Raw genomic sequence first — 119,399 nt, forward strand, 5'->3', positions numbered from 1 at the left:
AGTCTCCAGAGGCAGGGCTTCATTTAGGCTTGCCTGGAGAGCTTGAGCTCAAACATCTCTCCAAGCTCCTTGTGCCAGTATCCTCCCTCTCTCCAGGCCTGCCCTCGTGGTGCAGCTCAGGATGTCATTCTCCAGCCTGATGAGCCAAAATAGGCCAGGCCCAAGTCTCCTCCCTCCTCTGGCCAGGCCCAGCCTTGGGAACCAGTTGGTCGCAAGCAGCAGCTGTAATGAGAGGGAAGAAGTTTAGGCAAGAGGTGGTGGGGAGGCATGGCCCTAGTTCTGGCTGGGGTCTGAGACAGCATTCCCAGGAAAGTCAGGGACATCCCTCCCCACACCCTTCCCGCCCTCCATCCCCTGAGGAGTCAGGCAGCCCCAGCTCCAGCTGTGCTCCTCTGGCTCCAGCTGTGCTCTGCCCCTCGCCCTTCGCCATGGAGTCCAACGGGTGGGAAGCCCCACATGTCCCAGCACCTTCAACCCTTGGATGAGCAAACTTCCCCCCTCACCCCTCCGTCCTTGCCGCAAAGCCCTTACCCGTCTCTGCTCCTTGGGGCTTGGGGTGGCAGGGACAGGGCAATCTGGGAAGGCAGGAAAACCTGTCGGCAATCGGGCAGGACACTGCAGTTCAGGTGGGGTTGGTCCTGGCCTCTGGAGGGATTTCTGCCTGGCCTTTTGAGAGCAGCAATAGGGACAGCCACATGCGAGCGAGACACCCAGAGTGCCTGTTCTGCTCCCAGAGCAGGGAACGTCCCACAGCCCGATCTCTAGGTCCCAGCACCCCAAGAGCCTGGGTCCCTCAGCCCTCCATGCACAGGGAATGCCTGGGGACCTCTCACCTCCCACCGAGGTGGGGTGGCACAAGGAGGCAGCGCAGCCTGGCCATGCCCTGGAGGACCACGGCCGCAGGATTGGGGCTGTGCTGGCCTGGGGCCCCTGGGGGCACTCTGCCCCTGTGGGAGCTGGTCCTCACGTCCTGGCCAGTGTCACCCGCCACCAGCCCCAGCCCCCCACCCGGCCCAGAGCTTGCTCCTCTCCCAGGAGTGGCGCAGGAGGGTGCTGCTTAGGGTAGGCGAGGTGTCAGGGTTATGCTTGTATCTGCTGAGAAGAGACTATGCTCTGTAAATTGCCTGTCTTCGGGAGCTGATGTTGCTGCTGCTCTTGTTACTGCTGTCCGGAGAGCTAGTACAACTGGCTAGCAGGCAGAGCTCAGCCCCTTTGAGATGTTGCCTGCCGGAGTCTTCCCACTCCGTATTTCTTCTGTTTTCCTGGCCTGTCCTGACGTGAGAAACCTCCGCAAAAGGCATTTAATTCCAAGGACTCCACTCCATGGGGACCTCTCTGCCCTCGCCTCTGCACTCTTGCTCCCCTGCTTTCTTTCAGGAGATGCAGCGGAACCACCACGTCTGGTCTGTACAAGCAGCAGGTTGGGGGAAATAAGAGATTCCGGCAGCACTGAGCAGCTCTGTGGGGTTGGGAGGAGGACACTTGGATGTGGCAAACACTGCTGCTGCCCGTGGTGTCTCCCTGAGCCATCTCTCTCTTTGTTTAATGGGTGAGGTGCAGCGTCTTTGACACGTTCATCCACTTTCTGGGTTTGCTCAGGGGGCTCCCAAAGAAGCGCCTGGGCCTGATGCCCCTACGAGCGCAGGCAGTGGGAGCGCAGGAGTCTGCAGCTAGCTTTGCTGCTGAAGGGGTCTGTGTGTAGAATGGGACTGTGAACAGTAAGGGAGTGGCTAATTTTGGTTACTCTCCTTAGAGCAGAAATGCCTGTCTCAAAAGTGCACCTGTCGCAAATTGCTTCACTCTTCCAAGTAATTCGAGGAAACTACCAGCTCCCCCCAGGAGGCCCCGACAGCCCGCGGGCAGCCTTGGCCGTACCAGTGGCCTCGCTGCCCCTGTCCTCCGGGTGCTTTGGCTCAGTGGGCAGCTCGTGCTGGAGGAGAGTCGGGCATTGATGTCTTTAACACTGCCTGATGAGCAGCATTGCTGCAGAAAGCCGCCTGCCACACAGGAGCATGGAGTGTGCGGAGCTTGAGCCTCTGGGTATGAGGCAGGTTGTGAAATTCACCATCTGTCATCGCAGCACCTCTCTTTCTCTCGACCTTCTATTAATTTATTATGACCTGACAGGCATTGCAACCCATCCTGTGTTTTCCAATCATTTGGTTTTGGCCATCTGAGGGAAAACCCCACACCTCTCTTCAGATGCAAATACCAATAGAGAGCATTGCAGGTGGACGTACTACTGGAGATGGAGATACCGCTGGAGATGCAGATGCCACTGCAGATACCTTTGCAGATGGATGATCCATTCCTTAGACAGGTGGACTCTGCGCTGGGTCAAAAACTGGCTGGATGGCCGGGCCCAGAGAGTTGTGGTGAATGGAGTTACATCCAGTTGGCGGCCGGTCACGAGCGGTGTTCCCCAGGGCTCAGTACTGAGGCCGGTCTTGTTTAATATCTTTATTGATGATCTGGATGAGGGGATTGAGTGCACCCTCAGTAAGTTTGCAGACGACACCAAGTTGGGTGGGAGTGTTGATCTGCTCGAGGGTAGGAAGGCTCTGCAGAGGGACCTGGACAGGCTGGATGGATGGGCCCAAGCCAATTGTATGAGGTTCAACAAGGACAAGTGCCGGGTCCTGCACTTCGGCCACAACAACCCCATGCAGCGCTACAGGCTTGGGGAAGAGTGGTTGGAAAGCTGCCTGTTGGAAAAGGACCTGGGGGTGCTGGTTGACAGATGGCTGAACATGAGCCGGCAGTGTGCCCAGGCGGCCAAGAAGGCCAACAGCATCCTGGCCTGTATCAGAAATAGTGTGGCCAGCAGGAGTAGGGAAGTGATCGTGCCCCTGTACTCGGCCCTGGTGAGGCCGCACCTCGAATACTGTGTTCAGTTCTGGGCCCCTCACTACAAGAAGGACATTGAGGTGCTGGAGCGTGTCCAGAGAAGGGCAACGAGGCTGGTGAGGGGTCTGGAGAACAAGTCTTATGAGGAGCGGCTGAGGGAACTGGGGTTGTTCAGCCTGGAGAAAAGGAGGCTGAGGGGAGACCTCATCGCTCTCTACAACTACCTGAAAGGAGGTTGTAGCGAGGTGGGTGTTGGTCTTTTCTCCGAAGTAACAAGCGATAGGACGAGAGGAAATGGCCTCAAGTTGCGGCAGGGGAGGTTTAGATTGGATGTAAGGAAAAATTTCTTTACTGAAAGAGTGGTGAAACATTGGAACAGGCTGCCCAGGGAAGTGGTGGAGTCCCCATCCCTGGAGGTTTTTAAAAGACGTGTAGATGAGGCGCTTAGGGACATGGTTTAGTGGGCATGGTGGTGTTGGTTTGACGGTTGGACTCGATGACCTTAGAGGTCTTTTCCAACCTCAATGATTCTATGATTCTATGATTCTAATAGCATTGCAGATGCTGATGCCCTTGCAGGTGTCATTGCAGATCCCATTGCAGATACCACTTCACTCTCAAATACCATTGCATACACCACTGCAGGTGGCGTTACTGATGCCATTTCAGATGCTGACATCATAGCAGATGCAGATACCATGACTCGTGCAGATGCCGTGGCAGATAGCAGTGCAGATGCAGGGACCGGAGCAGATGCAGAGGATATTGCAGATGCTATTGCATTTCACACCCCCACGCATATACCATTACGGATGCAGGTGCCGTTGCAGATGTCATTCCAGGGGCAAATACGATTGCAGAGAGCGTTGCAGGTCAGCATAGATTGCAGATGGAGATCCCAGTGGAGATGCTGATGCCACTGCAGACGTAGACCAATTTGGAGATGCAGGTACCATTGCAGCTACCCCTGCAGATGCAGGTAGCAATGCTGATTCTGATGCACATACCATTCCTGATAATTATGCAGATGCAGACGCCAAAGCCAATACCAGTGCAGATGCAGATGCCGTTGCAGATACTGCTGCAGCTGCAGACGCCATTTCTGATGCAGATACTGCTGCAGCTGCACGTATGACTGTAGAAACCACAGCAGAGGCCATTGCTGATGCAAAGTCAGGTGCAGACACAATAGGAGAGGCAGATGCCATTGCAGCTGCAGGTACCAATGAAGATGCAGAGGCCACTGCAGACACCCATAGCATTACAAATGCCATTGCAGATGCAGATGCCTTTGCAGCTGCAGATGGCATTGCAGATGCAGCTGCCGTTGCAGATAGCCTTGACAATGCCTTTTCAGCTACAGCCACAGACAGCAATACCGTGAGGAAGATCCCGATTCAATTGCAGATGCAACGGCAGATACAAGGGCAGATACAGACACGATAAACCTGCCATTACAGATACAAGTACAGCCACAGGCACCATTACACATGCAATTGCAGGTGCGCTCATAGATACAGACAGAATTACACATACAATTACAGCCACAAGACCAGCCACAGACACGAGTGCACATTCCATTACACCTATAGATACAGACACAGACACCGATCTCGTTCCTGAGAGGGGAACCATTACAGAGAGAGGTGCCATTACACATACAGGTAGTGATGGACACACCACTGAAGGTACAGGGAGTACCTGCATCTGAACTGGGGGTCTGCCATGGCTTCAGTATCTTCAAGAGCAGCTCTAAAGGCAATTGCATCTGAAATTGTACTTGCATCTGCAAGGCCACCTGCAGTGGTATCTGCATCTGCAATGCCATCTCCAGTGGCATCAATGCCCGAATCTTCAACGGCATCTCCATCCCCAATGGTGTCTGTAACGGTACTTGCATCTGCAATGGCATCTTCATCTGAAGTGCTGTCTGACGTGGCATCTGCATCTCCAGTGGCCCTTGCAGTGGCGTCTGCATCTTCAATGGCATCTCCATCAGCAACTGCACCTGAAATTGTATGTCTGAAATTGTCCCCCTCCAGGGCTGGGGGCAGCGTATGAATGACAGCTGGGGACGTCCCGGAGGGTGGCACCTGCCTGGGCCCTGTGTCTCCCACAGGAGTTCAGAGCTGGGCCAGGAGCCCTGTGCGGGGGGAACGGTGTGTTTTGGGGGCTTATCTCCTGGCACAGTGGGGTTTTGCCTGGCACGCTGAAATACCGGGTTAGAGCTGCCCACTGCTGCCACAACTTCTCCCAGCCTCAGCCCACCGGTGCGCCCCAAACCTCCACCGGGCCCGTGGGCACAGGCCCTTGCAGGCTGGGGCAGGGCGTATTTGTTATTTTAATGGCATGTCACGTGATTTTTGGCATCACGGCGTGCGAGCATCAGCCAAGCAAGAGCTGCCGTCTGTGGAAAGCTGCCCGGGAGTGACAGGCTTCATCAAAGCCAACCCGTCCTCTCCCCCACGGCCCCACCCTTGAACCCACCTCCCCTAAACGCATTTGTTCCCCGTGTGCTCCTGCAAGCATGGCCTGGCTTACATTGGGCAACTGTGCTTTTTAAAATGCTTTTGGGGGGGTCCCATTCTGTTCCCTTCTCTGCGCTGAGGCTGCACCCTCGTGGGAGAGCTAACAGGGGCTGTGTGCTCCTCCCCACCTGCGTCATCATCCTGCAGACCACGCATGTCACCTCTGCCAGCAGGACTTGGGTGGTGGAGAAATGCCAGGCAGCGTGTGAACGTTGCCCATCTCCACCAAGAAAAGCCCTCGGAAGTTCATCCCAACTGCTACACTATCGGAGCATGAAAAGAAACACCTGCTGCTGTGGTGCAGGGCTCTACCTTGCATGAGCTGCTGCGGTTGCAAATACTTTTTGCATTTTTGCCGGCAACTCCCTCCCTCGGCATTCTTGGGGTGATCTGGGGTTATTTTGCTGCGGCAGTGAGGCAAAGCCGGGCTCTGGAGCTGAGTGCGGTGGGACCCGAGGAAGGGCGTCTTGACGGTTTGAAGGGCTTTGCATCGAGCCCTGTCCCCAGTGGTTGCTTTCAAGATGGAGGCACTGCAGCCCTTGTTGTCATGTCCCTGAGAGGCGTCAGTGCTGCTTTCTGCGTGGGACCATGTCCGTGATTCCTGCAGGGACCCGTCTGTCCTGGCTCCCCCACCAAAGGGCTCCTTCCCCTGGGGAAGGGGACCGGGGAGTCCCCCCTGCCATTGCCTGCCCCGCTGGCGGTGACACGGCCCTGGGGATGGCTTGGTTGCCCTTTGGGGCTCGCCAGCTCTGATCTGGGGCTCAGGGGGGCTTTTGCAGCTCTTGGGTGCCGTTTCCCGGTGCCCCCTGTGCTCCCCCCCACCTCCCAGGCAGGCACGGAGCGGTTCCAGAGAACTGGCTTGTAATGGAAAAAAAACAAGAGGAAAGGTCCCATCAAAACTACTATATTATGTTGCTATGGGCTCATCACTGCCATGGGTGATGTCACCGCCCAGGGTGGTGCCACCATCCATGGGGTCATTGATGCCTGATGGGATGTTACTGCCCAGGGGGCTGCTAATGTCCATGGGGACCTCCGTTCCTTGGGGGATGGCACTGCCCTGAGGTGCTCCCGCAGGGGGTGGTCGTGCTGGAGAGGCTGAGCTGTGTGATCTGCCCGGCGACGTGGTGGCAGCCGCGGAGGGAGGGCGGCAGCACCGGGGCGGCTGGGACCACCGCTCTGCCTGATGGTTGCAGGTCAGGATGAGCTACTGTTGGCCCTGGGGGTGCTGGGGGCTTCCGAGGCTGGGGGGGTGGGACACCCACAGGGCAGTACCTGGTGGAGAAGCGCCGCCGTGGCCGAGCGCGAAGGTGGCCAGTGGAGGCAGGTCGGCGTTTCTCCCCTCCATGCAGATGACGTGGGGGTCAAAGCAGCCGCCGCACGGAGCCACCTGCAGACCTGCGTGGGAGAGCTGGTGACCTCCACTCCTTCCCCAGAGAGTGTCCCCAGGCTGCAGGGATTGGGGTCGGTCCCTACCTCGGAGGTAGAAGGTTTTGGGGAGGATGAATGGCTGAAGCAGCTGGGGGGGCGGGGGCAATGTGGTGGGAGCCACAGGGCTGGCAGCGCCATGGTCCATTCCGTCTGTTGGATGCTAAGGACTCGGCGGGGCTGCCAGCTCTGGCCGCTTCCATTTGAGGGTCTCCCAGAAAGGAAGGTGCGGGCTCCCCGTGTTCCACCCCATCCCCAACAGCCTCCCCAGCTCCTCATGGGGAGGGAAAGGGTTGCTTTCCTCCAAAACAGAGGCATTTCGCATCCTAGAGAAGGGAAAAAACACCCCCAAAAAAGCCCAACCACAATTGTTTTGTAAGAATGATCCAAAAGGAAGCAGGAGGTACAGAGCATAACAGCCCTTTCAGGAGGAAGAGCTTCAGGGAGAGTTTTCTGCCCAAAAAGCACCAGAGCCCCTGGGAAGAAAACCGCTCATGACTACAGCCTCTGAAGACCCTTTCTCCCCTCCTCCGTTCGTACTCGGGGGTTTACACCAAAGCCTTGAACATCCTGGGGAGCTACCAGGTACGGACTTTCCCCCAACATACACAATGCTCTTTGGGTAGTTACCTTAGAAGAGTCTGGGGCTGCTACCTGGGAATTCTCCTGTCTCCAGAAGAAACCAAAATGCTCCCAGAGATGCCTGAGGGGAGTTCCAGGGAGCCAACATCGACAAAACTCTTTAGGTAACCACCTAGGAGTCATAGGCAGCTCCTACACTGGACTTCAGCCATCTCCAGGGAAGGACAAAACACACCCAAGCTGCCTGGGAGGAGTCCCAGCAAGGGACAGAGCATGGACATGCCTCCAACATACACAAAACTCCTCGGGTGGCTTCCCTGGAGTAGTCTCGGGTGCTACCTGCAAAATTCAGCTGTCTCCAGGGGAGGCCAGAACATTCCTAAACTGCCTGGGAGGAGTCCGAAGGAGCTGTGGAGCATGGTCCTTCTCCCAACATGGATAAAACGCCTTGGGTAGCTGCCTTGCAGGGGTCTAGGGCTGCTCCCCAGGGCTTCACCTGTCTCCAGAGGAGGTCAACACACCGCTGGGGATGCCTGTGAGAATTCCCACGGAGCTACCGGGCGTGGACTTTCCCCCAACACACACACTGCTGTCCCAGTAGTTACGTCAGAAGAGTTGGGGGCCGCTGCCAGGGAATTCCCCAGTCTCCAGAAGAAACCAAAATGCTTCTGGAGATGCCTGGGAGGAGTTCTGGGAACACTGAGGGGCACTGGGGAGACTGGAGAGCACGGGGGACACTGGGAGCACTGGGGAGTGCTGGGGGGCACTGGGGAGAGTGAGGGGCACTGGGAGCGCTGGGGAGAGTGGGGAGCACTGAGGGGCAATGGGGGCACTGGGAGCACTGGGGAGCAGTGGGGGGCACTGGGAGCAGGGGGGAGCAGTGGGGGGCACTGGGAGCAGGGGGGAAACTGGGGAACACTGGGGGCACTGGGGGCACTGGGAGCACCGGGAAGACTGGGGAGCACTGAGGGGCAGTGGGAGCACTGGGCACCCCATCATGTCTCCCAGTTGCCCCCCCAACTCCCTCTCTGGGTGGGGGGCTCTGGGGAGGTGTTGGGGGGGGGTCCTCAGGTTTTCAGCCGCCCCCCATCAGAGAGGGTTTGATTGACAGCTGGCATTTATTGAGGGGCTGGGGGTGAGAAGCAGGGCAGGGGGTGCTGGGTGCTGGGGGGCTGGTGGGTGCTGGGGGCATCCAGGTGCTGGGTGGTGGGTGTGCTGGGTGCGCAGGTGATGAGTGCTGGGGGTGGCCAGGTGTGGGGTTCTGGGGGTGCGGGGGCACTCGGAGATGCTGTTCTCGGTCTTCAGGGGGTTCATGTAGTTGTATCTCAGCTTGGCCCAGTGGTTCCTCTCCTCGATGCGGTCCCGGATCTCCTCCAGCTGCCCTTGGAAGGCCCTGATGAGCCAGTGGGGTTCCACCTCTGTGAAGCGCTCCTCCAGGTACTGTCCCAGGAGTATCTGGGAGACAGGGATGGGGACCCATCAGGTTCAAGCACTTGACTGAGGTGTCTCAAGCCATCTGGGGGTCTCTGGCCCCGTGGTAGCTGTAGAGCGATGGTGCCCACCACCCTGGGCTTGGGGATACCCAAGGTGGTGATGTGCACCCATGCCCTTGTGGGGCATCTCCTGGGATTCCTCAGCCCCACAGAGCCACCGTTTTGGGGAGGGCATGGTGATGGTGGGGCCAGACTCACCACGTCACTGAGGCATGAGCTGAGGAGGATGAGGGCCACCAGGATGTTGGCGGTGGTGTCCACCTCAGGGACGGTGGTGAGGAAGTGTTGGAGGAAGGCCTTGCCCTTCTCTGCCGGTGGCGGGTGGCGCATGGAGGACGGGGCACTGGGGAGGAAGGCGCCCAGGTCACACTGCAGGGTGAGAGGCCACTGTCAGCAGAGGACATCCCTCTGGCATGGGGACAGGTGGGATGGGGACATTCTCATGCGGTGGGCTGGGGACATCCCTCTGGCATGGAGGGGGGAATGGATGGGGACATACTTCTGGCATGGAGCTTCTCCTGAGCTGGGGTGGGGATGTCCCTCCAGGATGGATGGGGACATCCCTCAAGCACGAAGAGAGGTGGGAACACGGACACCTCCCCTGGCTCAGGATGGGGACATCCCTCCTGCGCACAGAGGGGAACATCTCTCCAGCGTGGGACGGGGACAGTTGGGGACATCTTTTGGGTGCAGAGGGGTCAGAGGTCCCCTGTCCCACCTGCCCATTGTTGACGGCTGCGTGCTGTGCCGAGCAGGTGAACACCGCCATGGTGAGGAACTTGCTGAGCTCCGCCACCGTCTGCAGTGAGGAGGGGATACCTGGGGTTGGGTGGGGGGACAGCAAAGAGCATCAGGGACCTGTCCTTGTCCCCCCACCACCCCTGGGGACACCCCATGGGACCCATGGGTGTGGGGATGCAGTACCCGAGGAGGTCCTGCCCAAGGAGATGAAGCTACCATGGGGTGAGGTGACCATGAGGTCATGGAGCACCCATGGGACCACCACCAGCTGCCACCTAATCCCTTGTCCCATCTCTCGATGGCTTCCCAGAGGCTCATTGCGTCATCCCGGTAGTGGTAGCTGGAGAGGTGCACCACGCCGCGGTGCCACATGTCAGCAGGGAGGCAGAGGGAGGTGTAGGTGGCCTTCTCCAAGCCCTGCTGGATGATCAGCAGCATCCCCTCGCAGGTAACCCCCGAGCCCTGGTGGGGAGGGGTCACCCATGGGTGCTCAGGGCAGAAGGTGCCTTTCCCCCCCCTCCAACCCCCGGCTGCCCCATGGCTCCTCGGTGCTCCCAGTATATGCCACTGTCCCCAGTGCTCCCCAGCCCCCTCGCCCCATGCTCTCTAGTGTCCCCCAGGGCCCTCTGTGCTCCCCAGTGTCCCCCAGTGCTCCCAGTATAACCCAGTGGTCCCGAGTGCTTCCAGGACACGAGTACTCCAAGTACTCCCCCCAGTGCCCCCAGTATGCCCCCCTAAGTGCTCCCATTAACCCCCCAGCCCCCCCAATTCATGCTTGCTAGTGCCCCCAGTGCCTCCCCAGTATTCCCAGTATACCCCACTGTCCCCAGTGCTCCCCAGCCCTCTGTCCCTCCATGTTCTCTAGTGTCCCCCAGGGCCTTCTGTGCTCCCCCAGTGCCCCCCAGCACTCCCAGTACATCCCAGTGCTCCCAGTGCTTACCTCATCAATGACGCCACCAGGGTTGATGAGGACGCTCTGGGCCAACGTGTTGAAGTGGAAGTGGGGGACGAGGAGCTGGTGGTGGAAACCAGGAGGTTGGAGACGACTGGGGACCTCCTAAGGAGCTGGGGTGGGTGTTGGGGGGGGTCAGATGAGGGGGGGGGGGGCACTGGGTGGTGCTGAGGTGGGACCTTACCTTGAAGAGGGGGTGACAGGTGGGCAGTTGGCATAGGGTGGCGATGGCGAAGACCTCCCCAAAGAGGTGGGTCCTCAAGGGGTGGGTGAGGAGCTGGTGGCTGTAGAAGTCGGCGTTGCGCCAGGTTTTGGCCAACAGCCAGTCCCACTTGGCATTGCTTTGTAAGAAGATGGGGCTGGTGGGTCCCGGTGTTTGGCTGAGCTGTGGGACACAAACCACATGGTGGGACCATCTCCTCTCCACCACCATGGTGGGGTTGTCCGCTGGTTTGGGGTGGGATGTCCCTACCTGGATGGCGATGGGACGTAGGAGCCCGTCGGCACCCTGGTGCAGCAGGCAGAGCAGGGTGGCGACGTGCTGCCAGCGCCTGTGGATGGTGCTGGCCGCAATGCCTTCCAGCACCTCATAGTCCAACGATGAAGATCTGACCCTCTTGCATCTCCTTGCCCAGGTTGGTGCCACCACCCAAAGAACCGGCCACCATCTCCAGCATCACCAGGAATTTGGCCGGCAGCATCACGCAGTGCTGAATGGTGATGGGGTTGTTGCCATTGAAGAACTGGTAACTGAAGAAGTCATCTTCTCGCCAGTGCCTGGCCACGTACTCGGGGACTGAGGGGGTGGCTGGACATCAGCGCTGAACTGCCCACCCTCCATGTCAAGCCAGGGACTTCCTGGGAAGCCCTGGGTGGCGGGGGAAGACGCACAAGGCACCCACCAATCTCCCTGCCCCGCATCCAGGAGAAGATGCTGCGCATCTCATCCAGGCTCTTCCAGAAGGTGGGTCTCAAGAGGAACCCTGCCAGAAGGTGGAAGGCCCCTCTACGGGACAGAGGTGGACCTCAGCAACCACCATTCCTTCCCTGGCCCCCCACCACCAGCCTCCCGGGACAGGGTGGCACTGGCGATGCTCCTCACTCCCATCATCCAGGTCCTCCCCAACCTTGGGGTGTTGCTTACTGGAAGATGAGGACACCGGTGAAGTTGGTGGCCCTCACGCAGGAGAACTGAACATTGGAGTCCAGCTCGAGGATGGAGCCCACATTGAGGCAACGGGGCCAGCCCTTGGTGAAGCTCTTCCACCTGCGGGTGGGACAGGGGGACATACGTCAGCGTCACTGCTGGCCAGGCCACCCTGGCCATGGTGGGCCTCCATCCTTATGTCCCTGCTCTCACTGGTAAGCCTCCTGCCGTGCCTTCAGCTCCTGCTGCCGATGCTCCTTGAGGATCTCCAGCTCATCATCCACCAGCTTTTTCCCTGGAAAGGAGGAGAGAGGAGTCAAGGTCGGACCCCTGGCTAGCAGAGGAGGGTGGGGGTGGGATGAGTCCTACCCGAGCTCTCCCAGACCTCCACCGTGGTAACCCCCTCCAGCCACTGGTAGCAGGGGAAGCGGTAGAGGGTGCCGTCAGGGCCCATCATGCGGATGTCCCTGCAGAACCAGGCATCCTCCAAGAAGAGCCGCCACTTGTGCAGGCGGATGAGGACGATGCGACCCAAGTCCTGCTCGCAGCACATGGTCATGTCCTTCTCCTGGTGGGGGGTGGGCGGGAAATGGCTTGGGGTGGGAGGGCAGCTGCCCTGGCATGGCACTGGGGGATACGGGCATTCCCCACCAGTGGAGTGGGGCTTCAGGGCATCCCCCAAAGATCCTCTTCCTCCATCCCCCCAGGACCCCTTTCCACCATCCCCCAGGACCCCTCCTCCATCATCCCCGCAAGATCCTTTTCCTACATCCCCCCCCCAAGACCACTTCCCACCATCCCCCCAGGATCCTTTTCCTCCACCCCACACCCCCCAAGACCACTTTCTTTCATCCCCCCCAAAGATCCTTTTCCTCCATCCCCCCCCACCCCCACCCCCTCGCTCCATCCCCCAGGATCCTTCCCTCCATGTCCCCAGGACCCCTTTCCTCTATTCTCCCCCCCACCAAACCCTTTTCCTCCATCCCCCCCCAAGAACACTTTCCTCCATTCCTCCATGAGCCCTTCCTTCATCCCCCCAGGACCACTTCCCACCATCCCCCCAAACCTTGGTGAAGACCCATCCCTTTTCTTACCCTCTCCAGTAAAACCCATGCTGGGACCCCCGGCATGCCCATGCCTCCACTCGTGTCCCCATCCCTGCGCTCACCGTCCCCGGCAGGAACCAGTAGTTGACTGAACCAGGCGCCATCCGGCGCCTCTCACCACGGCTGCCCACCAAGGTGATGGAGATGGAGTTGGTCCCACCTTCGAGGATGTCACCCGTTGCCACCTTCACCTTGTAGACGGCCATGGCGAGCTGCACAAGGACACGCCGCAACATTCAAGAGCTGCCTTTAAAAAGCGACCACCTGTAGGGGTGAGGGTTTTGGGGGTGGAAACCTGCCATCTTGGGTGGTTTGCATGCTGCAAGCCCCGTGGCCATTGCACAAGCCGGGTGGCTAGTCCTTCCTTCTCAAGGGGAGGTTATCAGATGACCGTTATTGGCCGGCGACTGGCATATCGAATCTCAATGGATGTGGCCATGGAGACATTACCCAAGCGATGGCCCCGGGGGTGGCCATGGGCCCAAGGGAGGGGGCGTTTGCCATGGTCCAGGAGCTCCTCCTGCCTCCCCAGGGTCTCCTCCATCTCCTGCTGGGTCCCTGCCCGCGCTGCTGCCCGCACTTCACTGGCTGCTCAAGGGATGCTGTGGAGCAGCGGTTGTGGGGCAGGCAGGGCTTTCCCAAAGGAAGGTCCTGGAGCAACTAATACTGGTGTCACAGTTTAACCTCAGTCGGCAACTGAGCACCACACAGCCACTCGCTCCCTCACCCCCCCGCGGTGGGATGCGGGACAGAATTGGAAGAGTAGAAGTGAGAAAAACCCGGGGGGGGGGGTGAGATAAAAAGAGTTTAATAATTGAAATAAAATGATAATATACAAACCAAGTGATGCACAATGCAAGTGCTCACCACCCGCCGACCAATGCCCAGCCAGTCCCCGAGCAGCAGCCCCCCTGGCCAGCTTTCCCCCAGTTTATATACTGAGCATGATGTCACATGGTATGGAATGTCCCTTTGGCCAGTTTGGGTCAGCTGTCCTGGCTGTGCCCCCTCCCACCTTCTTGTGCACCTCCAGCCTTCTCAGTCCGCAGAGCATGGGAAGCTGAGAAGTCCTGGACTAGTGTAAGCACTACTTAGCAACAACTGAAACATCGGTGTGTTATCAACATTGTTCTCATGCTAAATCCAAAGCACAGCACTGTACCAGCTACTAGGAAGGAAATTAACCCTATCCCCGCCGAAACCAGGACAGTATCCACCCCTTATTCTATACCATTTACGTCATGCCCAGGTCCCCCCCTTTCCAATACATTCCCATTAATCACCACCCCTTTTCCTTTTTTTGATATATATACACACACACACACACAGATATCATTCCCTTAGTCTATGGGCCATCCCTTTAAAATGTTCGTTGAGTTCATTTAGTCCATGACTTTGGGCTCCATCTGTCATCATAATCTTCCAGGGCAGGAAAGATGGGGATGGTATGTGGTGTTGGATTGTTTCATGTTGAAGTCAGTTCTGGTTCCATCATCACTGTGCTTTGCTCGGTTTCATCAAAGTTCATTCTTCATTAATCTGGGTGATTCTTATTGTAATATCATTGGTATGGCATATAATATTATGTAGCACTTAACATCAGATAATTCAGATCATTGGCTATTCTCACCCAAAATCAAATCCCCTTGAGGTACACATCGGACTTCCCCATCCTCCCGCATCACCCACCAAGTGCACCCAGGTCCTTGAGCAAAAGCAATCCCACGGATGGGTTTGCCTCTGCCCGAGGCAGGAATAACCCAAACTGTCTTCCCCAGCATATTTTTTATGTGCACTACAGGGACTTTATTCCCATCTACAGTACGTAAAAGTTCTGACTGGGCAGGGCCAGCTCAGCTGGCAGATCCCCGAGTGTTGACTAACCAGGTGGCCTTTGCTAAATGCGTATCCCAATGTTTGAATGTCCCGCTACCCATTGCTCTCAGCGTAGTCTTTAACAGTCCATTGTATCCTTCGATTTTCCCAGAGGCTGGTGCATGACAGGGGATGTGATACACCCACTCAATGCCGTGCTCTTTGGCCCAGGTGTCTATGAGGTTGTTTTGGAAATGAGTCCCGTTGTCTGACTCAATTCTTTCTGGGGTGCCATGTCGCCATAGGACTTGCTTTTCAAGGCCCAGGATAGTGTTCCGGGCAGTGGCATGGGGCACGGGATATGTTTCCAGCCATCCGGTGGTTGCCTCCACCATTGTAAGCACGTGGCGCTTGCCTTGGCAGGTTTGTGGGAGAGTGATATAATGAATCTGCCAGGCCTCCCCATATTTTTATTTCAGCCATCGTCCTCCATACCAAAGAGGCTTTAACCGCTTGGCTTCCTGATCGCAGCACATGTTTCACATTCATGGATGACCTGCGCAATAATGTCCATGGTCAAGTCCACCCCTCAATCACGTGCCCATCTGCATGTTGCATCTCTTCCTTGATGACCTGAGGTGTCATGGGCCCACTGAGCTATAAATAATTCACCCTTACGTTGCCAGTCCAGATCCACCTGAGCCACTTCAATCTTAGCAGCCTGATCCACCTGCTGGTTGTTTTGATTTTCTTCAGTAGCCTGACTCTTGGCTATGTGAGCATCTATGTGACGGACATTTACAACCAGGTTCTCCACCCGGGCAGCAATATCTTGCCACAGTGTGGCAGCCCAGATGGGTTTGCCTCTGCGCTGCCAGTTGCTCTGTTTCCATTGCTGCAACCACCCCCACAGGGCATTTGCCACCATCCATGGGTCAGTATAGAGAGAGAGCATATTTTTTACATCTTGTCCTGCCCGGGCTGGCCCCAGGGCTACTGCATGAACTAACTCCTGTTTAGTTTGTTCAAAGGCTTCTCATTGCTCAGGGCCCCATTTGAAATCATTCTTCTTCCGCGTCACTTGATAGAGAGGGTTTACGATCAGACTGTAATTTGGAATATGCATTCTCCAAAAACCCACACCACCTAAGAAAGCTTCTGTTTCCTTTTTGCTAGTTGGTGGAGACATGGCTGTTATTTTGTTGATCACATCCTTTGGGATGTGACAATGTCCGTCTTGCCATTTTATTCCTAAAAACTGGATCTCCTGTGCAAGTCCCTTGACCTTACTTTGTTTTACGGCCAAACCGGCTTTCAGCAGGATTTGGACTATTTTCTTCCCTTTTTCAAAAACTTCTCCTGCTGTGTTGCCCCACATGATGTCATCAATGTATTGCAGGTGTTCCGGAGCCTCACCCTGTTCCAGTGCAGTCTGGATCAGGCCATGGCGAATGGTGGGGCTGTGTTTCCATCCCTGGGGCAGTTGGTTCCAGGTGTACTGGACGCCCCTCCAAGTGAAAGCAAACTGTGGCCTGCACTCTGCTGCCAAAGGGATTGAGGAAAACGCATTAGCGCTATCAGTTGTGGCATACCACTTGGCTGCCTTTGACTCCAGTTCGTATTGAAGTTCTAGCATGTCCGGCACGGCAGCACTCAGCAGCGGCTTGACTTTGCTCAGGCCACGATAGTCTACTGTTAGTCTCCACTCTCCATTAGACTTCCGCACTGGCCATATGGGACTGTTAAAGGGTGAGCGGGTCTTGCTGATCACTCCTTGGCTCTCCAGTCGACGAAATCAGCTTATGGACGGGAGTCAGGCAGTCTCAGTTGGTGCAATGTTGCCGCCGGTGCACCGTGGTGCTAGTGATTGGCACCTGTTGGTCTTGTGACTTTCAGCAGCCCCACAACAGAAGGGTCCTCCGAGAGACCAGGCAAGGTAGACAGCTGTTTCATTTCCTCCGTTTCCATGGCAGTAATACCAAAAGCCCACCGGTACCCTTTTGGGTCCTTGAAATACCCTCTCCTGAGGTAGTCTATGCAATGATGCAGGGAGCCTCTGGGCCAGTCACAATGGGGTGCTTCTGCCACCCATTCCCAGTTAGACTCACTTCGGCTTCCAATGCAGTTAGCTGTTGGGATCTCCCCATCACTACAGAAATATAGACGGGTTCTGCCCCTTTATAGCTTGATGGCATTAGGGTACACTGTGCACCGGTGTCTACTAGAGCCTTATACTCCTGTGGGTCCGATGTGCCAGGCCACTGAATCCACACAGTCCAGTAAACCTGGTTGTCCCTTTCCTCCCCCTGGCTGGAGGCAGGGCCCCTCTAGTCCTCATCACAGTATTCGTTTCTCATTTCCTGCAAATACGAGTCAGAAGTCTCTTCGTTAAGATCAGAAGTAAGATCGGCCCTTCTACTCTGTCTGGGGAACTGCCCACTGGAAACTGGAGCAGCAATTTTCCTGGAAGAACCCCCTTTTGTGATTGTTTTCCCTTGCAACTCACATACCGGTGCCCCTAGGGCTGAGGTAGGTTTTCCATCCCACTTCCTCATGTCCTCTCCATGGTCACGCAGGTAAAAACCATAGGGTGCCCCGTGGTGTGTACCCTTTATATCCTCTCTCTTGAGCAAAAGAACGCTGACTCCTAATAGCCGAGATACTGGTCCGTACAGGTGAGGATTAGGACCTATCCTCTTCAAGTTGCTGGACCTCCCGGGACAGTTTCTCCACAGCTGAGGCGAGGGAGGAAGAGAGATTTCTTTGTATTGCCGGAGTTGACCAGCCAATTCATCCACTGTTTGTTCCTCTCCGTCTTTCCAGGTCATCACTGCCAATGAGTTGGCATATGACGATGGTGAGCTCCTTATAAACTTCTGCCACATGCGTTGTGTGCACCTGACCTCATCTGGATCTTTGGATAGCTGTCCATTGTTCATGTCACCAGAAATCACCTCCAGCACAGCTAATTCCCTCAGGAATTGGATACCCTTCTCCATGGTGATCCATTTGCCTGGGCGATATATGACATTTTCCTTGAAGGGATACCTTTCCTTCACACTTGTCAAGAGTCGCCTCCAGAGGCTGAGGACTCGTGTCCCTTTTCCAATCGCCAATGCCCCCTTCCCTCGAAAGGGATCCCAGCTGCTTGGCTTCTTTACCCTCTAATTCCAGGCTACTGGCCCCATTATCCCAGCATCGGAGCAGCCAGGTGACAATATGTTCGCCTGGACGATGGCTGAAATCTTTTCGTATATCTCAAAGCTCACTCAGGGATAGGGATTGGGTGGTTACTGCCTCGTTTATGAGTTCTTCCTCTTCTTCCTCCCCAAGCAGTGGCCGGCCCTCCTCCTCCTGTTCTCGTGATGGCCCTTCTCCAGGGTAGTCTGCCTTGTCCACTTCTTCCTCTGGCTCCCTTTTAGAAGAAGCATATTCCTCCCTTACTAAATGAGCCGACTTCCGCTTCCAAGATTTCTTCTTGTGTACAGGGGCAACTGATACTGGCACAGGTTGGCTCTTTGGTTCAGCCGCAGGGCGTATCGCCAGGGTCGGAGTGGCCGCAGGGCCTGTTGCCAGGTTGGAGTGGCCACAGGGCCCATCGCTGGGGTCGGAGTGGCTGCAGGGCCTGTCGTTTTATTGTCAGATCCAGAGACTTTCTCTTCCCCTTGAGGGTACTGAATAATCTTGAACAGGGCTTGATAGGCACGGGCCAGGCCCCAGCACGTTGCAGTGATCTGTGTCTCTCTGGAGTTGCCAGGGTGACAGCATACTTCTTCCAACCATTCTACTAACTTTTCAGGATTCTGCACTTGCTCAGGGGTGAAGTTCCAAAACACTGGGGGTGCCCATTGGCCTAGGTACTTGCCCATCCTATCCCACACACCCTGCCACTCATAACTGTCCAGCCTTGGGGCAGATCTCTGGATGATATTCTTAAATTGCTTATTAAGTTTAGACAAAACCGATACAATATTCCCAAGAAATACCAATAGAAGTATCTTAACTACCCAAGGATGTTCAAGATACTGAAAAGTTACTGTAATGAAGGAAGAAACGTCATAGAAGAACGTAGCGACGCAGCCATTCTGTATTTCCTCCATAAAAAAACTCTCAGAGGAAGGACTGTAATTGCTAATTGTCTCCACGAAGTGGTACACCAAGTACAGTAATGGCTTCAGCACGAAGCTAAATACCAGATTAAGCTCAAGGTCAGTGTTTTAATAACAAACCTCCCAGGCAAAACATCACTAATCACCACAGACCACAGCAAACTGCAAAACCCAACACCAATCTCTAACACGTACAGCAAAAAAAAGAGCATGATGCAGATTAGACAAACCAATATCGAGAACAGATGAACCAACATTGTGACCCGCAACTGTTAACAGATATAAATTCCTTAATGCGCTCCAGTTAATCTGTTATTATCTCAAACCCTTCGAGCCCCACGTTGGGCGCCAAAAAGGACTGCGTGGTTCAACCTCAGTCGGCACTGAGCACCACACAGCTGCTCGCTCACTCCCCTGCCCCCCACCCCCAGTGGGATGGGGGAGAGAATTGGAAGAGTAGAAGTGAGAAAACTGGTGGGTTGAGATAAAAACAGTTTAATAATTGAAATAAAATAATAACAATATAATAATAACAATAATAATAATAATAATAATAATAATAATAATAATAATAATAATAATAATATACACAGCAAGTGATGCACAGCGCAATTGCTCACCACCCGCCGACCGATGCCCAGCCAGTCCCCGAGCAGCAGCCCCCCTGGCCAGCTTTCCCCCAGTTTATATACTGAGCATGACGTCATATGGTATGGAATAGCCCCTTGGCCAGTTTGGGTCAGCTGTCCTGGCTGTGCCCCCTCCCAGCTTCTTGTGCACCTCCAGCCTTCTCAGTCCGCAGAGCATGGGAAGCTGAAAAGTCCTTGACTAGTGTAAGCACTACTTAGCAACAACTGAAACATCGGTGTGTTATCAACATTGTTCTCATCCTAAATCCAAAGCACAGCACTGTACCAGCTACTAGGAAGGAAATTAACTCTATCCCTGCCAAAACCAGGACACCTAGGCACACAGGGGACAACAGGGCTGTGCTTCTCATAGACACGTCATGGGAGGAGAGTGTTCCTGCTGCTGGCAGGTGCCAAAGGGGTGTAGGTCAGTGGAAGAGGACCCGCTTTGCACGTGGGAGGTCCTGGCTTCCATCTCCAGGGCTGCTTTTGCTCTTACTCCCCAGCCTCAAGTGGGTGAGTGCTGGAGCTGGGGCACTGCTCCTCTCCAGGTGCTGTGGGCCTGCCCTGACCTCCCAGGGCCTGGCTGAGGAGTGAGGAGGGCTGTGTGCACTGCCTCTGCTGAGCCCCCTCCTGGAGGAGAGGCAGGCAGCTGTGCTGGACCTGAGCTCAGGTCACTACCCTGCACCACAGATCCACCCCACACACCAACCAGGGGCCCTGCTTGGAGGCTAGGGGTGGCCCTCAGGGAGGGGATAGACATCAGCAGCAGACTGGGTGCTGGCAATCCTTCCTGGCTGCGCTGAGAGAGGTGGTGTGAGGGTGCTGGTCCAGCCCAGGTGTCCTTTGGGACCAGGGCCACACTGCCCTGGTGGCTCTCCAGGGGTAAGGCTGTGAGATTGTCCTGTCTCCAGGTGGAGATCCCATACCACGCGGGAAGTACCTGTCTATGCCAACAGGTAGGGATGTCCGAGCTGGAGGAGCGACATTCCTTACCCTGACCCTGTCTCCCGGTCCTTTTCCCTCTGCCATCACCACTGGCTTGAGCAGAGCCGCAGGTCAGGGAACCCGGAGCTGCTGAGGTCAGGCACAGCTCTGCAGAGGTGGAACTGGTGGGGCCGGCACCCACCTCTTGTTCCTGGGGGGGTTGGTGGCTCTGTCCACCCCATGTCAGTGGGAACAGGGAAGCACAGGCCTGTCCACAGCTGTGCAGAGGTGGGGAGGGCAAGGAGATGGTGCCTTGGCTGCTCCTCTGACAAAAACCTCTGCAACCAAAACGGGGTGTGAGACCCAATGTTTCACTGCAGGGTGCCCAGCCCCTGGGAACAGTGAGCCCAGATTCAGAGAAATAAGGTATAAAAATGAAGCAAAGAAGAAGGGGGGTTGTGGGGATATCTTCTGAACACAGGACGGTGGGTGCCAGTATGGACACTGACCTGCAGATTCAAGCCACCCCAGGCAGGGACAGGGGAGAAAAGCCCAGTGTCTGTCCCATGCCACCTCCCCACCAGCACTGCCCTCCCGCAGGTGTAGTATTTCTCCCTTACTCTGGCACCTGGCAGAGGTTTGCCTCCTCCTCCTCCTCAGGGAAATGAGAGCCAGGCCCTGGGTGTGGGTGAGGGGGCAGCACACCTGAGCAGAAAGAGCCCGTTTCAAGGCATTTGGGGCCTGACCAGTCTGGCCCTGCAGGCTGGGTTCATTCTCTACAGCAGTGCGGGATCATCTGTGCCCCAGATCTGTGCAGGCTCCTGCAGCTCCTGAGGACCTACATGAGGGGCCTGACGGTGAGACCCCAACCCTCTGCACTGCTGCCCCACGCTGGGAAAGGCCATGGGAGAGAGTAGCCTTCCTAGGGTGAGACCCCCAAGGTGATGGGTGACGCACATGGGCACTGCAAACACAGCCTCCATCCCCTGGGAAACGCCCACCGGGGCAGGCTCCAGCCCTGCATGTCCAGAGGGAGAGGTGGGCCCAGAGCTGGGGAGGGAGGGGCTGGCTCCGGGGCCAGGGGCTGCCAGCAGGAAACCTCTAGAGACCAGGGCAAAGGAGTGTGTGAGCCTGGGCTCCCCCCAGACCCCCACAGGGTCACCCCAGGGGTGGAGGAGCTCCCAGCAGGGAATGGGCCAACGCTGTCATGGCAGAGGCTGTTGGTGACGGCTGCCTCCTCCCCTCTTCTGCTCTAGGGCCAGATCCTGCTCTTTGCAGTGACCTGCGGCTGCTCCTCGTGGGGAGCCCTGCTGTGGACACCCAACGCACCTTCCAGCCTGCAGCAGAGAAGCCCACCGGGGAAGAGCTGGAAGGCTGTGGAGACCCAACAGCAGGAGCAGGGAGGGCAGTTTAGGCTCCAGGTTCCTGCCCAAGTGTCAAACCCTTCTCCCCACACAGCTCCTGTGTGAAAGGTTTCTCTGCCCATGGGAGCTGGGACAGGTGAACGCCCCAGCCGAGGGAGAGGGACCCTGGCTCAACTCCCAGCAGTGCCTGCATTAGGGGAGGGACACAAAATACCCTCTGCCATGGAAATGTGCCCACGTTAGCACCCTCCCAGGCAGGCCCTTCTCCAGGCCAGGGGCTGGATGACAGCTGTGGGTTCCAGTCCACGTCTCACAGGGATCCTTTCTCCCTCCCCCTGGCCTCTGCCTCATCTGCCTCCCACAACGCTGAGGGAAAGGTGCCCCCACCAACCCCCCCCACTCCCATCCCCCCTGCACCTGCACACAGGTACTGCCCCGACACAAACCGACACTGTCACCCCTGGCGAGGCAGCAGGAGGGCAGGGGTGGAGGCAGGAGCGCAGCAGGAGGAGGGGTTCCCAGGGCTGCCATGGGGCCTTAATGCCCCTGCCCAGGAAGGAAGGCAGCTCTGGGGCTGTGATAGAAGTTCTCGGGGTCTGCAAGGACCCCCAAGGCAGCAGGAACAGCCCATGGAGACTGGAGTCCTGGCAGAGTCATTGAAGGGGCAATCCCAGGCCCGTGTTCCCCAGCAAGTGGCTCTGTACCCTGTGCCAGGGCAGTGGGGAGGACAGCTGCCTCCTAACCGCTGTGGGAGATGAGCCGTGGGCCGTGATCCCCCCTGTGGCTGGCTGGGGTGTTCAAGGCACCACGGCCACCTTAGGGCTCACTTCTGTGGGGCCAACCCCAACACAGCTCTATTGTGGCCTCTACGCTGTTGGACCAGCATGGCCCAGGCAGGGCCTGGGGGAAAGAGCGACTGGGGAACACTGAGGTGAGGAGATGGGCGTTCCTGCTGGGGTGCATCACGGGACCTTGCAGAGAGCCATTTTTGTTGGAAACTTTTGCTGGCAGGATGGAAATATCAGCAGGAATATTCCCCTGGAACCATGGGCTCTCGCAGCCCCACAGCCTGACCCTGAGCCTGCTGTCCCGAGATGTGCCCATTCCCCTCCACCATGTCTTTGTGCTCTGCTCCCCCGGATCAGCCTCAGGGAGACACCCCGACACCTGGGCAGGCAAGCACCAGCTCTGGCTCAAACCCCCAAAGGCTTTTATTAAGAACAAATATGGAGGCACAGCGTAAAAACAGGGTAATAGAAATAGAGGACATGCCCAGCTGTTTCTGCTGCCCGTGGGAAAAGGGAAACAGTTCCCTGGTGCTCACGGCTCTCCCAGCTGCACAGTCCTCTCCTCCCTCCCAGCTGCACCCAGCTGCACGGCAGGGACGGGCTCTCCTGCTCTGGGCATCAGGGACTGTTATGCACTGTCCGCTGGTATTGCAACCTTTGTGTCCTCAGGGCGATGCGCCAGAGACACCTCTTCAGCATCGTCATAGCCCATGCTCTCTGGGGACAGGGACCAGGCATCTCCCTCAGCTCCAGGGGCCCCAGCACTTCTCTGGGAGCGCAGGTTTGCCCCTGCAAGCAGCAAGGCAGGCCATTGCACGTTCACCCCATGGGGTGCCTCTCCTGCTCTGTAGATCTCCAGCCTCCCGTCTCCTCACTAGTCCTGAGATGTTCAGGTCTCTCTCCCACCCCCTGGTCCCCCCAAGGAAAAATTCCCAGGGCAGGTTCCCCCATCCCAGGAGGCTGGGCTCTCAGTACAGCAGCGATTCATCCAGCACCAGGGATGGCACCCCAGGAACCGGTAGCGCTATCTTTCCCTCTCACCTCCGGGAGCATCCCCGGGCCCTGCTCCCTCCTCTGGCGCCCTGGGCATTTCCCAGTCTCCCTGCCCAGGGTCAGAAACCTCCCTGGCATCATCATAGCCATCTGCTGGGTCTCCTCCGAGCAGGACAGGGACATCTGAAAGGAGAGGGGAGCTGGTGAGAGTGAGAAGATACACCCTGCAGAGCAGAGGATGGGAGGATGCGCAGGGACATGGGGCTCAGACACCGGTGTTGGCAGCACCACAGGACACACCCAGTGTGCTCCCCAGCTCTGACGGTGACACTCAGTGACATTGCTGTCCATCACATGTCTGCAGGGACAGGACATCAACCCCTTCCTGCCCCTGTTACCTGGTGCTGAACGTGGACCATCCTCCTCCTCACTGTCCCTGGGGTAGGGCTGCAGCTTGGTCAGGGACCCCTCTGAATCGGAGCCTGGAGAGAGGCACAGTGGGTGTTATGGGAGTGCGCTCTGCTCCCCTGGCTTGTGGTCAGTGCTGCTGGGGACGGGGGACCCACGGAGCCAGGGCTGAGTGGGGAGGAGGGCTCAGGACTCACCCTGCTCCCCTGGGATCAACCCTGTCTCAAAGGGCCTCTCAGAGATGCCTGGGGACAGCCCCTTCCCTCACCCCTCAGGTGTGACATAGGGGTGCAGGGACAGGCAGAGAGGGGCTGTCCCCGGCTGGGATGGGCAGAGCTGGTGGGGAGGAAGCTTCTCTCCCAGGCCCAGGACCTGGCTGCTCTCCCCACAGAACCCACAGACCCCAACTCCATGGGCCAGGGGACTGCAGTGGGTCAGCCCCGGGTGAGGGCCAGGGGAAAGAGTTCTGCACATGTGCCCCCCCATGAGGGACCCACACCCACCTGACTGACTGAACCTTGCCTGCTTCTCCCACGCTGGGCTGTAACCGATCTCCTCATACACGGCCTCAGGGAAGGGCTCCCAAGCGCGCTCGGAGCCTGCGGATAGAGGCAGGGCTGGCTCAGGGACAGGCAAAGAGGGGACAGAATCCTGCTCTGTTCCCCCAGCCCTGTTCCCCTGGGCCAGCCCAGGGCTGTCCCCACAACACAGACCCGCTGCGCTGTTCGGTCACCGCTGCCGCTTCCTCAGTGAGGGCAATGTCTCCATGGAGATGAGCTGGGGCAGTGACACCCTTGCACCGTCCCTTCAGAGACAGACCTTCTGCCCCTCTGGCCCCTGGGTCAGGTCCCTGGTGCTGAGCTTGGAGCAGCTCCCGCTTTTCCTCTCCCCCTGGAGCTTCCCCCTCTCTGCCCCATGGATCCAGAGCATGGCACGTGCCCTGCCATGGGGAGGTCAGGGTTGGGCAGAGGAACAGCCTGGGGGTCTGAAACCACGAGTATGGACCCTGCTGCCCCACGTTCTTCCTGGCATCTCCCCTGACCCAGAGCCCACTCCAGCACTTCCCAGAGTGCTGCCAGTGGCAGGTCCTCAGCTGTTTCCCCTCTGCTCCCATCTGTCCCAGCCCAGCTCAGCCATTTGTTTCCTTGCCTCATCCCTAAATCCTCCCTGTGTCCTGACTCTCTCTACCCCTTGCTGCTGGTGGCCCATGGTCAGGCAATCAATGGGGCAGCACATGGGAATGCAGGCAGCACACACTCTTGTCCCCCCAGCTCTGCCTGTACCACTCACTGACACCCCACAGCACCCCTGGCCTTGCCAGGAGGCATCTTCCCCTGGGACCATGGGGGACAGACCCACCTCTGCGCCCAGCCCTGGCGCTTCGCACTTGCCCGGCCAGGAGGGCCAGGAGCAGGCAGAGAAGGGCTCCCAGGATGATGCAGATGATGACGGGCAGTGAGACCTTTTCACTGCTGGTCGGACGGCCCCGAGTGGGATCTGCATGGGCAGGAACACAGAAAGGGCAGCACCAGACCTGGGAGAGGTGTGGGGCCAGGACACCCCAGTCCTGACCCCCATTACACCGGGGGTAAGGGGCCCCAGGGGGTGAGTGATGGGGAAGCTCCCACCCTACTGAGTAAATGACAGCCCTATCCAACCCCCTCCACCGCTACCCCGGTGTCTCCTCTCGGGAGCTTCACACCCCGACAAGAAGGCCCTTCCCTCCAGCTGCGGGTCACAGCCTGACCTCAAGAAGACCCAGCGCAGCCAGGGAGGACAGGTTACCTGTTCGGGGCGTTGGTGCTGCCGTCCTGGGTGCAGCTGCAGAGGAAGAGAAGGAGACTGGGCTGAGAGGGTGGGTGTGCAGGTACCAGGGAGCCTCCTCTCTGACATGCCGTGTGTGTGTGTGTGTGTGTGTTTATATGTGTGTGAATGCATGCGTGTGCTTTTAGACATCCCTGACACATCCCACACAAATTGCCCCTCCTGCAGGGCTGCTCAAGGTGGCCGGAACAGAGCCCAGGGCCCTGCTCTGGGACACGGGTAGGATAGCACAAGCACGCTGGAAGATGCCCCTGGGGCCTGCAGAGCCCTGCTGGGTAGAAGACGGAGGACATCCAGCCCCACAGAAGCAGCTGCCCACTTGGGAACAGGCTCCCATGTTCTGCAGGGACAGCCTTGCTCTCAGGAGCTCTGGAGCCATGATGGGACCCAGCAAGGAAAAACACCTTCCGTGGCTGCTTGCCAATACCCGCGTGAGGAGTCCCAGCCCTGCCACTCACCTGAGCAGTTCACAGAAGCATCCTCCTTGTGCCGGCAGGCACCGCTGTCCCCAGGCTGAGCCCAGCAGTCCTGCAGAGATGGCTCTGTCCCCCGGCACTCCACCTGCTCCAGCCAGATGGGACCCGTCCCCTCCCCAAATGCAGCCTTCTCCAGGGCAGACACTGCAGGGCCACAGCCCAGCTGTCTGCATGCCACCTCGGCATCCTGCATGTCCCAGGAGTCGTCGCACACCGTCCCCCAGGAGCCGCGGTGCCAGACCTCCACTCTGCCCAAGCACCCATTCTCGCCTCCAACGGCACGAATCTTCTCCCTGTCTGGAGAAGGCAGAGACCTTCCAGGGCACCGGGACAGCAGGCAGAGCCCTGCCAGGTGAGAGGGGCATGCAGAGGAGCAGCTACCTGTGCAGCTTGTGGAGTTTGGGCACACAGTCCCCAGGGCTGGGGGCGTTTCTGACCGTCTCCCTGCAGAAGGAAAAGCTGGGGTGAAGGGGCTGCTGCAGGGGAGTCATGCAGCAGAGGGTGGGGTACAGCTCTGCTCACACCTCCCCGTGCTGCCTCGCTCACGGCAGCAGCTGAACCCTGGTCATTCAGGGGACACACACAGCAATGTGGGGGACCCTGACTGCTCAGCCCCAAAGGGACCCTGGTTCACAGAAAAGCAGGAGGGTGTCCATGGAGGGGACGCTCCTCGGAGCGCTGGCTGGTCTCTCCTGAGACCTTGCCTGGAGACACCTCTGCCTCCCCCGGGCACTGCTGGGAGCCCGGCTGGCAACTGCTGGTGAATGTGTGGGGCTCTGAGAGCTGAAGTCCCATTTGTGCCACCAGAAGCAGCAGGGTCTGGCACGTAAGGTCAAAGCCCCTGTGGGCCTTGTCTCTGTACTTGACTGTGCCCAGCAGGGAGCAGGAGCTGGGGGGATGCTGGAGCCCGGGTAGCTCAGAATTACCATTGCAGGTGATGTGGGTCTCATCTTGCAGGTCATCGCACGACTGTGGGTCCCAGGGAGCGGAGGGACACTGCCAGAAGGAGCTGTTTCTCTCCCCACACTCCACACGATCCAGCCAGGCGGGGCCAGACACCCTACCATAGGGCAGGCGTGTTTCCAGGAACCCTCCATCCCCGCAGCCCAGCTCCTTGCATGCCAGCGACAGTTTCGGGAGTCATTAAGTTGGAGCAAACACTCCCCCACGTCCCGTTATAGAAAACCTGCAGGCGCCCGGAGCAGCCATCGCTGTTCTCCAGCCTCAGGTCCACGAACTCTGGGAGGAAAGTGGCCAAAGGGGAACATGCTGGTCTGGGGCTGTGGGAGCAGGGACACCCCTGCACCCCCCAGGCCCTCAGCCAGGCAAAGGCACGTCCAGCAAGTCCCCCTTGCACACATGGACAGAGAAAAGTCCCGGATGGACAGACAACCCTGCCCTCCCCGCTCACCCTCAGGGACAGCTGAGCTCACCGGGGAACCCTGGTGGGACTGAGGAGACCCATGCATTGGCACCCCCGGGACGGGCTTGGGCAGGGGCTGAGAGGCAGCCAGGGACAGCCTCGGCCGTTGCCATCTCTCCCCTCATCCCAGCCTCCCCAGGCACTGGGGCCTGGGGCTATGGGAGCAGAGAAGCCTCTTCACCCCCCAGGCCCTCAGCCAGGCAGAGGCACGGCCAGCAAATCACCCTTTTGCCAGGGGGCAGAGAGAAGTCCCAGACGGACAGACACCCATGCCCTCCCCACTAACCCTTGGGGACAGCACAGCTTACAAGGGACCTCTAGTGGGACTGAGGGGGTTTGTGCATGCGTGTCCCCAGGACAGGCTCAGGCAGAGGCTCAGAGGCAGCCAGGGACAGCCTCGGTCGTTGCCGCCTGTCCCCTCGTCCCAGCCTCCCTGGGCACTGGGCTCCCACCACAGCTCCCGGCACAGACCTGAGCAGACGACTCCTGCGTCCTCTTTGTGCCCACAGTCATGCTGCCCCCAGGACCCTGCTGGGCAGTCCCAGAGAGCAGCTTCGGCCCCAGAGCAGTTCACGGCATCCAGCCAGATCTGCCCAGAGCCTTCCCCGAACTGAGCAGAGCCAACCGCCTTCACCGCCCCTCCGCAGCCCAGCTGGTGGCAAACAACAGTGGCATCGGGCAGGTCCCAGCTGTCATCGCAGATGGTCCCCCAGCTGCCCTGGTAGTAGATCTCCACTCTCCCAGCGCAGCGCCCAGGCCCGTTCACCAGCCGGACCTGCCGGCTCCCTGCAGTGGGAAGAAACCCCAGCTGTCATTAGGGGCGGTGCCCACCCAGCCCAGAGCCTGGGGGGGGCCTGTGCAGTGCCACTTACCCCGGCAAACGACCCCCACGTCCTCTGCAATCCCTGCTGCCAGCATGCTCTCGGGCAGGGAGGTGTTGCAGAGGGTCAGGTTGGCCTCGTGCCCTGCACACCTGACCCCTCGCAGCCCCACAGGACCTGTCCCTCTCTGAGGCTTCGGGGGGTTGTAAGCTGTCTCTGCCTCTCCGCACCGCAGCTGCCGGCACACCACGCTGGCCTCCCGCATGTCCCAGTGGTCATCCAGGACCCTGCCCCATGTCCCGTGCTGGAAGATCTCTACTCGTCCGTCGCACCGACTCCCTCCAAGCACCAGCCGCAAGGACGCGGAGCCAGCTGGGCCTGGGGAGAGCAGCCATGCCCCAGCCCTTGGTGGCACCAGGGAGGCAAGCAGCCTGCGGCACGTCTCCAGGCTCTGGCACCCTTTCAGGGCCTTGAAGCTCTGCCTGCCTGTCCCCAGCCCTCTGCGGGAGCTCCTGGGCCAGGGCTCCATGGGGCTGGTTGCCCAGTCCCTGAGCCTTCCTGAGCCAGACGCCAGCTTTGCTGTTGGCGGGGCAGAGACACACAGCACGTCCCTGCCAATGCAGTTGGGGCAGCTTCCGCAGGAGGCAGCAATGGCCAGCAGTGGCCTGGGGATGGGCAGCACCAGGACAGGCTTTGCCCAGCCTCAGCACTGGCACTGGCACTGCTGAGACACCAGGCACAGCCCACACATCTCTGCCCATCTACGTCCCTGGGAATGGGGGACTGGGAGCCTGTGTCCCTGGCAGGGAGCAGAGCGAGGGGGGCCTCTCTGAGCAAACAGGATGAGTTTGGGGCTTGCGCTGACCAGAAGGCAGGGCAAAGCCCAGCCCCGCTCTGCAGCTCACCCCCCTGGTCTGCCGCTGCTGCCGGGGGCACCCAGGCAGCCCCTGTGATGGTGAGTTCAGGCTCTGAGGGTATCTCTCTGTGGCTGGAACAGGGCTGTCTGCAGCCAGGGGGTTGGCGATGATCCCCGCAGCGCTGCCCCGGGCCCATCCCACAGTGGGAGTTCAAAGGAGCCCAGGCCTAGTAGTGGCCCCGGAGCCTGAGCTGCTGACCCGGGGGGCAGAGACGACTGCTCCTGTTCAGTCCTCAGCTCTCCCACAGCAGAGCAGTTGGTCCGAGCAGGCAAAGCCCTCCAGATCGCTTCTGGTGAAGCCAGCGTTTCTCCAGGGAGAAATGCAGCCTGGCACTGCAATGGGGTCCCCTGCTTTGGATTTCTCTCTCATGCCAGGGGAAAATGAAGTTAATCCTGTGTTTTCCCAGCACTCACCTGAGCAAATGACAGCAGCGCTGTTCTCATGGGAGCATGGTGAGGCCCCCAAGGCAGTCACTGGGCACTGTCCCAGGTGAGCTTCTGTCCCATCACAGTGGAATGAGTCTTTCCAGACAGGGCCGGTTCCTCTCCCAAAATGCCCTCCTCTGGGAATGGACTCAGCAAACCCACAGTCGAGGTGACGACAGAGAACGTGGGCATCCAAGAGATCCCAGCGGGAGGCACAGAGAGAGCCCCAGGTCCCCAGCACATGGACCTCCACCCTCCCCTCACATGCCGTGCTGCCATTCACCAGCCGGAACCCTGTGAACTCCGGGAAAGAGAAGGATGAGAGAGGGCGGACTTGTGCTCTCGCTCCCTCAGGAGCTAGAGGAGAGGCCAAATGGACGAGAGCCTGCCATCCTCCTCCTTCTGCATGATTTTAGGGCTGCAGACAACCACATCACCCCTGCTGTCCTCACACCTGGCACGGCACAGTCCCTGCCCTGCTCCCCTGTCCCCAGCACACCCCCTGGCATTTAACACCCCAACAGGAGTCCTTACGTGTGCAGGTGACACCAGCGGCGTCCGTGCGGGTGCAGGGCTGGTCTCTGGGGGACCCCATGGGGCAGAACGCAAGGAAGGATTCATTCCCCGCACACTGCAGCTCTCTGTCCCACATGGGACCGACACCTTCTCCAAAGTCAGCTGCTCCGGGGATGGACAGGGCTGTGCCACACTGGAACTCCCTGCAGACCACGTCGGCGGCTTTGGGACCAAAGTCTGAGTCACAGACAGTTTTCCACTGGGTTCCATCATGGATCTCCACACGTCCTGAGCAGGGGCTGTTCCCTCCAACCAGCCGGACAAATCCTGGAGCAATCAAAGACTCCTGTGAGTTCCCAGAGCCCTCTGTCCGTTACCTGACCGCATCCCACCTAATCTCCAAGGAGGCCACGGGCAAAGAGTCCCACAAGCACCCCAGCAGCTCCCAGTGGGTGCTGATGGCACAAACACATCAGGGACTGCCTGCCGCTCCTCAGACATCAGCACAGCACTCATGGGCTGGCTTTTCTTCCAAACCCACAGCCACAGATACTGCTTAGAAAAACTGCTGCTGTCCTGGAGACCCTGGGATGCCTGGCACGGGCCCTAGGCACTTGCAGCGCTTGGAGCACTTGAGCCCAGGGAGATTGGCCCAGGCACTGTTGGCTGCTGCAGCCTGCTCTGCCTGCCGAGCTCAGTGCCAGGCTGAGGAACCCCTGGGAGCTACCAGAAACGCACCTCATTCCCAGAGGGTACACACTCTATGAGTGTACCTGCTGTTGCTGTCTCCACCAGCCCCAAGCTCCAACACCCACCCGGGGAGGGGTCCTCAGCCAGGGCCAGAAGTACACGGCCAGGCATGCACAGCCCCAGCCAACAGCTGGGCAGAAGGCAGGAGAGTAGGCAGAGGAGCAGCCCTGGACTGACACAAGCTCCCAAGGCAAGGACAGGCACCAAGGAGAGCCAGAAAGTGCTAGCAAATCCCTCGTGGCACAGGGCAGACAGGGGCTGGGGCCGACAGGAGAGGCTGGGCAGCAGGTCAGCACTGCCTGCACAGGGTTGTTTCCCTGTGAGCTGGCTCTCATGGGGTGACCCTGGAAGAAGAATGGGGTGGCCACGCCACCCTGCTCTTCTGCCCAAGCCCAGTGCTCCTCCCCTGTGAGCAGCCCCTCTGCTTTGGGGGGACTCATGTCTGCCAGGGAACACAACCCAACAGTCCCTGGCCACCTTGGGCCCTTCCCTTTGGCTGTGGGTGGCCACGTGAGCTGCTCTCAGTGCCTCTGCCATGGGGGGACCTCGTCCTCCGTGCTGCCAGATAGCTCCTGCGTGAACAGAAGGAGAAAGTTGGGAACCAACAGAGACTGCGGGGCAGGGTGGGCATTTATCTCCCAGCCCCAGGCACCGATTGAGGGTGGGCTGAGCCACATCGGGGGTCAGGCAGGGGTGGGTTCCCACTGGGCTTTCCTCAGGGACCGGGGAAACCAGGAATGAAAGTCCCAGCTCAGCAGTGTGACCGGCCACACTAGGCCCTTCTCTAGTACCCCCTTGTTTCCCTGAGGGCACAGCCAGGTCCCTTCCCCCATCCCAGCCACAAAGGTGAGGAATGGGCTGGTCCCTTACCTGAACATGTCACTCCAGCATCGAACCTGTGATCACAGTTGTGTTGACCCCGTCCTTTGTGTGTACAGTCAGACAGGGCAGACTCGGTGCCATGACAGCCAACATTAGCCATCCAAATGGGGCCAGATCCTGGCCCAAAGTGTCCATACTGAGGAGCTTTAACAGCAGACCCACAGCCCAGCTGCTTACAAACCACTGCAGCATCGGTCATGTCCCAAGAGATACCACACACGGTCCCCCACTGGCCCTGGTGCTTCACCTCCACTCTTCCAGCACAGCGTCCGCCACCATCCTCCAGCCTCACCACCGCAGCCCCTTCAAACATCAACACGGGACCCATCAGGAGGGTGCTGAGCCCCAAACTGCAGGTCTGGAGGTCCTCCCTGCCCAGGCTGAGTCACAGGCACTAGAGTGGGAGTCCTCCCCCTTCTGGGCTGTCCTCGGGGCAGTGTGGGGGTCCCTTTTCTCCCCATGGGCTGCAAAGAGCTGGGGGTGCCCAGCAGCAGAACTGCTGTGCCATTCACCACCCCACAGCCTGCAGCACCTCCTCCCACCTCAACAACCTCCTGCCCATGCCCACCCGCACACCGTGGCCGTCTCCTCACCATCCCAGAAACCCCTGTACAGCCCTGTGCCCTCAGGCCCACAGCTGCCTCTCCCACCCAGAGAGCCACAGGGAAGGGCAGAAGTTCAATTGACTTGAGTACCTTCTGCCCCTCATCTCAGTGGCACCTGCAAAGAAACCCGTTCTCAGAAGTATCCCGATGACCTCGCTGGTACTCACTGGCCCTGGGCTGTGGGACAAGGGAACCGGCACTTACCCCTGCACAGCTGCACCCAGAGGAGCAGCCACATCACCTGAGGGAACTGGAGTCCCTCTGTGCCCATCCTGAGCCTCCTGCCCTGCTGGCACAGGCCTGCTGCACCTCACTCCCTCTCACGGCTCCGGGGGACTCACGGGGACAACAGCGGTGGGAGGGTAATATATCTCTGCAGATGCCAACCCAGCTGCAGGAGGAGCCAATCGAAGCAGCAGCACCTTTTTAGACATGATCAGGAGCTATCTCCCCTCCGACACAGCCCAGCCCTCCAATGAACTTCTCCAGCGCCGTTCATGACCATATATGAGGGATGGCTCCGCTTTGGGTGTCACGGTCACTGCGGTGGGGAATCATCACAGGACAGGGCTGTGTGGGGGGCAGGGAATGGATCTGTCACCCCTTGCATCTCGCTGTGGGGACCAGGGGCACTGAGCATCTCCTACGTTGGGCTCATCCAAGAGCCCAAGAGGCAAGTGACCAGCCATCCCCATGCTACAGGAACCACAGGGCTGGGACTGCACCAAGGTCTGTGTGAGGATGGGAAGGAAACAGCCCCTGCCCCTCCTACAGACCCTGCTGTGCTGGCAACAGCAGCTGGGAAAGGTCCTTGGCCTGGACAAGAGCTCCATCCCAGGAGTGCTGGCCTGCAAAGCCCCATGGTGGGTCCCTTGCAGGAGCTGGAGCTGGGAAATGTCCCTGCCCTGGCAGCAGACATGCAGCCCAGAGGCTCAGACATGTCCCTGACTCTCAGCCTGTCACCAAGGGGCCGTTATTCCCCGCGGGTGGCTCGGGAGCTGGAGCCTGCAGGTGCACAAACCACAGCCCATGTGGCCTCGCAGCCCTCGCCATGCTCCCCCTGCAGCGCCCATGCAGGAAGTCTGTGGTTTCCTCCTGGCACCGTGCCCTGGCACATCCCTGCGGTGCCCCTGAGCCACCCCCACCCCGACTGCTCCAGCCAGGGCTGCAGGGGCTGCTCCTTCAGCCTTGCAGACACGGGCCAGGCAATTCCCATCCCCCGTGATGCTCCTCTGATGCACATGGCTGCTCTGCACCGAGCCCCACAGCCACGGGGTGCTATGCGTTATATGACCTCACACCCTTCTACTTCTGCTGCTGTGTGCTCATGAGTTACACTGTCACACGTGCGGGTGTGCTGCGTATGGGCTTCTGCTGACCATGGTTCTTCCAAAAAGTCATATTTGGATGGGGCCTAAATATTATTTTGATGACATCGGAAGCACCCACACAAGCCATATGCCTGATCTTTGCCTAAAAGCTACTCAGGCACCAGTGAAATCACAAATTCGTGCACAAGCCATGTGCATACTCCTGGCCTATGCGCCACTCAGCCACAGGTGATGTCATAGCATCTAAACCTGCCATGGGCCTCTTCCTGGCCTCTCAGGTATTCAGGCACCAATGACCTCACAAACACCTACACAAACTATTGGTCTGCTCCTAGCCTATCCGCTACTCAGGCACCAGTGACACAACTCAACCTACACCACCCATGGGCCTGCTCCTGGCCTATCAGATAATAGGGCGGCAGTGACTTCACAAGCACCTACACAACCCATAGGCCTTGTCCTGGCCTATCAGCTAATCAGTCACAAATGACGTTGCAAACACCTACATGAGACAAGTTCTTACTCCTGGCCTACCAGCTTCTCAGGCCCCTGTGACCTCAAAATATCCAACACAAGACATGTTTCTCCCGGCCTACCAGCTACTCAGGCACCTATGACCTCACAAAGACATTCACAAGTAATATGCCAGCTCCTGGCCTATCATCTACTCAGGCACCAGTGACCTCAGAAGCGCCTACACAATCCATAGGCCTGTTCCTGGCCTATCAAATATTCAACCCAGAGTAACCTCACAAGTAGGTATCTGTCCATTTGCCATGTACTTGCCATTGACGTACTCAGGCTCCAATGACCTCACAAGCACCTATACCTGGTCCTGGCCTATCAGCTACTCAGCCAAGAGTGACATCACAAGTACATGCCAAAGCTCTGTGTCTCCCTCTTGCCTATCAGCTACTCAGGCACCAGTGACCTGATCACCACATATCCACCTATTTGCTATCTCCTCACCTATGAGGTACAAGGGAACAAGTGACCTCATCCAATCGCTTGCTCACTCCCCCCCCAGGAGGATGGGGGAGACAACTGGAAGGGCAAAATGAGAGAAAAACTCATGGGTCAAGATAATGACACTTTAAGAAATGGTGAAAAATAAAAAAAGGAAGGAAACACGGGATGGAGAAGCAATCACTCACACCAGCAGAAAGATGCCCAGCCAGTCTCCAAGCAATGGCTACTTTGGAGAAACTCCCCTGCCAGTTTTAGTGCTGAACAAGACACCATATGGCATGGAATATCTCTTTGGTCCGTTTGGGTCAGCTGTCCTGACTTTGTCCCCTCCCAGGCTCTCGCCCATCCCCAGCCTCCTCACTGTGGGGTCAGAATGAGAAACAGAGAAGGCCTTGACATTATGCCAGCACTCATCAGCAATAGCCACAACATCAGTGCGTTATCAACACCAGCCACCAGCGCAAAGCACAGCACCGTAAGGGCTGCTATCAGGCAAATGTACTCCAGCCCAGCCAGACCCAGGACAATCTCCACCCCTTATTCCATACCATTTGCATCCTGCCCAGGTCCTGCAGTATTCAATGCATTGTCATCAGCCACCACCCCCTCTTTCCCTGCCCTTTGACATGACATAAACACCGTGTACTGGGTGTGGCTGGTGTGGCTCAGGTGGACCTGGGCAAGTCCCAGCCCACTCCTGACTTCTCCCTTCACTCAGTCATCTGGAGTTTTTTGAAACATGCGATCAGGTCTGGCCTTTTCCTTTTGTTTCTATTCACATTCAAACTAGAATTGTTCACTCCATTAGCTCTTATTAAAGAAGGTTTTATCCATTTCATACCTATGCTTTTGTGGCTATATTAATTTAACTTCTATAGCTTTATACTTGTTCATAGATATGTAAACGTATACACATATACACACATATAGAAGTCTATCTATAAAAATAACGTATCTATTCTTAAATAAATACATTTGTTAAAATAATTGGACACTCCCTTTTATAGGTATATTTCTATATATGTATATATTGCATATAAATGTATATATTTGTATCTCTCAGCACTTCCTGGTCCAAGGGAGGCAGGCAGCCAATCACAGGGCTACCAGAGAACACATCCGTATGACAGTATCTAGAAATGGCTGCCAGCCAATCACAATGCAGGATGAAAACACATGGGGAATGAGGATGTCAGAAATGGCAGCTGCCCTTTATGTAATGACAGGCCCTTTGTGACGTGCCCCCGGGGACACCAGGACTGGCGGCCAGTCCTGCCAGCCAATCACGGGGCTGCCGGAGCGCTCGTAGGTATGACAGTGTCAAGAAATGGCCATTAGCCAATCACAGAGCAGTATGATCTTTAACAAAATGGCAGCTCACTGCCATGGAATGGTGGCACCGTGTCGTAACATTGTGGCCAAACCAAAATGGCGGCCCCTGTGTTTGTAGGGGAAGGGCCTTCTGATGCACTTCCGGGTAAACCTGCCAGCCAATCACAGCAGAGCACATGACCGGTAGAGGAGAGCAACGTCCAGGGCAAATGGCCCCTGCAGCTGCTGGGAGGGGGCGGGACTTCCACCAGAAGCTGGTGGGTGGGGCACGTGTCGGGGCATGTCTCCCGTAGCAGTGGTGCTGGTGCTCCTGGCGTGTGCCAGGGCAGGGATCCCAACACGCACGGGGGAGGCACGTGGGGAGGTACAAACACCCCAGCCAGAGCTGGGCCTCCAGAGCTGTGGAAGCCTCCAGTTTCCTCAGGTCTCCAGACCACGCGAGTGACTGTCTCGCAAAACATATGGGTAATTAAACACTGGCCCTCTTTGAGCTCTCGGGGCAGTTTGTCTGAGCTTCGCCTCCTGGGGAACCTGCAGCTGTCCCAGCACCACCTGTGGTCACCGTCTGAAACCGTCACAAAAGGACCCCTCGCTCTGTGTGTGTGAGTGTGTCTACACATGCGCTAGCATGTTCAATATTTTACTCTCGTTCATGACATCCAGCCAAAGCGTGTCTTACTCTCATCTGTGTACGGGTGTGTGGAAGGAGAATGGCTGCTCCTTTAAGGGTATCTCGTCAAGGACCTGTTTCAATGAAGCAAGAGATAATAAAACAATGGGAAAAGGAGGAAGCCATAAACAAGAACTTACAGGGACACAAACCTGACCGGCAAATGGTAAGGGAGGCAGGGATGGGAACCAAAGCTGGTCAGTCACACAAACCGATGACGGCATGTGAGAGGGTGAGAGGGTTTATTCCAGCAAGTTTATCTGACCAGGGACCTGGTTAATTGGGAAACTCAGGGGAAAAAAAGGGACTCCAGAAGCAAAATACAATGAGACACAGCCTTGACAAAACAAATATGGAGTCCATACAAGGAAGGAACCTAGCCAGTCACAGTGATTGATGGGCCATCAAGGATCTACAGGCACCACTTCCAAGAGGATCAGCTGGACTTTTCAACTGATAACGTTGTGAATCAGAGGGACCCCAGTCTGAGAGGGGTGGGGGAATCGATAGATCTGTGCAAGGCCATGAGGGACATGCAGGGGAAGGGGCAAGAGGGAGGAACGTAGAAGGGGTTAGACAGAAAAGGGTATAAAAGAGGCCAGTTGCATGTCAAACATGGTCAGTCAGTGTGCTTGTCTGGCTGAGAAATGCGCCTGGCCACCACAGTCTGTCATGACTTCTTATATCTTCTCATAAAACCTTGTCTTAACTGTCTCTCTGTAATCTCACTCTATCCTGTGTGTGTGCGTGTGCTGCAAGGACGAAGTGCCAGCTGCTGGTGAGACCTGGGGGGGGGGGAATTTGGTGCCAGCTACTGGAGTCCGACCAAGGGTGTGGCTGTCCCTGGGCTGTGGTGTCAGCTACGGGAGTGAGTGGGGTCTCGGTGCAGCTACTAGAGGCAAATGGGTGTCCCAGTGAAACTACTGGAGTGAGTGGAGTCCCAGTGCAGCTACTGGAGTGAGTGGGGTCCCTGGGCAGGTACTGAAGCAACTGGGGTCCCACAGCAACTGCTGGAGCATGTGATGTCTCCGTGCAGCTACTGGATTGAGTGGGGGTTCCCAGTGAGGAGACGGGAGGCTGGAGATCTACAGAGCAGGAGAGGCACCCCATGGGGCAAACGTGCAATGGCCTGCCTTGCTGCTTGCAGGGGCAAACCTGCGCTCCCAGAGAAGTGCTGGGGCCCCTGGAGCTGAGGGAGATGCCTGGTCCCTGTCCCCAGAGAGCATGGGCTATGACGATGCTGAAGAGGTGTCTCTGGCGCATCGCCCTGAGGACACAAAGGTTGCAATACCAGCGGACAGTGCACAACAGTCCCTGATGCCCAGAGCAGGAGAGCCCGTCCCTGCCGTGCAGCTGGGTGCAGCCGGGAGGGAGGAGAGGACTGTGCAGCTGGGAGAACCGTGAGCACCAGGGAACTGTTTCCCTTTTCCCACGGGCAGCAGAAACAGCTGGGCATGTCCTCTATTTCTATTACCCTGTTTTTACGCTGTGCCTCCATATTTGTTCTTAATAAAAGCCTTTGGGGGTTTGAGCCAGAGCTGGTGCTTGCCTGCCCAGGTGTCGGGGTGTCTCCCTGAGGCTGACTGGGGGGGAGCAGAGCACAAAGACATGGTGGAGGGCAAAGGGCACATCTCGGGACAGCAGGCTCAGGGTCAGGCTGTGGGGCTGCGAGAGCCCATGGTTCCAGGGGAATATTCCTGCCAATATTTCCATCCTGCCAGCAAAAGTTTCCAACAAAAATGGCTCTCTGCAAGGTCCCGTGATGCACCCCAGCAGGAGCGCCCATCTCCTCACCTCAGTGTTCCCCAGTCGCTCTTTCCCCCAGGCCCTTCCTGGGCCATGCTGGTCCAACAGCGTAGAGGCCACAATAGAGCTGTGTTGGGGTTGGCCCCACAGAAGTGAGCCCTAAGGTGGCCGTGGTGCCTTGAACACCCCAGCCAGCCACAGGGGGGATCACGGCCCACGGCTCATCTCCCACAGCGGTTAGGAGGCAGCTGTCCTCCCCACTGCCTCGGCACAGGGTACAGAGCCACTTGCTGGGGAACACGGGCCTGGGATTGCCCCTTCAATGACTCTGCCAGGACTCCAGTCTCCATGGGCTGTTCCTGCTGCCTTGGGGGTCCTTGCAGAACCCGAGAACTTCTATCACAGCCCCAGAGCTGCCTTCCTTCCTGGGCAGGGGCATTAAGGCCCCATGGCAGCCCTGGGACCCCGTCCTCTTGCTGCACTCCTGCCTCCACCCCTGCCTTCCTCCTGCCTTGCCAGGGGTGTCAGTGTCGGTTTGTGTTGGGGCAGTACCTGTGTGCAGGTGCAGGGGGGATGGGAGCAGCGGCTGGTGGGGGCACCTTTCCCTCAGCGTTGTGGGAGGCAGATGAGGGAGAGGCCAGGGGGAGGGAGAAAGGATCCCTGTGAGACGTGGACTGGAATCCATAGCCGCCATCCAGCCCCTGGCCTGGAGAAGGGCCTGCCTGGGAGGGTGCTAACGTGGGCACATTTCCATGGCAGAGGGTATTTTGTGTCCCTCCCCTAATGCAGGCACTGCTGGGAGTTGAGCCAGGGTCCCTCTCCCTCAGCTGGGGCATTCACCTGTCCCAGCTCCCATGGGCAGAGAAACCTTTCACACAGGAGCCGTGTGGGGAGAAGGGTTTGACACTTGGGCAGGAACCCGGGGCCCAAACTGCCCTCCCTGCTCCCACTGATGGGTCTCTACAACTCTCCAGCTCTTCCCCGGTGGGCTTCTCTGCTGCAGGCTGGAAGGTGTGTTGGGTGTCCATGGCAGGGCTCCCTGCGGGGAGCAGTCAGTAGCACTGCAAAGAGCAGGATCTGGCCCTAGAGCAGAAGAGGGGAGGAGGCAGCTGTCACTAACCATGACAGCGTTGGCCCATTCCCTGCTGGGAGCTCCTCCACCCCTGGGGTGACCCTGTGGGGGTCTGGGGGGAGCCCAGGCTCACACACTCCTTTGCCCTGGTCTCTAGAGGTTTCCTGCTGGCAGCCCCTGGCCCTGGAGCCAGCCCCTCCCTCCCCAGCTCTGGGCCCACCTCTCCCTGTGGACATGCAGGGCTGGAGCCTGCCCTGGTGGGAGATTCCCAGGGGATGGAGGCTGTGTTTGCAGTGCCCATGTGTGTCACCCATCACCTTGGGGGTCTCACCCTAGGACTGCTCCTCTCCCATGGCCTTTCCACAGCCATGCTCTGCCCAGCGTGGGGCAGCAGTGCAGAGGGTTGGGCTCTCACCATCAGGCCCCTCAGGTGGGTTCTTGAGAGCTGCAGGAGCGAGCACAGATCTGGGACACAGTGATGATCCTGCACTGCTGCAGAGAACGGACCCAGCCTGCAGGGCCAGACTGGTCAGACCCCAAAATGCCAGGAAACGGGCTCTTTCTGCTCAGGTATGCTGCCCCTTCAAACCCACCCCGGGCCTGTGGCTCATGTCCACCAGGAGGAGGAGAAGGAGAAGGAGGCAAACCTCTGGCAGGCGTCAGAATGAGGGAAAGATATTACACCTGTGGGAGGGCAGAGCTGGTGGGGAGGTGGCATGGGACAGACACTGGGCTCTTCTCTCCCGTCCCTGCCTGGGGTGGCTTGGGTCTGCAGGTCAGTGTCCATACTGGCGCCCACCATCCTGTGTTCAGAAGATATCCCCACCCCCCTTCTTCTTTGCTTCTCTTTTATACCTTATTTCTCTGAATCTGGGCTCACTGTTCCCAGGGGCTGGGCACCCTGCAGTGAAACTTTGGGTCTCACACTCCATTTTGGTTGCAGAGGTTTTTGCCAGGGGAGCAGCCGAGGCACCATCTCCTTGCCCTCCCCACCTCTGCACGGCTGTGGACAGGCCTGTGCTTCCCTGATCCCACTGGCATGGGGTGGACAGAGCCACCAACCCCCCCAGGAACAAGAGGTGGGTGCCGGCCCCACCAGTCCCACCTCTGCAGGGCTGTGCCTGACCTCAGCGGCTCCAGGTTCCCTGAGCCGAAGCTCTGCTCAAGCCAGTGGTGATGGCAGAGGGAAAAGGACCTGGAGACAGGGTCAGGGTAAGAAATGTCATTCCTCCAGCTGGGAGTCCCCCAGGCCTGTCCAGGCTCTTCCAGCTCAGACACCCCTACCTGCTGGCACAGCTGGGTGCTTCCCACCTGGTATGGGATCTCCACTTGCAGACAGGACAATCTCAGACCCTGACCACTGGAAAGCCACCAGGGCAGCGTGGCCCTGGTCCCAAAGGGCACCTGGGCTGTACTAGCACCCTCACACCACATCTCTCAGTGCAGCGAGAAAGGATTCATAGTGTGCTGCTGATGTCTATCCCCTCCCTGATACCTCTCCCTAGGCAGGCACTCTGCTGCCAAGCATTGTCCCCAGGCGGTGGGTGGGGTGGGTCTGTGGTGCAGGGCAGTGACCTGAGCTCAGGTCCAGCACAGCTGCCTGCCTCTCTTCTGAGAGGGGGCTCAAAAGAGGCACAGCACAGCCCTCCTCACCCCACAGCCAGGCCCTGGGAGGGCAGGGCAGGGCAGGCCCACAGTGCCTGGAGAGGACAGGACCAGTGCTCCAGATCCAGCCTGTACCCGCCTGAGGCTGGGCAATCAGGGAAAAAACACCCTTGGAGATGCTGGGGATTGAACCCAGGACCTCCCACATGCGAAGCAGGCACTCTGCCACTGAGATACATCCCCTTGGCGCCTGCCAGCAGGAGAGACACTCTCCTCCAGTGACATGTCTATGACAAGCACAGCCTGTTGTCCCCTGGGTGCCCAGGGACCCTCTGCAGAAAATAGTACTGGAATCCTCCTAAGATGGGGGAAGACAGTCCTACCTCGCCACTGGGGCCTGATCCTGGCACAGGGCTGCACTGCAGAGCACTGCCCCTTCAACGTCCCTGCAGGGCAATGGGGCAGGAGGAGGCTCTTGCTGCAGGCACTGCTCCCATGCTCTGACCCACTCTGGGGTTGATGGAGAGGAGAAAGCCCCTGAGCCTCCTCTGCCACCCAGGGAAACACTCACCCCTCTGTGCCACATCCGTCCCCGACTCCACAGCAGGAGCAGAGCAACAGGGTTAGGGAAATGCCCCCCTGGGGTGAGGTGCCCCCAGGCTCTGATGGCACCCCAGGGTGTGTGGTGGGGGGACATGAAATTTCACACATCCTCATCCAGGTACCGGGCCTCCCCCTGCACCCCTCTTCCCACCAGCATCCCTGGAGGTGGGGTGAAGGGCAGGCTTCCATCTCCATGGGGCTGATGCCCAGAGAGGAGCACATATGCATTTCATCAATCATTGCAGCAGGGGGGCAGAGGGAGCCAAGAAACTCTGCTCAGGACAGTGTGTGACCGAACAACACTGACGCCCATGCACTACAGTGGACGATCCTCAGCACAGCTTTGTCAACTGTCCTGGGCACATCAGAGGTCTTGCTGCGACAGACCTCCAGAGGAAGGATGCTGCTGTTCAGGCCTCAGCTCCAGGGAGTGCCTCTCCCTGGGACTGGGGCGATGGTGGCCTCTGGTCTGGGAACTGAGGACCAGGTGAAGGAGGTGTGTGAGGTGGGGAGCAGCCTGTGCACCACTGAGAATGACAAAGAGGAGACAGACAGGATCTTTGCAGAGGTCCTGCAGAGGAGAGATCCCAACCCCTGTGGAGCAGGGAAGGAGGGGCAGCTGGGGACCACCCCAAAAGAGCACTGAATGGAGAGGCCTGCCCAGGGGGAGGCTGGGGACTTGTGGTGCTGGAGGAAGGCTCCTTCTAAGCTGCAGATCTGCAGCTACAGAGCAGGGAGCGTACTCTGGCAAGAGGTGAAGGAACAAGCAGGGCTGGGGCAGGCTGGAAGGCGGCAGACGGGCTCTGCAATAATCTAAGGGAGAAAATCATTGCTGAAGCCCGGGGTTGAACCAGGGACCTTTAGATCTTCAGTCTAACGCTCTCCCAGCTGAGCTACTTCAGCCCTGCCCCAGCAGCCCTTGTCCCTGTGCCACCCATGCCAGGCCACAGGCTGACACACACAAGGAGTGCTCCTCAGGCAGGTTCCCAGAGAAAAGCTGTGCCTAGCCCCAGGCAGAGGGGACCCGGCCCCTCCCTGCCTCCAAAGCCAGGTGGGCTCCAGGTTTGGGTAGATGCTAGCTTACACTGTGCGGGCCAAGATGTGTGTGGGCCTTGTACAAACATGACAGTGGCGAAGGCAAGTGGACAGGCCAGACATGCGCAACTACAGAGGCAGAGGGTGGAAGAAGCATGGGGCCGGTGGAAGACCTTATCTCCTTCCCCATGGAAGGCCTGCCCCCACCCTTTTCTCCTTGGCTGAACTTCACTCCTTTGTTCTCAACTCTTCCGCCTCCTCCCCCTGAGCAGCGCAGGGGGATGGGGAATGGGGGTTGTGGTCAGCCCATAACAGTCCCTCTCTGCTGCTCCTTCCTTCTAACAATTTTCCATGATCCCTCCTACGGGCTACAGTCCTTCGATATAAACCTGCTCCAGCAGGGACTATCCTCAAGCAGCCATTCTTTCAGGAAATATCCGACGACTCCGGTGTTGGGTCCTCCACAGACTGCAGGGCTTACCTTCTCCACTGTGGTCTTCTCCATGGGCTGCAGGGAAATACCTTCTCCACTGTGGTCTTCTCCACGAGATGCAGGGGACCATCTGCTCTGGCACCTGGAGTACCTCCTCTCCCTCCTTCACCAACCTTGGTGCTTGCAGGGCTGTTTCTCACACTTTTTTCCCCTCGTTCCTCTCCCACTCTGGCAGTTGTGTCCTTTCTTAAATATGCTTTCACAGAGGTTCCACCAGCTTTGTTGATGGCTTCAGTTTTTGGCCAGCGGTGGGTGCATTTTGGAGCCGGCTGGAACCAGCTCTGTCTGGTATGGAGGCAGCCCCTGGCCTCTTCTCACAGAGGCCACCCCTGCAGCCCCCCCTGCTGCCAAAATCTGGGCATGGACACCAATACACAGCGTAAATCTTTGCCTTGCTAAATGACATCCCCTGCTCTTCCCTCATCCACAAATACAATTTACTCGCTGGGGAGGAAGAGAGAGAACAGAGAAGGCCCTGAGGCTGTGCAAGCACGGTTCAGCAATAGCTACAACATTGGAGTGACATTTGATTTCTTCCAGTCTTCAGAGGACTGTATTGTGTGCACACCTGAACTGAGGCAAGAGGAATCCCACCAGCTGTGGGTTTGTGGCAGGCATGGGAGGGAGCTGAGTCCCTGTGACAGATGCACTCGACGCCATGACTAAACTAGTGGTAGTTTGATTCAGGCTCCAAAGAAGGTAAAGGCCTAGGTGAAACCGGGCCAAGAACCTCTCTAGTTCCGATCTGTTCTCTGGAAACCCACACAGGAACAGAGTGACATGGTGAGCATTGATGCACATGGGTTTGGAAACTGGAACAGCGACCATGCGATTAACACATGAATAGCAGGTGGTTCCTCCAAGACTCATTTATCAAGGAACAGAGAAAGTTGTGGGTAAAGGAGTCTCATGCCTACCTTTTCCATTGCATGTAAATTGGCTACGAGCCAAGCACTTTATTCCATAAATGTGACAGCCTAAGTGAGCCTTCTTTGAGTTCTCCCTGCTAAGCAGCTGGCTGCGCGACGGTGATCTCCCCTGGAGCTGGGACACCTCTCAGGGTTAATCCTCAAGATTGAGAGACCTCTAACCAGCTGCAGATCTTTGGTAAGTGACCAATATCGTGCATAACCTTGTATGATAGTGCACTAAGATTTTGTATTGCTAACTTTGATTTTGCATTGGTAGCTTTGAATCATTGTTATATCCTTTGTGCAGTAAGTAATAAGCTTGCTCCTCTCCCAGGAGTGGCGCAGGAGGGGGCTGCTTAGGGTAGGCGAGGTGTCAGGGTTATGCTTGTATCTGCTGAGAAGAGACTATGCTCTGTAAATTGCCTGTCTTCGGGAGCTGATGTTGCTGCTGCTCTTGTTACTGCTGTCCGGAGAGCTAGTACAACTGGCTAGCAGGCAGAGCTCAGCCCCTTTGAGATGTTGCCTGCCGGAGTCTTCCCACTCCGTATTTCTTCTGTTTTCCTGGCCTGTCCTGATGTGAGAAACCTCCGCAAAAGGCATTTAATTCCAAGGACTCCACTCCATGGGGACCTCTCTCTCCCCTCGCCTCTGCACTCTTGCTCCCCTGCTTTCTTTCAGGAGATGCAGCGGAACCACCACGTCTGGTCTGTACAAGCAGCAGGTTGGGGGAAATAGGAGATTCCGGCAGCACCGAGCAGCTCTGTGGGGTTGGGAGGAGGACACTTGGATGTGGCAAACACTGCTGCTGCCCGTGGTGTGTCCCTGGGCCATCTCTCGTCATCTCCACGCCCTAAGCCAGCTCTGGGGCTGGCCTCTTTGTTTTAATGCACTGGGGTGGCACTGGGAGGAGCCAGGGAACCAAACTGGGAGAACTGGGATGGCTCTGGCAGCACTGAGGGGAGTCTCGGCGCCGCATTGGGACCACTGCTGCAGCACTGGGAGCACTGGGATGACACTGGGAGCACTGGGGTTAGCCAGGGAGCGGTACTGGGAGCACTGGGGGAACTAGCGAGCTGCACTGGGAGCACTGGGCAGGGGCACTGGGATCACTGTTGGGAGTCTCAGAGCAGCTCTGGGAGCACTGTGGGGAGCCAGGAAGCCGCACTGGGAGGACTGGGATGGCACTGGGAGGACTGGGATGGCACTGGGAGGACTGGGGGTAGCCAGGGAGCAGCCCTGGGAGCAGTGGGGGGAGCCAGTGAACTGAACTGGAGCCCTGGTGGCGCACTAGGAGCACTGGGGGGAGACAGGTAGCAGCACTGGGAGCACTGGGGGGAATCTGGGAGCTGAACTGGGAGCACTGGGAAGGCACGGAGGGAGCCAGGGAACAGCACTGGAAGCACTGGGAGGGAACCGGGAGCACTGGGGCGGCACTGGGGGGAGCCAGGGAGCGGCACTGGGAGCCCTGATGTGGAACCGGGAGCACTGAGGGCAGTCTGGGAGCCGCACTAGGAGCATTGGGATGGCACTGGGAGCACTGGGGGTAGGGAGGGAGCAGCGCTGGGAGCAGTGGGGTTAGCCAGTGAGCCGAACTGGGAGCACTGGGGAGAGTCTGCGACCAGACTGAGAACACTGGGGTGGCACTGGAAGCACTGCGGGGAGCCAGGAAGCTGCACTGGGACGGCACTGGTAGCACAGGGGGGAGCCAGTGAGCAGCACTGGGAGCACTGGGACGGGACTGGGAAGATGGGGGATAGTGAGGAAACCAAACTGTGAGCACTGGGAGGGAACTGGGAGCATTGGCATGGCACTGGGAGCACTGGGGGTAACCAGTGAGCCGAACTGAGAGCACTGGGGAGAGTCTGCAACCAGACTGGGAGCACTGGGATGGCACTGGGAGCACAGGGGAGGGCCAGTGAGCAGCACTGGGGGGAGACTGGGAAGACGGGGGAGAGTGAGGAAGCCAAACTGGGAACACTGGGGCGGGACTAGGAGCACAGGGGGGAGCAAGGTCCTGGCACTGGGAGCACTGGAAGTAACCAGGGAGCAGCACTGGGAGCACTGGGATGGCAGTGGGAGCACTGAAGAGAACCAGGGAGCCGCACCGGGAGCACTGGGGCAGCACCAGGAGCACTGGGGTGAGTCTCAGAGCGACACTGGGACACTGGTACAGCACTGGGAGAACCGGGATGCTACTGGGAGCACTGGGGGTAGCCAGGGAGCAGTACTGGGAGCACTGGGGGGAGCCAGCGAGCCGACCGGGGACCACTGAGGCGGCACTAGGAGCACTGGGGTGCGACTAGGAGCACTGGGGGGAGCCAGGTACCCGCACTGGGAGGACTGGTATGGCACTGTGAGCACTGAGGGAGCCAGGTAGCAGCACTGGGAGCACTTGGGCGGCCACGGATCCTCACTGGGAGCACTGGGACGGCACTGGTGCACTGGGGGAGCCAGGGAGCAGCACTGGGAGCAATGAGATGGCACTGGGATCACTGGGATGGCACTGGGAGCACTGGGGAGCAGCAGGGAGCCGCACTGGGAGCACTGGAGCGCGACTGGGAACACTGGGGAGAGTGAGGGAGCCACACTGGGAGCACTGGGATGGCACTGGGTGCACTAGGGGGAGCCAGGAAGCACACTGGGAGCAGTGGGGCAGCACTGGGAGCACTGGGTGAGCCAGGGAGTGGCACTGGGAGCACTGGGGCGCTACTGAGAGCACTCGTGGGAGCCAGCAAGGCAAACTGGGGGCACTGGGATGGCACTGGGAAAGCTGGGGGGAGTCTTGGAGCCGCACCGGGAACACTGTGGGGAGTCTGGGAGCGCACTGGGAGCACTAGGGCAGCGCTGGGACCACAGCGGGAAGCCAGGAAGCCTCACTGGCAGTACTGGGGTGGCATTGGGAGCACTGGGTGAGCCACGGAGCGGCAGAGACAACTTTTTGTTGAATGGAAGAACATGCAGAGGATAAATATGCAGAGGCAGAAGAGGAGGAGGAGAAGGAGGAGGAGGAAGATGAGCAGAAGGAGGAGGAGAAGGAAAAAGAGAAGGAGAATGACGAAGAGGAAGAAGACGGGGAGGAAAAGCTGGAGTAAGATGAAAAGGAGGAGAAAGAAGAACAAGACGGGGAGAAAGAGCAGTAGGAAGACCAGGATGAAGAACATGAGAAAAAACAAGAAGAAGAAGAAGAAGAAGTGCAAGAAGAGGAGGAGTTTGAGGAGGAACCTAAGGAGGAAAAGAAGGAAGGACAAAAGTAGGAGGAGGAAGAAGAAGAACAGCAGGTAGTAGAGGAGGAAGAAGAGGAGGAAGAGGATGTACAGGAGGAGGAACAAAAGGAGGAGGAAGAAGAGCAGGAGGAGGAACAAGGGGATGAAGAACAGGAGAAGAGAAAGGAGGAGGATGAGGAGGAGGAATAACAGGAAGAAAGGAAGAGGGGGAAGAACAGGAGGCGGAGGAGGAGGAGGAGGAGGAAAAACAGAAGAACAGGAGGAAAAGCAGGAGGAGGGAGAGGAAGAGAAGGAAGATAAGGAGGAGGAGAAAGCAGAAAAGAATAAGGATGAAGAGGAAAAGGAGGAGGAGGAGGAAGAACAGGAGGAATTGAGCAAGGAGAAAGGAGAACAGGAGGAGGAAGAGGAAGAACAGGAGAAAGAAGAAAAGAAGGAGGAAGAACAGGAGGAGAAGGAGGAGGAAATACAGGAGAAGGAAAAAGGGGAGATGGAAGAGGAGGAGAAGAACAGCAGGAGGAGGAGGAAAATAAAACTCAGGAGAAGGAGCAGGAAAAGGAGGAAGAGCAGGAGGAGGAGGAGGAGGAAGAGGAGGAAGAAGAGGAAGTAGTACAAGAAAAGGAGGAGGAGGGGGAGAAGGAACAACAGGAGGAAAAACAGGGGAAGGAGGAATAAGAAGAGGAAGAAGAACAGGAGGAAGAACAGGAAGAGGAGGAACAGGAGGAGCAAGAGGAGGAACAAGACAAAAAAGACCAGGAGAAGGAGAAGGAGGAGGAGGAAGAACAGGAGGAGTACGAGGAGGAAGAACAGGAGGAGGGAGAACAGGAAGAGGAGGACAAAGAATCAGAGGAGGAGCAGGAGGAAAAAGAAGAGGAGGAAGGGGAGGAAGAAAAATGGGAAGGAAGAACAGGAAAAGGAGGAGGAGGACGAGGAGGAGGATGAGGAGGAGGATGAGGAGGAGGATGAGGAGGAGGACGAAACACCTCCAGATTCACTCTAGATTGCCAGCACATCAAAATTAAGGAATGGAGCACCTGCCACACGCATTTATCCATGGGGATTCACAAAACCCAAGCTTACTGGTGAAGCCGTTACTCACAGGAGATGTTCCACGTCGCTGCCATCGCTACTTTTGGGAACAGAGGGGACAGCTCTGGATGACAAAGGCTGTCAGGACACACTCCAGAAAGAGAAAATCGGTGCAAGAAGATCCCCGTCACCTAATCGCAAGGAAGTAATTCTAGCTCACTGAAGTGAGTACCAAAACCAAAATACACAGAACAGCACCCATCATCAAAACTGTTTCAGTGGTAGTTTTAACTGCTGCACTGCTGCAGGCAGACAAACTTACTGTCACTGTCACAGGACCCCAAAAGAAGTAATCATTAGCAAAAGCTAAATTAAATTTAAAAAAAGCTGACTTTGGTACACACAAACGTCTGAGTTCAGATGCAAAACAGCAGAACAACCCTGACAGGGCTCCTTTCCACTGTCTCCCTACCTGTGTGCATGCTGGGACTTCCTCGTTTCCCTCAAGTCCTCCCAGACTAACAGGGACGTGGCATCTGTCCCGTCCACGTGCCACGAGGAGAAACAGTTTTGACCACAAAGGAGGTAGCACATATCTGCATCTGCAGAAGCAAAGGGGCAGCCGCGCCTCAGCTTGGGAGGTGCCCAAAGCTGCCCTGAGCCCCAGCAGCCCCTGCCTTTGCTTGGCCCTGAAGCCCTGCGGGGCCTGCCACTGCTGGGGAGCCCTGGGGACAGAAGGGAAGGACAGCGGTCAGAGCCCGTAGGGACAGCGAGGGGGCTCTGTCCTTCCTTCCGGCCACAGGAGGATGCCCTGGGCCACACCAGGACAGGGCGTCTCTCCTCCTCACCGCCTGGGGGAAGGCGAGGCCTGAGGAAGGCCCTGGGTGCTGGGCTTAGCACAGGCGGTGGGACCGGGGGCTCTCCTGCCAGGTGCCGGCCTGGCTGACACCACCGGCTCCCATCACGCAGCTCCTCCTGCTCAGGGCTGTGGCTGGCAGCACAGACAGACACGCATTTTGGGGAAGACTCCCCGATCCAGAGCAGATCCAGGGCAGCTCCTCTCCTGTCCCCTCCCCTCCTCTTCACCCCCCTTTCCCTCCCCCCTCTCCCTGAGCAGGCCCAGACCCCATGAGCGCACCGAGGGACAGCAGAGCTGTGCACACACCTTGTGCTGCTGAGAGAACAGCTCCAGGTGCAACGGCCCTTCTTGAAGGCCGTCTCTCCGCAGGCCCAGTGTCCCGGCTGGCTGAGGAGCGAGCTGAGGGGCAGCAGGCACAGGGCAGCTCTGTGAGGAGAGGCCTGGGCTGCCTGTGCCCGCCCAGCAACGGCCGCACCATTGGCCACGGCTGAGCCAATCAGCGGAACCGGAGGCAGCCTGTCAGTCACAGCTGGATTGGGGCGGGGCCGGAGGTGGTGGAGGCTGAGCAGCCTGAGGAGAAATGGGTGAGAGGTGGGCTGGGGACAGCCGGGGTGAGGGGGGACAAGGGCCAGGGCCAGGGCCAGGGCCAGGGCCAGGAACAGGAACTACAAACCAGGCCCAGGCCCAGGCCAGCTCAGGCGTGCTGCAGGTGCCAGGGCAGGTATCTCCCAGTGTGGATGGGCCTGGCAGGCACCTGGAGACTTCACCGCCCACGGGCCCCGCCATGGCCCAGTTCAGTAGCCCTGGGCCCGAGTGCTCAGCCCCAGGGACAACCCCACAACCAGGGTCAGAGCGGTTCCTGCTGCTGCCCCGAGGGTCGCCAGCCCCCAGTCAGCCCCGAGCCAGAGTGCAGGTATCTGAACTGGGGTGAGATGGAAGAGACTGGAAAATAGTTCATTGAGAGGAGGTGATGGAAGACGGTACAGTGTATGTGGCACCTGGGATTAACTGACACCCTCAGTTTCGTATCTGGATCAGTACTGTCCTTGCACGTGGAGTAACCCCAGCTCAGAGCAGCAATTGTTGTTGCTAATCCTGGGTGCCAGAGGGCTGTTCCTGCTCTCTCGTCCCCGGTGCGACCCGAGCGCACGACTGCCCTGCCTGCTCCTGCCTCGGTGCTTTGGGACCTTGGGGGTGAAGAGGAAAGACAGACCCGTGTAGTTACGGGGTCTCTCGAGGTGCCCTGGGTTTGCTTTGCTAATCACTTCTGTAACGTTTCCTGGGCTGTTCACTGGATATGTGCATGGAGGGGCAAATGAGGCCGTGAACTAAGTTTCCAATTCAGGGTTTCCTCTTACAATAAAACATGCTTCCACTTTCTCATAGGTGGCAGGCTGATAGAAATGGGCGGTGTCACTCAGCATGAGGAACAGTGGTGTGGGTACAGCCATAGCATGACAGTTTTCATGGCCTTGAGCAGCGCCCGGCAGCAAGGCCGGTTGCAGGGGTGTGTGCACAGTTCCTCCCGAGCATGGAGATGGCCATGGGACAAGACAGTGCTGCTCCTGTTGGTGTGTAGCAGGGGACAGTTGGTGGAAGCGGGTCACAGGACATATACTTGAGAGCTGTCATCTTGGTACTCGGTGAGAAATCACACAAGGAAGGAGGCTGGGTCACGAAAGGCCATATTAAGTGTATGTGTGAAGTGACGGAAACAACTTCAGGCTGTTAAGGAGACCGTTAGTTGCGATTAAGGTAGTGAGTGAGACAATCCTTGTAGGAGCTTTCTGAGAGGGCCAGAATGGGACGAGACTGCATGTAAGAACAGAAAAGGCTGTGGCAGTAGTTGAGCTGATCAGATCTCGAATAAGAGGTGATTTGGGCAATACCTGGTGAAGTCAGCATCTGATACGTGTCACGTAGCCTGTGTGACTTGACCGCAGCAAGGACAGGAGTGTGCTAGGAGTGTTGGAGTGCCAAGGAATGGGGATGGCAGTGATCACAGACTCATTGCTCAGTTTTCCATGGGCTGTCTCTATACCCCACGTAACTCGTCTTGCTTTAGGAAAGAAGTGCCGCCCTTTTGGTGAAGAGACAAAAAAAGAAAAAGAATGGTAGTGCTTTCCAAGGAATAACATTTAATCCATTTTAATGAGCAGGTAGGTTTTATCTGTGGCAGAGCTAGGACGTGGAGCGAGATTACCATGCTTAGTCTTACCACTCTAGAGTATTAAAAACATTTCCTTGAAACACTTTCCCAAGACAACAAGACGTGACTTTCTGAAATAGCCATTTTCCTCGGAGCTGCGTCAGAGCTAAGCCAGATGAGTCTTGCCTGCTGTTAGTCACTGAGGCTGATGACAAGTCGCCAGCGGTTTTGGCAAGGACAGAACAAGTTCGATCCATATGAGCCTGTGTGCTGATCGTCTTCCGGTTTTGCAGGCTGTAGGTTTGGCAGGACTGATTGTGTCGTTAACGTGAGGGTAATAGCAAAACCTGCAGGCATCTGTGTAGGGCATTTTGGATTTTATATGCTTTGCAAGAGTACTTGAACAGGTTAACGTTCTGTTGAGGTACGGGAGTTCTAGTGTCATCAGAAGAGAGTGAAGACAAAGAAGATGAGGATGGCGAAGATACTCAAAAGCGTTACAACCTTTGACAGCAAAAACGTGTCATTTACAGTTGATACGAACAGTTTTCCTTCAGTGTACTGTTCTTTTCAAAGATTTACAGAGGACGTGGTCGTCTCCTATCAGGCAGAGGTATCCGTGTAGACGTGCTTGGTCACAGAGGCCTTGCTGCAAAAGGACTAACGGGTGGGTGCGTGGTTAGTGGTGGTTCTCCCTTACCAACAGTGCTGTCAGTCAGGTCAGGGAATGATGCTTTGGAGGGGTTTCAGATGGGTGGTAATTACAGAATAATAGTATGATTATTACTGCGGTAGTCTGAGGCTATGAGGGAAACAAAGATTTGGGGAGGAGAGGATTCTTTTTATTAGCCGTTATTAGATGTTTTACAGCGCAGCATTTGTGGGTCACTGACAAGACGGTCGTGGAGGTGGTGGCTGAGATTGTGTAATGGAAATTCTTTTGTTCTGGAATTGAAGCCCAAATCTCCCTCTAACCGTCTTAGCCTACTTAACCTGGAAGCATAGTGTTTCTTTTCTTCAAACGGAAGATAATTCAGTTAGAGGGAGAGCCTGTTTGGAAGTGTTAGTAGTGTGGGGACAGAGGCCAGCTGGGGGCTGGGGCCCTCGGGGGTGGGAGCTGTTTCTGCCCCGTGCCCTTGGGCTGGCGCTCACAGCTGGGAACGGGCTTTCCAAAATCCTGCTGGAAGGAGGCAGATGTGGGACCCGTGGCCGAGCTGGGGGACAGGGAGAACCCTGGACCAGGCTCGGGACGTGCGGCAAACCTGCCTTCCAATCAGCTCTCGCAGCAGAACGTTGCCCAGGAGTCGTTCTGAGTGTTGCCGTTCTCCTTCAGGAAGCATGGTACGCACCAAGCACACCCAGAGCTGTTCCTGTGCCAGGAGAAGACTTCACGCATTGCTGAGGCTGATGGTGACAGTTCCCACCAGCTGTCCAGCGCAGGAAGATGCAGGTAAGGTGCCACAGAGGGGACACCAACTGGTTGTCACTTCTCTTGCAGGAACAGGACTTAACAGCAGAAGGGAGGCAGGACGAGAGGGCGCCTGAGGTCAAAGAGCACATCAGACAGCTGGGACAGTCACGATGACAGCAGAGGGAGAAGGAGGTGCGGGTGACCTGGCTGGGACAATGCTTCCGAGGTAACGTGCCACACCAACACAAAGACAGACAGGGGCATTGGGAGGTCATGGAGTGGGTGAGAGAGGTGCCTGGGAGAGAGGAGAGCACGGGGAGATGGTGAAAAAGCCAGGGTGTTGGAAGTGAGGACGCTCCTGCTGTGCAGGTGCTTGTGATGTCATAGGTGTCTGAGTAGGTGGTAGTGCAGGAGGAGGACCTGGCTTTTACAGCTCCTTCTGATGTCACTGGTAGCTAAGTAACTGACTGGGTATGAAAGGGCACCTGGCTTCTGAGGAGCTTGTCACGTCAATGGTGGCTCTGTGCTCTTAGGGCAGGAGCAGGCCCCTGGCTTGTGTCGCTGCCTGTGACGTCCTAAGTCCCTGAAGACGTTACAGGGCAGGAGCGGGACCTGGCTTGTGCTGCTGCTTATGTTGTCACTGATGGCCGAGGAGCTGGTAGGGCAGGGGCATGCAGCTGGCTTGTGCAGGTCCTTGTGATGTCACAGGTGGCCGAGTAGCTGTTAGGGCAGGACTATGTAGGTGGCTTCCGCAGGTCCTTGCGATGTCACATGTGTTTGAGTAGTTAGAGGGCTTGTGGAGGTGCTTGTGTTGTCATATTGACCTGCATCTGTGATAGGGCAGGAGGAGGCAGCTGGCTTGTACAGCTGCTTCTGGTGTCAATGGCAGGTGTAGCTATTAGGGCAGGAGTAAGCTCCTGGCTTTTGCAGACGCTTGTGATGTCATAGGTGGTTGAGGAGGTGTGAGGCCGGGGGCCAGCCCCTGGCTTGTGCAGCTGCTTGCGATGTCATGGGTGGAATGGGAGGTGATAGGGCAGAAGCAGGCACCTGGCTTGTTGTTTCAGGAATTACGCAGCCGCCACCTAGGCCATGGTAGGAATTATGCAGGTGCCACCTCACAGGGCTCGGCCCTAGGCTCCTGCTCGCAGAAGACGAGTCGCCAATCTGCTGGGGAAATAAGGGTTTATTTATCCACCATGCAGAGCAGCACGAGCTGGGTGCCTCCAAGGAGGGACCCCTAGTGCTGATCGCAGACCCCAATTATACCCTTACAGACAGATTTCCCGGAACGTACCACCCATCATCCCATCCCCAAGTCCAATCACTTAAGCCTGGTCGGTGGTCTCTTGATTTCTTGTTGGTTTTCTTGGTTGCTGGGCTGGCCGCCTTCTGAAGTTACCTCATTCTCTCGGAATTGTTTCCTTGGTCCTATTCTTCTTCATGCTGCTTGCACCTGCCAGCTTCAGCTAGTTCTGTGGTTGCAACATTTCTCCCCCAGTCAGGTCTCAGCACCCTCCTACTCCACGCTGCCTTTAACCTCTCCCTGCCTTGCTCCTCTCCCCTCGGTGCCTGCAAGCAGGGCCCTCAGCCCTGCTGCGCTTTGCAGAGGAGCTGCTCCTGGGCAGAGCTGTCTCTCTGCAGCGCTGCCCAGTTGCCAGGAGCTCCCTCCATCCCAGGAGCCCAGCCCAGCTCAGCAGCAGAGGACCAGCCCAAGGCATCACTTTTTCTCCCCACCTCTGGGCTCCCTTCAGGTGGCCCTGGGGCTCCAGGGGAACCTGCTGTGAAACAGGCTGAAGGAATCACTGACGTTCCCTCCCTCAGCTGGGGAGAGAGACTTCTTTCCAGCAGTGTCATTTCTCACCTCAGGAAAAAAAACGGGCATGAGAATTGCCTTTCCTTGTCCCATCGTTAGGCAGGACACCCAGACAGGGCCAGGGAGGGATCTCCTGTACCCCTGCGAAGGCAAGGGATTCAGCCGAGTCAACGGCGGCACCTCCTCCTGTGTTTTCAGCCCTGGGGCCAGAAAGGGACTTGGCTCCCTCCCATGCACACCACAAACCCACAAATCCATCAAAGGAGGTGGGAGTCCTCTTGCCTCAGTTCAGGTGTGCACAAAATGGCCACCTGCATGTGAGCTCCTTGTCTCAGTGGAGAGGGAGGGCACAGTGAGCTGCTCAGACACAAACACCTGGTGGCATGTGAGGTACTAGAGATGGTCCAAGATATGTGCAGGTAACTGCAAGCTCTACTGGAGCAACTCTGAGAGAGCGGACAACATTTGGGGGCATCTTCTTGGAGGTTGTTGGGAAATTCCTTTGGCCAGTTGAAATGACAGCAGATGCCAAAATTTAGGGCAACTGAACCTTTTGCTATTCATTATGATCAGGGCTTCATCAGGCATAACAGTAACTTGGAAAGACAAACGCCATAGCCTTGAACGTACACCCCACACACGCCTTGTTCCTTCTTTCCCCCACTTTTATTGCTGAGCGCGACGTCATGTGGTGTGGGATATCCCTTTGGTTTGTTGGGGCCAGCTGCCCCGGCTGTGTCCCCTCCCAACTTCTTGCCCACCCCCAGCCTCGTTGCTGGTGGGTCAGCGTGAGAAACAGAGGAGGCCTTGATGCTGTGCAAGCAGTGTTGAGCGATAGCTAAAACATCGATGTGTTATCAGGACTGTTTTGGTCGCAAATCCAACACACGGCACCACATGGGCTGCTACAGAGAAAATTAACTCCATCCCAGCCAAAACCAGTGCAATAAAGCCCATCCTACTCCTACCACGCAAGCGACGCAGCAGAGAGCGTTTGTGCACGCTGGAGGGTCTGTTGCATCCCACAGGCCTTCGATCCCATCTCTTGTAACTGCCCAACCACAGCCAACCCCCAAAGCCCACCTGCCCAGACGGGGTCCCAGTAGCAGAGACATGTTGGGGCAGGGGGCAGGCGGGGTTTTTGGAAAAGGACTGGGGAGAGAGGGGATGACTGTTTCCCAGGACAAGAGGGGAAATCTATCTCCTCTCTCCCCACTTGTGCCGCCTCCCTGCTGGTGTCATAATGCACCTTCAAATGATGCGGGCTGCTGTCACAGGGGGATACCCCACATCACAGGGAGGTCTCCCCAGCGCTGCGGCAGTGCCGGCACTTCCCGGCGAGGCCTGGGCGCTGCTGGGCACTGCTCAGGGGCTCCCCACTGCTGCCCTTCAGAGCTGCTCTGCTCCACAGCCAGGAGCGGGTCGGGAGGCAGCGGGGCTGCTCTGGGGGACCCTCGCTGACAGGCAGGACCCTTCCTGACAGGCAGAGCAGGGGCACGTTGGAGAGGAGTTTTGGGCAAGGAGCTGCGAAGAGCATCCCTTTCCCTGAGCCGAGGGCAAGCAGCAAGCGCGATGGAGGGCTGCTGCACCGTGGCCGTCAGCGTGGAGCTGAGCAGCTTGTTCCCCACACTCCTGCACCTCTCCACCAGGGGTAAGGGTTTCGGGAGCTCCTTCTCGAGGGGTCGCACCGGGGCTGCCCACTGTCAAAAGCTGCAGCTGCCGGGCTGTGGGGGTGGCTGGACAGGGCTGGGGGCTACCGCGAGAGCCCTGCCTGAGGGTCCCACCGGGCTCAGGGAACAGTGCGGCAACCAGGACTCCCGGGTCATGGTGCTGGGGCTGCCCTGAGCCCCAAGGCTCCCGTGGGAATGGCTCGGTCCCCTCGCGAGGGGGGCCATGCGGGGCCAGCTTTCCCTGGGAGCTGGTACCTCTTGGGGTTCTGGCTCTGGGATGAAAAGGGGTCCTGCGTCCCCGGGGCTGGGGCATCCTTCAGCTCCCACAGGGCTCTCACGAGCCGGCTGGAAATGCCTCTGCTGTAAATCAGCCCTTTACCTTGAAGTAGTCTCCTTTGGGAGAACCTCTGCGCCTTCCCACGGGATCCTCTTGTGCCACCAGGCTGGCAGATCATGTCCTGGGCTCTGGGGTGCCGTCCCTTTGTGGGGGTTAGGTGGCCACAGCCCTAGTCCTGAGCCCTTCCCACATCCCCATTTCTGCTCCAGCCCTGCCCCGGGAGCAGAGGAAGGCTGGCAGCCTGAAACTGGGGCACAGCCCAGCTCCGCAGCTGTTTGTGGACACCTGCATCTGTCACTCCCTGGGCGAGGAGCTTGCCGAGAGGCTGTGAGCTGGCTGGCCCGCAGCCTGACACCTCTCTCCCTTGCTTTCCAGAGGTTGTGGCTATCTGGGATGCTGTGTCTGCGTACATCCTGGGACAGCTGAAGCTGGACAAGGTGGGCTGGCATCTTGGTCCTCCTTTGCCCTGGAGAGCCTGGACGCTGGGGAGTGATCCCTCCCTGAGCATTGCGGCAGCACACCGAGACAACCCCGTGCGCCCACAGCTGCTTCTTGGTCAACCACGAGAGAGACTAGTCCCGATCTAGCCTGAGAAAGCATTCGGCACACGATAGGGCTTCACCCTTCGCTATGGTCAGAGTGGAGAGACCAAGCAGAGAGACTGGGGATTATGCTGGGCCCGTGCCAAGGACAATCCCTGGGGATCAGTCCCATAGGTATTCCCTGTGCTGGAAATGCCTGGGATCTTCTCTAGCCAAGGGATGTTAGCAAGTATTTTGAGGAGGGGAAGAAAAGAAATGGAGAACGTGGGCCTTTTCCAAAGCCTTCACTTTTCCCGTCTCCAAAGTACTCACTCATCAGCCTTTTTGTCTTTTTCCTGGGCAGGGTGTCCTGGTCACAGGACTCGGGACCTTCGCTATGGTCCAAGAGCGATTCCACGGCGAAGAAGAGGTGTATGTGGTTCGAAGACCCGTCTTCCGGCTGGACGTTGATGCGTTATGTCTGCAGGAGCTCGCGTTCCCCACAGTGGTTATCCCTGGTGAGAAGGCAGCGGCCACCCTCCACTTTCCCCCTCCATGTCTGAGGGCGGGGTGCCTGCTCTCTGCTCTTTGGAAAGGGCTGGGAGAAGTAGAGAATTGCCTCCAAAGGTCGGGGGACGGCTTGAGCTCCCCCCAAACAAACCACTCCCCAAGAGCTGTTTCTAGAAACGACCTTTTCTATGGCGTTTTGTTATGAATCTTACATGGAAATTTGGCCTGCTGCTGGCAGTGACGATGTTCCTTCTCCTTACAGGCGATGTCAAGATCAAGCCACTGAACTACAAGTGGCTATCGCGAGCCACCTCCTTCCCGCAGCACGTGGTGAAGGACTGTGTGCAAGAGACCATACTCTTGTACTCTTTCCAACTGAGGAACAGGCAGCGCCTCGCCTTCGCCTTCAAGGACATTGGCGTTCTGTCCTGCAAAGACGATGTCCTGTGCATGCGGTTTTATTACGACTGCGTCACAGGGCTGGAGAGCAAGGCCAGCCGCATTGCGCTGCTTCACACTGTAAGTTGCTCAGGTTTTGAAGGCTGCTTCAATGTCTTTGGGAAGCCTATCGAAGGGTGAGCGGGAGACAGGTCTGCTTCCTTTGGGAGCCAAGAGGAAACTGCCCTGGAAACCCTCTAACAGCTCTGTGTCACTTTGCAGAGGCTGTGGATGCCAGGTGCAGCCGTCTGCGGTGGAGCGACCACCGCGCGGGGGATGCAGGCTGCTCCTGCCCACGCGTTCCCGAGGTGAGTGCGTTTCCTCTGCAGCCCTCGACCGACCGAGCGGGCGGCTTCCCAGCTCCTGCTCAGCAGTGCACGTTGTCAGGGCTCCACACTCAGCATCGAGTCAGGGATCAATCCTGAAGTGACTGGTTTCTGGTTAACTAATGCTGAGCTGGGGCTACGCGTGTATTCTCCTGGAGTGACTGGGCATCGTGATCGTGTTTCTCACGCCCAGCCTGCCGTCATTCCTATCAGAAAGAACCAACTGCACACGGGGAGGACTTGAAGCTACATTTTCTGGTGTTGGGGGGAGATTGCCAGTAAAACCTGTGCATGGCCACAAAGGAAAAGGGATGCCATGCCTTGCACGACAGTCAGGAGGATTAGCGCTGGGAAGCTGCAGAGGGTAGGGGCTGACCCTTCTTCAAGCCTGTGTCACCATTTGCTTTCCAGGTTTCAGTTCATTCTGTTCAGCAGATCGGAGGCCAAGGCTTTCTCCACCTGGCACAAGAAGGCTGCAGAAAAGCACAGGACCAGAAGAGGTACGGGAACGGGTCCCTGCTGTCCAGGCGGGGCCCTGCCCCACGCTGGGGGACCACAGCCCAGTTAAAACGCACGCCCCACGGGGCTGCTCTGAAGAGCTTCCTCCTTTCCCAGGTACAGACGGGTGTCCTGACAAGCAGGAGCTTCACCCGCAGAGGCGGGTGAAGTTTTCCCTCCCCGTGCTGCCAAGCCAGGGGCCAGGCACCAGGCAGCAAGACACGGGGAAGAAGACTTCTGCCAGGTGAGACCCTTGTGGGAAGGGATGAAAGGGATCCTTGCACCCATGTAGGAGAGACATCCCCTTTGGATGTTCCGGCTGTAGGGACTCGGGAAGGTCCCTGACACATGCCCCACCGTTTTTATGAGCTTGTTTGCCCCACCGCAGGCCTCTTAGTGGGGAAGACGGCAGATGTTGAGTGCACCCCACATCACTTCCCTTGCCCTTACAACAGACCTGAGGTGCAGTCCTCTGCCATCCACCCGATGGGGCTAAGGAAAGGCTCCTCCTTGCCATGGGAAACGGCCCCCCCGGCCCCCGCTGCTTCTGCCAGCCTGGGGAGCTTTGATACCAGTCAAAAACAGGAGACCAAACTGCCCCGTGCTCATGCCGACTCCTCCTGGTGTCTCTTTGCAGTGTGCTCCCCCCATGTCCAGGCAGCTCCCCCAGGACGAAAGAGGCAGGCAGGCGGGAGCCAGCTCCTCCCGCCAGGCCCACCGCTGCACTCCCGTCCTCCGAGGGCTGCAAGAGAGCGTTGCAGGTACGTGCTCTACCTTGCTGTAACTACCGTGCTGTCTGAGACTCGGCAAAAGCCTCTTTGTGCAGAGAGCCATCCTGAAAGCATCCCTTGGCGTGCGTTCATTGTAACCTGTTTGTCACCTCCTTCAGATCTTCTTCACGAAAAGGAAGGTGCTGCACACCCTTCCCGCCTGTTACTGCCCCCTGGGTTGTCAGGAAACACTTTATCCTGGCCAGGGGCTATGGAAAATGTATGAGTCCTTTCTAGGTCGTTGACAGCGGAGGTCTTTGGTCACTCAGCTGTGTTTGCCATGAGTTGAGGAGCCTGGCATGACTCCGCGGCCCCTGATCTGTTAGGGGCAAAGCGCTGCCGACCGACCTGGCTGAGGCAAGGGGCACCAACGCGGGTCAGGCCCGAAGGAAGCCCCTCCAGGAGCTGAGACTAATCCTGCCTGCTGCTGCGTTTCCATCCCCTCCAGGAGGTCTCGCAGCTGTCTGCAGAGTGGGAGCAAGTGAAGACCCAGTGGCAAGAGCGGCGACAGCAAGCCAAGGCAGAATGGGCGGCGTGGGAAGCCTGGTCTGCAGGGGAGGACCGACAGCCGCCCCAGGTACGGGCAGCGATTGAGAGCGCTGAGAGCAGCAGCGACCCTCGCTGTCGGGGCACCCAGGGCGGCAGGTCTCCGGGGGTGGGAGCAGGACTGACACCCAGCTGCAGGGCAGGGGGTTGCCTGCTCATCCTGGTGAGGGAGAGATTGGCAGCAGGATCCGAGGGGCAAAAGCAGCCGTCAGCCGTGATGACGGGCACGCGGTGCTGAGTCTCCCGGCTCCCAGTCCTGCTGCAGGCTCCTTTCAAGAGGTCCTCTGGGAAACAGCACCTCTGTTTCCCATCTGGTCTGCTGAGAGCGTCTCCTCCCCGGCAGGCACTCGGCACTGGAGGCACTTGGACTCCCCACCCTCCAGCCCAGCCCAGGAGAAAGGAGGCCAACGAGAGGTGGAGGAAGGCTGAAAACCCTCTCCCAGCAGAGGAGATGGCAGCAGCAGCCCAGCTGGAGAGACTCCATCCTGAGTAAGTGTGTGCCAGCTCTGGCCACAGCCTGGGGCAGTCGAGCAGCCGTGACCCCGCAGACATGTCCAGGACCCCCGTCGCTGCGTCCTGAGTTGCATGGGACACCCCCTGATGTCTCCTAACACGGGCATGACCTGGGGTACCCCCACAGCCAAGGCCCAAAACTCACCACAGGGTGAAAGGGTGGGTACACGCGGGACCGGGTGGGGGCAGGGGCTGGACAAGGCGAGAGGCAGAAGGGATCTCCGGCAGAGGCCGAGGGATGATGTTTCCCTGTTGTTGCAGCCACCTTTCCCCACGAGCGGTCCAGGTCCTCAGAAGGCTGGAGCCGCATCAAGCACGGAGGAACATATTCAAGCACGTCGCTGAGAACAACAGGCGGCATCAAGAGCAGCAGAGGCAGCTCCCCTGGCAACTATCTCCAAAGAGGGATGGTGCTTCCCCCGGCTGCAAGGCCCATCCCTCCACCGAGGGCAGCCCTGGGGGAAAGAGGGCATTTCTCTGACACCCCTCGCGAGACAGAAGCAGGTTCTGGAGGCTGGCTTTGGGCTGCACCTCCCTGACACCCAAAGGGCACTGCCTGGGCACCCAGAACTGCCTTTCCATGTGGGCTGTGAAAGTCCTGGCTGAAGACAGAGGGATCCTCCCTCTGATGGCTGCCTTTCCCCCTTCCAAGCCAGAGAGCGTGTGCTTCCCTTGCAGAGTCCTGGGCCAAGACACCTTGCCCCGAGGGGGGACTACCCATATGGGACACTCAAGGTCTTGGCCCAACCTGACTCAGCCCCAGGCTCATCAGCTGCACCTGGGACCTTCTCATGGGCTTGGGCATCAGGGGCCTCTCCCACTTCCCAGACACCTGGAGCCTTCCTTGCAAGCAGATCCCATCACAGGTGGCCTGAGCTACGCCTGCAGGAATTCTCTGCTTTCTCATTTACAATCACACACTCCTCTTTCTTCCTCCCTAGCACTAGATGCTGGTACCGCAGCAGAGGGGAAGGTGCCGGGAGCAGTGGCTGTTAGCCAAGGGGCTGGGAGGCTTCTCAGCTGCCGAGATCCACCTCTAAATACAAACTAAAGAGCTCTGGGGCTGTTCCCAGCTGGACTGACTGGCCTGTGCCTGATGATGGATCCATCTAAAGGGATTAGACACACCCCATGTGTGATCCCAGAACTGCTCTTAGGGGCAGGAGGGAATAAAGTCCACACCTGCCCCACAGCTCGAACACGTGCAGCCCCACTCCTGCACATCCCAACACACAGGCAGCACGGCAGAGGAGGCTCTCGCGCTCTTCCCAGGAAACCAGCACAGCTCGTGCCTCCCTGAAGTGCCTGCACGCTCATGCACGCAGCGTGGAGAACCACCAGCAGGGCCAGAAGTCTGTGTGTGATTACTGGGCTGGGACCACACTGGGACCACAGAGGTGTGGTGGGTAGATGGCACCGCGGGAGGGCTGCGGTGGAGGGACACGGGCTCTTCAGGAAGGACCGTCTGGGAAGGCGAGGAGGTGGACTTGCCTCCTGCTCAGGGTGGGACAGGAGCCAGCTTATGGGTCAGGATCAGCAGGCAGACCAACGTGGGTGCCGTCTTAGCAGGTATCTGCTAGAGACCTCCTGTTCAGGAGGAAGATGTAGATGAGGCCTTCTTCAGGCAAGTGAGAGAAGCCTCACGTTCACAGGCCCTGGTCCTCATGGGGGACCTGAACCACCCTGGTACCTGCTGGAAGGACAATCCAGCAGGGCTCAAGCAATCTAGGAGATTTCTAGAGGGCATTTCCTGGCACGGGGGATGGAGGAACCCAGAAGGAGCGGTGCTCTGCTGGACCTGGCACTGGTGAACAAGGCAGAACTGCTTGGGCATTTGACAGTCAGCGGCAGCCTTGGCTGCAGTGACCGTGAGATGGTGGAGTTGAGGATGCAGAGGGGAGGGAGCAGGGCAAAGAGCAGGACCACAGCCCTGGCTTCCAGGACAGCAGATTTCAACCTTGTCAGAGATCTGTTTGGAAGAATCCCATGGGCTATGGCCTTGGAAAGAAGAGGGGTCCTGGAGAGCTACTTGATATTCACGGACCACCTCCTCCAAGCTCAAGAAAGGTCCCTCCCGACAAGGAGGAAATCAAGGAAAGGCAGCAGGAGCCCGGCATGGATGAGTGAGGAGCTCCTCACTGAGCTCAGGCACGGAAAGGGAGATGCAAGAGGTGGGGACAGAGGGAGGTGACCCAGGAGAAGTCGAGAGGTGCTGTCTGATGGTGAGGGATAGGGCTAGGAAAGCCAAGGCTGACCTGGAGTTGACCTGGGGAGGGACATGAAGGGACAGCAGGAAGATTTGTACATGACCCTCACCAGATGAAGAGGAAGGAGGATGCGGCCCCACAGCATGCTGGGAACTGTAGTCCCTCCCCCGCAGCATCCTGGGAGCTGAGGTGCCTGCCCTGCCTGCAGGCTCCTCTGGTACAATGAGGTGGCTGAGTTTATCCTGCAGCCAGGAGATCCGTGCAGGACAGCTCAGACCTGACGGTCAGGCTGTGCTGCGCTGCAGCACAGCACAGATCGGTGACCTCTGGGTCTTCAAAGGTCTTCTGGTCAGGGTCACATCACCCTCCGACCTCACCGTCATCACTGTTGTTTGTGGCACCCGCATCCTCGTCTACCTGCTGCCCAGAACAGACCCGCTGAGGCAGCTCAACAAAGTGGACTTCTTCTTCTACACCATGCCGCCTTTGGACAACCCCCTTGTCTACAGCCTGAGGCACAGGGAGGTGAGGGAGGCCCTGGGGGAAGGGCAGCCCTGGTCAGCACTCAGCGCTCACTGTGTTACTAGAGCCCAGTGAGGAAACGGTCCCTCTGGGAAGTGCTGAGGGTAAAGCATGGGAAGGCACGTTCCCTGCAGCAGCTATCCCTCAAGGAGACTTCAGCGCCAGGAGGTCTACGATTCAGCCCACGCTGAGGTCAATGCTAAGGCTGGCCACGTGCAGTTTGCCTCCATGGTCTGTCCAGTGCCGTTGGAGAACGTTCCTTGGCTGGCATATCACCTTGGGGAGAGGAACCATTCCTCAAGCCCAACTCCTGCCGAGCGCCTGCCTCTGCCTCCTATTGCAGCACACCCCTGGAGGAGCTGTATATGTCTGCGGTGGGGACATCTGTCCATGAGAGCGTGTCAGCAGAGGATCCCCTGCCATCCCATGGTGCTCTGGGAAGCAGAGTCTCCAGAGGCAGGGCTTCATTTAGGCTTGCCTGGAGAGCTTGAGCTCAAACATCTCTCCAAGCTCCTTGTGCCAGTATCCTCCCTCTCTCCAGGCCTGCCCTCGTGGTGCAGCTCAGGATGTCATTCTCCAGCCTCATGAGCCAAAATAGGCCAGGCCCAAGTCTCCTCCCTCCTCTGGCCAGGCCCAGCCTTGGGAACCAGTTGGTCGCAAGAAGCAGCTGTAATGAGAGGGAAGAAGTTTAGGCAAGAGGTGGTGGGGAGGCATGGCCCTAGTTCTGGCTGGGGTCTCAGACAGCATTCCCAGGAAAGTCAGGGACATCCCTCCCCACACCCTTCCCGCCCTCCATCCCCTGAGGAGTCAGGCAGCCCCAGCTCCAGCTGTGCTCCTCTGGCTCCAGCTGTGCTCTGCCCCTCGCCCTTCGCCATGGAGTCCAATGGGTGGGGAAGCCCCACATGTCCCAGCACCTTCAACCCTTGGATGAGCAAACTTCCCCCCTCACCCCTCCATCCTTGCCGCAAAGCCCTTACCCGTCTCTGCTCCTTGGGGCTTGGGGTGGCAGGGACAGGGCAATCTGGGAAGGCAGGAAAACCTGTCGGCAATCGGGCAGGACACTGCAGTTCAGGTGGGGTTGGTCCTGGCCTCTGGAGGGATTTCTGCCTGGCCTTTTGAGAGCAGCAATAGGGACAGCCACATGCGAGCGAGACACCCAGAGTGCCTGTTCTGCTCCCAGAGCAGAGAACGTCCCACAGCCCGATCTCTAGGTCCCAGCACCCCAAGAGCACAGGGAGTGCCTGGGGACCTCTCACCTCCCACCGAGGTGGGGTGGCACAAGGAGGCAGCGCAGCCTGGCCATGCCCTAGAGGACCACGGCCGCAGGATTGGGGCTGTGCTGGCCTGGGGCCCCTGGGGGCACTGTGCCCCTGTGGGAGCTGGTCCTCACCTCCTGGCCAGTGTCACCCGCTTCCCTCCAGCCCCCCACCCGGCCCAGAGCTTGCTCCTCTCCCAGGAGTGGCGCAGGAGGGGGCTGCTTAGGGTAGGCGAGGTGTCAGGGTTATGCTTGTATCTGCTGAGAAGAGACTATGCTCTGTAAATTGCCTGTCTTCGGGAGCTGATGTTACTGCTGTTCGGAGAGCTAGTACAACTGGCTAGCAGGCAGAGCTCAGCCCCTTTGAGATGCTACCTGCCGGAGTCTTCCCACTCCGTATTTCTTCTGTTTTCCTGGCCTGTCCTGACGTGAGAAACCTCCGCAAAAGGCATTTAATTCCAAGGACTCCACTCCATGGGGACCTCTCTGCCCTCGCCTCTGCACTCTTGCTCCCCTGCTTTCTTTCAGGAGATGCAGTGGAACCACCACGTCTGGTCTGTACAAGCAGCAGGTTGGGGGAAATAGGAGATTCCGGCAGCGCCGAGCAGCTCTGTGGGGTTGGGAGGAGGACACTTGGATGTGGCAAACACTGCTGCTGCCCGTGGTGTGTCCCTGGGCCATCTCTCGTCGTCTCCACGCCCTAAGCCAGCTCTGGGGCTGGCCTCTTTGTTTTAATGCACTGGGGTGGCACTGGGAGCACTGGGGGGAGCCAGGGAACCAAACTGGGAGAACTGGGATGGCTCTGGCAGAACTGAGGGGAGTCTTGGCGCCGCATTGGGACCATTGCTGCAGCACTGGGAGCACTGGGATGACACTGGGAGCACTGGGGTTAGCCAGGGAGCGGTACTGGGAGCACTGGGGGAACCAGCTAGCTGAACTGGGAGCACTGGGCAGGGGCACTGGGATCACTGTTGGGAGTCTCAGAGCAGCTCTGGGAACACTGGGTGGAGCCAGGCAGCCGCACTGGGAGCACTGGGGTGCCACTGGGAGCACTGTGGGGAGCCAGGAAGCCGCACTGGGAGTACTGGGATGGCACTGGGAGGACTGGGATGGCATTGGGAGCACTGGGATAGCACTGGGAGCACTGGGGGTAGCCAGGGAGCAGCCCTGGGAGCAGTGGGGGGAGCCAGTGAACTGAACTGGAGCCCTGGTGGCGCACTAGGAGCACTGGGGGGAGACAGGTAGCAGCACTGGGAGCACTGGGGGGAATCTGGGAGCTGAACTGGGAGCACTGGGAAGGCACGGAGGGAGCCAGGGAACAGCACTGGGAGGGAACTGGGAGCACTGGGGCGGCACTGGGAGCCCTGGTGTGGAATCGGGAGCACTGAGGGCAGTCTGGGAGCCGCACTAGGAGCATTGGGATGGCACTGGGAGCACTGGGGATAGGGAGGGAGCAGCGCTGGGAGCAGTGGGGTTAGCCAGTGAGCCGAACTGGGAGCACTGGGGAGAGTCTGCGACCAGACTGAGAACACTGGGGTGGCACTGGAAGCACTGCGGGGAGCCAGGAAGCTGCACTGGGACCACTGGGATGGCACTGGTAGCACAGGGGGGAGCCAGTGAGCAGCACTGGGAGCACTGGGGCGGGACTGGGAAGATGGGGGATAGTGAGGAAACCAAACTGTGAGCACTGGGAGGGAACTGGGAGCATTGGCATGGCACTGGGAGCACTGGGGGTAACCAGTGAGCCGAACTGAGAGCACTGGGGAGAGTCTGCAACCAGACTGGGAGCATTGGGAGCACAGGGGAGGGCCAGTGAGCAGCACTGGGAGCACTGGGGGGGGGGCTGGGAAGGCGGGGGAGAGTGAGGCAGCCAAACTGGGAGCACTGGGAAGGAACTGGGAGCACTGGGGCAGCACTGGGAGCACTGAGGGGAGCCAGGGAGCGGTATTGGGACTACTGGGGAGAGTGAAGGAGCCAAACTGGTAGCACTGGGGCGGGACTAGGAGCACGGGGGGGAGCAAGGTCCTGGCACTGGGAGCACTGGCAGTAACCAGGGAGCAGCACTGGGAGCACTGGGGCGGAACTGGGAGCACTGTGAGGAGCCAGGGAGCCAGGGAGCCGCACTGGGAGCACTGGGATGGCAGTGGGAGCACTGAAGAGAACCAGGGAGCTGCAATGGGAGCACTGGGGGAAGTCTAGGAGTCGCACTGGGAGCACTGGGGCAGCACCGGCAGCACGAGCGGGAGTGTGGGAGACGCGTCGGGAGCACTGGGGTGGCACCAGGAGCACTGGGGTGAGTCTCAGAGCGGCATTGGGACACTGGTACAGCACTGGGAGAACCAGAATGCTACTGGGAGCACTGGGGGTAGCCAGGGAGCAGTACTGGGAGCACTGGGGGGAGCCAACGAGCCGACCGGGGACCACTGAGGCGCCACTGGGAGCACTGGGGTGCGACTAGGAGCACTGTGGGGAGCCAGGTACCCACACTGGGAGGACTGGTATGGCACTGTGAGCACTGAGGGAGCCAGGTAGCAGCACTGGGAGCACTGGGAGCACTTGGGCGGCCACGGATCCTCATTGGGAGCACTGGGATGGCACTGGTGCACTGGGGGAGCCAGGGAGCAGCACTGGGAGCACTGGGTGAGCCAGGGAGTGGCACTGGGGCGCTACTGAGAGCCCTCGTGGGAGCCAGCAAGGCAAACTGGGGGCACTGGGATGGCACTGGGAAAGCTGGGGGGAGTCTTGGAGCCGCACCGGGAACACTGTGGGGAGTCTGGGAGCGCACTGGGAGCACTAGGGCAGCGCTGGGACCACAGCGGGAAGCCAGGAAGCCTCACTGGCAGTACTGGGGTGGCATTGGGAGCACTGGGTGAGCCACGGAGCGGCAGAGACAACTTTTTGTTGAATGGAAGAACATGCAGAGGATAAACATGCAGAGGCAGAAGAGGAGGAGGAGGAGGAGGAGGAGGAAGATGAGCAGAAGGAGGAGGAGAAGGAAAAAGAGAAGGAGAATGACGAAGAGGAAGAAGATGGGGAAGAAGAGCTGGAGTAAGATGAAAAGGAGGAGAAAGAAGAACAAGACGGGGAGAAAGAGCAGTAGGAAGACCAGGATGAAGAACATGAGAAAAAACAAGAAGAAGAAGAAGAAGAAGTGCAAGAAGAGGAGGAGTTTGAGGAGGAACCTAAGGAGGAAAAGAAGGAAGGACAAAAGTAGGAGGAGGAAGAAGAAGAACAGCAGGTAGTAGAGGAGGAAGAAGAGGAGGAAGAGGATGTACAGGAGGAGGAACAAAAGGAGGAGGAAGAAGAGCAGGAGGAGGAACAAGGGGATGAAGAACAGGAGAAGAGAAAGGAGGAGGATGAGGAGGAGGAATAACAGGAAGAAAGGAAGAGGGGGAAGAACAGGAGGCGGAGGAGGAGGAGGAGGAGGAAAAACAGAAGAACAGGAGGAAAAGCAGGAGGAGGGAGAGGAAGAGAAAGAAGGAAGATAAGGAGGAGGAGAAAGCAGAAAAGAATAAGGATGAAGAGGAAAAGGAGGAGGAGGAGGAAGAACAGGAGGAATTGAGCAAGGAGAAAGGAGAACAGGAGGAGGAAGAGGAAGAACAGGAGAAAGAAGAAAAGAAGGAGGAAGAACAGGAGGAGAAGGAGGAGGAAATACAGGAGAAGGAAAAAGGGGAGATGGAAGAGGAGGAGAAGAACAGCAGGAGGAGGAGGAAAATAAAAATCAGGAGAAGGAGCAGGAAAAGGAGGAAGAGCAGGAGGAGGAGGAGGAGGAAGAGGAGGAAGAAGAGGAAGTAGTACAAGAAAAGGAGGAGGAGGGGGAGAAGGAACAACAGGAGGAAAAACAGGGGAAGGAGGAATAAGAAGAGGAAGAAGAACAGGAGGAAGAACAGGAAGAGGAGGAACAGGAGGAGCAAGAGGAGGAACAAGACAAAAAAGACCAGGAGAAGGAGGAGGAGGAGGAGGAGGAAGAACAGGAGGAGTACGAGGAGGAAGAACAGGAGGAGGGAGAACAGGAAGAGGAGGACAAAGAATCAGAGGAGGAGTAGGAGGAAAAAGAAGAGGAGGAAGGGGAGGAAGAAAAATGGGAAGGAAGAACAGGAAAAGGAGGAGGAGGAAAAGGAGGAGGAGGAGGACGACGAGGAGGACGAAACGCCTCCAGATTCACTCTAGATTGTCAGCACATCAAAATTAAGGAATGGAGCACCTGCCACACGCATTTATCCATGGGGATTCACAAAACCCAAGCCTACTGGTGAAGCCGTTACTCACAGGAGACGTTCCACGTCGCTGCCATCGCTACTTTCGGGAACAGAGGGGACAGCTCTGGATGACAAAGGCTGTCAGGACACACTCCAGAAAGAGAAAATCGGTGCAAGAAGATCCCCGTCACCTAATCGCAAGGAAGTAATTCTAGCTCACTGAAGTGAGTACCAAAACCAAAATACACAGAACAGCACCCATCATCAAAACTGTTTCAGTGGTAGTTTTAACTGCTGCACTGCTGCAGGCAGACAAACTTACTGTCACTGTCACAGGACCCCAAAAGAAGTAATCATTAGCAAAAGCTAAATTAAATTTAAAAAAAGCTGACTTTGGTACACACAAACGTCTGAGTTCAGATGCGAAACAGCAGAACAACCCTGACAGGGCTCCTTTCCACTGTCCCCCTACCTGTGTGCATGCTGGGACTTCCTCGTTTCCCTCAAGTCCTCCCAGACTAACAGGGACGTGGCATCTGTCCCGTCCACGTGCCACGAGGAGAAACAGTTTTGACCACAAAGGAGGTAGCACATATCTGCATCTGCAGAAGCAAAGGGGCAGCCGCGCCTCAGCTTGGGAGGTGCCCAAAGCTGCCCTGAGCCCCAGCAGCCCCTGCCTTTGCTTGGCCCTGAAGCCCTGCGGGGCCTGCCACTGCTGGGGAGCCCTGGGGACAGAAGGGAAGGACAGCGGTCAGAGCCCGTAGGGAGAGCGAGGGGGCTCTGTCCTTCCTTCCAGCCACAGGAGGATGCCCTGGGCCACACCAGGACAGGGCGTCTCTCCTCCTCACCGCCTGGGGGAAGGCGAGGCCTGAGGAAGGCCCTGGGTGCTGGGCTTCACACGGGCGGTGGGACCGGGGGCTCTCCTGCCAGGTGCTGGCCTGGCTGACACCACCGGCTCCCATCACGCAGCTCCTCCTGCTCAGGGCTGTGGCTGGCAGCACAGACAGACACGCATTTTGGGGAAGACTCCCCGATCCAGAGCAGATCCAGGGCAGCTCCTCTCCTGTCCCCTCCCCTCCTCTTCACCCCCCTTTCCCTCCCCCCTCTCCCTGAGCAGGCCCAGACCCCATGAGCGCACCGAGGGACAGCAGAGCTGTGCACACACCTTGTGCTGCTGAGAGAACAGCTCCAGGGGCAACGGCCCTTCTTGAAGGCCGTCTCTCCGCAGGCCCAGTGTCCCGGCTGGCTGAGGAGCGAGCTGAGGGGCAGCAGGCACAGGGCAGCTCTGTGAGGAGAGGCCTGGGCTGCCTGTGCCCACCCAGCAACGGCCGCACCATTGGCCACGGCTGAGCCAATCAGCGGAACCGGAGGCAGCCTGTCAGTCACAGCTGGACTGGGGCGGGGCCGGAGGGGGTGGAGGCCAAGCAGGCTGAGGAGAAATGGGTGAGAGGTGGGCTGGGGGCAGCTGGGGTGAGGGGGGACAAGGGCCAGGGCCAGGGCCAGGGCCAGGGCCAGGGCCAGGGCCAGGAACAGGAACAGGAACAGGAACAGGAACTACAAACCAGGCCCAGGCCCAGGCCCAGGCCCAGGCCCAGGCCAGCTCAGCTCAGGCGTGCTGCAGGTGCCAGGGCAGGTATCTCCCAGTGTGGATGGGCCTGGCAGGCACCTGGAGACTTCACCGCCCACGGGCCCCACCATGGCCCAGTTCATTAGCCCTGGGCCCGAGTGCTCAGCCCCAGGGACAACCCCACAACCAGGGTCAGAGCGGTTCCTGCTGCTGCCCCGAGGGTCGCCAGCCCCCAGTCAGCCCCGAGCCAGAGTGCCGGTATCTGAACTGGGGTGAGATGGAAGAGACTGGAAAATAGTTCATCGAGAGGAGGTGATGGAAGACGGTACAGTGTATGTGGCACCTGGGATTAACTGACACCCTCAGTTTCGTATCTGGATCAGTACTGTCCTTGCACGTGGAGTAACCCCAGCTCAGAGCAGCAATTGTTGTTCCTAATCCTGGGTGCCAGAGGGCTGTTCCTGCTCTCTCGTCCCCAGTGCGACCCGAGCGCATGACTGCCCTGCCTGCTCCTGCCTCGGTGCTTTGGGACCTTGGGGGTGAAGAGGAAAGACAGACCCGTGTAGTTACGGGGTCTCTCGAGGTGCCCTGGGTTTGCTTTGCTAATCACTTCTGTAACGTTTCCTGGGCTGTTCACTGGATATGTGCATGGAGGGGCAAATGAGGCCGTGAACTAAGTTTCCAATTCAGGGTTTCCTCTTACAATAAAACATGCTTCCACTTTCTCATAGGTGGCAGGCTGATAGAAATGGGCGGTGTCACTCAGCATGAGGAACAGTGGTGTGGGTACAGCCATAGCATGACAGTTTTCATGGCCTTGAGCAGCACCCGGCAGCAAGGCCGGTTGCAGGGGTGTGTGCACAGCTCCTCCCGAGCATGGAGATGGCCATGGGACAAGACAGTGCTGCTCCTGTTGGTGTGTAGCAGGGGACAGTTGGTGGAAGCGGGTCACAGGACATATACTTGAGAGCTGTCATCTTGGTACTCGGTGAGAAATCACACAAGGAAGGGGGCTGGGTCACAAAAGGCCATATTAAGTGTATGTGTGAAGTGACGGAAACAACTTCAGGCTGTTAAGGAGACCGTTAGTTGCGATTAAGGCAGTGAGTGAGACAATCCTTGTAGGAGCTTTCTGAGAGGGCCAGAATGGGACGAGACTGCATGTAAGAACAGAAGAGGCTGTGGCAGTAGTTGAGCTGATCAGATCTCGAATAAGAGGTGATTTGGGCAATACCTGGTGAAGTCAGCATCTGATACGTGTCGCGCAGCCTGCGTGACTTGACCGCAGCAAGGACAGGAGTGTGCTAGGAGTGTTGGAGTGCCAAGGAATGGGGATGGCAGTGATCACAGACTCATTGCTCAGTTTTCCATGGGCTGTCTCTATACCCCACGTAACTCGTCTTGCATTAGGAAAGAAGTGCCGCCCTTTTGGTGAAGAGACAAAAAAAAAAAAAAAAAAGAATGGTAGTGCTTTCCAAGGAATAACATTTAATCCATTTTAATGAGCAGGTAGGTTTCATCTGTGGCAGAGCTAGGACGTGGAGCGAGATTACCATGCTTAGACTTACCACTCTAGAGTATTAAAAACATTTCCTTGAAACACTTTCCCAAGACAACAAGACGTGACTTTCTGAAGTAGCCATTTTCCTCGGAGCTGCGTCAGAGCTAAGCCAGATGAGTCTTGCCTGCTGTTAGTCACTGAGGCTGATGACAAGTCGCCAGCGGTTTTGGCAAGGACAGAACAAGTTCGATCCATATGAGCCTGTGTGCTGATCGTCTTCCGGTTTTGCAGGCTGTAGGTTTGGCAGGACTGATTGTGTCGTTAACGTGAGGGTAATAGCAAAACCTGCAGGCATCTGTGTAGGGCATTTTGGATTTTATATGCTTTGCAAGAGTACTTGAACAGGTTAACGTTCTGTTGAGGTACGGGAGTTCTAGTGTCATCAGAAGAGAGTGAAGACAAAGAAGATGAGGATGGCGAAGATACTCCAAAGCGTTACAACCTTTGACAGCAGAAACGTGTCATTTACAGTTGATACGAACAGTTTTCCTTCAGTGTACTGTTCTTTTCAAAGATTTACAGAGGACGTGGTCGTCTCCTTTCAGGCAGAGGTATCCGTGTAGACGTGCTTGGTCACAGAGGCCTTGCTGCAAAAGGACTAACGGGTGGGTGCGTGGTTAGTGGTGGTTCTCCCTTACCAACAGTGCTGTCAGTCAGGTCAGGGAATGATGCTTTGGAGGGGTTTCAGATGGGTGGTAATTACAGAATAATAGTATGATTATTACTGCGGTAGTCTGAGGCTATGAGGGAAACAAAGATTTGGGGAGGAGAGGATTCTTTTTATTAGCCGTTATTAGATGTTTTACAGCGCAGCATTTGTGGGTCACTGACAAGACGGTCGTGGAGGTGGTGGCTGAGATTGTGTAATGGAAATTCTTTTGTTCTGGAATTGAAGCCCAAATCTCCCTCTAACCGCCTTAGCCTACTTAACCTGGAAGCATAGTGTTTCTTTTCTTCAAACGGAAGATAATTCAGTTAGAGGGAGAGCCTGTTTGGAAGTGTTAGTAGTGTGGGGACAGAGGCCAGCTGGGGGCTGGGGCCCTCGGGGGTGGGAGCTGTTTCTGCCCCGTGCCCTTGGGCTGGCGCTCACAGCTGGGAACGGGCTTTCCAAAATCCTGCTGGAAGGAGGCAGATGTGGGACCCGTGGCCGAGCTGGGGGACAGGGAGAACCCTGGACCAGGCTCGGGACGTGCGGCAAACCTGCCTTCCAATCAGCTCTCGCAGCAGAACGTTGCCCAGGAGTCGTTCTGAGTGTTGCCGTTCTCCTTCAGGAAGCATGGTACGCACCAAGCACACCCAGAGCTGTTCCTGTGCCAGGAGAAGACTTCACGCATTGCTGAGGCTGATGGTGACAGTTCCCACCAGCTGTCCAGCGCAGGAAGATGCAGGTAAGGTGCCACAGAGGGGACACCAACTGGTTGTCACTTCTCTTGCAGGAACAGGACTTAACAGCAGAAGGGAGGCAGGACGAGAGGGCGCCTGAGGTCAAAGAGCACATCAGACAGCTGGGACAGTCACGATGACAGCAGAGGGAGAAGGAGGTGCGGGTGACCTGGCTGGGACAATGCTTCCGAGGTAACGTGCCACACCAACACAAAGACAGACAGGGGCATTGGGAGGTCATGGAGTGGGTGAGAGAGGTGCCTGGGAGAGAGGAGAGCACGGGGAGATGGTGAAAAAGCCAGGGTGTTGGAAGTGAGGACGCTCCTGCTGTGCAGGTGCTTGTGATGTCATAGGTGTCTGAGTAGGTGGTAGTGCAGGAGGAGGACCTGGCTTTTACAGCTCCTTCTGATGTCACTGGTAGCTAAGTAACTGACTGGGTATGAAAGGGCACCTGGCTTCTGAGGAGCTTGTCACGTCAATGGTGGCTCTGTGCTCTTAGGGCAGGAGCAGGCCCCTGGCTTGTGTCGCTGCCTGTGACGTCCTAAGTCCCTGAAGACGTTACAGGGCAGGAGCGGGACCTGGCTTGTGCTGCTGCTTATGTTGTCACTGATGGCCGAGGAGCTGGTAGGGCAGGGGCATGCAGCTGGCTTGTGCAGGTCCTTGTGATGTCACAGGTGGCCGAGTAGCTGTTAGGGCAGGACTATGTAGGTGGCTTCCGCAGGTCCTTGCGATGTCACATGTGTTTGAGTAGTTAGAGGGCTTGTGGAGGTGCTTGTGTTGTCATATTGACCTGCATCTGTGATAGGGCAGGAGGAGGCAGCTGGCTTGTACAGCTGCTTCTGGTGTCAATGGCAGGTGTAGCTATTAGGGCAGGAGTAAGCTCCTGGCTTTTGCAGACGCTTGTGATGTCATAGGTGGTTGAGGAGGTGTGAGGCCGGGGGCCAGCCCCTGGCTTGTGCAGCTGCTTGCGATGTCATGGGTGGAATGGGAGGTGATAGGGCAGAAGCAGGCACCTGGCTTGTTGTTTCAGGAATTACGCAGCCGCCACCTAGGCCATGGTAGGAATTATGCAGGTGCCACCTCACAGGGCTCGGCCCTAGGCTCCTGCTCGCAGAAGACGAGTCGCCAATCTGCTGGGGAAATAAGGGTTTATTTATCCACCATGCAGAGCAGCACGAGCTGGGTGCCTCCAAGGAGGGACCCCTAGTGCTGATCGCAGACCCCAATTATACCCTTACAGACAGATTTCCCGGAACGTACCACCCATCATCCCATCCCCAAGTCCAATCACTTAAGCCTGGTCGGTGGTCTCTTGATTTCTTGTTGGTTTTCTTGGTTGCTGGGCTGGCCGCCTTCTGAAGTTACCTCATTCTCTCGGAATTGTTTCCTTGGTCCCATTCTTCTTCATGCTGCTTGCACCTGCCAGCTTCAGCTAGTTCTGTGGTTGCAACATTTCTCCCCCAGTCAGGTCTCAGCACCCTCCTACTCCACGCTGCCTTTAACCTCTCCCTGCCTTGCTCCTCTCCCCTCGGTGCCTGCAAGCAGGGCCCTCAGCCCTGCTGCGCTTTGCAGAGGAGCTGCTCCTGGGCAGAGCTGTCTCTCTGCAGCGCTGCCCAGTTGCCAGGAGCTCCCTCCATCCCAGGAGCCCAGCCCAGCTCAGCAGCAGAGGACCAGCCCAAGGCATCACTTTTTCTCCCCACCTCTGGGCTCCCTTCAGGTGGCCCTGGGGCTCCAGGGGAACCTGCTGTGAAACAGGCTGAAGGAATCACTGACGTTCCCTCCCTCAGCTGGGGAGAGAGACTTCTTTCCAGCAGTGTCATTTCTCACCTCAGGAAAAAAAACGGGCATGAGAATTGCCTTTCCTTGTCCCATCGTTAGGCAGGACACCCAGACAGGGCCAGGGAGGGATCTCCTGTACCCCTGCGGAGGCAAGGGATTCAGCCGAGTCAACGGCGGCATCTCCTCCTGTGTTTTCAGCCCTGGGGCCAGAAAGAGACTTGGCTCCCTCCCATGCACACCACAAACCCACAAATCCATCAAAGGAGGTGGGAGTCCTCTTGCCTCAGTTCAGGTGTGCACAAAATGGCCACCTGCATGTGAGCTCCTTGTCTCAGTGGAGAGGGAGGGCACAGTGAGCTGCTCAGACACAAACACCTGGTGGCATGTGAGGTACTAGAGATGGTCCAAGATATGTGCAGGTAACTGCAAGCTCTACTGGAGCAACTCTGAGAGAGCGGACAACGTTTGGGGGCATCTTCTTGGAGGTTGTTGGGAAATTCCTTTGGCCAGTTGAAATGACAGCAGATGCCAAAATTTAGGGCAACTGAACCTTTTGCTATTCATTATGATCAGGGCTTCATCAGGCATAACAGTAACTTGGAAAGACAAACGCCATAGCCTTGAACGTACACCCCACACACGCCTTGTTCCTTCTTTCCCCCACTTTTATTGCTGAGCGCGACGTCATGTGGTGTGGGATATCCCTTTGGTTTGTTGGGACCAGCTGCCCCGGCTGTGTCCCCTCCCAACTTCTTGCCCACCCCCAGCCTCGTTGCTGGTGGGTCAGCGTGAGAAACAGAGGAGGCCTTGATGCTGTGCAAGCAGTGTTGAGCGATAGCTAAAACATCGATGTGTTATCAGGACTGTTTTGGTCGCAAATCCAACACACGGCACCACATGGGCTGCTACAGAGAAAATTAACTCCATCCCAGCCAAAACCAGTGCAATAAAGCCCATCCTACTCCTACCACGCAAGCGACGCAGCAGAGAGCGTTTGTGCACGCTGGAGGGTCTGTTGCATCCCACAGGCCTTCGATCCCATCTCTTGTAACTGCCCAACCGCAGCCAACCCCCAAAGCCCACCTGCCCAGACGGGGTCCCAGTAGCAGAGACATGTTGGGGCAGGGGGCAGGCGGGGTTTTTGGAAAAGGACTGGGGAGAGAGGGGATGACTGTTTCCCAGGACAAGAGGGGAAATCTATCTCCTCTCTCCCCACTTGTGCCGCCTCCCTGCTGGTGTCATAATGCACCTTCAAATGATGCGGGCTGCTGTCACAGGGGGATACCCCCCATCACAGGGAGGTCTCCCCAGCGCTGCGGCAGTGCCGGCACTTCCCGGCGAGGCCTGGGCGCTGCTGGGCACTGCTCAGGGGCTCCCCACTGCTGCCCTTCAGAGCTGCTCTGCTCCACAGCCAGGAGCGGGTCGGGAGGCAGCGGGGCTGCTCTGGGGGACCCTCGCTGACAGGCAGGACCCTTCCTGACAGGCAGAGCAGGGGCACGTTGGAGAGGAGTTTTGGGCAAGGAGCTGCGAAGAGCATCCCTTTCCCTGAGCCGAGGGCAAGCAGCAAGCGCGATGGAGGGCTGCTGCACCGTGGCCGTCAGCCTGGAGCTGCGCAGCTTGTTCCCCACGCTCCTGCAGCTCTCCACCAGGGGTAAGGGTTTCGGGAGCTCCTTCTTGAGGGGTCGCACTGGGGCTGCCCACTGTCAAAAGCTGCAGCTGCCGGGCTGTGGGGGTGGCTGGACAGGGCTGGGGGCTACCGCGAGAGCCCTGCCTGAGGGTCCCACCGGGCTCGGGGAACAGTGCGGCAACCAGGACTCCCGGGTCATGGTGCTGGGGCTGCCCTGAGCCCCAAGGCTCCCGTGGGAATGGCTCGGTCCCCTCGCGAGGGGGGCCATGCGGGGCCAGCTTTCCCTGGGAGCTGGTACCTCTTGGGATTCTGGCTCTGGGATGAAAAGGGGTCCTGCGTCCCCGGGGCTGGGGCATCCTTCAACTCCCACAGGGCTCTCACGAGCCGGCTGGAAATGCCTCTGCTGTAAATCAGCCCTTTACCTTGAAGTAGTCTCCTTTGGGAGAACCTCTGCGCCTTCCCACGGGATCCTCTTGTGCCAACAGGCTGGCAGATCATGTCCTGGGCTCTGGGGTGCCGTCCCTTTGTGGGGGTTAGGTGGCCACAGCCCTGGTCCTGAGCCCTTCCCACATCCCCATTTCTGCTCCAGCCCTGCCCCGGGAGCAGAGGAAGGCTGGCAGCCTGAAACTGGGGCACAGCCCAGCTCCGCAGCTGTTTGTGGACACCTGCATCTGTCACTCCCTGGGCGAGGAGCTTGCCGAGAGGCTGTGAGCTGGCTGGCCCGCAGCCTGACACCTCTCTCCCTTGCTTTCCAGAGGTTGTGGCTATCTGGGATGCTGTGTCTGCGTACATCCTGGGACAGCTGAAGCTGGACAAGGTGGGCTGGCATCTTGGTCCTCCTTTGCCCTGGAGAGCCTGGACGCTGGGGAGTGATCCCTCCCTGAGCATTGCGGCAGCACACCGAGACAACCCCGTGCGCCCACAGCTGCTTCTTGGTCAACCACGAGAGAGACTAGTCCCGATCTAGCCTGAGAAAGCATTCGGCACACGATAGGGCTTCACCCTTCGCTATGGTCAGAGTGGAGAGACCAAGCAGAGAGACCGGGGATTATGCTGGGCCCGTGCCAAGGACAATCCCTGGGGATCAGTCCCGTAGGTATTCCCTGTGCTGGAAATGTCTGGGATCTTCTCTAGCCAAGGGATGTTAGCAAGTATTTTGAGGAGGGGAAGAAAAGAAATGGAGAACGTGGGCCTTTTCCAAAGCCTTCACTTTTCCCGTCTCCAAAGTACTCACTCATCAGCCTTTTTGTCTTTTTCCTGGGCAGGGTGTCCTGGTCACAGGACTCGGGACCTTCGCTATGGTCCAAGAGCGATTCCACGGCGAAGAAGAGGTGTATGTGGTTCGAAGACCCGTCTTCCGGCTGGACATTGATGCGTTATGTCTGCAGGAGCTCGCGTTCCCCACAGTGGTTATCCCTGGTGAGAAGGCAGCGGCCACCCTCCACTTTCCCCCTCCATGTCTGAGGGCGGGGTGCCTGCTCTCTGCTCTTTGGAAAGGGCTGGGAGAAGTAGAGAATTGCCTCCAAAGGTCGGGGGACGGCTTGAGCTCCCCCCAAACAAACCACTCCCCAAGAGCTGTTTCTAGAAACGACCTTTTCTATGGCGTTTTGTTATGAATCTTACATGGAAATTTGGCCTGCTGCTGGCAGTGACGATGTTCCTTCTCCTTACAGGCGATGTCAAGATCAAGCCACTGAACTACAAGTGGCTATCGCGAGCCACCTCCTTCCCGCAGCACGTGGTGAAGGACTGTGTGCAAGAGACCATATTCTTGTACTCTTTCCAACTGAGGAACAGGCAGCGCCTCGCCTTTGCCTTCAAGGACATTGGGGTTCTCTCCTGCAAAGACGATGTCCTGTGCATGCGGTTTTATTACGACTGCGTCACAGGGCTGGAGAGCAAGGCCAGCCGCATTGCGCTGCTTCACACTGTAAGTTGCTCAGGTTTTGAAGGCTGCTTCAATGTCTTTGGGAAGCCTATCGAAGGGTGAGCGGGAGACAGGTCTGCTTCCTTTGGGAGCCAAGAGGAAACTGCCCTGGAAACCCTCTAACAGCTCTGTGTCACTTTGCAGAGGCTGTGGATGCCAGGTGCAGCCGTCTGCGGTGGAGCGACCACCGCTCGGGGGATGCAGGCTGCTCCTGCCCACGCGTTCCCGAGGTGAGTGCGTTTCCTCTGCAGCCCTCCACCGACCGAGCGGGCGGCTTCCCAGCTCCTGCTCAGCAGTGCACGTTGTCAGGGCTCCACACTCAGCATCGAGTCAGGGATCAGTCCTGAAGTGACTGGTTTCTGGTTAACTAATGCTGAGCTGGGGCTACGCGTGTATTCTCCTGGAGTGACTGGGCATCGTGATCGTGTTTCTCACGCCCAGCCTGCCGTCATTCCTATCAGAAAGAACCAACTGCACACGGGGAGGACTTGAAGCTACATTTTCTGGTGTTGGGGGGAGATTGCCAGTAAAACCTGTGCATGGCCACAAAGGAAAAGGGATGCCATGCCTTGCACGACAGTCAGGAGGATTAGCGCTGGGAAGCTGCAGAGGGTAGGGGCTGACCCTTCTTCAAGCCTGTGTCACCATTTGCTTTCCAGGTTTCAGTTCATTCTGTTCAGCAGATCGGAGGCCAAGGCTTTCTCCACCTGGCACAAGAAGGCTGCAGAAAAGCACAGGACCAGAAGAGGTACGGGAACGGGTCCCTGCTGTCCAGGCGGGGCCCTGCCCCACGCTGGGGGACCACAGCCCAGTTAAAACGCACGCCCCACGGGGCTGCTCTGAAGAGCTTCCTCCTTTCCCAGGTACAGACGGGTGTCCTGACAAGCAGGAGCTTCACCCGCAGAGGCGGGTGAAGTTTTCCCTCCCCGTGCTGCCAAGCCAGGGGCCAGGCACCAGGCAGCAAGACACGGGGAAGAAGACTTCTGCCAGGTGAGACCCTTGTGGGAAGGGATGAAAGGGATCCTTGCACCCATGTAGGAGAGACATCCCCTTTGGATGTTCCGGCTGTAGGGACTCGGGAAGGTCCCTGACACATGCCCCACCGTTTTTATGAGCTTGTTTGCCCCACCGCAGGCCTCTTAGTGGGGAAGACGGCAGATGTTGAGCGCACCCCACATCACTTCCCTTGCCCTTACAACAGACCTGAGGTGCAGTCCTCTGCCATCCACCCGATGGGGCTAAGGAAAGGCTCCTCCTTGCCATGGGAAACGGCCCCCCCGGCCCCCGCTGCTTCTGCCAGCCTGGGGAGCTTTGATACCAGTCAAAAACAGGAGACCAAACTGCCCCGTGCTCATGCCGACTCCTCCTGGTGTCTCTTTGCAGTGTGCTCCCCCCATGTCCAGGCAGCTCCCCCAGGACGAAAGAGGCAGGCAGGCGGGAGCCAGCTCCTCCCGCCAGGCCCACCGCTGCACTCCCGTCCTCCGAGGGCTGCAAGAGAGCGTTGCAGGTACGTGCTCTACCTTGCTGTAACTACCGTGCTGTCTGAGACTCGGCAAAAGCCTCTTTGTGCAGAGAGCCATCCTGAAAGCATCCCTTGGCGTGCGTTCATTGTAACCTGTTTGTCACCTCCTTCAGATCTTCTTCACGAAAAGGAAGGTGCTGCACACCCTTCCCGCCCGTTACTGCCCCCTGGGTTGTCAGGAAACACTTTATCCTGGCCAGGGGCTATGGAAAATGTATGAGTCCTTTCTAGGTCGTTGACAGCGGAGGTCTTTGGTCACTCAGCTGTGTTTGCCATGAGTTGAGGAGCCTGGCATGACTCCGCGGCCCCTGATCTGTTAGGGGCAAAGCGCTGCCGACCGACCTGGCTGAGGCAAGGGGCACCAACGCGGGTCAGGCCCGAAGGAAGCCCCTCCAGGAGCTGAGACTAATCCTGCCTGCTGCTGCGTTTCCATCCCCTCCAGGAGGTCTCGCAGCTGTCTGCAGAGTGGGAGCAGGTGAAGACCCAGTGGCAAGAGCGGCGACAGCAAGCCAAGGCAGAATGGGCGGCGTGGGAAGCCTGGTCTGCAGGGGAGGACCGACAGCCGCCCCAGGTACGGGCAGCGATTGAGAGCGCTGAGAGCAGCAGCGACCCTCGCTGTCGGGGCACCCAGGGCGGCAGGTCTCCAGGGGGTGGGAGCAGGACTGACACCCAGCTGCAGGGCAGGGGGTTGCCTGCTCATCCTGGTGAGGGAGAGATTGGCAGAAGGATCCGAGGGGCAAAAGTAGCCATCAGCCGTGATGACGGGCACACGGTGCTGAGTCTCCCGGCTCCCAGTCCTGCTGCAGGCTCCTTTCAAGAGGTCCTCTGGGAAACAGCACCTCTGTTTCCCATCTGGTCTGCTGAGAGCGTCTCCTCCCCGGCAGGCACTCGGCACTGGAGGCACTTGGACTCCCCACCCTCCAGCCCAGCCCAGGAGAAAGGAGGCCAACGAGAGGTGGAGGAAGGCTGAAAACCCTCTCCCAGCAGAGGAGATGGCAGCAGCAGCCCAGCTGGAGAGACTCCATCCTGAGTAAGTGTGTGCCAGCTCTGGCCACAGCCTGGGGCAGTCGAGCAGCCGTGACCCCGCAGACATGTCCAGGACCCCCGTCGCTGCGTCCTGAGTTGCATGGGACACCCCCTGATGTCTCCTAACACGGGCATGACCTGGGGTACCCCCACAGCCAAGGCCCAAAACTCACCACAGGGTGAAAGGGTGGGTACACGCGGGACCGGGTGGGGGCAGGGGCTGGACAAGGCGAGAGGCAGAAGGGATCTCCGGCAGAGGCCGAGGGATGATGTTTCCCTGTTGTTGCAGCCACCTTTCCCCACGAGCGGTCCAGGTCCTCAGAAGGCTGGAGCCGCATCAAGCACGGAGGAACATATTCAAGCACGTCGCTGAGAACAACAGGCGGCATCAAGAGCAGCAGAGGCAGCTCCCCTGGTAACTATCTCCAAAGAGGGATGGTGCTTCCCCCGGCTGCAAGGCCCATCCCTCCACCGAGGGCAGCCCTGGGGGAAAGAGGGCATTTCTCTGACACCCCTCGCGAGACAGAAGCAGGTTCTGGAGGCTGGCTTTGGGCTGCACCTCCCTGACACCCAAAGGGGACTGCCTGGGCACCCAGAACTGCCTTTCCATGTGGGCTGTGAAAGTCCTGGCTGAAGACAGAGGGATCCTCCCTCTGATGGCTGCCTTTCCCCCTTCCAAGCCAGAGAGCGTGTGCTTCCCTTGCAGAGTCCTGGGCCAAGACACCTTGCCCCGAAGGGGGACACCCATATGGGACACTCAGGGTCTTGGCCCAACCTGACTCAGCCCCAGGCTCATCAGCTGCACCTGGGACCTTCTCATGGGCTTGGGCATCAGGGGCCTCTCCCACTTCCCAGACACCTGGAGCCTTCCTTGCAAGCAGATCCCATCACAGGTGGCCTGAGCTACGCCTGCAGGATTTCTCTGCTTTCTCATTTACAATCACACACTTCTCTTTCTTCCTCCCTAGCACTAGATGCTGGTACCGCAGCAGAGGGGAAGGTGCCGGGAGCGGTGGCTGTTAGCCAAGGGGCTGGGAGGCTTCTCAGCTGCCGAGATCCACCTCTAAATACAAACTAAAGAGCTCTGGGGCTGTTCCCAGCTGGACTGACTGGCCTGTGCCTGATGATGGATCCGTCTAAAGGGATTAGACACACCCCATGTGTGATCCCAGAACTGCTCTTAGGGGCAGGAGGGAATAAAGTCCACACCTGCCCCACAGCTCGAACACGTGCAGCCCCACTCCTGCACATCCCAACACACAGGCAGCACGGCAGAGGAGGCTCTCGCGCTCTTCCCGGGAAACCAGCACAGCTCGTGCCTCCCTGAAGTGCCTGCACGCTCATGCACGCAGCGTGGAGAACCAGCAGCAGGGCCAGAAGTCTGTGTGTGATTACTGGGCTAGGACCACACTGGGACCACAGAGGTGTGGTGGGTAGATGGCACCGCGGGAGGGCTGCGGTGGAGGGACACGGGCTCTTCAGGAAGGACCGTCTGGGAAGGCGAGGAGGTGGACTTCCCTCCTGCTCAGGGTGGGACAGGAGCCAGCTTATGGGTCAGGATCAGCAGGCAGACCAACGTGGGTGCCGTCTTAGCAGGTATCTGCTAGAGACCTCCTGTTCAGGAGGAAGATGTAGATGAGGCCTTCTTCAGGCAAGTGAGAGAAGCCTCACGTTCACAGGCCCTGGTCCTCATGGGGGACCTGAACCACCCTGGTACCTGCTGGAAGGACAATCCAGCAGGGCTCAAGCAATCTAGGAGATTTCTAGAGGGCATTTCCTGGCACGGGGGATGGAGGAACCCAGAAGGAGCGGTGCTCTGCTGGACCTGGCACTGGTGAACAAGGCAGAACTGCTTGGGCATTTGACAGTCAGCGGCAGCCTTGGCTGCAGTGACCGTGAGATGGTGGAGTTGAGGATGCAGAGGGGAGGGAGCAGGGCAAAGAGCAGGACCACAGCCCTGGCTTCCAGGACAGCAGATTTCAACCTTGTCAGAGATCTGTTTGGAAGAATCCCATGGGCTATGGCCTTGGAGAGAAGAGGGGTCCTGGAGAGCTACTTGATATTCACGGACCACCTCCTCCAAGCTCAAGAAAGGTCCCTCCCGACAAGGAGGAAATCAAGCAAAGGCAGCAGGAGCCCGGCATGGATGAGTGAGGAGCTCCTCACTGAGCTCAGGCACGGAAAGGTAGATACAAGAGGTGGGGACAGAGGGAGGTGACCCAGGAGAAGGCGAGAGGTGCTGTCTGATGGTGAGGGATAGGGCTAGGAAAGCCAAGGCTGACCTGGAGTTGACCTGGGGAGGGACATGAAGGGACAGCAGGAAGATTTGTACATGACCCTCACCAGATGAAGAGGAAGGAGGACGTGGCCCCACAGCATGCTGGGAACTGTAGTCCCTCCCCGCAGCATCCTGGGAGCTGAGGTGCCTGCCCTGCCTGCAGGCTCCTCTGGTGCAATGAGGTGGCTGAGTTTATCCTGCAGCCAGGAGATCCGTGCAGGACAGCTCAGGCCTGACGGTCAGGCTTTGCTGCGCTGCAGCACAGCACAGATCGGTGACCTCTGGGTCTTCAAAGGTCTTCTGGTCAGGGTCACGTCACCCTCCGACCTCACCATCATCACTGTTGTTTGTGGCACCCGCATCCTCGTCTACCTGCTGCCCAGAACAGACCCGCTGAGGCAGCTCAACAAAGTGGACTTCTTCTTCTACACCATGCCGCCTTTGGACAACCCCCTTGTCTACAGCCTGAGGCACAGGGAGGTGAGGGAGGCCCTGGGGGAAGGGCAGCCCTGGTCAGCACTCAGCGCTCACTGTGTTACTAGAGCCCAGTGAGGAAACGGTCCCTCTGGGAAGTGCTGAGGGTAAAGCGTGGGAAGGCACGTTCCCTGCAGCAGCTATCCCTCAAGGAGACTTCAGCGCCAGGAGGTCTGCGATTCAGCCCACGCTGAGGTCAATGATAAGGCTGGCCACGTGCAGTTTGCCTCCATGGTCTGTCCAGTGCCGTTGGAGAACGTTCCTTGGCTGGCATATCACCTTGGGGAGAGGAACCATCCCTCAAGCCCAACTCCTGCCGAGCGCCTGCCTCTGCCTCCTATTGCAGCACACCCCTGGAGGAGCTGTATATGTCTGCGGTGGGGACATCTGTCCATGAGAGCGTGTCCGCAGAGGATCCCCTGCCATCCCATGGTGCTCTGGGAAGCAGAGTCTCCAGAGGCAGGGCTTCATTTAGGCTTGCCTGGAGAGCTTGAGCTCAAACATCTCTCCAAGCTCCTTGTGCCAGTATCCTCCCTCTCTCCAGGCCTGCCCTCGTGGTGCAGCTCAGGATGTCATTCTCCAGCCTCATGAGCCAAAATAGGCCAGGCCCAAGTCTCCTCCCTCCTCTGGCCAGGCCCAGCCTTGGGAACCAGTTGGTCGCAAGAGGCAGCTGTAATGAGAGGGAAGAAGTTTAGGCAAGAGGTGGTGGGGAGGCATGGCCCTAGTTCTGGCTGGGGTCTGAGACAGCATTCCCAGGAAAGTCAGGGACATCCCTCCCCACACCCTTCCCGCCCTCCATTCCCTGAGGAGTCAGGCAGCCCCAGCTCCAGCTGTGCTCCTCTGGCTCCAGCTGTGCTCTGCCCCTCGCCCTTCGCCATGGAGTCCAACGGGTGGGGAAGCCCCACATGGCCCAGCACCTTCAACCCTTGGATGAGCAAACTTCCCCCCTCACCCCTCCGTCCTTGCCACAAAGCCCTTACCCGTCTCTGCTCCTTGGGGCTTGGGGTGGCGGGGACAGGGCAACCTGGGAAGGCAGGAAAACCTGTCGGCAATCGGGCAGGACACTGCAGTTCAGGTGGGGTTGGTCCTGGCCTCTGGAGGGATTTCTGCCTGGCCTTTTGAGAGCAGCAATAGGGACAGCCACATGCGAGTGAGACACCCAGAGTGCCTGTTCTGCTCCCAGAGCAGGGAACATCCCACAGCCCGATCTCTAGGTCCCAGCACCCCAAGAGCCTGGGTCCCCCAGCCCTCCATGCACAGGGAATGCCTGGGGACCTCTCACCTCCCACCGAGGTGGGGTGGCACAAGGAGGCAGCGCAGCCTGGCCATGCCCTAGAGGACCATGGCCGCAGGATTGGGGCCGTGCTGGCCTGGGGCCCCTGGGGGCACTGTGCCCCTGGGGGAGCTGGTCCTCACCTCCTGGCCAGTGCCACCCGCTTCCCTCCAGCCCCCCACCCGGCCCAGAGCTTGCTCCTCTCCCAGGAGTGGCGCAGGAGGGGGCTGCTTAGGGTAGGCGAGGTGTCAGGGTTATGCTTGTATCTGTTGAGAAGAGACTATGCTCTGTAAATTGCCTGTCTTCGGGAGCTGATGTTGCTGCTGCTCTTGTTACTGCTGTCCGGAGAGCTAGTACAACTGGCTAGCAGGCAGAGCTCAGCCCCTTTGAGATGTTGCCTGCCAGAGTCTTCCCACTCCGTATTTCTTCTGTTTTCCTGGCCTGTCCTGACGTGAGAAACCTCCGCAAAAGGCATTTAATTCCAAGGACTCCACTCCATGGGGACCTCTCTCTCCCCTCGCCTCTGCACTCTTGCTCCCCTGCTTTCTTTCAGGAGATGCAGGGGAACCACCACGTCTGGTCCGTACAAGCAGCAGGTTGGGGGAAATAGGAGATTCCGGCAGCGCCGAGCAGCTCTGTGGGGTTGGGAGGAGGACACTTGGATGCGGCAAACACTGCTGCAGGCCGTGGTGTCTCCCTGAGCCATCTCTCTCTTTGTTTAATGGGTGAGGTGCAGCGTCTTTGACACGTTCATCCACTTTCTGGGTTTGCTCAGGGGGCTCCCAAAGAAGCGCCTGGGCCTGATGCCCCTACGAGCGCAGGCAGTGGGAGCGCAGGAGTCTGCAGCCAGCTTTGTTGCTGAAGGGGTCTGTGTGTAGAATGGGACTGTGAACAGTAAGGGAGTGGCTAATTTTGGTTACTCTCCTTAGAGCAGAGATGCCTGTCTCAAAAGTGCACCTGTCGCAAATTGCTTCACTCTTCCAAGTAATTCGAGGAAACTACCAGCTCCCCCCAGGAGGCCCCGACAGCCCGCGGGCAGCCTTGGCCGTACCAGTGGCCTCGCTGCCCCTGTCCTCCGGGTGCTTTGGCTCAGTGGGCAGCTCGTGCTGGAGGAGAGTCGGGCATTGATGTCTTTAACACTGCCTGATGAGCAGCATTGCTGCAGAAAGCCGCCTGCCACACAGGAGCATGGAGTGTGCGGAGCTTGAGCCTCTGGGTATGAGGCAGGTTGTGAAATTCACCATCTGTCATCGCAGCACCTCTCTTTCTCTCGACCTTCTATTAATTTATTATGACCTGACAGGCATTGCAACCCATCCTGTGTTTTCCAATCATTTGGTTTTGGCCATCTGAGGGAAAACCCCACACCTCTCTTCAGATGCAAATACCAATAGAGAGCATTGCAGGTGGACGTACTACTGGAGATGGAGATACCGCTGGAGATGCAGATGCCACTGCAGATACCTTTGCAGATGGATGATCCATTCCTAATAGCATTGCAGATGCTGATGCCCTTGCAGGTGTCATTGCAGATCCCATTGCAGATGCCACTTCACTCTCAAATACCATTGCATACACCACTGCAGGTGGCGTTACTGATGCCATTTCAGATGCTGACATCATAGCAGATGCAGATACCATGACTCGTGCAGATGCCGTGGCAGATAGCAGTGCAGATGCAGGGACCGGAGCAGATGCAGAGGATATTGCAGATGCTATTGCATTTCACACCCCCACGCATATACCATTACGGATGCAGGTGCCGTTGCAGATGTCATTCCAGGGGCAAATACGATTGCAGAGAGCGTTGCAGGTCAGCATAGATTGCAGATGGAGATCCCAGTGGAGATGCTGATGCCACTGCAGACGTAGACCAATTTGGAGATGCAGGTACCATTGCAGCTACCCCTGCAGATGCAGGTAGCAATGCTGATTCTGATGCACATACCATTCCTGATAATTATGCAGATGCAGACGCCAAAGCCAATACCAGTGCAGATGCAGATGCCGTTGCAGATACTGCTGCAGCTGCAGACGCCATTTCTGATGCAGATACTGCTGCAGCTGCACATACGACTGTAGAAACCACAGCAGAGGCCATTGCTGATGCAAAGTCAGGTGCAGACACAATAGGAGAGGCAGATGCCATTGCAGCTGCAGGTACCAATGAAGATGCAGAGGCCACTGCAGACACCCATAGCATTACAAATGCCATTGCAGATGCAGATGCCTTTGCAGCTGCAGATGGCATTGCAGATGCAGCTGCCGTTGCAGATAGCCTTGACAATGCCTTTTCAGCTACAGCCACAGACAGCAATACCGTGAGGAAGATCCCGATTCAATTGCAGATGCAACGGCAGATACAAGGGCAGATACAGACACGATAAACCTGCCATTACAGATACAAGTACAGCCACAGGCACCATTACACATGCAATTGCAGGTGCGCTCATAGATACAGGCAGAATTACACATACAATTACAGCCACAAGACCAGCCACAGACACGAGTGCACATTCCATTACACCTATAGATACAGACACAGACACCGATCTCGTTCCTGAGAGGGGAACCATTACAGAGAGAGGTGCCATTACACATACAGGTAGTGATGGACACACCACTGAAGGTACAGGGAGTACCTGCATCTGAACTGGGGGTCTGCCATGGCTTCAGCATCTTCAAGAGCAGCTCTAAAGGCAATTGCATCTGAAATTGTACTTGCATCTGCAAGGCCATCTGCAGTGGTATCTGCATCTGCAATGCCATCTCCAGTGGCATCAATGCCCGAATCTTCAACGGCATCTCCATCCGCAATGGTGTCTGTAACGGTACTTGCACCTGCAATGGCATCTTCATCTGAAGTGCTGTCTGACATGGCATCTACATCTCCAGTGGTCCTTGCAGTGGCGTCTGCATCTTCAATGGCATCTCCATCAGCAACTGCACCTGAAATTGTATGTCTGAAATTGTCCCCCTCCAGGGCTGGGGGCAGCGTATGAATGACAGCTGGGGACGTCCCGGAGGGTGGCACCTGCCTGGGCCCTGTGTCTCCCACAGGAGTTCAGAGCTGGGCCAGGAGCCCTGTGCGGGGGGAACGGTGTGTTTTGGGGGCTTATCTCCTGGCACAGTGGGGTTTTGCCTGGCATGCTGAAATACCGGGTTAGAGCTGCCCACTGCTGCCACTTCTCCCAGCCTCAGCCCACCGGTGCACCCCAAACCTCCACCAGGCCCGTGGGCACAGGCCCTTGCAGGCTGGGGCAGGGCATGTTTGTTATTTTAATGGCATGTCATGTAATTTTTGGCATCACGGCGTGCGAGCATCAGCCAAGCAAGAGCTGCCGTCCGTGGAAAGCTGCCCGGGAGTGACAGGCTTCATCAAAGCCAACCCGTCCTCTCCCCCACGGCCCCACCCTTGAACCCACCTCCCCTAAACGCATTTGTTCCCCGTGTGCTCCTGCAAGCATGGCCTGGCTTACATTGGGCAACTGTGCTTTTTAAAATGCTTTTGGGGGGGTCCCATTCTGTTCCCTTCTCTGCCCTGAGGCTGCACCCTCGTGGGTGAGCTAACAGGGGCTGTGTGCTCCTCCCCACCTGCGTCATCATCCTGCAGACCACGCACGTCACCTCTGCCAGCAGGACTTGGGTGGTGGAGAAATGCCAGGTAGCGTGTGAACGTTGCCCATCTCCACCAAGAAAAGCCCTCGGAAGTTCATCCCAACTGCTACACTATCGGAGCATGAAAAGAAACACCTGCTGCTATGGTGCAGGGCTCTACCTTGCATGAGCTGCTGCGGTTGCAAATACTTTTTGCATTTTTGCCGGCAGCTCCCTTCCTCGGCATTCTTGGGGTGATCTGGGGTTATTTTGCTGCGGCAGTGAGGCAAAGCCGGGCTCTGGAGCTGAGTGCAGTGGGACCCGAGGAAGGGCATCTTGACAGTTTGAAGGGCTTTGCATCGAGCCCTGTCCCCAGTGGTTGCTTTCAAGATGGAGGCACTGCAGCCCTTGTTGTCATGTCCCTGAGACCCCCAGGTCTGTCCTTGTCCCGGGGGGGCGTCAGTGCTGCTTTCTGCGTGGGACCATGTCCGTGATTCCTGCAGGGACCCGTCTGTCCTGGCTCCCCCACCAAAGGGCTCCTTCCCCTGGGGAAGGGGACAGGGGAGTCCCTCCTGCCATTGCCTGCCCCGCTGGCGGTGACACGGCCCTGGGGATGGCTTGGTTGCCCTTCGGGGCTTGCCGGCTCTGATCTGGGGCTCAGGGGGGCTTTTGCAGCTCTTGGGTGCCGTTTCCCGGTGCCCCCTGTGCTCCCCCCCACCTCCCAGGCAGGCACGGAGCGGTTCCAGAGAACTGGCTTGTAATGGAAAAAAAACAAGAGGAAAGGTCCCAGCAAAACTACTATATTATGTTGCTATGGGCTCATCACTGCCATGGGTGATGTCACCGCCCAGGGTGGTGCCACCATCCATGGGGTCATTGATGCCTGATGGGATGTTACTGCCCAGGGGGCTGCTAATGTCCATGGGGACCTCCGTTCCTTGGGGGATGGCACTGCCCTGAGGTGCTCCCGCAGGCGGTGGTCGTGCTGGAGAGGCTGAGCTGTGTGATCTGCCCGGCGACGTGGTGGCAGCCGCGGAGGGAGGGCGGCAGCACCGGGGCGGCTGGGACCACCGCTCTGCCTGATGGTTGCAGGTCAGGATGAGCTACTGTTGGCCCTGGGGGGTGCTGGGGGCTTCCGAGGCTGGGGGGGTGGGACACCCACAGGGCAGTACCTGGTGGAGAAGCGCCGCCGTGGCCGAGCGCGAAGGTGGCCGGCGGAGGCAGGTCGGCATTTCTCCCCTCCATGCAGATGACGTGGGGGTCAAAGCAGCTGCCGCACGGAGCCACCTGCAGACCTGCGTGGGAGAGCTGGTGACCTCCACTCCTTCCCCAGAGAGTGTCCCCAGGCTGCAGGGATTGGGGTCGGTCCCTACCTCGGAGGTAGAAGGTTTTGGGGAGGATGAATGGCTGAAGCAGCTGGGGGGGCGGGGGCAATGTGGTGGGAGCCACAGGGCTGGCAGCGCCATGGTCCATTCCGTCTGTTGGATGCTAAGGACTCGGTGGGGCTGCCAGCTCTGGCCGCTTCCATTTGAGGGTCTCCCAGAAAGGAAGGTGCGGGCTCCCCGTGTTCCACCCCATCCCCAACAGCCTCCCCAGCTCCTCATGAGGAGGGAAAGGGTTGCTTTCCTCCAAAACAGAGGCATTTCACATCCTAGAGAAGGGAAAAAACACCCCCAAAAAAGCCCAACCACAATTGTTTTTGTAAGAATGATCCAAAAGGAAGCAGAAGGTACAGAGCATAACAGCCCTTTCAGGAGGAAGAGTTTCAGGGAGAGTTTTCTGCCCAAAAAGCACCAGAGCCCCTGGGAAGAAAACCGCTCATGACTACAGCCTCTGAAGACCCTTTCTCCCCTCCTCCGTTCGTACTCAGGGGTTTACACCGAAGCCTTGAACATCCTGGGGAGCTACCAGGTACGGACTTTCCCCCAACATACACAATGCTCTTTGGGTAGTTACCTTAGAAGAGTCTGGGGCTGCTACCTGGGAATTCTCCTGTCTCCAGAAGAAACCAAAATGCTCCCGGAGATGCCTGAGGGGAGTTCCAGGGAGCTACAGGGCATGGACCTGCCTCCAACATCGACAAAACTCTTCAGGTAACCGCCTAGGAGTCATAGGCAGCTCCTACACTGGACTTCAGCCATCTCCAGGGAAGGACAAAACACTCCCAAGCTGCCTGGGAGGAGTCCCAGCAAGGGACAGAGCATGGACATGCCTCCAACATACACAAAACTCCTCGGGTGGCTTCCCTGGAGTAGTCTCGGGTGCTACCTGCAAAATTCAGCTGTCTCCAGGGGAGGCCAGAACATTCCTAAACTGCCTGGGAGGAGTCCGAAGGAGCTGTGGAGCATGGTCCTTCTCCCAACACGGATAAAACGCCTTGGGGAGCTGCCTTGCAGGGGTCTAGGGCTGCTCCCCAGGGCTTCACCTGTCTCCAGAGGAGGTCAACACACCCCTGGGGATGCCTGTGAGAATTCCCACGGAGCTACCGGGCATGGACTTTCCCCCAACACACACACTGCTGTCCCAGTAGTTACGTCAGAAGAGTTGGGGGCCGCTGCCAGGGAATTCCCCAGTCTCCAGAAGAAACCAAAATGCTTCTGGAGATGCCTGGGAGGAGTTCTGGGAACACTGAGGGGCACTGGGGAGACTGGAGAGCACGGGGGACACTGGGAGCACTGGGGAGTGCTGGGGGGCACTGGGGAGAGTGAGGGGCACTGGGAGCGCTGGGGAGACTGGGGAGCACTGAGGGGCAATGGGGGCACTGGGAGCACTGGGGAGCAGTGGGGGGCACTGGGAGCAGGGGGGAAACTGGGGAACACTGGGGGCACTGGGAGCACCGGGAAGACTGGGGAGCACTGAGGGGCAGTGGGAGCACTGGGCACCCCATCATGTCTCCCAGTTGCCCCCCCAACTCCCTCTCTGGGTGGGGGGCTCTGGGGAGGTGTTGGGGGAGGTCCTCAGGTTTTCAGCCGCCCCCCATCAGAGAGGGTTTGATTGACAGCTGGCATTTATTGAGGGGCTGGGGGTGAGAAGCAGGGCAGGGGGTGCTGGGTGCTGAGGGGCTGGTGGGTGCTGGGGGCATCCAGGTGCTGGGTGGTGGGTGTGCTGGGTGCAGAGGTGATGGGTGCTGGGGGTGGCCAGGTGTGGGGTTCTGGGGGTGCGGGGGCACTCGGAGATGCTGTTCTCGGTCTCCAGGGGGTTCATGTAGTTGTATCTCAGCTTGGCCCAGTGGTTCCTCTCCTCAATGCGGTCCCGGATCTCCTCCAGCTGCCCTTGGAAGGCCCTGATGAGCCAGTGGGGTTCCACCTCTGTGAAGCGCTCCTCCAGGTACTGTCCCAGGAGTATCTGGGAGACAGGGATGGGGACCCATCAGGTTCAAGCACTTGACTGAGGTGTCTCAAGCCATCTGGGGGTCTCTGGCCCCGTGGTAGCTGTAGAGCGATGGTGCCCACCACCCTGGGCTTGGGGATACCCAAGGTGGTGATGTGCACCCATGCCCTTGTGGGGCATCTCCTGGGATTCCTCAGCCCCACAGAGCCACCGTTTTGGGGAGGGCATGGTGATGGTGGGGCCAGACTCACCACGTCACTGAGGCATGAGCTGAGGAGGATGAGGGCCACCAGGATGTTGGCGGTGGTGTCCACCTCAGGGATGGTGGTGAGGAAGTGTTGGAGGAAGGCCTTGCCCTTCTCTGCTGGTGGCGGGTGGCGCATGGAGGACGGGGCGTTGGGGAGGAAGGCGCCCAGGTCACACTGCAGGGTGAGAGGCCACTGTCAGCAGAGGACATCCCTCTGGCATGGGGACAGGTGGGATGGGGACATTCTCATGCGGTGGGCTGGGGACATCCCTCTGGCATGGAGGGGGGAATGGATGGGGACATACTTCTGGCATGGAGCTTCTCCTGAGCTGGGGTGGGGATGTCCCTCCAGGATGGATGGGGACATCCCTCAAGCACGAAGAGAGGTGGGAACACGGACACCTCCCCTGGCTCAGGATGGGGACATCCCTCCTGCGCACAGAGGGGAACATCTCTCCAGCGTGGGACGGGGACAGTTGGGGACATCTTTTGGGTGCAGAGGGGTCAGAGGTCCCCTGTCCCACCTGCCCATTGTTGACGGCTGCGTGCTGTGCCGAGCAGGTGAACACCGCCATGGTGAGGAACTTGCTGAGCTCCGCCACCGTCTGCAGTGAGGAGGGGATACCTGGGGTTGGGTGGGGGGACAGCAAAGAGCATCAGGGACCTGTCCTTGTCCCCCCACCACCCCTGGGGACACCCCATGGGACCCATGGGTGTGGGGATGCAGTACCCGAGGAGGTCCTGCCCAAGGAGATGAAGCTACCATGGGGTGAGGTGACCATGAGGTCATGGAGCACCCATGGGACCACCACCAGCTGCCACCTAATCCCTTGTCCCATCTCTCGATGGCTTCCCAGAGGCTCATTGCGTCATCCCGGTAGTGGTAGCTGGAGAGGTGCACCACGCCGCGGTGCCACATGTCATCAGGGAGGCAGAGGGAGGTGTAGGTGGCCTTCTCCAAGCCCTGCTGGATGATCAGCAGCATCCCCTCGCAGGTAACCCCCGAGCCCTGGTGGGGAGGGGTCACCCATGGGTGCTCAGGGCAGAAGGTGCCTTTCCCCCCCTCCAACCCCCGGCTGCCCCATGGCTCCTCGGTGCTCCCAGTATATGCCACTGTCCCCAGTGCTCCCCAGCCCCCTCGCCCCATGCTCTCTAGTGTCCCCCAGGGCCCTCTGTGCTCCCCAGTGTCCCCCAGTGCTCCCAGTATAACCCAGTGGTCCCGAGTGCTTCCAGGACACGAGTACTCCAAGTACTCCCCCCAGTGCCCCCAGTATGCCCCCCTAAGTGCTCCCATTAACCCCCCAGCCCCCCCAATTCATGCTTGCTAGTGCCCCCAGTGCCTCCCCAGTATTCCCAGTATACCCCACTGTCCCCAGTGCTCCCCAGCCCTCTGTCCCTCCATGTTCTCTAGTTTCCCCCAGGGCCTTCTGTGCTCCCCCAGTGCCCCCCAGCACTCCCAGTACATCCCAGTGCTCCCAGTGCTCACCTTGTCGATGACGCCACCAGGGTTGATGAGGACGCTCTGGGCCAACGTGTTGAAGTGGAAGTGGGGGACGAGGAGCTGGTGGTGGAAACCAGGAGGTTGGAGACGACTGGGGACCTCCTAAGGAGCTGGAGTGGGTGTTGGGGGGGGGGGGGGGCACTGCGGTCAGATGAGGGGGGGGGGGGGCACTGGGTGGTGCTGAGGTGGGACCTTACCTTGAAGAGGGGGTGACAGGTGGGCAGTTGGCATAGGGTGGCGATGGTGAAGACCTCCCCAAAGAGGTGGGTCCTCAAGGGGTGGGTGAGGAGCTGGTGGCTGTAGAAGTTGGCGTTGCGCCAGGTTTTGGCCAACAGCCAGTCCCACTTGGCATTGCTTTGTAAGAAGATGGGGCTGGTGGGTCCCGGTGTTTGGCTGAGCTGTGGGACACAAACCACGTGGTGGGACCATCTCCTCTCCACCACCACGGTGGGGTTGTCCACGGGTTTGGGGTGGGACGTCCCTACCTGGATGGCGATGGGACGTAGGAGCCCGTCAGCACCCTGGTGCAGCAGGCAGAGCAGGGTGGCGACGTGCTGCCAGCGCCTGTGGATGGTGCTGGCCACAATGCCTTCCAGCACCTCATAGTCCAACGATGAAGATCTGACCCTCTTGCACCTCCTTGCCCAGGTTGGTGCCACCACCCAAAGAACCGGCCACCATCTCCAGCGTCACCAGGAATTTGGCCGGCAGCATCACGCAGTGCTGAATGGTGATGGGGTTGTTGCCATTGAAGAACTGGTAACTGAAGAAGTCATCTTCTCGCCAGTGCCTGGCCACGTACTCGGGGACTGAGGGGGTGGCTGGACATCAGCGCTGAACTGCCCACCCTCCATGTCAAGCCAGGGACTTCCTGGGAAGCCCTGGGTGGCGGGGGAAGACGCACAAGGCACCCACCAATCTCCCTGTCCCGTGTCCAGGAGAAGATGCTGCGCATCTCATCCAGGCTCTTCCAGAAGGTGGGTCTCAAGAGGAACCCTGCCAGAAGGTGGAAGGCCCCTCTACGGGACAGAGGTGGACCTCAGCAACCACCATTCCTTCCCTGGCCCCCCACCACCAGCCTCCCGGGACAGGGTGGCACTGGCGATGCTCCTCACTCCCATCATCCAGGTCCTCCCCAACCTTGGGGTGTTGCTTACTGGAAGATGAGGACACCGGTGAAGTTGGTGGCCCTCACGCAGGAGAACTGAACATTGGAGTCCAGCTCGAGGATGGAGCCCACATTGAGGCAACGGGGCCAGCCCTTGGTGAAGCTCTTCCACCTGCGGGTGGGACAGGGGGACATACGTCAGCGTCACTGCTGGCCAGGCCACCCTGGCCATGGTGGACCTCCATCCTTATGTCCCTGCTCTCACTGGTAAGCCTCCTGCCGTGCCTTCAGCTCCTGCTGCCGATGCTCCTTGAGGATCTCCAGCTCATCATCCACCAGCTTTTTCCCTGGAAAGGAGGAGAGAGGAGTCAAGGTCGGACCCCTGGCTAGCAGAGGAGGGTGGGGGTGGGATGAGTCCTACCCGAGCTCTCCCAGACCTCCACCGTGGTAACCCCCTCCAGCCACTGGTAGCAGGGGAAGCGGTAGAGGGTGCCGTCAGGGCCCATCACGCGGATGTCCCTGCAGAACCAGGCATCCTCCAAGAAGAGCCGCCACTTGTGCAGGCGGATGAGGACGATGCGACCCAAGTCCTGCACACAGCACATGGTCATGTCCTTCTCCTGGTGGGGGGTGGGTGGGAAATGGCTTGGGGTGGGAGGGCAGCTGCCCTGGCATGGCACTGGGGGATACGGGCATTCCCCACCAGTGGAGTGGGGCTTCAGGGCATCCCCCAAAGATCCTCTTCCTCCATCCCCCCAGGACCCCTTTCCACCATCCCCCAGGACCCCTCCTCCATCATCCCCGCAAGATCCTTTTCCTACATCCCCCCCCCAAGACCACTTCCCACCATCCCCCCAGGATCCTTTTCCTCCACCCCACACCCCCCAAGACCACTTTCTTTCATCCCGCCCAAAGATCCTTTTCCTCCATCCCCCCCCACCCCCACCCCCTCGCTCCATCCCCCAGGATCCTACCCTCCATGTCCCTAGGACCCCTTTCCTCTATTCTCCCCCCCACCAAACCCTTTTCCTCGATCCCCCCCCCAAGACCACTTCCCACCATCCCCCCAGGATCCTTTTCCTCCACCCCACACCCCCCAAGACCACTTTCTTTCATCCCCCCCAAAGATCCTTTTCCTCCGTCCCCCCCCACCCCCACCCCTCGCTCCATCCCCCAGGATCCTACCCTCCATGTCCCCAGGACCCCTTTCCTCTATTCTCCCCCCCACCAAACCCTTTTCCTCCATCCCCCCCCAAGAACACTTTCCTCCATTCCTCCATGAGCCCTTCCTTCATCCCCCCAGGACCACTTCCCACCATCCCCCCAAACCTTGGTGAAGACCCATCCCTTTTCTTACCCTCTCCAGTAAAACCCATGCCGGGGCCCCCGGCATGCCCATGCCTCCACTCGTGTCCCCATCCCTGCGCTCACCGTCCCCGGCAGGAACCAGTAGTTGACTGAACCAGGCGCCATCCGGCACCTCTGACCACGGCTGCCCACCAAGGTGATGGAGATGGAGTTGGTCCCACCTTCGAGGATGTCACCCGTTGCCACCTTCACCTTGTAGACGGCCATGGCGAGCTGCACAAGGACACGCCGCAACATTCAAGAGCTGCCTTTAAAAAGCAACCACCTGTAGGGGTGAGGGTTTTGGGGGTGGAAACCTGCCATCTTGGGTGGTTTGCATGCTGCAAGCCATTGCACAAGCCGGGTGGCCAGTCCTTCCTTCTCAAGGGGAGGTTATCAGATGACCGTTATTGGCCGGCGACCGGCATATCGAATCTCAATGGATGTGGCCATGGAGACATTACCCAAGCGATGGCCCCGGGGGTGGCCATGGGCCCAAGGGAGGGGGCGTTTGCCATGGTCCAGGAGCTCCTCCTGCCTCCCCAGGGTCTCCTCCATCTCCTGCTGGGTCCCTGCCCGTGCTGCTGCCCGCACTTCACTGGCTGCTCAAGGCATGCTGTGGAGCAGCGGTTGTGGGGCAGGCAGGGCCTTCCCAAAGGAAGGTCGTGGAGCAACTAATACTGGTGTCACAGTTTAACCTCAGTCGGCAACTGAGCACCACACAGCCACTCGCTCCCTCACCCCCCCGTGGTGGGATGGGGGACAGAATTGGAAGAGTAGAAGTGAGAAAAACCCGGGGGGGGGTGACATAAAAACAGTTTAATAATTGAAATAAAATGATAATATACAAAGCAAGTGATGCACAATGCAAGTGCTCACCACCCGCCGACCGATGCCCAGCCAGTCCCTGAGCAGCGGCCCCCCCGGCCAGCTTTCCCCCAGTTCATGTACCGAGCATGATGTCACATGGTATGGAATAGCCCTTTGACCAGTTTGAGTCAGCTGTCCTGGCTGTGCCCCCTCCCAGCTTCTTGTGCACCTCCAGCCTTCTCAGTCCGCAGAGCATGGGAAGCTGAAAAGTCCTTGACTAGCGTAAGAATTACCAAGCAACAACTGAAACATCGGTGTGTTATCAACATTGTTCTCATCCTAAATCCAAAGCACAGCACTGTACCAGCTACTAGGAAGGAAATTAACTCTATCCCCGCCGAAACCAGGACAGTATCCACCCCTTATTCTATACCATCTACGTCATGCCCAGGTCCCCCCCTTTCCAATACATTCCCATTAATCACCACCCCTTTTCCTGTTTTTGATATATATACACACACACACACAGAGATATCATTCCCTTAGTCTATGGGCCATCCCTCTAAAATGTTCGTTGAGTTCATTTAGTCCATGACTTTGGGCTCCATCTGTCATCATAATCTTCCAGGGCAGGAAAGATGGGGATGGTATGTGGTGTTGGATTGTTTCATGTTGAAGTCAGTTCTGGTTCCATCATCACTGTGCTTTGCTCGGTTTCATCAAAGTTCATTCTTCATTAATCTGAGTGATTCTTATTGTAATATCATTGGTATGGCATATAATATTATGTAGCACTTAACATCAGATAATTCAGATCATTGGCTATTCTCACCCAAAATCAAATCCCCTTGAGGTACACATCGGACTTCCCCATCCTCCCGCATCACCCACCAAGTGCACCCAGGTCCTTAAAGCAAAAGCAATCCCACGGATGGGTTTGCCTCTGCCCGAGGCAGGAATAACCCAAACTGTCTTCCCCAGCATATTTTTTATGTGCACTACAGGGACTTTATTCCCATCTACAGTACATAAAAGTTCTGACTGGGCAGGGCCAGCTCAGCTGGCAGATCCCCGAGTGTTGACTAACCAGGTGGCCTTTGCTAAATGTGTGTCCCAATGTTTGAATGTCCCGCCACCCATCGCTTTCAGTGTAGTCTTTAACAGTCTATTGTATCCTTTGATTTTCCCGGAGGCTGGTGCATGACAGGGGATGTGATACACCCACTCCATGCCGTGCTCTTTGGCCCAGGTGTCTATGAGGTTGTTTTGGAAATGAGTCCCATTGTCTGACTCAATTCTTTCTGGGGTGCCATGTTGCCATAGGACTTGCTTTTCAAGGCCCAGGATAGTGTTCCGGGCGGTGGCATGGGGCACGGGATATGTTTCCAGCCATCCGGTGGTTGCCTCCACCATTGTAAGCACGTGGCACTTGCCTTGGCAGGTTTGTGGGAGTGTAATATAATCAATCTGCCAGGCCTCCCCATATTTATATTTCAGCCATCGTCCTCCATAGCAGAGGGGCTTTAACCGCTTGGCTTCCTGATCGCAGCGCATGTTTCACATTCATGGATGACCTGCGCAATAATGTCCATGGTCAAGTCCACCCCTCGATCACGAGCCCATCTGCATGTTGCATCTCTTCCTTGATGACCTGAGGTGTCATGGGCCCACTGAGCTAGAAATAATTCACCCTTACGTTGCCAGTCCAGATCCACCTGAGCCACTTCAATCTTAGCAGCCTGATCCACCTGCTGTTTTTTTTGATTTTCTTCAGTAGCCTGACTCTTGGGTACGCAAGCATCTACGTGATGGACTTTTACAACTAGGTTCTCCACCTGGGCAGCAGTATCTTGCCACAATGTGGCAGCCCATATGGGTTTGCCTCTGCGCTGCCAGTTGCTCTGCTTCCATTGCTGCAACCACCCCCACAGGGCATTTGCCACCATCCATGGGTCAGTCTAGAGAGAGAGCATATTTTTTACATCTTGTCCTGCCCGGGCTGGCCCAAGGGCTACTGCATGAACTAACTCCTGTTTAGTTTGTTCAAAGGCTTGTCGTTGCTCAGGGCCCCGTTTGAAATCGTTCTTCTTTCAGGTCACTTGATAGTGAGGGTTTACGATCAGACTGTAATTTGGAATATGCATTCTCCAAAAACCCACGACGCCTAAGAAAGGTTGTGTTTCCTTTTTGCTAGTTGGTGGAGACATGGCTGTTATTTTGTTGATCACATCCTTTGGGATGTGACAATGTCCGTCTTGCCATTTTATTCCTAAAAACTGGATCTCCTGTGCAAGTCCCTTGACCTTACTTTGTTTTATGGCAAACCCGGCCTTCAGCAGGATTTGGACTATTTTCTTCCCTTTTTCAAAAACTTCTCCTGCTGTGTTGCCCCACATGATGTCATCAATGTATTGCAGGTGTTCCGGAGCCTCACCCTGTTCCAGTGCAGTCTGGATCAGGCCATGGCAAATGGTGGGGCTGTGTTTCCATCCCTGGGGCAGTCGGTTCCAGGTGTACTGGACGCCCCTCCAAGTGAAAGCAAACTGTGGCCTGCACTCTGCTGCCAAAGGGATTGAGGAAAACGCATTAGCGCTATCAATTGTGGCATACCACTTGGCTGCCTTTGACTCCAGTTCGTATTGAAGTTCTAGCATGTCCGGCACGGCAGCACTCAGCAGCGGCTTGACTTCGCTCAGGCCACGATAGTCTACTGTTAGTCTCCACTCTCCATTAGACTTCCGCACTGGCCATATGGGACTGTTAAAGGGTGAGCGAGTCTTGCTGATCACTCCTTGGCTCTCCAGTTGATGAAATCAGCTTATGGATGGGAATCAGGGAGTCTCGGTTGGTGCAATGTTGCCGCCGGTGCACTGTGGTGGTAGCGATTGGCACCTGTTGGTCTTTTGACTTTCAGCAGCCCCAAAACAGAGGGGTCCTCCGAGAGACCAGGCAAGGTGGACAGCTGTTTCATTTCCTCCATCTCCAAGGCAGCTATACCAAAAGCCCACCGGTACCCTTTTGGGTCCTTGAAATACCCTCTCCTGAGGTAGTCTATGCCAAGGATGCACGGAGGCCTCTGGGCCAGTCACAATGGGGTGCTTTTGCCACCCATTCCCAGTTAGACTTACTTCGGCTTCCAATGCAGTTAGCTGTTGGGATCCCCCTGTCACTCCAGAAATACAGATGGGTTCTGCCCCTATATAGCTTGATGGCACTAGGGTACACTGTGCACCGGTGTCTACTAGAGCCTTATACTCCTGTGGGTCTGATGTGCCAGGCCACTGAATCCACACAGTCCAGTAAACCCGGTTGTCCCTTTCCTCCACCTGGCTGGAGGCAGGGCCCCTCTAGTCCTCATCACAGTATTCATTTCTCATTTCCTGCAAATACGAGTCAGAAGTCTCTTCGTTAAGATCAGAAGTAAGGTCGTCCCTTCTACTCTGTCTGGGGAACTGCCCGCTGGAAACTGGAGCAGCAATTTTCCTGGAAGAACCCCCTTTTGTGATTGTTTTCCCTTGCAACTCACGTACCCGTGCCCCTAGGGCTGAGGTAGGTTTTCCATCCCACTTCCTCATGTCCTCTCCATGGTCATGCAGGTAAAAACCATAGGGTGCCCCGTGGTGTGTACCCTTTATATCCTCTGTCTTGAACAAAAGAACACTGACTCCTAATAGCCGAGATACTGGTCCGTACAGGTGGGGAGTAGGACCTATCCTCTTCAAGTTGCTGGACCTCCCGGGACAGTTTCTCCACAGCTGAGGCGGGGGAGGAAGAGAGATTTCTTCGTATTGCCGGAGTTGACCAGCCAATTTGTTCCAGCCACCGTTTGTTCCTCTCCATCTTTCCAGGTCATCACTGCCAATGAGTTGGCATATGACGATGGTGCGCTCCTTATAAACTTCTGCCACATGGGCCATGTGCACCTGACCTCATCTGGACCTTTGGATAGCTGTCCATTGTTCATGTCACCAGAAATCACCTCCAGCACAGCTAATTCCCTCAGGAATTGGATACCCTTTTCCATGGTGATCCGTTTGCCTGGGCGATATATGACATTTTCCTTGAAGGGATACGTTTCCTTCACGCTTGACAAGAGTCGCCTCCAGAGGCTGAGGACTCGCGTTCCTTTTCCAGTCGCCAATGCCCCCTTCCCTCGAAAGGGATCCCAGCTGCTTGGCTTCTTTACCCTCTAATTCCAGGCTACTGGCCCCATTATCCCAGCACCGGAGCAGCCAGGTGAAAATATGCTCACCTGGACGGCGGCTGAAATCTTTTCGTATATCTCGCAGCTCACTCAGGGAGAGGGATTGGGTGGTTACTTCCTCGTTTATGAGTTCTTCCTCTTCTTCCTCCCCGAGCAGTGGCCAGCCCTCCTCCTCCTGTTCTCGTGATGGCCCTTCTCCAGGGTAGTCTGCCTTGTCCTCTTCTTCCTCTGGCTCCCTTTTAGAAGAAGCTTCTTCCTCCCTTACTAAACGAGCCGACTTCCGCTTCCAAGATTTCTTGTGTACAGGGGCGACTGATACTGGCACAGGTTGGCTCTTTGGTTCAGCCGCAGGGCGTATCGCCAGGGTTGGAGTGGCTGCAGGGCCTGTCGTTTTATTGTCAGATCCAGAGACTTTCTCTTCCCCTTGAGGGTACTGAATAATCTTGAACAGGGCTTGATAGGCATGGGCCAGGCCCCAGCACGTTGCAGTGATCTGTGTCTCTCTGGAGTTGCCAGGGTGACAGCATACTTCTTCCAACTATTCTACTAACTTTTCAGGATTCTGCACTTGCTCAGGGGTGAAGTTCCAAAACACTGGGGGTGCCCATTGGCCTAGGTACTTGCCCATCCTATCCCACACACCCTGCCACTCATAACTATCCAGCCTTGGGGCAGATCTCTGGATGATATTCTTAAATTGCTTATTAAGTTTAGACAAAACCGATACAATATTCCCAAGAAATACCAATAGAAGTATCTTAACTACCCAAGGATGTTCAAGATACTGAAAAGTTACTGTAATGAAGGAAGAAACGTCATAGAAGAACGTAGCGACGCAGCCATTCTGTATTTCCTCCATAAAAAAACTCTCAGAGGAAGGACTGTAATTGCTAATTGTCTCCACGAAGTGGTACACCAAGTACAGTAATGGCTTCAGCACGAAGCTCAAATACCAGATTAAGCTCAAGGTCAGTGTTTTAATAACAAACCTCCCAGGCAAAACATCACTAATCACCACAGACCACAGCAAACTGCAAAACCCAACACCAATCTCTAACACGTACAGCAAAAAAAAGAGCATGATGCGGATTAGACAAACCAATATCGAGAACAGATGAACCAACATTGTGACCCGCAACTGTTAACAGATATAAATTCCTTAATGCGCTCCGGGTAATCTGTTATTATCTCAAACCCTTCGAGCCCCACGTTGGGCGTCAAAAAGGACTGCGTGGTTTAACCTCAGTCGGCACTGAGCACCACACAGCTGCTCGCTCACTCCCCTGCCCCCCCCCCCCGCAGTGGGATGGGGGAGAGAATTGGAAGACGAGAATTGAGAAAACTGGTGGGTTGAGATAAAAACAGTTTAATAATTGAAATAAAATAATAACAATATAATAATAACAATAATAATGATAATAATAATAATAATAATAATAATAATAATAATAATAATAATAATATACACAGCAAGTGATGCACAGCGCAATTGCTCACCACCCGCCGACCGATGCCCAGCCAGTCCCCGAGCAGCAGCCCCCCTGGCCAGCTTTCCCCCAGTTTATATACTGAGCATGATGTCACATGGTATGGAATAGCCCCTTGGCCAGTTTGGGTCAGCTGTCCTGGCTGTGCCCCCTCCCAGCTTCTTGTGCACCTCCAGCCTTCTCAGTCCGCAGAGCATGGGAAGCTGAAAAGTCCTTGACTAGTGTAAGCACTACTTAGCAACAACTAAAACATCGGTGCGTTATCAACATTGTTCTCATCCTAAATCCAAAGCACAGCACTGTACCAGCTACTAGGAAGGAAATTAACTCTATCCCTGCCAAAACCAGGACACCTAGGCACACAGGGGACAACAGGGCTGTGCTTCTCATAGACACGTCATGGGAGGAGAGTGTTCCTGCTGCTGGCAGGTGCCAAAGGGGTGTAGGTCAGTGGAAGAGGAACCACTTTGTACGTGGGAGGTCCTGGCTTCCATCTCCAGGGCTGCTTTTGCTCTTACTCCCTGGCCTCAAGTGGGTGAGTGCTGGAGCTGGGGCACTGCTCCTCTCCAGGTGCTGTGGGCCTGCCCTGACCTCCCAGGGCCTGGCTGAGGAGTGAGGAGGGCTGTGTGCACTGCCTCTGCTGAGCCCCCTCCTGGAGGAGAGGCAGGCAGCTGTGCTGGACCTGAGCTCAGGTCACTACCCTGCACCACAGATCCACCCCACACACCAACCAGGGGCCCTGCTTGGAGGCAAGGGGTGGCCCTGAGGGAGGGGATAGACATCAGCAGCAGACTGGGTGCTGGCAATCCTTTCTGGCTGCACTGAGAGAGGTGGTGTGAGGGTGCTGGTCCAGCCCAGGTGTCCTTTGGGACCAGGGCCACACTGCCCTGGTGGCTCTCCAGGGGTAAGGCTGTGAGATTGTCCTGTCTCCAGGTGGAGATCCCATACCACGTGGGAAGTACCTGTCTGTGCCAACGGGTAGGGATGTCCGAGCTGGAGGAGCGACATTCCTTACCCTGACCCTGTCTCCAGGTCCTTTTCCCTCTGCCATCACCACTGGCTTGAGCAGAGCCGCAGCTCAGGGAACCCGGAGCTGCTGAGGTCAGGCATAGCTCTGCAGAGGTGGAACTGGTGGGGCCGGCACCCACCTCTTGTTCCTGGGGGGGTTGGTGGCTCTGTCCACCCCATGCCAGTGGGATCAGGGAAGCACAGGCCTGTCCACAGCTGTGCAGAGGTGGGGAGGGCAAGGAGATGGTGCCTCGGCTGCTCCTCTGACAAAAACCTCTGCAACCAAAACGGGGTGTGAGACCCAATGTTTCACTGCAGGGTGCCCAGCCCCTGGGAACAGTGAGCCCAGATTCAGAGAAATAAGGTATAAAAATGAAGCAAAGAAGAAGGGGGGTTGTGGGGATATCTTCTGAACACAGGACGGTGGGCGCCAGTATGGACACTGACCTGCAGATTCAAGCCACCCCAGGCAGGGACAGGGGAGAAAAGCCCAGTGTCTGTCCCATGCCACCTCCCCACCAGCTCTGCCCTCCCGCAGGTGTAGTATTTCTCCCTTACTCTGGCACCTGGCAGAGGTTTGCCTCCTCCTCCTCCTCAGGGAAATGAGAGCCAGGCCCTGGGTCTGGGTGAGGGGGCAGCACACCTGAGCAGAAAGAGCCCATTTCAAGGCATTTGGGGCCTGACCAGTCTGGCCCTGCAGGCTGGGTTCATTCTCTGCAGCAGTGCGGGATCATCTGTGCCCCAGATCTGTGCAGGCTCCTGCAGCTCCTGAGGACCTACGTGAGGGGCCTGATGGTGAGACCCCAACCCTGTGCACTGCTGCCCCACGTCGGGAAAGGCCATGGGAGAGAGTAGCCTTCCTAGGGTGAGACCCCCAAGGTGATGGGTGACGCACATGGGCACTGCAAACACAGCCTCCATCCCCTGGGAAACTCCCACCGGGGCAGGCTCCAGCCCTGCATGTCCACAGGGAGAGGTGGGCCCAGAGCTGGGGAGGGAGGGGCTGGCTCCGGGGCCAGGGGCTGCCAGCAGGAAACCTCTAGAGACCAGGGCAAAGGAGTGTGTGAGCCTGGGCTCCCCCCAGACCCCCACAGGGTCACCCCAGGGGTGGAGGAGCTCCCAGCAGGGAACGGGCCAACGCTGTCATGGCAGAGGCTGTTGGTGACGGCTGCCTCCTCCCCTCTTCTGCTCTAGGGCCAGATCCTGCTCTTTGCAGTGACCTGCGGCTGCTCCTCGTGGGGAGCCCTGCTGTGGACACCCAACGCACCTTCCGGCCTGCAGCAGAGAAGCCCACCGGGGAAGAGCTGGAGGGCTGTGGAGACCCAACAGCAGGAGCAGGGAGGGCAGTTTAGGCTCCAGGTTCCTGCCCAAGTGTCAAACCCTTCTCCCCACACAGCTCCTGTGTGAAAGGTTTCTCTGCCCATGGGAGCTGGGGCAGGTGAACGCCCCAGCCGAGGGAGAGGGACCCTGGCTCAACTCCCAGCAGTGCCTGCATTAGGGGAGGGACACAAAATAGCCTCTGCCATGGAAATGTGCCCACGTTAGCACCCTCCCAGGCAGGCCCTTCTCCAGGCCAGGGGCTGGATGACAGCTGTGGGTTCCAGTCCACGTCTCACAGGGATCCTTTCTCTCTCCCCCTGGCCTCTCCCTCATCTGCCTCCCACAACGCTGAGGGAAAGGTGCCCCCACCAACCCCCCCCACTCCCATCCCCCCTGCACCTGCACACAGGTACTGCCCCGACACAAACCGACACTGTCACCCCTGGCGAGGCAGCAGGAGGGCAGGGGTGGAGGTAGGAGCGCAGCAGGAGGAGGGGTTCCCAGGGCTGCCATGGGGCCTTAATGCCCCTGCCCAGGAAGGAAGGCAGCTCTGGGGCTGTGATAGAAGTTCTCGGGGTCTGCAAGGACCCCCAAGGCAGCAGGAACAGCCCATGGAGACTGGAGTCCTGGCAGAGTCATTGAAGGGGCAATCCCAGGCCCGTGTTCCCCAGCAAGTGGCTCTGTACCCTGTGCCAGGGCAGTGGGGAGCACAGCTACCTCCTAACCACTGTGGGAGATGATCCATGGGCCGTGATCCCCCCTGTGGCTGGCTGGGGTGTTCAAGGCACCACGGCCACCTTAGGGCTCACTTCTGTGGGGCCACAACCCAGGCCTCATCCCAACATGGCAGCTCTGTCGTGGGACCAGCATGGTCCTGGGGGAAAGAGCAACTGGGGAACCCCGAGTTGAGGAGATGGGCGTTCCTGCTGGGGTGCATCACGGGACCTTGCAGAGAGCCATTTTTGTTGGAAACTTTTGCTGGCAGGATGGAAATATCAGCAGGAATATTCCCCTGGAACCATGGGCTCTCGCAGCCCCACAGCCTGACCCTGAGCCTGCTGTCCCGAGATGTGCCCATTCCCCTCCACCATGTCTTTGTGCTCTGCTCCCCCCCAGTCAGCCTCAGGGAGACACCCCGACACCTGGGCAGGCAAGCACCAGCTCTGGCTCAAACCCCCAAAGACTTTTATTAAGAACAAATATGGAGGCACAGCGTAAAAACAGCATAATACAAATAGAGGACATGCCCAGCTGTTTCTGCTGCCCGTGGGAAAAGGGAAACAGTTCCCTGGTGCTCACGGCTCTCCCAGCTGCACAGTCCTCTCCTCCCTCCCAGCTGCACCCAGCTGCACGGCAGGGACGGGCTCTCCTGCTCTGGGCATCAGGGACTGTTGTGTACTGTCCGCTGGTATCGCAACCTTTGTGTCCTCAGGGCGATGCGCCAGAGACACCTCTTCAGCATCGTCATAGCCCATGCTCTCTGGGGACAGGGACCAGGCATCTCCCTCAGCTCCAGGGGCCCCAGCACTTCTCTGGGAGTGCAGGTTTGCCCCTGCAAGCAGCAAGGCAGGCCATTGCACGTTTGCCCCATGGGGTGCCTCTCCTGCTCTGTAGATCTCCAGCCTCCCATCTCCTCACTAGTCCTGAGATGTTCAGGTCTCTCTCCCACCCCCTGGTCCCCCCAAGGAAAAATTCCCAGGGCAGGTTCCCCCATCCCAGGAGGCTGGGCTCTCAGTACAGCAGCGATTCATCCAGCACCAGGGATGGCACCCCAGGAACCGGTAGCGCTATCTTTCCCTCTCACCTCCGGGAGCATCCCTGGGCCCTGCTCCCTCCTCTGGCGCCCTGGGCATTTCCCAGTCTCCCTGCCCAGGGGAAGGATCCTCCCCAGGGTCAGAAACCTCCCTGGCATCATCATAGCCATCTGCTGGGTCTCCTCCGAGCAGGACAGGGACGTCTGAAAGGAGAGGGGAGCTGGTGAGAGTGAGAAGATACACCCTGCAGAGCAGAGGATGGGAGGATGCGCAGGGACATGGGGCTCAGACACTGGTGTTGGCAGCACCACAGGAGACACGCAGTGTGCTCCCCAGCTCTGACGGTGACACTCAGTGACACCGCTGTCCATCACATGTCTGCAGGGACAGGACATCAACCCCTTCCTGCCCCTGTTACCTGGTGCTGAACGTGGACCATCCTCCTCCTCGCTGTCCCTGGGGTAGGGCTGCAGCTTGGTCAAGGACCCCTCTGAATCGGAGCCTGGAGAGAGGCACAGTGGGTGTTACGGGAGTGCGCTCTGCTCCCCTGGCTTGTGGTCAGTGCTGCTGGGGACGGGGGACCCACGGAGCCAGGGCTGAGTGGGGAGGAGGGCTCAGGACTCACCCTGCTCCCCTGGGATCAACCCTGTCTCAAAGGGCCTCCCAGAGATGCCTGGGGACAGCCCCTTCCCTCACCCCTCAGGTGTCACATAGGGGTGCAGGGACAGGCAGAGAGGGGCTGTCCCCGGCTGGGACAGGCAGAGCCGGTGAGGAGGAAGCTTCTCTCCCAGGCCCAGGACCTGGCTGCTCTCCCCACAGAACCCACAGACCCCAACTCCATGGGCCAGGGGGTTGCAGTGGGTCAGCCCCGGGTGAGGGCCAGGGGAAAGAGTTCTGCACATGTGCCCCCCCATGAGGGACCCACACCCACCTGACTGACTGAACCTTGCCTGCTTCTCCCACGCTGGGCTGTAACCGATCTCCTCATACACGGCCTCAGGGAAGGGCTCCCAAGCGCGCTCGGAGCCTGCGGATAGAGGCAGGGCTGGCTCAGGGACAGGCAAAGAGGGGACAGAATCCTGCTCTGTTCCCCCAGCCCTGTTCCCCTGGGCCAGCCCAGGGCTGTCCCCACAACACAGACCCGCTGCGCTGTTCGGTCACCGCTGCCGCTTCCTCAGTGAGGGCAATGTCTCCATGGAGATGATCTGGGGCAGTGACACCCTTGCACCGTCCCTTCAGAGACAGACCTTCTGCCCCTCTGGCCCCTGGGTCAGGTCCCTGGTGCTGAGCTTGGAGCAGCTCCCGCTTTTCCTCTCCCCCTGGAGCTTCCCCCTCTCTGCCCCATGGATCCAGAGCATGGCACGTGCCCTGCCATGGGGAGGTCAGGGTTGGGCAGAGAAACAGCCTGGGGGTCTGAAACCACGAGTATGGACCCTGCTGCCCCACGTTCTTCCTGGCGTCTCCCCTGACCCAGAGCCCACTCCAGCACTGCCCAGAGTGCTGCCAGTGGCAGGTCCTCAGCTGTTTCCCCTCTGCTCCCATCTGTCCCAGCCCAGCTCAGCCATTTGTTTCCTTGCCTCATCCCTAAATCCTCCCTGTGTCCTGACTCTCTCTACCCCTTGCTGCTGGTGGCCCATGGTCAGGCAATCAATGGGGCAGCACATGGGAATGCAGGCAGCACACACTCTTGTCCCCCCAGCTCTGCCTGTACCACTCACTGACACCCCACAGCACCCCTGGCCTTGCCAGGAGGCATCTTCCCCTGGGACCATGGGGGACAGACCCACCTCTGCGCCCAGCCCTGGCGCTTCGCACTTGCCCGGCCAGGAGGGCCAGGAGCAGGCAGAGAAGGGCTCCCAGGATGATGCAGATGATGACGGGCAATGAGACACTCCTGCTGCTGGTCGGACGGCCCCGAGTGGGATCTGCATGGGCAGGAACACAGAAAGGGCAGCACCAGACCTGGGAGAGGTGTGGGGCCAGGACACCCCAGTCCTGACCCCCATTACACCGGGGGTAAGGGGCCCCAGGGGGTGAGTGATGGGGAAGCTCCCACCCTACTGAGTAAATGACAGCCCTATCCAACCCCCTCCACCGCTACCCCGGTGCCTCCTCTCGGGAGCTTCACACCCCGACAAGAAGGCCCTTCCCTCCAGCTGCGGGTCACAGCCTGGCCTCAAGAAGACCCAGCGCAGCCAGGGAGGACAGGTTACCTGTTCGGGGCGTTGGTGCTGCCGTCCTGGGTGCAGCTGCAGAGGAAGAGAAGGAGACTGGGCTGAGAGGGTGGGTGTGCAGGTACCAGGGAGCCTCCTCTCTGACATGCCGTGTGTGTGTGTGTGTGTGTGTTTATATGTGTGTGAATGCATGCGTGTGCTTTTAGACATCCCTGACACATCCCACACAAATTGCCCCTCCTGCAGGGCTGCTCAGGGTGGCTGGAACAGAGCCCAGGGCCCTGCTCTGGGACACGGGTAGGATAGCACAAGCACGCTGGAAGATGCCCCTGGGGCCTGCAGAGCCCTGCTGGGTAGAAGACGGAGGACATCCAGCCCCACAGAAGCAGCTGCCCACTTGGGAACAGGCTCCCATGTTCTGCAGGGACAGCCTTGCTCTCAGGAGCTCTGGAACCATGATGGGACCCAGCAAGGAAAAACGCCTTCCGTGGCTGCTTGCCAATACCCCCGTGAGGAGTCCCAGCCCTGCCACTCACCTGAGCAGTTCACGGAAGCATCCTCCTTGTGCCGGCAGGCACCGCTGTCCCCAGGACGAGCCCAGCAGTCCTGCAGAGATGGCTCTGTCCCCCGGCACTCCACCTGCTCCAGCCAGATGGGACCCGTCCCCTCCCCAAATGCAGCCTTGTCCAGGGCAGACACTGCGGGGCCACAGCCCAGCTGCCTGCATGCCACCTCGGCATCCTGCATGTCCCAGGAGTCATCGCACACCGTCCCCCAGGAGCCGCGGTGCCAGACCTCCACTCTGCCCAAGCACCCATTCTCGCCTCCAACGGCACGAATCTTCTCCCTGTCTGGAGAAGGCAGAGACCTTCCAGGGCACCGGGACAGCAGGCAGAGCCCTGCCAGGTGAGAGGGGCATGCAGAGGAGCAGCTACCTGTGCAGCTTGTGGAGTTTGGGCACACAGTCCCCAGGGCTGGGGGCGTTTCTGACCGTCTCCCTGCAGAAGGAAAAGCTGGCGTGAAGGGGCTGCTGCAGGGGAGTCATGCAGCAGAGGGTGGGGTACAGCTCTGCTCACACCTCCCCGTGCTGCCTCGCTCACGGCAGCAGCTGAACCCTGGTCATTCAGGGGACACACACAGCAATGTGGGGGACCCTGACTGCTCAGCCCCAAAGGGACCCTGGTTCACAGAAAAGCAGGAGGGTGTCCATGGAGGGGACGCTCCTCGGAGCGCTGGCTGGTCTCTCCTGAGACCTTGCCTGGAGACACCTCTGCCTCCCCCGGGCACTGCTGGGAGCCCGGCTGGCAACTGCTGGTGAATGTGTGGGGCTCTGAGAGCTGAAGTCCCATTTGTGCCACCAGAAGCAGCAGGGTCTGGCACGTAAGGTCAAAGCCCCTGTGGGCCTTGTCTCTGTACTTGACTGTGCCCAGCAGGGAGCAGGAGCTGGGGGGATGCTGGTGCCCGGGTAGCTCAGAATTACCATTGCAGGTGATGTGGGTCTCATCTTGCAGGTCATCGCACGACTGTGGGTCCCAGGGAGCGGAGGGACACTGCCAGAAGGAGCTGTTTCTCTCCCCACACTCCACACGATCCAGCCAGGCGGGGCCAGACACCCTACCATAGGGCAGGCGTGTTTCCAGGAACCCTCCATCCCCGCAGCCCAGCTCCTTGCATGCCAGCGACACTGTTTCGGGAGTCATTAAGTTGGAGCAAACACTCCCCCACGTCCCGTTATAGAAAACCTGCAGGCGCCCGGAGCAGCCATCGCTGTTCTCCAGCCTCAGGTCCACGAACTCTGGGAGGAAAGTGGCCAAAGGGGAACATGCTGGTCTGGGGCTGTGGGAGCAGGGACACCCCTGCACCCCCCAGGCCCTCAGCCAGGCAAAGGCACGTCCAGCAAGTCCCCCTTGCACACATGGACAGAGAAAAGTCCCGGATGGACAGACAACCCTGCCCTCCCCGCTCACCCTCAGGGACAGCTGAGCTCACCGGGGAACCCTGGTGGGACTGAGGAGACCCATGCATTGGCACCCCCGGGACGGGCTTGGGCAGGGGCTGAGAGGCAGCCAGGGACAGCCTCGGCCGTTGCCATCTCTCCCCTCATCCCAGCCTCCCCAGGCACTGGGGCCTGGGGCTATGGGAGCAGAGAAGCCTCTTCACCCCCCAGGCCCTCAGCCAGGCAGAGGCACGGCCAGCAAATCACCCTTTTGCCAGGGGGCAGAGAGAAGTCCCAGACGGACAGACACCCATGCCCTCCCCACTAACCCTTGGGGACAGCACAGCTTACAAGGGACCTCTAGTGGGACTGAGGGGGTTTGTGCATGCGTGTCCCCAGGACAGGCTCAGGCAGAGGCTCAGAGGCAGCCAGGGACAGCCTCGGTTGCTGCCGCCTGTCCCCTCGTCCCAGCCTCCCTGGGCACTGGGCTCCCACCACAGCTCCCGGCACAGACCTGAGCAGACAACTCCTGCGTCCTCTTTGTGCCCACAGTCATGCTGCCCCCAGGACCCTGCTGGGCAGTCCCAGACAGCAGCTTCGGCCCCAGAACAGTTCACGGCATCCAGCCAGATCTGCCCAGAGCCTTCCCCGAACTGAGCAGAGCCAACCGCCTTCACCGCCCCTCCGCAGCCCAGCTGGTGGCAAACAACAGTGGCATCGGGCAGGTCCCAGCCATCATCGCAGATGGTCCCCCAGCTGCCCTGGTAGTAGATCTCCACTCTCCCAGCGCAGCGCCCAGGCCCGTTCACCAGCCGGACCTGCCGGCTCCCTGCAGTGGGAAGAAACCCCAGCTGTCATTAGGGGCGGTGCCCACCCAGCCCAGAGCCTGGGGGGGGCCTGTGCAGTGCCACTTACCCCGGCAAACGACCCCCACGTCCTCTGCAATCCCTGCTGCCAGCATGCTCTCGGGCAGGGAGGTGTTGCAGAGGGTCAGGGTGGCCTCGTGCCCTGCACACCTGACCCCTCGCAGCCCCACAGGACCTGTCCCTCTCTGAGGCTTCGGGGGGTTGTAAGCTGTCTCTGCCTCTCGGCACCGCAGCTGCCGGCACACCACGCTGGCCTCCCGCATGTCCCAGTGGTCATCCAGGACCCTGCCCCATGTCCCGTGCTGGAAGATCTCTACTCGTCCGTCGCACCGACTCCCTCCAAGCACCAGCCGCAAGGACGCGGAGCCAGCTGGGCCTGGGGAGAGCAGCCATGCCCCAGCCCTTGGTGGCACCAGGGAGGCAAGCAGCCTGCGGCACGTCTCCAGGCTCTGGCACCCTTTCAGGGCCTTGAAGCTCTGCCTGCCTGTCCCCAGCCCTCTGCGGGAGCTCCTGGGCCAGGGCTCCATGGGGCTGGTTGCCCAGTCCCTGAGCCTTCCTGAGCCAGACGCCAGCTTTGCTGTTGGCGCGCCAGAGACACACAGCACGTCCCTGCCAATGCAGTTGGGGCAGCTTCCGCAGGAGGCAGCAATGGCCAGCAGTGGCCTGGGGATGGGCAGCACCAGGACAGGCTTTGCCCAGCCTCAGCACTGGCACTGGCACTGCTGAGACACCAGGCACAGCCCACACATCTCTGCCCATCTACGTCCCTGGGAATAGGGGACTGGGAGCCTGTGTCCCTGGCAGGGAGCAGAGCGAGGGGGGCCTCTCTGAGCAAACAGGATGAGTTTGGGGCTTGCGCTGACCAGAAGGCAGGGCAAAGCCGAGCCCTTCTCTGCAGCTCACCCCCCTGGTCTGCCGCTGCTGCCAGGGGCACCCAGGCAGCCCCTGTGATGTTCAGGCTCTGAGGGTATCTCTGTGTGGCTGGAACAGGGCTGTCTGCAGCCAGGGGGTTGGCGATGATCCCCGCAGCGCTGCCCCGGGCCCATCCCACAGTGGGAGTTCAAAGGAGCCCAGGCCTAGTAGTGGCCCCGGAGCCTGAGCTGCTGACCCGGGGGGCAGAGACGACTGCTCCTGTTCAGTCCTCAGCTCTCCCACAGCAGAGCAGTTGGTCCGAGCAGGCAAAGCCCTCCAGATCGCTTCTGGTGAAGCCAGGGTTTCTCCAGGGAGAAATGCAGCCTGGCACTGCAATGGGGTCCCCTGCTTTGGATTTCTCTCTCATGCCAGGGGAAAATGAAGTTAATCCTGTGTTTTCCCAGCACTCACCTGAGCAAATGACAGCAGCGCTGTTCTCATGGGAGCATGGTGAGGCCCCCAAGGCAGTCACTGGGCACTGTCCCAGGTGAGCTTCTGTCCCATCACAGTGGAATGAGTCTTTCCAGACAGGGCCGGTTCCTCTCCCAAAATGCCCTCCTCTGGGAATGGACTCAGCAAACCCACAGTCGAGGTGACGACAGAGAACGTGGGCATCCGAGAGATCCCAGCGGGAGGCACAGAGAGAGCCCCAGGTCCCCAGCACATGGACCTCCACCCGCCCCTCACATGCCGTGCTGCCGTTCACCAGCCGGAACCCTGTGAACTCTGGGAAAGAGAAGGATGAGAGAGGGCGGACTTGTGCTCTCGCTCCCTCAGGAGCTAGAGGAGAGGCCAAATGGACGAGAGCCTGCCATCCTCCTCCTTCTGCATGATTTTAGGGCTGCAGACAACCACATCACCCCTGCTGTCCTCACACCTGGCACGGCACAGTCCCTGCCCTGCTCCCCTGTCCCCAGCACACCCCCTGGCATTTAACACCCCAACAGGAGTCCTTACGTGTGCAGGTGACACCAGCGGCGTCCGTGTGGGTGCAGGGCTGGTCTCTGGGGGACCCCATGGGGCAGAACACGAGGAAGGATTCATTCCCCGCACACTGCAACTCTCTGTCCCACATGGGACCGACACCTTCTCCAAAGTGAGCTGCTCTGGGGACGGACAGGGCTGTGCCACACTGTAACTCCCTGCAGACCACGTTGGCGGCTTTGGGACCAAAGTCTGAGTCACAGACAGTTTTCCACTGGGTTCCATCATGGATCTCCACGCGTCCTGAGCAGGGGCTGTTCCCTCCAACCAGCCGGACAAATCCTGGAGCAATCAAAGACCCCTGCGAGTTCCCAGAGCCCTCTGTCTGTTACCTGACCGCATCCCACCTAATCTCCAAGGAGGCCACGGGCAAAGAGTCCCACAAGCACCCCAGCAGCTCCCAGTGGGTGCTGATGGCACAAACACATCAGGGACTGCCTGCCGCTCCTCAGACATCAGCACAGCACTCATGGGCTGGCTTTTCTTCCAAACCCACAGCCACAGATACTGCTTAGAAAAACTGCTGCTGTCCTGGAGACCCTGGGATGCCTGGCACGGGCCCTAGGCACTTGCAGCGCTTGGAGCACTTGAGCCCAGGGAGATTGGCCCAGGCACTGTTGGCTGCTGCAGCCTGCTCTGCCTGCCGAGCTCAGTGCCAGGCTGAGGAACCCCTGGGAGCTACCAGAAACGCACCTCATTCCCAGAGGGTACACACTCTATGAGTGTACCTGCGGTTGCTGTCTCCACCAGCCCCAAGCTCCAACACCCACCCGGGGAGGGGTCCTCAGCCAGGGCCAGAAGTACACGGCCAGGCATGCACAGCCCCAGCCAACAGCTGGGCAGAAGGCAGGAGAGTAGGCAGAGGAGCAGCCCTGGACTGACACAAGCTCCCAAGGCAAGGACAGGCACCAAGGAGAGCCAGAAAGTGCTAGCAAATCCCCCGTGGCACAGGGCAGACAGGGGCTGGGGCCGACAGGAGAGGCTGGGCAGCAGGTCAGCACTGCCTGCACAGGGTTGTTTCCCTGTGAGCTGGCTCTCATGGGGTGACCCTGGAAGAAGAATGGGGTGGCCATGCCACCCTGCTCTTCTGCCCAAGCCCAGTGCTCCTCCCCTGTGAGCAGCCCCTCTGCTTTGGGGGGACTCATGTCTGCCAGGGAACACAACCCAACAGTCCCTGGCCACCTTGGGCCCTTCCCTGGGGCTGTGGGTGGCCACGTGAGCTGCTCTCAGTGCCTCTGCCATGGGGGGACCTCGTCCTCCGTGCTGCCAGATAGCTCCTGCGTGAACAGAAGGAGAAAGTTGGGAACCAACAGAGACTGCGGGGCAGGGTGGGCATTTATCTCCCAGCCCCAGGCACCGATTGAGGGTGGGCTGAGCCACATCAGGGGTCAGGCAGGGACAGGTTCCCACTGGGCTTTCCTCAGGGACCGGGGAAACCGGGAATGAAAGTCCCAGCTCAGCAGTGTGACCGGCCACACTGGGCCCTCCTCTAGTACCCCCTTGTTTCCCTGAGGGCACAGCCAGGTCCCTTCCCCTATCCCGGCCACAAAGGTGAGGAATGGGCTGGTCCCTTACCTGAACACGTCACTCCAACATCCTCTTCGTGATCACAGTAGTGTTGACCCCATCCTTTGTGTGTACAGTCAGACAGGGCAGACTCAGTGCCATTACAACCAACTTCATCCATCCAAATGTGGCCAGATCCTGGCCCAAAGTACACAGGAGCATTAACAGCAGACCCACAGCTCAGCTGCTTACAAACCACTGCAGCATCGGTCATGTCCCAGGAGTAACCACACACGGTCCCCCACTGGCCCTGGTGTTTCACCTCCACTCTTCCAGCACAGCGTCCGCCACCATCCTCCAGTCTCACCACCGCAGCCCCTTCAAACATCAACACGGGACCCATCAGGAGGGCGCTGAGCCCCAAACTGCAGGTCTGGAGGTCCCCCCTGCCCAGGCTGAGTCACAGGCACTGGAGTGGGAGTCCTCCCCCTTCTGGGCTGTCCCCGGGGCAGTGTGGGGGTCCCTTTTCTCCCCATGGGCTGCAAAGAGCTGGGGGTGCCCAGCAGCAGACCTGCTGTGCCATTCACCACCCCACAGCCTGCAGCACCTCCTCCCACCTCAACAACCTCCTGCCCATGCCCACCCGCACACCGTGGCTGGCGCTGCACAGAGCACCGTCTCCTCACCATCCCAGAAACCCCTGTACAGCCCTGTGCCCTCAGGCCCACAGCTGCCTCTCCCACCCAGAGAGCCACAGGGAAGGGCAGAAGTTCAATTGACTTGAGTACCTTCTGCCCCTCATCTCAGTGGCACCTGCAAAGAAACCCGTTCTCAGAAGTATCCCGATGACCTCGCTGGTACTCACTGGCCCTGGGCTGTGGGACAAGGGAACCGGCACTTACCCCTGCACAGCTGCACCCAGAGGAGCAGCCACATCACCTGAGGGAACTGGAGTCCCTCTGTGCCCATCCTGAGCCTCCTGCCCTGCTGGCACAGCCCTGCTGCACCTCACTCCCTCTCACGGCTCCGGGGGACTCACAGGGACAACAGCGGTGGGAGGGTAATATATCTCTGCAGATGCCGACCCAGCTGCAGGAGGAGCCAATCGAAGCAGCAGCACCTTTTTAGACATGATCAGGAGCTATCTCCCCTCCGACACAGCCCAGCCCTCCAATGAACTTCTCCAGCGCCGTTCATGACCATATATGAGGGATGGCTCCGCTTCGGGTGTCACGGCCACTGCGGTGGGGAATCATCACAGGACAGGGTTGGGGGGGGGGGGGGGCGGGGAATGGATCTGTCACCCCTTGCATCTCGCTGTGGGGACCAGGGGCACTGAGCATCTCCTACGTTGGGCTCATCCAAGAGCCCAAGAGGCAAGTGACCAGCCATCCCCATGCTACAGGAACCACAGGGCTGGGACTGCACGAGGGTTTGTGTGAGGATGGGAAGGAAACAGCCCCTGCCCCTCCTACAGACCCTGCTGTGCTGGCAACAGCAGCTGGGAAAGGTCCTTGGCCTGGACAAGAGCTCCATCCCAGGAGTGCTGGCCTGCAAAGCCCCATGGTGGGTCCCTTGCAGGAGCTGGAGCTGGGACATGTCCCTGCCCTGGCAGCAGACATGCAGCCCAGAGGCTCAGACATGTCCCTGACTCTCAGCCTGTCACCAAGGGGCCGTTATTCCCCACAGGCAGACTGGGAGCTGGAGCCTGCAGGTGCACAAACCACAGCCCATGTGGCCTCGCAGCCCTCGCCATGCTCCCCCCGCAGCGCCCGTGCAGGAAGTCTGTGGTTTCCTCCTGGCACCGTGCCCTGGCACATCCCTGCGGTGCCCCTGAGCCACCCCCACCCCAGCTGCTCCAGCCAGGGCTGCAGGGGCTGCTCCTTCAGCCTTGCAGACATGGGCCAGGCAGCTCCCATCTCCCGTCATGTCCCTCTGATGCACACGGCCGCTCTGCACCGAGCCCCACAGCCACGGGGTGCTATGCGTTATATGACCTCACACCCTTCTACTTCTGCTGCTGTGTGCTCATGAGTTACACTGTCACACGTGCGGGTGTGCTGCGTATGGGCTTCTCCTGACCATGGTTCTTCCAAAAAGTCATATTTGGATGGGGCCTAAATATTATTTTGAAGACATCAGAAGCACCCACACAAGCCATATGCCTGCTCTTTGCCTAAAAGCTACTCAGGCACCAGTGAAATCACAAATTCGTGCACAAGCCATGTGCATACTCCTGGCCTATGCGCCACTCAGCCACAGGTGATGTCATAGCATCTAAACCTGCCATGTGCCTGTTCCTGGCCTCTCAGGTATTCAGGCACCAATGACCTCACAAACACCTACACAAACTATTGGTCTGCTCCTAGCCTATCCGCTACTCAGGCACCAGTGACACAACTCAACCTACACCACCCATGGGCCTGCTCCTGGCCTATCAGATAATAGGGCGGCAGTGACTTCACAAGCACCTACACAACCCATAGGCCTTGTCCTGGCCTATCAGCTAATCAGTCACAAATGACGTTGCAAACACCTACATGAGACAAGTTCTTACTCCTGGCCTACCAGCTTCTCAGGCCCCTGTGACCTCAAAATATCCAACACAAGACATGTTTCTCCTGGCCTACCAGCTACTCAGGCAACTATGACCTCACAAAGACATTCACAAGTAATATGCCAGCTCCTGGCCTATCATCTACTCAGGCACCAGTGACCTCAGAAGCACCTACACAATCCATAGGCCTGTTCCTGGCCTATCAGATATTCAACCCAGAGTAACCTCACAAGTAGGTATCTGTCCATTTGCCATGTACTTGCCATTGACGTACTCAGGCTCCAGTGACCTCACAAGCACCTATACCTGGTCCTGGCCTATCAGCTACTCAGCCAAGAGTGACATCACAAGTCCATGCCAAAGCTCTGTGTCTCCCTCTTGCCTATCAGCTACTCAGGCACCAGTGACCTGATCACCACATATCCACCTATTTGCTATCTCCTCACCTATGAGGTACAAGGGAACAAGTGACCTCATCCAATCGCTTGCTCACTCCCCCCCCCAGGAGGATGGGGGAGACAACTGGAAGGGCAAAATGAGAGAAAAACTCATGGGTCAAGATAATGACACTTTAAGAAATGGTGAAAAATAAAAAAAGGAAGGAAACACGGGATGGAGAAGCAATCACTCACACCAGCAGAAAGATGCCCAGCCAGTCTCCAAGCAATGGCTACTTTGGAGAAACTCCCCTGCCAGTTTTAGTGCTGAACAAGACGCCATATGGCATGGAATATCTCTTTCGTCCGTTCGGGTCAGCTGTCCTGACTTTGTCCCCTCCCAGGCTCTCGCCCATCCCCAGCCTCCTCACTGTGGGGTCAGAATGAGAAACAGAGAAGGCCTTGACATTATGCCAGCACTCATCAGCAATAGCCACAACATCAGTGCGTTATCAACACCAGCCACCAGCGCAAAGCACAGCACCGTAAGGGCTGCTATCAGGCAAATGTACTCCAGCCCAGCCAGACCCAGGACAATCTCCACCCCTTATTCCATACCATTTGCATCCTGCCCAGGTCCTGCAGTATTCAATGCATTGTCATCAGCCACCACCACCCCTTTCCCTGCCCTTTGGCATGACATAAACACCGTGTACTGGGTGTGGCTGGTGTGGCTCAGGTGGACCTGGGCAAGTCCCAGCCCACTCCTGACTTCTCCCTTCACTCAGTCATCTGGAGTTTTTTGAAACATGCGATCAGGCCTGGCCTTTTCCTTTTGTTTCTATTCACATTCAAACTAGAATTGTTCACTCCATTAGCTCTTATTAAAGAAGGTTTTAT

The 119,399-nt window shown here is 58.0% G+C and overlaps 1 protein-coding gene, 2 non-coding genes and 2 pseudogenes across 3 annotated transcripts; all 5 read right to left on the minus strand.

The window, feature by feature from the left end:
- Positions 1 to 7,877: 7,877 nt before the first annotated feature.
- LOC143171642 (polyunsaturated fatty acid lipoxygenase ALOX15B-like) lies at positions 7,878 to 13,030 on the minus strand (annotated as a pseudogene).
- A 9,909-nt stretch (positions 13,031 to 22,939) lies between these two features.
- Positions 22,940 to 116,254, minus strand: LOC143171643 (scavenger receptor cysteine-rich type 1 protein M130-like). The gene is given in 19 exon segments (XM_076360687.1): positions 22,940 to 23,245; positions 23,498 to 23,632; positions 23,848 to 23,931; positions 24,361 to 24,456; positions 25,217 to 25,354; positions 25,643 to 25,678; positions 26,140 to 26,454; positions 26,539 to 26,601; positions 27,084 to 27,286; positions 27,288 to 27,396; positions 28,052 to 28,366; positions 28,453 to 28,779; positions 29,732 to 30,046; positions 30,278 to 30,586; positions 31,880 to 32,203; positions 114,033 to 114,341; positions 115,635 to 115,980; positions 115,983 to 116,101; positions 116,104 to 116,254. Coding segments are annotated over 19 exon segments (3,951 nt in total). The 3' UTR covers positions 22,940 to 22,988.
- Positions 41,393 to 41,464, minus strand: TRNAA-CGC (transfer RNA alanine (anticodon CGC)). Its single transcript has one exon. It is a non-coding gene; the product is annotated as a tRNA-Ala (tRNA).
- TRNAF-GAA (transfer RNA phenylalanine (anticodon GAA)) lies at positions 42,655 to 42,727 on the minus strand. The gene has a single exon. It is a non-coding gene; the product is annotated as a tRNA-Phe (tRNA).
- Positions 89,098 to 96,832, minus strand: LOC143171619 (polyunsaturated fatty acid lipoxygenase ALOX15B-like; annotated as a pseudogene).
- Positions 116,255 to 119,399: the final 3,145 nt, after the last annotated feature.

Source organism: Aptenodytes patagonicus, chromosome 29 (assembly GCF_965638725.1).
Source record: "Aptenodytes patagonicus chromosome 29, bAptPat1.pri.cur, whole genome shotgun sequence".
Classification (NCBI taxonomy): domain Eukaryota; kingdom Metazoa; phylum Chordata; class Aves; order Sphenisciformes; family Spheniscidae; genus Aptenodytes; species Aptenodytes patagonicus.